The sequence below is a fragment of the Dendrobates tinctorius genome, unplaced genomic scaffold, assembly GCF_039654945.1.
Source record: "Dendrobates tinctorius isolate UK_male_01 unplaced genomic scaffold, ASM3965494v1 ptg000064l, whole genome shotgun sequence".
In the NCBI taxonomy this organism is placed as follows: Eukaryota; Metazoa; Chordata; class Amphibia; order Anura; family Dendrobatidae; genus Dendrobates; species Dendrobates tinctorius.
This window is the reverse complement of record NW_027361732.1, coordinates 30140694-30284872: the sequence shown is the minus strand read 5'-3', so window position 1 is coordinate 30284872 and position 144179 is coordinate 30140694.

Here is a 144179-nt window from a genome sequence, read left to right as displayed (position 1 = left end):
CTTCGATTCCCCAAAGAAATAAATTAATTTCAGTATGGCCTGTTGACGTTTGGCCACGGCAGTGCTCATATCGGGTAAGCATTCACGGGTGGAGGTAGACCATGACGGCTCCTGCAGCGCTGATTCTGAGGAACTGGAATATGAGGAGGAGTGAATGTGTACAGACTGGATTCCTGCAATCCTTGGAGTTGGCAGAACACGTACAGCGCCACTCTCAAGATCTGTACCTGGCTCCACAACATTGACCCAATGGGCAGTGAGGGAAAGGTATCGTCCCTGTCCATGGTTACTGGTCCACGCATCAGTGGTCAGGTGGACCTTGCTACTGACGGCGTTTAGTAGCGCATGTTTAATTTTTTCCCCCACATGCTTTTGCAGAGCAGGGACGGCTTGCCTGCTGAAATAAAAGTGGTTGGGCACGGTGTATAGTGGGACTGCCAATGCCATGAAGTTACAGAAGGTGTCAGTCTCCACCAGCCTGAATGAGATCATTTCAAGGGCCAGTAGTTTTGCAATGCCAGCATTCAGAGCCTGTGCTCAGGGATGGTTTGCCGAGTATGGCCGCCTTTTCTCCCATGCCTGTGCTACTGATGGCTGTAGAGTGGCCAGTGAGTGTGAGGATGACAGGGAACGTGGTGCTGTGGGTGGAATGTCACTGGGTCTCTGGACAACAGTGCCAGAGGTTCTTCCATGGCGATCCTGTGAGGAAGCCGAACCAGCTGTGTGTGAGCTGGAGGAAGAGGCTACAACACGAGCTGAAGAGGTGGTAGGTGGTGCTGAAGGTTGGCCTACGTCTTCAGTGTGTCTTTGTAACTCCACCACGTGCTTGGTCTGCACATGTTTCCACATATTTGTGGTATTGAGGTTGCTGACACTTTTCCCTCTTTTGACTTTATGATTACACAGCTTGCATTTGACAAAGAAAATGTCATCTGCAACTGTGTCAAAAAAGGACCACGCACTGCAAGACCTGGGAGCGCCCGTTTTGGGTTTTTGGAAGAGGAATGCTCCTAACGGGTGCCGAAGTGGAGGCTACAGGCATCCAAGTCTGCCCCCTCCCTCTCCCTCCTGTTTTGGCCATTCGGGGAATCTCTTCCTCAGAGCTGCTCCCACCACCTTCCTGTTCCTCATGCCATGATGGGTCAAGGACCTCATCATCTACACTCCCCTCTTCAAACACCTGCTTCTCCAGGGTAGTCTCGCCAGTACGGTACGCACCAGAAAGTGGCACCTGAGTCTCATCATCTGATGCGTACTGAGGTGTGCTGACCATAGGTACTGGCCCACCTGCCTCTTCAGATTCAGAGGGACAAAGCAGTTGCGCATCACTGCATACTCCCTCTTCTTCACATTCTAGAATGCTGCTTGGCTGGCCCCGTTTCCAAGCCAAGAGATTCAGAGAACAGAAGTAGAGATGGCGCCTGTCCAGGGCTCTCTGACCGCCTGGGCAATTTGGCAGGTGGTGAAGAGACAGATGGTTGCTCTTCAGTGCTCTGGCCCTGAGAGGATGTGGAAGTAATTGAAGTCGACGTGTTAGCTGCCATCCATCTGACAACGGCTTCAATTTGTTTGTCCTGCAGCAGTGGGGAACGGTGAGGTCCTACAAAGCTGCGCATAAAGGACTGTTGCCTGGTAAAACTGGGGGATGCTGAGTCACTGGTGCCCGCAGCAGGCACAGAATCCCCACATCCTCTCCCTGCTGAAACTTCACGCCCACGACCACGTGCCTTACTCCCTGCCTTCTTCATCTTGGTAGACTGATAAAGATAGGCAGAAAAGTACAAAGGGGGCTTAGTGTGCTTATTCCTGAACAGCTGCTAACAGGTATAAGAAGCACAAATTTTATAAAGTGTGTGGACTACACTTTAATATGAGCTAATGTGGCCTACACAACTGTCAAGTGGAGTGTTTGGTGAACTTTATTTACATGTTTTTTTTTCAAAAAAACAAAAAGGATGTGACCAAAGATGTGAAAGCGATAGTATCACAAACTTTTTGGAGCTATTACAATGCAGGAAGGTAACCTACAATGCAATAGATGAGGCTCCAAAAAATAGGCTAATACTAATCTGGCTGTGGTTGCAGGGCACAAGCCAGAAAAAAGGCTCCTCTATCTACTCCTATATAGTGTTTGCAACCAACCAATGTACATAGATACAGATGGAAGCACACTAATAGGAGAAAAAAATCAGGAAAAATGAGCTGCAGTAAAACAAAAAAAGGACTATGTATGAGGCAGTGACACACGCTGAGCGGACTACAACCAGAGGTGGCTGCAGAACACACTACAACGTGAGCTGCACTCACACACAGAGACCTCACAGACAGCCGTGAACAGTGCAGAGAACTGGGCACTACCACAGAAAGGCTGCAGAAAGGATCCGCTGTCTACTCCTAAAGTGTTTGCTACCAATGTAGATGGATACGGATGGATGCACACTAATAGGAGAATTAATGAAAAATGAGCAGCAATAAAACAAAAATAAATATGTATGAGGCAGTGACGCACGCTGAGCGGCTTACAACCAGAGGTGGCTGCTGGACACACTACAGCGTTAGCTGCACTCACACAGACCTTGCAGACAGCTGTGAACAGCGCTGCAAGGCAAAAGAAAGCTACAGTGATTGATAATGTAGCCTGGGTAAAGCACAATATTATATAGCAAATCACTATCTCTAACTGTCCCTCAGAGTCTTGAACAGCAGCCTGTCCCTAACTGAATTCACAACAGAGTGAACTCTAAATGGCGGTGGCAGCGGCTTTTATAGTGCATCATGACATCATTTCAGCAGCCAATCACAGCCATGCCATTAGTTAACATGCCTACATGCCTAACAGGATGTGCCCACACTTCTGAGGATTCCTCATTGGCTGAATCAAATCAAACTGGCTCATAGCATTATGGGAACTTCCGATTCCGGTATTCGATATGCAAAAAGTATCGGAACTCAGTATCGGATTTCCGATACCGCGAATATCGGCCGATACTCGATATTTGCGGTATCGGAATGCTTAACACTAGTCACCAGACGAAAGCCAAATGACCCTCATCAAAAGTTCACATAGACCCAAGTTCTTAATACTGTGTGTTGCCCCCTCTAACTTTAATGTCAGCTTGAAGTCTTTTGTGGTAGTTGTGGATGATGTTCTTTATTTCCTCAGATGGTAAAGCTGCCCACTCTTCTTGGCAAAATGCCTCAAGTTCCTGTAAATTCCTGGTCTGTCTAGCATAAACTGCAAGCTTGAGATCTCCCCAGAGCAGCTCAATGATATTGAGGTCAGGAGACTGAGATGGTCATTCCCGAACCTTCACTTTGTTCTGCTGTAGCCAAAGACAGGTTGACTTGGCCTTGTGTTTTGGATCGTTGTCATGTTGGAATGTCGAAGTACGCCCTATGCGCAGCTTTCGGGCTGATGATTCAAATTTGCCTCCAGTATTTGCTAATAACATGCTGCATTAGTCTTTCCTTCAACTTTGGCCAAGTTTGCTGTGCCTTTGTAGCTCACACAAGCCCGAAAACATCAGTGATCCACAACCGTGCTTTACAATAGGAATTGTGTTCCTTTTATCATAGGCCTTGTTGACCTCTCTCCAAATGTATCGTTTATGGTTGTGGCCAAAGGGTTCAATTTTGATCTCATTGCTTTGAATTACCTTGTTCCAGAAGTTTTGAGGCTTGTCTCTGTGCTGCTTTGCGCATTGTAGGCAAGATATTTTGTGGCATTTGCACAATAATAGCTTTCTTTTGGTGACTCAACCATGCAGCCTATTTTTCTTCAAGTGCTTGCTTATTGTGCATCTTGAAACAGCCACACAGCTAGTTTTCAGAGAATCCAGTATTTTAGCTGATGTTATTTGTGTATTTTTCTTTGCATCCTGAACAATTTTCCTGGCATTTGTCAGAGGTCACAGGTGAGGATGTTACCTTTAGTAGCCATTCAAACCCATTTGTGTCAACTTCTGTGCATGTTATCAGGCCAAAATCACCAGGGTATGTAAACTTTTGATCAGGGTCATTTGAATATTTTGGGTTGTCATTATGATTTAAAAAGAGAAAATACAGTAGTTTGACAACAAATGGCTTCACCCAATCACTAACCATGAGTGGAGAAAAAGCTTTGGTGTTATCATTCATATTCTCTGAAAAAAGGCAAAGAAAGCAAAAATTCTGCAGGACTATGTAAACTTTTGAGCACAACTGTATATGCTGCTAGTTCAAAAATCTTACCCACACATCCCTTTATAAAGGGAAATTTGGCATAATAACTCTGCTAGAGTGGCGCCCCTGAGGGCCCAGTCACCACAGAGGTACTGCACCTCAACTGCCCTGGGACACAGCTCTGCCCGTGGAGAGCTTCACCATCTTGGCTGCTTTGACACCATCCCAGTGGATCTCCATTGCAGTGTCGGCTACTCTAGCCGAATACAACGGGTGGCGTCACGATTTCCCTTTTCCCAATTAATTATCCTATCATCTTCCCCCTTCATCTGAACTTCCATCATCTACATTGGACACCCAGGGCCAGCGTCGGACTGGCCCACCGGGGAACCGGAGGATTCTCCGGTGGGCCCTGGCATCTGGTGGGCCCTGGCACCTGCTGGCATACAGGGCCAGCAGTTGCCTAGGGCCCCCGCTGCTCCAGGGGCCCCCAGCCAGTGGTGTGTCGCACACCATGCAGCTGCTATGGGGGCCCCTGCCAGCGGAGTAGCAGCGGGTGTCAGGAGGCAGGAGCCCCTGTCCCCGCTGCTAAAGAGAAATGAATATTCACTGCGAAGCAGTGAATATCATTTCAGGTCTCCACCCCCAGAGGCCCCGCCCCCAGCCCAGTAAGCCGCTCTGCATCTGTAAATCAGGGCCGGCGCCGCCCTCAGTCCTCTCTGCTCCTGACTCACAGCCGGTGCGCGATGACGTCACTACATCGCGCACCCGCTGTGTGTCTGGCAGAGGGGGCAGCTCCTGACACTGAAGACGGGATCAGCGTGGGAGCGAGGAGGAGAGGTGAGTATTGTGTTTTGTTTTTTTTTTTTTTTATATCTCTCTAGCTCTCTCTATCTGTCTCTATCTATCTATCTCTCTCTATTTCTCAATATATCTCTATATATCTCTCTCTCTATCTCTCTTATATCTATCTATCTTTCTATCTCTATCTATTATCTATATCTATCTATCTCTATATCTATCTCTATTATATATATCTATCTCTATCGCTCTATCTTTATATCTATCTTTCCATCTCTACATCTATCTCTATATCTATCTATCTTACTCTATCTATCTCTATATCTATTATCTCTATATTTATTATCTATCTAGCTACCATCTATATCTATCTATCTTTATCTATATATATATCTCTATCTAATATCTATATCTATCTATCTCTATACCTATCTATCTATCTATCTATCCGTTATCTATCTCTATATCTTTTCTCTGTATCTATCTATCTCTCGCTATCTATCGCTCTATCTTTATATCTATATCTATCTTTATATCTATATCTATATATCTATCTCTATCTATCTCTATATCTATCTCTATATCTATCTCTATATCTCTATAGCTATCTATATATCTCTATCTCTATATCTCTATATCTATCTCTCTATCTCTATATATCTATCTATCTTTATCTATTTATCTCTATATCTTTTCTCTGTATCTATCTCTCTATATCTATATCTATCTATCTCTATATATATCTATTATCTCTATATCTATATCTATTTCTCTCTATATCTCTCTATATCTATCTATCTATCTCTATATCTATCTCTCTGTATATCTATCTTTCTATCTCTATATCTATCTCTATATCTATCTTTATCTATCTATCTATCTCTATCTATTATCTATATCTATCTCTATCTATCGCTCTATCTCTATATCTATCTTTCTATCTCTACATCTATCTCTATATCTTTCTATCTATATCTATCTATATCTATCTATTATGTCTATCTAGCTATCTCTATTATCTATATCTACCTATCTCTATATCTTTCTATCTTACTCTATCTCTATATCTATCTGTTATCTCTATTTTTATTATCTATCTTTATCTATCTATCTCTATCTATTATCTATATCTATATCTATCTCTCTATCTATTTATCGATCTCTGTATCTATCTCTCTCTATATCTATCTCTCTCTATCTCTCTCTATCTTTATATCTATATCTATCTCTATATCTATTATCTCTATATCTATCTACCTATCTATCTCTATATCTATCTCTATATATATATATATATATATCTGTTTCTCTCTATATCTATCTCTATATCTCTCTCTCTATAGCTATCTATATATTATCTCTATATCTATCTATCTATCTATATATTATCTCTATATCTATCTATCTCTATATCATATCTATCTATCTATCTCTATATCTGTTATCTTTATATCCATATCTATCTCTATATCCATATCTATCTCTATATCTATCTATCTCTATATCTATCTTTCTATCTAACACTATATCTCTATATCTATCTATATATCTCATTATCTATCAATCTCTATATCTCTCTCTTTATCTATCTATTGATCTATCCATCTATCTCTATATCTATCTCTATATATATCTATTATATCTATCTATTATCTCTATTATCTATATCTATCCATCTATCTAGCTATCTCTATCTATCTCTATATCTCTCTATATCTATCTTTCTAACTCTATATCTATCTATCTCTATACATATCTCTATATCTAGCTATTATCTCTATATCTATCTCTATATCTATCTTTCTATATCTATCTGTCTCTATATCTATCTCTACATCTATCTATCTATCTATCTCTATATCTATCTATCTCTATATATCTCTATATCTATTTTTATTTATAGCCATCTATCTATATATATTGAGCTCTATATCTATCTATATATGTCTATATTATTATTATTATATCTGTATATCTCTATCTATTATCTATCTCTATCTATATATCTATCTATCTCTATATCTTTCTATCTATAGCTATCTATCTCTATATCTATCTATCTATCCATTATCTATTTTCTATCTATCTCTATATCTATCTACCTATCGATCTATCTATCTATATTTCTTTCTATATCTATCTTTATATCTATCTCTATCTATCTCTATCTATCTCTATGAATCTTTCTATCTATATCTATCCATTATCTACTTTCTATCCATTATCTACTATCTATCTCTATATCTATTTCTACATCTATCTTTCTATCTATTTCTATCTAACTCTATGTCTATATAGCATTATACCCTATGAGGGGGTGCATTATTCCCTATGAGGGGGTGCATTATTCCCTATGAGGGGGCAGCATTATACCCTATGAGGAGGCAGCATTATATCCTATGAGGAGGCAGCATTATATCCTATGAGGAGGCAGCATTATATCCTATGAGGAGGCAGCATTATTCCCTATGAGGGGATGCATTATTCCCTATGAGGGGGGCAGTATTATACCCTATGAGGGGGGCAGTATTATACCCTATGAGGGGGGCAGCATTATACCCTATGAGGGGATGCATTATTCCCTATGAGGGGGGCAGTATTATACCCTATGAGGAGGCAGTATTATACCCTATGAGGGGGGCAGCATTATTCCCTATGAGGGGGGCAGTATTATACCCTATGAGGGGGAAGCATTATACCCTATGAGGAGGCAGCATTATACCCTATGAGGAGGGCAGCATTATTCCCTATGAGGGGGTGCATTATACCCTATGAGGGGGGCAGTATTATACCCTGTGAGGGGGGCAGTATTATACCCTATGAGGGGGGCAGTATTATACCCTATGAGGGGGCAGCATTATTCCCTATGAGGGGATGCATTATTCCCTATGAGGGGGGCAGTATTATACCCTATGAGGAGGCAGCATTATACCCTATGAGGGGGTGCATTATTCCCTATGAGGGGGGCAGTATTATACCCTATGAAGGGGGCAGTATTATACCCTATGAGGAGGCAGCATTATACCCTATGAGGGGGTGCATTATTCCCTATGAGGGGGGCAGTATTATACCCTATGAGGGGGGCAGTATTATACCCTATGAGGGGGGCAGCATTATACCCTATGAGGGGGCAGCATTATACCCTATGAGGGGGTGCATTATTCCCTATGAGGGGGTGCATTATTCCCTATGAGGGGGGCAGTATTATACCCTATGAGGGGGGCAGTATTATATTCTATGAGGGGGTGCATTATTCCCTATGAGGGGGGCAGTATTATACCCTATGAGGAGGCAGCATTATACCCTATGAGGGGGCAGCATTATTCCCTATGAGGGGGTGCATTACACCCTATGAGGGGGTGCATTATTCCCTATGAGGGGGGCAGTATTATACCCTATGAGGGGGGCAGTATTATACCCTATGAGGGGGTGCATTATACCCTATGAGGGGGTGCATTATACCCTATGAGGGGGCAGCATTATACCCTATGAGGGGGTGCATTATACCCTATGAGGGGGGCAGTATAATACCCTATGAGGGGGTGCATTATACCCTATGAGGGGGGCAGTATTATACCCTATGAGGGGGGCAGTATTATACCCTATGAGGGGGTGCATTATACCCTATGAGGGGGTGCATTATACCCTATGAGGGGGGCAGTATAATACCCTATGAGGGGGTGCATTATACCCTATGAGGGGGGCAGTATTATACCCTATGAGGGGGGCAGTATTATACCCTATGAGGGGGGCAGTATTATATTCTATGAGATGGCTGCATTATATTCTATGAGATGGCTGCATTATACTATGTGAGGGGGCTGCTTTATATTCTATGAGGGGGCTACCCCAACTCCTGCTACATAATTAAGACATGTAAAACCTTATGTTATACCCGGATATTAGCGTGTTTTACCGCATAATTGGTGGTCTGGTATTTAACTCTATGCAGCTACATAGTGGGCCCCAAGAATGATTTTCTCTGGTGTGCCCAAGGTGTTCCAGTCCGACGCTGCCCAGGGCCACGGACCGGGTCACCATCACCACCGTGACATATTTCCCACTTAAAAGAGCCTGAAACACCCGGTACCGAGTTCCCCCGGCCCTGCGGGGCGTTTCACTAGCATACGCCATATACTGCTAATATACACAGCACCCCAGTAGGTGTCACGAACAGGATTGTCGAGCTCAGCAAAGCTGGGTACTTGGAGCTAAGCAAAGCTGGGTACTTGGAGCCTACCAAAGCTGGGTACCTAGAGCTTTGCAAAGCAGAGTACTGTGTGCCAGAGACTGTAACATACTGAGTGCCAGAAGCTTTAATGTATAGTGTGCCAGAAATTTACTTTACTGTGTAAAAGAGATTTTATAGTATTGCTGAAGGTTTATTTGCATTTAGTGATAATGAGTATGCTGGGCTGTTAAATCATTGCCTAACTGTGCCATTGTTTACTGTGTCACTGTTACTGAGTGCTGGTTAAATAGCTGCATCACAGGTTTGTGGGCTTGTCACATTACAGCCAGCTGAGAGGAATGAGCTGCGGTGGGAGGGGCCAGAGAGTGAGTGCAGAGATGATGCCCGCCCACCACAAACATCGTCATGTGATGCAAAGGTGTCTGTCAGGAGGAAAGACCCACCTCCTGTATTACTTTGATAGGCATAAAGAGCAGCGTAAAGCCGGCCCCCAGAAGATGTCAGGGGTGAGCAGGAAGAACACAGGAGACAGAGCAATAAATATGACAGCAGCTAGGTATGCAGAAGGAGGCAATTGCCTGAGTGCAGAGAATAAAACCATCTATGCAGAGGAGCTGAGTAGCCAGCTCCAGAATCTGTCTCTGACCGTGGTAGGAGGATGGGAGTCAGAGCAGGTCAAACCACCAAATACCTCAGCTGCGGCTGACCCAGTCATTGGGTCTGAGGATACCCTGATAGGTCCCCTTCCTGTCCCCGCAGCCCCTACGCCTGGATGGGCACATTATAATATAGTGTGTGATCGGGCTACCCAAACCTCAGTGGTACACACAGAACAGCTAGTGATCACTGGTGTAGTTCTCCATACAGAACTGTCCTGGCCAGGGAGTAGTGAATGTCAGGGGCAACCCTGGAAGAAGAAGTCAGAGTAAAAATGTGAAATAAATGCTTAAAGTTTACCTGGTTAGAACTGTGGTATAGTTCATTGAAGAAATAATGTGTTTACCTGGTAAGGTCTGTTTTATAGTTTTTAATAAAGACTGTGAGGTTATGAATGGTGAATAATCCACAACTTTTAATTGTACATAGATAGCACTTCTTAAGGTGCTCCATCTTGGTTTTACATCAAACCCTAGTTTTTAAACGACCAGAGAACAAAAACCCGTTTGGCGTGGCCGAAAAACGTGGTACAACTTACAGATCAGCTATGCCTTGTAGCTCGCCTAAGGCCTACATTGGGGGTTTACAGACGGGTCCCCCGCATTGCACCAAAGGAAAATACCCCGGTCAGGGATGGACTGAACTCTGAAAGAAAAATGTTTTATTCAAATGAATTACATAAATGTTTGTATTTTAATGTTGAACCTCTGACGTTTGATACGAGTATTTATATTGAAAAGATGGTATTTTATTAATTCAATTTTATAAGGTGTATATTTAAGAGAGAATAGTCATTTGCAACGTTTAAGAAAAAGCGCCTCCCATAAAGGGAAGAAAGTTGCTTGCTGACTGTTAAACCTGTTGAAATGCATTTCAGAAAAATTTTGTAAGGTTCTCTTTAACACCTGTTTTGCCCTGTTTCAGCTTGCGGATGTGCTGTGTTTAATGGGGGGGAATGTGGCGCCCCTTGCGGGTCCAGTCACCACAGAGGTACTGCACCTCATCCAGAGGTGTGGGACCCCACCCTCAGGTAAGGAGGGAGCACCACCCAGGACTCCTATCACTCGCACACAACACACGCTAGTTAGTCAGGGCATCTGGGTGGATGGCCTCATCCCAGGCTGGCTAGGAAAGGGTGTTGGGAAGCGAGTGGGAAAGGTAGGTAGAGGGGGAGGAGCTTAGGCAGTGGAGTGATTGAGGACATCCAATCAGGGAGAGAAAGGTGACAGTTGGTGGGGGGAGCTAGTTCTAAGGTAAATCAATCCTTCCTGAAACTAGTCAGTTGGTGACAGGACAGCAGATAAACAGGAGGGAGTGGAGTCAGAGAGACATCTTTAAGAAGGAAGAAAGCTCCTAATAGAAGGAAGGAGTCCTAGGGGCATGGATAGTGCGAAAGCCAATCATGGGGCCCGTATCCTGGAAAGGAAAGACTAGGCCAGAGTGAGGGAGCCGGCCCCTAAGCCTAGCGGAGTATACCGAACACGACTCAACTAGTAAGCTGGAGGCTGTAGTGACTGTAGTGTGACAGCCACAACCACAAACATTCCGTAAAAAGGCAGCAGTTGGGATAAAGGACCCCGGGGCCTGACCCACGTCGCCCGGTGTGATCCGTGGCTGCCGGCTTGGGACGCTGCTTGTGAAGGCACAGGGCAGAAAGGAAGTGAGAGATCAGTGCCGAGACACGGCCTAGAGAGGAGAACACAAAGAGGAATGTTGAACAGGTGTTCCTGATCTACCTGGGAGTTTGCCGAACCCCCCCTCGGAGGACACAGTACCAAGCGGGTCATCTTGTGCACAAGACTTGTGAGTAAAAACCCAGAAACTGCACCTATCAGTGTCCTTGGAGTCATTTACAACTCGCCTGCCATACACTGCATACACCACCACCGTCACTGGCTCACAAGTACCATCTCAACTGCCCTGGGACACAGCTCTGCCCGTGGAGAGCTTCACCATCTTGGCTGCTTTAACACCGTCCCAGTGGATCTGCATCGCAGTGTCGGCTACTCTAGCCGAATACCACAGGTGGAGTCACGATTCCCCTTTTCCCAATTAATTATCCTACCATCTTCCCCCTTCATTTGAACTTCCATCATCTATATTGGACACCCAGGGCCACGGACTGGGTCACCATCACCACCGTGACATATTTCCCCCTTAAAAGAGCCTGAAACACCCGGTACCGAGTTCCCCCGGCCCTGCGGGGCGTTTCACTAGCATACGCCATATACTGCTAATATACACAGCACCCCAGTAGGTGGGTGGAACGCCTGGGTACAAAATCTGTGTCTGAGAGTAAAACCACTGGTCCTTCCGCTGTGTTACGTCCTTCCTAATATGCTGTCCAGGACGCAGGCACTGATGCCTCTTACCACAACCTGCAGTTACACATACAGTAAGAACATTCAGCAACCACATCCACTTTTTGGTTCCAGAGCAGTGTTCAATTTTCTATTGCCAGCATATATGTCACTTCCCAAATTGTTACGTAGATAGGGCACACATATTTGCTAGCACTTTACATTGTCCGGTACTGTCTACAGACCATTCCTGGCTTTTCTAGGCCCCTAAATGAGATTTGAGTCTCTTTATTAAACCATCGCTTTTTCTTAAATTTTCTAAATTTTGGAAAAAAAATGGTTTTGGGGTGTTGGCCAATTTCTGTACACTTTAAGCAGGTCTAAGAGACTGGGTTAATATGCTCCACAGACCTTTTCAGGCCTCAGCCTTACACATATTGGAACATGGTCATTGCCACACTAAGGCCTTTACATCAGCTCTGAAGCACTGCCTGTCATCTGAGTAATACACTCCACAGACCTTTTTCACTCTCTGGGACATATGCAATTACTTAGTTGTTGCTCAAAACCATGCAAAGAATACATTCTGCCTGGTTGGGTAGTTTCCAGAAGAAGTGCGTGGGCTTGGGCAGATGGGTCAATGGCTCTCCTGTCCCTTTTCCTTTGTGAACCTGCTTCAAAGTAAAATGAGGTTTGTACATGTTCCAGACATTTGTTTCAGGCCTGACAGACTGACTGTTTCTCGCTTGCATACACTGTATTCAGAATTTAATTCTAATGCATCAAAATTCATATGGGCATGTTTTAGCTGGCATTGTAAAGTGCTGGGGAATATGTATTCCACTATCTAGCTAACAATTTTTAATAAGTGAGGGAACTCCCAAATGTAGGAGTGAGGGCCCTCACAAATGTAAAAGGAAAAACTAAAGCCAAAATGCTATTTGTGAACATATGCTAAAGGGAGGTATATTTTTTTAGTATTTTTTATATTATTATTTTAAATTATATACATGTAATTTATGTATTTATGAAGGGAAAAAAATGCTGTTCCCATTTCTTTTTAGCACTTTCCCGTCCATTTCAGCTTTTTTCTCAGGCCCCCAGACCTGTTTGTTGGGTCCAGCAGAAAAATATTCGGCTTTCCTATCGATTGCATTGTATTTATTTATTTATTTTACTCATTATATAGCGCCATTAATTCCAGAGCGCTTTACAGACATTATTGGCACTGTCCCCGATGGGGCTCACAGTCTAAATTCCCTATCAGTATGTATTCGTTATTCGATACGAATACCTGAATATTAGAAATTATTCGGACTGATTTTCCAGAATCTGAATATTTCACCATATGATCATCACTAATAGTGACACTTCATGTTAACAACTGTGATTACTCGAGGGAAGACATCACTACCCCTGACAAGGGCACAGGGATGATGTGAAGAGAAATGGAAAGGATGAAGGTCTAAGGAAAGTGGAGGAAGACTTTTTTATCTACACATTACAGTAATGAATAACTCTTGTATTTTTCATGTTGCCTATGAATCAACCATTCTTTATAAAAGCCATTAAGACCTATATTAGAGATAACAAGGGTTTGTAGGGCTCAAATTTGTGATTCTGGTTCTTTTGAATATATCGTTGTGAATAGAGACATCGTCCAAATAATAAACTGCATATACTTGAGAACCAGTCATGTTCACCAAGAAATATGTAAGGTATTTTAATGCTGTACAGAATACAATAGGTCTAAAGGTTCTTGTATACTTTTAGACAAAGATATGCACATTGGTTCTAAAACAAGTCACTGATTAAGCATAGCATGGTAGGCAGTTTTGCATCAGAGACATCTTACCAAAAAATTACACTGTGCTGACTAAATTCTTAATATGGGAGTCTATGGACAACGTACAGTTGTGGCCAAAAGTATTGACATCCCTGCAATTCTGTCAGATAATACTCAGTTTCTTTCTGAAAATGATTGAAACTGCTCCAGGTCCCTGATATTTTAAGGGTGCCTTCTCCAAACTGCCATTTTTAGATCTCTCCACAGGTGTTCTATGAGATTCAGGTCTGGACTCATTGATGGCCACCTTAGAAGTCTCCAGTGCTTTCTCTCAAACCATTTTCTAGTGCTTTTTGAAGTGTGTTTTGGGTCATTGTCCTGCTGGAAGACCCATGACCTCTGAGGGAGACCCAGCTTTCTCACACTGGGCCCTACATTATGCTGCAAAATTTGTTGGTAGTCTTCAGATTTCATAATGCCATGCCCATGGTCAAGCAGTCCAGTGCCAGAGGCAGCAAAGCAACCCCAAAACATCAGGGAACCTCCGCCATGTTTGACTGTAGGGACCGTGTTCTTTTCTTTGAATGCCTCTTTTTTTCTCCTGTAAACTCTATGTTGATGCCTTTGCCCAAAAAGCTCTACTTTTGTCTCATCTGACCAGAGAACATTCTTCCGAAATGTTTTAGGCTTTTTCAGGTAAGTTTTGGCAAACTCCAGCCTGGCTTTTTTATGTCTCGGGGTAAGAAGTGGGGTCTTCCTGGGTCTCCTACCATACAGTCCCTTTTCATTCAGATGCCGATGGATAGTATGGGTTGACACCGTTGTACCCTCGGACTGCAGGGCAGCTTGAACTTATTTGGATGTTAGTCGAGGTTCTTTATCCAACATCCGCACAATCTTGCGTTAAAATCTCTTGTCAATTTTTCTTTTCCGTCCACATCTAGGGAGATTAGCCACAGTGCCATGGGCTTTAAACTTCTTGATGACACTGCGCACGGTAGACACAGGAACATTCAGGTCTTTGGAGATGGACTTGAAGCCTTGAGTTTGCTCATGCTTCCTCCAATTTGGTTTCTCAAGTCCTCAGACAGTTCTTTGGTCTTCTTTCTTTTCTCCATGCTCAATGTGGTACACACAAGGACACAGTCAACTTTAATCCATGTCAACTGGCTGCAAGTGTGATTTAGTTATTGCCAACACCTGTTAGGTGTTAATTACACAAATTAGAGAAGCATCACATGATTTTTTGAACAGTGCCAATACTTTTGTCCACCCTCTTTTTTATGTTTGGTGTGGAATTATATCCAATTTGGCTTTAGGACAATTCTTTTTGTGTTTTTTGATTTAAGACAAATTAAATGAAGATAATAATACCAAAGAATTTGTGTTTGCAATCATTTTCAGGAAGAAACTGAATATTATCTGACAGAATTGCTGGGGTGTCAATACTTTTGGCCACAACTGTATGTCTGTTTACTTGTGAGTAGAGTGAAGTATAGTCTTATAATAGTGGGCTGGAGGAAGTCAGGGCAGTTAGAGTGTTTTCTCAATGAAAATTGGGCAGAAGGTCAGGACTGGTTGCTGTCAGTAAGGCATACAAAAATCTTTGGTTAATATCAGTATAAGAAAAAAGTAAATTGCCATATCACATTTGTGTTTGTGAATGATACAGTGTTAAAGTCCTTTTGATCCTGTACAATAAATTGTTTAAATTTTATATGGAATTTATGCATGAATGAATGAACATTATCTGCCACAGTAAGTGTGCAATATTTAAATGAAGTTGGTTACATGCTGGTTATGCCCTGAAAAAAGCTGAAAAGAGGCGAAACCTTTTGTCTTTAATCAGTGTGCTGCTGTATTCAGGGCCGCCATCAGGGCATTACTGCCCTAACTGGCGTATAGGGCCCAATCAGCAGAAGGGGCCTGTATCGGACCCCGTCTCTTCTGGTCATTGGGCCCCAGCGGCAGGATTCTGCCTGTGCAGAAACTGAACCTATGTCTGAGATGCAGGTTCAGTTAAACTCTATTGCCGTGCGGGCCTGGGCAATAGTTAAAAGCTGCCAGTCAATCGGAGGCTGGCAGCTGACGTCAGCGCGCATATCGCCGGAGTATGACGTCATAGTCATTCGCCGGCAAGTGCATGCTTGAACTGTACGGAAGGAGCATTGCTGCAGGAGCGTGGCAAGGTAAGGAGAAAGTCTTTTTTTATTAATTAAAGTGGCACAAAGGCAGGATGGGAGACACAGGGGGAGGAATAGAGACAAAGGGGGCAAGAATGGAGACACAGGGGGCAAGAATGGAGTCATGGGGGCAAGAATGGAGACACAGGGGACAAGAATGGAGACACAGGGGGCAAGAATGGAGACACGGGGAAGAATGGAGACACAGGGGGCAAGAATGGAGACAAATGGGGCAAGAATGGAGACACGGGGGCAAGAATGGAGACAGAGGGGGCAAGAATGGAGACACAGGGGGCAGGATGGAGACACAGGAGGCAGGATCATGGGGCAAGATGGAGACAGATGGGGCAGGATCATGGAGCAGGATGGAGACAGATCGTGCAGGATCATGGGGCAGTATGGAGACACATGGGGAGGATGGAGACATGGGGCAGGATGGAGACACATGGTGCAGGATCACAGGGCAGATTGGGCAGGATCATGGGGCAGATGGGGCAGGATCACAGGGCAGATATGGCAGAATCACAGGACAGATGGGGCAGGATCACAGGGCAGATGGGGTAGGATCATGGGACATGGGCAGAATGGATACTCATGAGGACAGGATGGGAGAACAAATTGCTGGAGCCATGAATGAGACATAAGGGGGCCAGGATAGGGGATATTATTACTATATGGGCTAATTAAGGGATAGTATTACTGCAATCATGTATTTATTTTATTTTTTGCGGATACTGTTTTAAATGGGGGCGGTCCTGTTAGTGTGCAGAGCGACACTATGTCGCCTTTTTTTCTTCATTTAGTGTAGTGTAGAAGTTGGGAAAAAATTAAGTAATGTGTTCTGCAAGCAGAGCTCTAGATAACTGTGTTATTTCCTGCAGAGATGAGCCCTGGCTGGAAGAAGTGATGGCGGTCTGTGCTGGATGAAGATGAAAAGCAAAGATGAAGGACTTCACCTAGAGACATCACTGGTGAGTCAGTGTGTTACCTGTACACTGACACTATACACTGTATACTATATACAGCAATCCTGTGTACAATGTCCCCAGTAATCACTGTATTACCTTTACAATGACACTATATACAGAGCTGCTGTGTATAATGTCATTGATCATTGTATAACCTGTACAATATATACAGTGCTCATGTGTATAATACAGGAAAGATGTATATCTTTGTACCGTGTTAGCCAGTAGATAGAAAAATATTCAGGATTGAGAGTCCTCAGTAGTTGATACCTTTTAATGGCTAACTGAAAAGATGGTAATACATTGCAAGCTTTCGAGACTACTCAGGTCTCTTCATCAGGCTAGACTAATACAAAATCTGAAGTCACATATTTATGCACAATACAGCCTAGAAAAAATGCAATAGATAAGACGCTTCCCAAAATCCACAAATCTGGAAATCCAGGAAGACCAATTATTTCATGTGTGGGCACCCTCACTGAGCAGGTATCTGGATGGGTAGAGGGTATTCTTAAACCACTGGTGAAGGATACATCCAGCTACATTCAGGACACAACTGACCTATTGAATAAACTAGCAGCAATAGGTCCTCTACCAGAAGGAACCATCCTGGCCACCATGGATGTGGAATCTTTGTACTCTAATATCCCACACCAAGATGGTTTACATGCCTGCAAATTCTTCATGGAAAACACAGGGACTGATGCTGATGCCGTGGTGAAACTTATAAAATTCATCCTCACCCACAATTACTTTGAATTTGACAACAGGATCTATCTACAGGAGACTGGCACAGCTATGGGAAGTAAAATGGCTCCACAGTATGCAAATCTTTTCATGGCCAAGCTTGAAAGCGATTTTTTGTCCTCATGCCCCATCAGGCCCCTGGCCTACTACCGCTTCATTGATGATATTTTAATCATCTGGACGGAGTCTGAGCAACAGCTAAAGACGTTCCACGAACAGTTTAATCAATTTCATCCCACCATCAATTTAACACTCAACTACTCCAGTACCGAGATTAATTTTTTGGACACCATCATTAAGCTAAAAAACAATGAAATAGAGACATCCCTGTATCAGAAGCCAATCGACCGTCCAACATACCTTAAATGGGACAGTTTCCATCCAAAACACATAAAGAACTCTATTATCTATAGCCAAGCCATCAGATACAATCGTATATGTTCCAACCCCATGGATAGAGACAAACACCTTGGTCGCCTCAAAAAAACCTTTTTGAATCAGGGTTACCATCCAAGAACAATTGAAAACCAAATTACAAGAGCCACCAGATTGTCAAGGAATCACCTGCTACATTACAAAGCTAAAGAAGAAAATAACCGAGTGCCTCTAGTAGTCACCTACAACCCAAATCTGGAGGTGCTAAGGGGAGCTGCACGGAAATTACAACCTTTACTACAAAAAGATGCCCGATTAAAATCAATTTTTCCAGACCCCCCACTGCTGTGTTTTAGGCAGCCCCCAAATTTAAGAAGCATCATTGTCAGAAGCTCCCTGTCCTCTCCAACAGCTGCAGGAACCTTTCCTTGCAACCAGAAAAAATGTAAAACCTGTCCATTTATAATGACCACGGACAAGATAAAGATCCCCAACTCACATCAGGACTACAAGATCCCAGGTACTTTCACCTGCATTACATCTAATGTGGTGTACTTAATTATTTGTACTAAATGTCCAACTGGGGGTCTGTATGTGGGGGAGACAGGGCAAAAGCTTAGAACAAGGATGAATGCTCATCGTCACACAATAAGAGAAAAAAGAATGGATCTACCTGTGGCAAAACATTTCTGTATCCCTGATCACAGCAGCATGGATATGAAATTACTGGTATTGAAAGGTAACTTCACATCTCAGATAGAGAGACGAGTTTGGGAGTACAAATTTATGACGAACTTTGACACTCTCAGTGCTGGAATGAATGTGTCGCATGGATTTATGTCTTTTTACATCAATTAAGGAATTTCCTTTTAAAACCTTGCAGGGCAACACAGAACTAGACCCCAATCAGAGGACCATAAAACATCCAGACTCCTTATCTATGAACTGGTCCAATGTTTATATTTATGTTTCTCCCTCTCCCATATTGATAGTTCTGCTTCACGTCACTTGTCTTATCTATTGCATTTTTTCTAGGCTGTATTGTGCATAAATATGTGACTTCAGATTTTGTATTAGTCTAGCCTGATGAAGAGACCTGAGTAGTCTCGAAAGCTTGCAATGTATTACCATCTTTTCAGTTAGCCATTAAAAGGTATCAACTACTGAGGACTCTCAATCCTGAATATTTTTCATGTGTATAATGTCACTGTTGATCTCTGTATTACCTGTACACTGATACTGTATACAGAGTTCCTGTGTATAATGTCACTGGTGATCACTGTATTACCTGTACTCATGCACTGCATACTAAGTACAGATCTCCTGTGTATAATGGCACTTATGGTGTTATTAGTATTTTTATTAATGATCAGTATTGTAGTGTTCAGTCACTATGTGGTGGTAATATGTTGTCCGGCCATGGTGTGGCAGTATTTGTTCCTTGTATGTGCTGTTATTTGGTCACTATCTGGTGGTAATATGTGGTCTGGTCATAGTGTGGGTGGTATTTGTTCCTTGTATGTGATATTATTCGGTCACTGTGGTGGCAATATGTGGTCTTGACATGGTGTGGTGGATCTATCCCTTGCATGTGGTATTATAGGTTACTATGTGGTGGTAATATGGTGTCTGGTCATGGTGTGGTGGTATTTGTCCTTTGTATGTGATATTATTCACTCACTGTGGTGGTAATATGTGGTCTGGACATGGTGCGGTGGTTTTTGTCCCTTGTATGTGATATTATTCAGTCACTGAGGTGGTAATATGGGTAATATGTGGTCTGGACATGGTGCGGCGGTATTTGTCCCTTGTATGTGATATTATTCGGTCACTGGTGGTAATATGGTGTCTGGTCATGGTGTGGTGGTATTTTTACCTTGTATGTGATATTATTCAGTCACTGTGGTGGTTTTATGTGGTCTGGACATGGTGCGGTGATATTAGTTCCTTGTGTGTGATATTATTCAGTCACTGTGGGGGTAATATGTGGTCTGGACATGGTGCAGTGGTATTTGTCCCTTGTGTGAGGGACTAAGTAAATGTCTCTCCACTCTTGAAATGTGCCCCCACCCTTGGTATTCATTCCCCAGGATCATCGTTTACCTTTAATTATCTCAAGCACTTTGAAGCTCTTAACACAAGGATGTGAACTCTATGCAGTAACATCCAAACTAGATTTCTTTTGTCTGACTCAAGCACATCAAGACAACTTGGCACTATAGGTCACAGCAAGGCTCTGAGATATTGAATCTGGAAAATGCCTATAATAACAATGCAACATCTCTGAGCCTAGCCGAGCATATAATCGGAATTGGCATTCCTTCCCCCACACACTCATACCATTTAGCCACCTCCAGAACCCTGCGTTTTGGAGTTATAAAGCATAGCTACCAGGAATTACATATTGTAGGAATATTTAGACTCTATGTGCAGATAAAATCCAGCAAAATCCAGTGATATTGCTGCCATTCCATTCAGATATTTGGGCGGAAAGCTATGAGTCTCCACAGTTCTGGACAGAAAATCATACTTTCAGATATGGGAGGAGAGAGGCTGCACAAGCCCAGGGGTGGGCACAAAGTGTGGGAGGGGACAGCCTAGACGATAAAAGACAGTTGCTCATTTTGAGTTTAGGTTTTCTACTGGCAGGAGGAAATGTTAGCTTACGCAGCCAGGAAAGCCTGTAACTAAGATTTGGACCTGTGATCCATCAGCGCCTCCCTGTGGTTACATGCTACATATACACGATAATTGCAACCTATCTATACCCTACCTTTGTACTACACTCCTGACTGTATACCTGTATATTGTTCATGTAAATATATACCTGTAGATGTCTAGTGCACCTTTTCGGCGATTAAATATAAAATTAATCTTGGGCTGCTCCTTTATCTCGATACATGAATCCCCAAGTCCGCATGCTCAGTTGGTCAATTATACGCTACCTGGGTTGGTTTCTGACCTGATATAAGCCTGTTGTCAGATGGGACTTATGTTGAGTGAGGAACTGGTGTCAGAATACCGTACGGTGTTAGTGTGGAACTCTGGCAGTGACGGCCAGGAGGTTTATATATATATCCCCAGCCTGGACTGGTGATGTATACCCCCCTCACTGGGTGTGCCTCAATAACTCGGACCTGTAAGGGAAACCTTTCTGGCGACTATTTGCCCTCAGTGCAGTTCCCTGACAGACCTGGGGCAAGTGGTGGCACAAGAGAGCCAATCCCTGCTTGGTCCTTCTCTCCCCTCCCCCGAGGTGAGTGAAGTCAACACCCCTTCCCCTGTGCGATCTGTCACATCTTGTATGTGATATTATTCGGTCACTGGTGGTAATATGGTGTCTGGTCATGGTGCGATGGTATTTGTCCTTTGTATGTGATATTATTGGTCATTTCAAAAATTGAAAAATAAATAAAAATGTACCAAAATTGTATTGTATATTTTAATAAATGAATAATAGGATAGAGTAGTGTAGTTCTAGGGCCAAAAGAGTCTACCTTGTCATGGTGGCGGCTTAAAAAATCTTTTGGCCAAAATAAAAGCTGCTTGCTATATGTGTGATCTGGTGATGGCAACTGTTAATGTGTGATTGGTGAGAAGTGGAGTTTTTCCAAGAGAGAGCAGTGGGGCTGTGGACAGTTCGAGGGGTGGAGCCTGGATGGAGTCTCAAGGGGACCCCGAAAACTTTGCCAGTATGGGACCCCGAAATTCCTAGTGGCAGCTGATAGAATCATAGAATCATAGAATCGTAGAGCTGGAAGGGACCTCCTGGGCCATCTGGTCCAACCCCCTGCTCCAAGCAGGATTCGCTAAATCATCCCAGTCAGATGTCTGTCCAGCCTCTGTTTGAAGACTTCCATTGAAGGAGAACTCACCACTTCTCATGGCAGCTTGTTCCACTCATTGATCACTCTAACTGTCAAAAAGTTTTTTCTAATATCTAATCTGTGTCTCCTCCCATTCAGTTTCATTCCATTGCTTCTAGTCTTTCCTTGTGCAAATGAGAATAAAGTTGATCCTTCTACAATGTGACAGCCCTTTAGATATTTGTAGACAGCTATTAAGTCTCCTCTCAGTCTTCTCTTTTGCAAACTAAACAATCCCAAATCCTGCAACCTTTCCTCATAACACATGGTTTGCAGACCGGTCACCATTCTGGTTGCTCTTTTCTGAACTTGCTCCAGTTTGTTGATGTCTTTTTTAAAATGTGGTGCCCAAAACTGGACACAATATTCCAGATGAGGTCTGACCAAAGCTCTGGCTGTAGTTATTATATAAAGCCTTTTATTTTGCTACTACATATTCTGGATTGAATGATTGGGTTTATTCCCTATTAGACACGCGGAAACTAGGACAACATTCCTAATTATTCATTCAGAGGCTTGTCTGTGCATATGGAGAGATGATAGAAGTTGTAATTTTGCATTGATCTGTAGCCAAAAAAATAAGATCTATTTTCTTTTTGGTGACATTAAAGGGGGTGTCAGTGTTATCTTTGAGAGATTTTTGGACTATCCTCATTTATTTTGGCATTGCTTCATTAAAGGGCCAGAAAAAAACAGCCGCTGAATACTTTCTGTACTGTGTGGTTCTTCCATTGTATATGAAATTGTATTGCAAGCTGTGCAGCTTGCCCGGAAGCCTCCAACAGAGTGGTAGCAAGCATGATGCCAAGCAGAGATACCCGGAAGAAGACAGGCGAAACAAAACAAGTGTGACATTGGTGTGTACTTGTGCACATTGATTCCTAATTCACTAGATACAGGTAAACTCTTGCAGAAGAATTTTTTATTGCCCAATAGGTATCCTTGAATACATTGCGAAATCAGAATTTAATACAGAATTTAATGCTTTATATAGTGTCTGCATATAGTCACTTTAAATAGCAGACATATGCATCTGTCAAAGTGTGCCATCTAAGCTGACAGATATATCTAGAAGTCTAGCTAGTCTGAGCTAAAGATGTGTCTGACAGGATATCAGGACTCTTCAGACCTACAGATGACTACCCATTCCTGCTACTACATGTGGGGACAAATGACACCGCAAGAAACGACCGGGAAACCATCTGCAGAGACTTTGAAGACTTAGGCAAGAAAGTGAAAGAACTGGGAGCGCAGGTGGTCTTCTCATCCATCCTCCCAGTGGATGGCCATGGAACAAGGAGGTGGAATAAGATTCTGCAGGTGATCAACTGGCTACGTCGATGGTGCCGTCAGCAACGATTTGGATTTCTGGATCACGGAGTGAACTACTTATACGATGGACTACTTGCTAGAGATGGGGTGCACCTTACGAAGACTGGAAAGCATGTATTTGGAAGTCGCCTTGCTACACTTGTAAGGAGAGCTTTAAACTAGAACAACATGGGAAGGGAAGCAAAAGACCAGAAAAAGCCATACACCTGACAAATGCTATTGAGAACTCTGCTATTAGAAGTGGAAAGGAAGAACAAAGACGAAAGAATCTAATTAATAAAAATATTGGAGAAAGAGAAACCAATCACAAACTAAAATGTTTCTATACTAATGCACAAAGCATGGGCAACAAACAAGGAGAATTGGAACTACTAACACAGGAAAAGAAATATGATGTCATTGGAATCACTGAAACTTGGTGGGACAATACACATGATTGGAATACAAGACTAGAAGGATACAACTTATTTGCAAGAAACAGACTTGATAAACGAGGAGGGGGTGTCGCATTGTATGTTAGAAACGCGTACATCTGCACAGAGATTGAAGCTTCAGAGACTGGGAGTTCTGTGGAAACTGTTTGGGTAAGAATACAAGGACAGAACAATGGAAAGGACACCATTGTAGGCATTTACTACAGGCCGCCTGTGCAAGCTGAAGATATGGATGAACTCTTTATGCATCAAATGGCCAAGTTCTCCAAAAAATATGACATAGTTGTCATGGGAGATTTCAACTATCCAGACATTTGTTGGGAATCTCTCTCAGGCAAAACTAACAGGTCAAGGAAATTCTTATCCTCTCTTGCTGACAACTTTATCTTCCAAAAGGTAAGGGAGAAAACAAGGATGCTACCTTGGATCTAATCCTTATAAACAGGGAGGAAATGGTTGAGGAGGTAAAAGTGGCTGGGACCCTAGGAGGTAGCGACCATGCTATTTTAGAATTTTGGATAACTAGAGGCGGAAGACCTGTGAAGACTCAGACGTCAAGGTTAGATTTCAGAAAGGCAGATTTTAAGGGATTCAGAAAGAGAATTGGAGGGATCCAATGGCTGGATATCCTTAAAGACAAAAATGTCCAGGAAGGATGGGAAATCTTGAAAAATGAAATTCTCAAAGCACAGTTGTTAACAATTCCGAAAAGAGGGAAGAATAGGAAGCATTTAAGGAAACCAGGATGGATGAACACAGAACTTAAGCACATGCTAAAAAGGAAGAAAAAAATGTTTATAAAATGGAAAGAGGGAGGCATATCTAAAGAAGAATATAATGCTGTCTGCAGAACCTGCAGTGCACAAATCAGATTATCTAAAGCTGAAAATGAATTGAGGCTTGCAAGAGATGTCAAAAGCAATATTAAAGGATTTTGGGGATATGTCAAAAGTAAAAGAAAAGTCAAAGATGCTATAGGATTTTTACAGGATGAAAATGATGAAATGGTAAGACAGGATGTTGAGAAGGCTGAACTTTTAAATTCCTATTTTGCATCTGTTTTCTCTCAGAAAGGAAATGTAGCATCAACTGTTATTCACTGTCCTATTAAGGGAATAGAAGAATCCAGGATATCTATAAACAGAAAGATAGTGAGGAAACACTTAGCTAACCTAAATGAATTCAAGTCTCCAGGTCCAGATGAATTACACCCCAGAGTACTGAAGGAGATAGCAGAAGAAATTTTTGAACCCCTCTCCATCATCTTTGAAAATTCTTGGAGAACAGGAGAAGTGCCAGAAGACTGGAGAAGAGCAAATGTTGTTCCTATCTTCAAAAAGGGGAAGAAGGTGGACCCAGGCAACTATAGGCCGGTGAGTCTGACTTCTATACCAGGAAAGATCTTTGAACAAATTATTAAACAACATGTATGTCAATACCTGGATAAGAATGAAGTGATTAAACAGAGTCAGCATGGGTTTGTAACTAATAAGTCATGTCAGACTAACTTAATTTCCTTCTATGATGGTATCACTGATTGGGTGGATCAAGGAAATGCTGTAGATATAGTATATCTTGACTTCAGCAAAGCATTTGACAAAGTCTCTCATACAATCCTTATTGAAAAAATGACTAAGTATGGAATGGACAAGGCAACTGTTAGGTGGATTCATAACTGGCTTAGTGATCGGACCCAAAGAGTGGTCGTAAATGGCTGCACATCCAGTTGGAAGAATGTCTCAAGTGGGGTACCACAGGGCTCTGTCCTGGGCCCTGTATTGTTCAACATCTTTATCAACGATTTAGATGAAGGAATTGAGGGTAAACTGATTAAATTTGCTGAAGACACAAAGCTAGGAGGGATAGCTAATACTAGAGAAGAGAGAGAGAGGATTCAAAAAGATTTAAATAAACTGGAGAAGTGGGCAGCAACTAACAGAATGGTTTTTAACAGGGAGAAATGCAAAGTACTACATCTGGGCAATAAAAATGAAAAAAGCAGATATAGAATGGGAGGAATAGGGCTAAGTGACAGCACATGTGAAAAAGACTTGGGTTTTACTAATAGATCACAGACTGAATATGAGTCAACAGTGTGATGCAGCAGCAAAAAAGGCAAATGCAATTCTAGGATGTATTAACAGAAGCATACAGTCTAGATCACGTGAAGTCATTATTTCCCTCTACTCCTCTTTGGTCAGACCTCATCTGGAATATTGTGTCCAGTTTTGGGCACCACGTTTTAAAAAAGACATCAACAAACTGGAGCAAGTTCAGAAAAGAGCGACCAGAATGGTGACCGGTCTGCAAACCCTGTCTTATGAGGAAAGGTTGCAGGATTTGGGAATGTTTAGTTTGCAAAAGAGAAGACTGAGAGGAGACTTAATAGCTGTCTACAAATATCTAAAGGGCTGTCACATTGTAGAAGGATCAACTTTATTCTCATTTGCACAAGGAAAGACTAGAAGCAATGGGATGAAACTGAATGGGAGGAGACACAGATTAGATATTAGAAAAAACTTTTTGACAGTTAGAGTGATCAATGAGTGGAACAGGATGCCACGAGAAGTGGTGAGTTCTCCTTCAATGGAAGTCTTCAAACAGAGGCTGGACAGACATCTGACTGGGATGATGTAGCGAATCCTGCTTGGAGCAGGGGGTTGGACCAGATGGCCCAGGAGGTCCCTTCCAACTCTACGATTCTATGATTCTATGATTCTATGATTCTATGAGCTGACAGGACTAAACCTTCAGCAAAGAACAGCACATCGAAGTATAAAGAAAATAGGCTTAGTGCTGAGAGAAACCAAGGCTACATCCGTAAGCAGGGTCCAATACAGAAATATTAAACACCTTGTGTGACAAAGAACATATAAGGGAAGCACATTCTTTATCGTAATGGTCTCATATGCTTCATGCTGTAATCTCACAGTCATTGATACTATGAACAATTATTTCTAAAGTTCCCTCTCTGGATCCATTAGATCACTGTTACCTCTATGTAAGGGAATATACAGAATGACACACATCATGTCTTTTTTTATGTCTACAGCCCAAGGGTGAATCTGAGCTATACAAAATGTATATATAATGCGACAACTGTAATAGTAACTGAGATTCAACATCTGCAGTCCATTGTAAATAAAACATGACAAATTATGAAGGCATAGGTTAAAAAGGCTCTTATCACATGATTATTTTGTATTCTTCATGTGACAATTTGTGTATCCTATAATATTCAAAAGGTTTAACCGCCTCACGACCTTAGGTGCATCCATACAGTGGGTTCGGAAAGTATTCAGGAAAAAAACCCAGAATTGTAGAAATTTTGCAAATGTATTAAAAAAGAAAAACCGAAATATCACATTGTCATAAGTATTCAGACCCTTTGCTCGGACACTCATATTTAAGTCACATGCGGTACATTTCCTTGTGATCCTCCTTGATAAGGTTCTACTCCTTTATTGGAGTCCAGCTGTGTTTAATTAAACTGATAGGACTTGATTTGTAAAGGCACCCTCCTGTCTATATAGGACCTCACAGCTCACAGTGCATGTCAAACCAAATGAGAATCATGAGGTCAAAGGAACTGGCCAATGAGCTCAGAGACAGAATTGTAGTGGCACAGGTCTGACCAAGGTTACAGAACAATTTCTGCAGTACTCAAGGTTCCTTAAGCCCCCGTTACACATAACGATGTCCCAGCGATCCTACCAATGATCCAACATGATGGGATTGCTGGGACATCGTTAGGCTGATCGCTGGTGAGCTGTCACAAGACAGCCCCTCCAGCAATCAGGACCAGCGACGCTGGATGCTGGTTTCTAATGTAAACATCGGGTATCCAGGAGCCGCGGCTCCTGGATACCAGCTGTGTACCTTGGAAACCGGCGATCGGGTATCTAAGAGCTGCGCGACTCCTGGATACCCGCTGTTTACTTTGGAAGCCAGCGTGTACGCCGGTTTCCAATGTAAACAGTGAGTATCCAGGAGCCGCGGCTCCTGGATACCTGCTGTTTACATTACTGTAGAAACCAGCGTCCAGCGTCGCTGATCGCTGGTCTCTCGCTGCCACACGCAGCGATGCGCGCTGGCCAGCGGGAGACCAGCAATCGAAAAACAGCCCAGGCCGATGCTGCATGATCAGCGATAACCGGCAGGGGGGCCGGTCGCTGATCCCCATCACACACAGCGATGTCGCTAGCGAGATCGCTGTGGCATCACAAAATCAGCGATCTCGCTAGCGAGATCGCTGTGTGTGACGGGGCCTTACGAGCACAATGGCCTCCATAATCCTTAAATGGAAGACGTTTGGGACCACCAGAAGTCTTCCTAGACCTGGCCATCCAGCCAAGCTGAGCAATCGTGGGACAAGAGCCTTGGTGAGAGAGGTAAAGATGAACCCATAGTTCACTGTGGCTGAGTTCCACTGATGCAGTAGGGAGATGGTGGAAAGTTCAACAAAGTCAACTATCACTGCAGCCTTCCACCAGTCGGGCCTTTATGGCAGAGTGGCCCGACGGAAGCCTCTCCTCAGTGCCAGACATATGAAAGCCTGCATAGAGTTTACTAAAAAAACACATGAAGGACTCCCAAACTATGAGAAATAAGATTCTCTGGTCTCTGAGACGTAGATAGAACTTTTTGGTGTTAATTCTAAGCGGTATGTGTTGAGAAAACCAGGCACTGCTCATCCCCTGCCCAATACAATCCTAACAGTACAGTGTCCATTTTAGGACATGATCACATATCAATGTCAAACATCAGAAATACTCTGTCTGATACCTGACTTTGATACCTGACTCTGATACCTGAGAATGATACTTGAGTCTAAAGGGTATGTCACACTAAGAGATATCGCTAGCAATATCGCTATAACTAGTGACGTTATAGCGATATTGCTAGCGATATCTCTGTGTCTGATACTTACCAGCGACCGGCTCCCCCGCTGCTTATCGCTGATCGCGCGAGAACGTTCAGGACTGTTTCTCGTCGTCAGCTTCCTGTGGCGCTTCCTGCTGTGAGGACGAGCGACGCGTGGAGCCGGGCGGGAGGACGCAGGATCGCCTAGTGTGACAGGTAAGTAGCGACCCCCGTCCCCAGCGATGTCGCTAGTGAGATCTGCCTATGTGGCAGCTCACTAGCGACCACTTAGCGATGTACCAGCGATCCTGACCGCGTCATATCGCTGGTCGGGATCGCTGGTACATCGCTAAGTGTGACAGTACCTTAATACTTGACTCTGATACCTGACTCTGATACCTGACTTTGATACCTGACTTTGATATTTTTACACTTTGTAATTTTTTTTAATTTTTTACATTGTCCCAGTATGGGACATCACTATGTAATGTCAGATCACTGACAGGCTATAAAAAACAGCCCTCAGTCATCGGCTTTCCCTCTGCTGGTTACAAAAATTGCATAGGAGCTCACGCCACTTTTGTTCGAAAAATAATCTTTTATTAATTAAATACATGTACAGTAAACTGCACACACACTGTACTAACTGTATATGTCACTGACATCTATATATCTCCCTATTCTATGTGTATTTACTGTATGTAATCCATTTCTTCTATCCTGGCGGCTCCTGCTGTGATTTCACACTACCATGATTGCTGAATTACCAGCTTTTCTTCTATCTATCTATCTATCTATCTATCTAATATCAATACATATATGTGTATGTGTGTGTCACTAACAACTATATATCTACTGTGTATATTCTATGTGTATATATCTATTCTATCTTTTCTATTCTAACATACACATATATTTGGACTTGAGCACATACACATTGTTTCTATTTAAGTTATTCATATCTATATCCACTTTAACTCTATTTCTTCTCTTATGCCTGACTACAACTCATGGGTATGTAGAGGTTACTAAAGGAGGCGGGGCTTAACAGGTCAGGTGGGATACCAAGGGTACTTATGGGCTTGGCACCTTAACCACAAGCACTCTGCCGAAGAAGGTAGCTTGAGCCTTTGAAATGCGTTGCATTGATTTTTGGTCCTCTAGCAGCTAATTTATTTTGTTTTTCAAACAGTTTTATTAGGGTTTTAAATATTTTAATTGGGTGGAAAGACAAGGGGAAGGGAAGGGAGAAGGGAGGGAAGGTTGAGATATGGGGAGAGGAAAAGAGAGGACAGAACTTAGAAAACCATTACAAAACTTTTCAAAACAGACTTGTTGGTCAAAAGCAAATCAAAACTACATATAAGTTTTATACAAACATTTTTCATGTTGGGGAGAGAGATAACGTCCTTAGAAAGAAGTAATCGGTTTCAATTCTATTCTATTACTTTATCAAAAGATTTAGGAGGTTTATCCAGTTTGGAATTGCTCATTCCACACTTTCCACTTTTTAGAATATTTGTTTATTCCGTTATTGTTAACAGCAAATCTCCACTCTATGTTATTGTGGGTGTGGATTTTTTCTAAGATGTCAGCAAACGTAGGTGAGGTTTGTTTTTTCCACCAAAAGGCAATCTCTTTTTTTATTACTAGAAAAATATGAATTATAATATACCTTGTGGTGGGCGAAACATCCTCCATATCCAAGGAAAGCAGGGCTCTTTGTGGAGTGATAGCGAAATCTTTTTCAAATGCGTTGATGTGCTTTGTTGCCTCCAGCCAAAGGGCTTTTACGTTAGGGCAACTCCAGAACAGATGGTATAAATTACCCTTTTGACCACATTCCCTCCAGCATAGCGGGGAGTGGTCTTTATTTATGTGAGCGAGTCTCGTAGGCGTGTAATACCATCTGCATAGTATTTTGAAATAAGACTCTTGCAAAGTGGCAGAAATAGTAGAGTGATAAGTGTATTTTGTAGCGACGTCCCATTGTTCCACAGAGAAATTAAGATGTAATTCGTTTTCCCACCTTCTCATATATTGATTTTTATTGGCAACAGTATCTTTATTAAACGTTTTGTATAAGTTGTTCAGACTCCACATTGAGTTATTATGGATATTATCCAGTAGCAGGCTTAATTTGTAATAATTTACTGTATGGTTATTCATTGATTTTTTGATATGTTCCTTAAACATAAGGAAGGGTATTAGATCACTGTAAGCCAAAGCAAATTTTTGTCTTAACTCACTATATAACATAATCCCTGAGCTCGAAAAATCACCTACTATTTTTAATCATTTTTCTGACCAACCGGGCAGGAGTGGGATATTATAAATTTTTGACAGAAAAGATAATGGAACCTTTTTTACTTGTTCAGCTTTGTTAATAATTATGGGGTTTCCCTGGGTCTCCTTTAGCTTTGGGAATCATTGTGATAACCGCTTCTTGCATTTCTTTGGGGAAGGAATTTAGTTGGGCGGCCAAATTGAATACAGAAACTAGATGAGGTGACAGGACCTTGTAAAATTGTTTGTAGTAATCATTGGATAGTCCATCAGGGCCAGGGGCTTTATGATTTTTTAATTTGTTAATGGTACTAGTTACTTCCAATTCAGAGAATGGCGCATTTATTAATTCTAAGTCTGATGAGTTAACCTTGGGAGATTGATGATAGGATAGGATTCTTATTGGGTGCGTAAAGATTGACCAGGGTAAACACTCTATTATTTATGCTACCTTTGAGTATATGGAATCTGCCCAATTCATCTGCAATCTCCTCCGTGAGTTTAAATGGGACGTTGCCACTCACCATTGTTAGTACTCCTGCCTTCCTAGAGGAGTGGAGGGATTTGAATGTGGATATTTATTGTGTTGAAACATTGGATGCTTCTCCTTAGCCAATTTCACCTCCTGCAAACAAACTATATCAGGTTTTAGACGGTTTATCTCTCTCCAAACACATGATCTCTTATTTGGACTATTCAGTCCATTTACATTATAAGTAAGAACTCTCATGAGTATCCTATAAAACAGTCAAAACAAAGGTTAACAGAAAACAATACAAATAGAAACTAGTCAAACTTAGACTTTTGTAGTTATAAATAAATTACCGGTTTTCTTTGAGGACTTTGTGCAAGGCAAAGTCTCACCTAGGGCGGGGTATCAAATAAGTTTATGGCATAGGACCAGAGAAAAGACGTCAGGGTTTTTGAGACCAAAGGGTGTTGTCTCATCAGTCTTGGTCTTGAAATTCTGGTTCATTGTCCAGAAATCTTAGGAATCTGAGACCCTCCTGTGGGGTAAAGATTAGATTGTCTTTACCTTTGAATCTGACGATTAGTTTCGTTGGAAATCCCCATTTAAAGATTATGCGTCGTTCTCTTAATTTAGATGTAATGTCCTTAAATTCTTTCCTGGAGTCCATCGTGGCCCTTGAAAAATCTGCAAAGATTTTTAAATTTCCATATGGATCAGGCAAGGAGCTCTTCTCTCTAGCTGCTCTGAGGACTTTCTCCTTTGTTCCGAAGAAACGGACCTTCATTATTGTGTCCCTAGGTTTCTCTGGGGCCACTCCTTTTGGTTTATGAATTCTATCTAATTTAAGGTCACGATCCATCAAATTTGAACCAGTTTCTTGAATAAATCTTTTGTGAATTTAGGGAGTTCTTCCTGTGTCACAAATTCAGGAATTCCTCTAATTTTGAGGTTACTTCTTCTGCTTCTGTCTTCCAGGTCCGCAATTTTATTTTTCAACATCAGTATCTCGGCCTGGAGAGAAGAGCTCTGCTTGGAGGAGAAAGAGTTGTCTTTTTCAACCTTAGAAAGCCTGTCTTCTATTTTTCCCATTCTTTGGTTTATAGCCACACAGGTTTCTTTCAGAGTTCTATCATGTTTTTCAAATCCAATTCTTACCGACTCATTGAAAGTCAAAAACAAGCTAGCAAGGAAACCTTCAGTGACCACTGTATTAGATGTGAGGTGGGATTTCAAGTCTGGGGGTGAAAAAGAGTAAAAACTTTCTTGAGTTGGTTCTCCATGGTGTTTTTTTTCTAGCTGTTTCTTGGGGGTTTGATTAGGAGAGTAATCTTCCGAGAACTCATCAGAGTCACTAATACGAGGGGTTTGTGCATCTTTCTCTTTTACTTTTTCCATTTCAGATCTCTTGAGAGACTTTGTAGTATCCATGTCATCTCCATTGGTTGGTTTTTGTATTTCTCTATTATTTCCCTTTAGGGTGGATGCAAAGGTAGGAATTTTTGAGGGTGAAACAGTTTTCTCAGGCCCCTCTTTACCCCCTTTATTGTATTGTGGAGGTTGGTTGGTCCACTTACGTTCTTGTTTGTCTGGTCTCAGTGGTGACCTACATCTAACTGGACTCCGCAAATTAGAAAGGTCTTCTATGGATTTTGAATGTCTGTATTGGTAGGACTTAGTATTCATTTTCCTGTTAGGTGTGCCCATTTTGTTATCGTGCAGGTTATCTTAGCTTAGGCAATTTCAACAACATCTCATTTATGGTGTGAAACACTCCTGAGATCCAACAGCGTCTTAGTTGCGTTTGGAATCTCTCCTGTGATCCAACAGAGTCTCAATTGCGCTTGGGATCTCCTGCGATCCGACGGCGTCTAAGTTGCATTGGGATCTCTCCTGCGATCCGACGGCGTCGCAATTGGGACCTCAAAGCCGCGATTACCACCGGGAAGTCACAGAACCCTCCCAGAGGCAAATAAAGGGGTTGCTGTACCTTATAATCAGCAACTACTTTGTCTTGTGCCTCTTGATAGGTCGAAAGGGTTGTGAAGATTGATTTTAGGTTCCTCTTGGGGCTAGATTCTTTATGTGGAATCCCACTTCCTATATGTACTTTCACTTTCACTAGGCCCAGATTCTGATGTGAGGAAACTTCAGATTTCTTCTGTTTATAAGTCCTAAAATCGACTGAAAAGGTGCCCAAAGTGGTCACAAAGCATTCCTGTGGTCATCAGGAGCAAAAAGATTGGCCTCTTGTAGCTGTAAAGTTGCTTTTGGTGAAGTCCTCACTGGAGCTATAAACTCCTGCTGCTTACATGGCAGAATAGTGATGTGTCGTTCGTGAACGAACCGAGACAAAGAGCCGGCTCTTTCATGTGACAGACGGGAGTCGGCTCACCACTGGGAGCTGAGCCAAATTTTTTTTTTCCCCTGCTGTTTGCTAGCTTCTTCCTGCCTGGCTGGGGGCTGGGAGGAGCTGAGGAGGAGGCTTAGAGCAGTGAGCACAAGTGGGGAGTGACTGGCAAGGCTTTGACTTGTGACTGGGCTCCTCCCACATGAACACATAGCTGTACTGTGATTGGCTGCTCAGTGCAGTGAGTGCACACACATGATCTGTGATAGATCACAATGTGCAGTCACACAGACTGTCAGTGTCACTGATATAACAGTGGATGTCCGGCAGCTGCAGGATGAGCAGAGGCACTGAGCTCAGGCACTGACAGCCATCTTATCCCTGTCATTATCTTCTGTAGTTCCTGCTGTTCTACAGTGGGAAAGTAATAATATAAATCTGAGGCAGAGAAACTCTGTGGACAGATCCAGGGTATATGTATAATATAACGCTCTAAGCATCAATCTGTCTGAAGCCTTTATAGACTGCACAAGTGCGACGCACCTGCGCAGTCTGGCTCCAGATAGAGTGACGCACCCCCCACTGCAGTGTGTCTTCAAGAAAATGGCGCCAGAAAGAGAGGAATGTGCAGGCACCAATTCCGGCCCAAAAACCCGCCCTCTCATCATGGCACAAAAGATTACTGATCGGGTATTCACCGTGAAGTCAGTAGAGGGCGGGTTGTGGCGCCATGCATACCTGGATAGGGGGTTTAGAGGACCATGCATGCCAGGATTGGGGGGTGAGGGGTAGCATGCATACCAGGATAGGGGGGTGAGAGGACCATGCATACCAGGATTGGGGGGTGAGGGGACCATGCATACCAGGAAAGGGGGGTGAGGGGACCATGCATACCAGGAAAGGGGGTGAGAGGACCATGCATACCAGGATTGGGGGGTGAGGGGTAGCATGCATACCAGGATAGGGGGGTGAGAGGACCATGCATACCAGGATAGGGGGTGAGGAGACCATGCATACCAGGATTAGGGGTGAGGAGACCATGCATACCAGGATTAGGGGTGAGAGGACCGTGCATACCAGAAAAGGGTGGTGAGGGGACCATGCATTCCAGGATAGGGGGGTGAGGGGACCATGCATACCAGGAAAGGGGTGTGAGGGGACCATGCGTACCAGGAAAGGGGGGTAAGGGGACCATGCATACCAGGATAGGGGGTGATAGGACCATGCATACCAGGATTGGGAGGACCATGCATACCAGGATAGGGGGGTGAGAGGACCAGGAATACCAGGATAGGGGGTGAGGAGACCATGCACACCTGGATTAGGGGTGAGAGGACTATGCATACCAGGATTGGGGAGAGAGGAGGCCATGCATTCCAGGATGAAGAATGGGGTGCCATGCATACCAGGATTGGGGGGGTGAGGGGACCATATATACCAGAATAGGGATGAGAGGGCCATGCATACCATTATAGGGATGACGTGGCCATGCATACCAGGATTGGTAGGTAAGGGGTGCCATGTATGCAAGGATTGGGGATGAGGGGACCATACATCCTATGATAGGGATGAGGGGGGACCATGCATACCAGGATTGGGGGTGAGGTGACCATGCATACCAGGATAGGGGGATGAGGGCTACCATGCATACTAGGATTGGGGATGAGGGGACCATGCATACCAGAATTGGTAGGTAAGGGGTGCCATGTATGGTGCAGATATCAGAGTTACTCTGTAAGAACCTGGAACATGTCTCCAAGGATTTACTTATAAGGGTATGTGCACATGTTGCGGATTGCTGTGTGGAATTTTCTGTGCGGAATCTGCATCTCTTGGCAGAATCCACAGGTCTAAATCCGTGAGGTTTTAATGCAGATTTATTGTGGATTTTGTGCGGATTTCCCCTGCGCTTTTACACCTGCGGATTCCTATAATGGAATGGGTGTAAAAATGCTGCAGAATCCACACAAAGTATTGACATGCTGCAGAAAATAAACTGCTGCGTTTCCGCTTGGATTTTTCCGCAGCATGTACACAGCGGGTTTTTTCGCCATAGAATAGCATTGTACTGTAAATCACTTGTGGATCCGCAGCAAATCCGCAACGTGTGCACATAGCCTTAGAATAATCAGTGCCGGCAGATGTCACAGCACTGACTAATGTAGAACACATGGACAAATATCAGATATTAGAGGATAACACAAATCAGCAAAACGGACAGGAGTGAGCGCCTGATCCCAGGAGCTTACACTCTGAGAAAATGGCCAAAAAGCCTTCACTAGACCCCTTTACAGCAGTATAATGAGGCCCAGGCTTTATAGTTAAGAGACTGGAGTGATAAAACTCTTTTTGCAAGAAGAGCCGCTTTTTGAGCCAAAAAGAGCCGGCTCTTTTTGGTGAGCGGAGCTGAGTTAGCCAGATCACCAAAAAGAGCCGGACTGCCCATCACTATGGCAGAAGTTCAGGCCACGCCCCGCTAATTTATTTTGTTAGCCTTTTAGGAGGTTTAAAAATGTAGCAATAATTTTTCATTTTTTCAAGGAAATTTACAAATTTTTTTTGAGGGACCTATCCAGGTTTGAAGTGACTTTAGGGGTTCTATATATTGGAAAACCCCAAACATGATACCATTTTAAAAACTGCACCCCCTGACATATTGAAAACTGCTGTGAGGTAGTTTATCAACCCTTCAGGTGATTTTCAGGAATTAATGCAAAGTGGTATAGCCGGAATTAAAAAGTGTTTGTTTACCACCTAAATGTCACTAATTTCTGAACTGGCCGCTGTAGCCGGCAGACTCTAAAGGGGGTTTTACACATAGCGATATCGCTAGCAATATCGCTAAAACGTCACTGATTTTGTGACGTTATAGCGATATCGCTATGTGTGATACTTACCTCCGACCGGCTCCCCCGCTGTCCATCGCTGGTCGCGCGAGATCAGGCGGCTCCATTTCTCATCATCTGCTTCCTGCTGGGCTTCCTGCTGTGTGAGACGAGCAACGCGTGGAGGAGGGTGGGAGGACGTCAGGATCGCTGTGTGTGAAAGGTGAGTATCGTCCGCTGCGTCGCTGCTGCATCGCTGTGAGATCTTTCTGTATGAAAGCTCACTAGCGATCATTTAGCGATGCACCAGCGATCCTGACCGGGTCGTATCGCTGGTCGGATCGCTGGTGCATCGCTAAATGTAAAAGGGCCTTAAGGCCACTATTTGGCCATGAACTTCTATGGCAAACATCAGGACCACACAATCATGATCTCGGTGTGTCAGTTAGATTAAAGTGCAAGCCCCCACAATCTATTAACCATTTATTTGATGTAGTCACTTTTGACAGCAGCAACTAAGGGGTTAAACAGATATGGATGGTGCCAACACTTGTGATACAGCAAGTTGTCAGATATAGTGGACAGCCGACAGCTGCTGGATTGTCACCTGTATGGGGATGATATTCCCTTATATCTCAGGTCAGTAAAAATACATATTGGCTGTCATGAAGGGTTTAATTGATGTGTATTCCTTACGTATCAGTGGGACCTCGCAGTATTTGCTATTTGTCCTCACTGTGTTCCCTTCAATCACTATATCTTCTGGGGACTGCTGGTATCATACACCCCAGTGGGGCTCCCACCATCCAGGCTTGTTGGTGATCAACCAATATTCATTTGGGTGTCCTATAGCACAGGCCAATTTGTTGTTTGTATAATAAAAAAATATATATATTCTACCCATAAATACATATTTTTATTAAAAAAAAAATCACTGTAATCGTACTGACACGAAAAATAGATTTTACCGCATGCAGAATGGCATGCAAAATAGTCTGCTTGTTTTTGTACATTCTGCCTCCCAAAAAATCAGAATAGAAAGCAATAAAAAATTCATATGCCCAAAAATGTTACCAGTAAAAACATCAATTCATCCTAAAAGAAGCAAGTCCCCACATGTCTCTGTTGGCAGAAATATGAAAAAATTATAGCTCTCAAAATCAATGAAAAAAATAGTTTTGCAAAAAAAGCGTCTTTTGGTGTGTGAGACTACCCAAACATAAAAAAGATATAAATCTGTTATCGCTGTAATCGCACCCAAAGAATAAACTCATCTAAACATGGGGAACGGCATAAAATATAAATAAAACCAATTCTTCAACTGCTGTTTTTTGTTTATTCTGCCTCCCACAGATAGCAGTAAGGCTTGACATTTAACCTGCACTCTGCCCTGAGCTCTTACACTGGGATTTCAGTGTAAATCTCTGAATTACATTATTCAGATGGAACCCTTGATGGAAGATTCCCTATAGTGAGGCTGATGGAGTCGCTTTGAACGGTAGCCTATGATCCGGCAGTGTCTGTTTCTATAGGCATGCATAAAAGTGTGGTCTGCCACAGTTTGGTGCACTTCTAAAAAGAAATACACTGCTGAGCAGAGATCAGATGGAGTCCAGAGTAACTCTGCTGCCTCATTGTAGTGAATGGATCCCTCAGGGGTTTCATCTGAATCACGCCATTCAGAGATTAGGGTATGTTCACACTGGGTATTTCTGCTGCATTTTTATGCTCATTTTCAGCTGCTTTTTACAGTACCGTCAAAGCCTATGACATTTCAGAAATCACATGCACACACGTTGTTTTTTTTTGTCATCAGGATTTTGTGCTTTGCTGCTTTTTTGGACATAAAGCATGTCACTTCTTTTAGCGTTTTTGCAGTGTTTTTCACCCACGGGCTTGAATGGGTTTTGAAAAAACGCTGCACCTAACCTGCGTTTTTGTCACAGCTTTTTTCCTGCCAAGAAATCAGGTTTTGCTGCGGAAATAAAAGCAGCAAAAACGCCCAGTGTGAACATACCCTTAGGATGGAAACCCCGATGAAGGTGCTCAGCACAGAGCACTGGATAAATGTGATCCCAAACATTATATAAAATGTTCCAATAAAAGCTTCGCATAAATAAAAAAAAAGCAAGTTTCCACTCAGAACCTTCATCTGTTAATGGGAATCAAGGGGGCTTTCACATTAGTGGTACTACAAAGGCTCTAGTAAAGCGCTATGGCAGCCCTCCAAAAGAAATCCAGCAAATTCTGATCTCCCCAATCCAAATGCCCCATCCCTTCTGAGCCCCAAGGTGCCTAAACTTCATTTAGCATCCGTATGTTTGGCTTTTCTGTAACAATAAGGCCGGGGTCACACTAACCGAAGCAAAATACGGTTCGTAGTTTACATGCATAATACGGATGAATGAGCCCTAAATTTTGCTCCGTATGTCATCCGTAAGCAAGGTGTGGTCGCGTATTTTGCGCATGTCAACATCCGTATGTAATCCGTATGGAATCCGTATTGCGAGATTTTTTCGCAGGCTTGCAAAATGGACATTTCACGGTTTTGAGGCCTGCTAACTATTTAAATCATTAGCCTGCACCCTATTTATTGCCTCAGTAACAGATGGCTGCCTCCATTCTGTCCATTTGTGACCTTGCCTTCACTAGGTGTGTTGCTGTTGTATGTGCTACATGGCAGACAGTCTGACTTTCAACACAACTGACTAGGTTCTCTTCAACTGGCTTTTGTCACGCCGCTTTGGTCAACCATAGCCAGTGATAGTGGATCTGCAGAGGAGGAGACGCATGTGGGTATATCCACTTTTGAGGCAACGACTCACAAGAGGTCATTTTCACCGCCTCTATTCTTCTCGGCGGGAGCATCCTGCAAAATTCTACCAATACTGTCGCATGAGCCTTGCAACATTTGATCGACTCATGGAGACAGTGCGCCCTGGGATAACCTTTCAGGACACAAGAATGCGCAAAGCTATATCAGCAGAGGAGCGACTTCTACTCACATTACGGTATGTACTACACAACCACATTCCCTATGTTGATGATGTGCTTCCCAAAGTATGTATTTTTTGCTTCATGGACTAATTTTAATGCCCTCATCTTACTCCAGATATGTTGAAACTTACAGACCAGAATGTTATGTGTAAGATGTACTGAATATCACTTAGTCATTGTGCAACAAAATATGTGTGTGTTATTAGATGTGAATTCATAGCAAGTGTTGTATGTATGTACCTTTTTTTTGTTTAATTTTTGCATTCTAAAAGGTTCCTTTTCTGTTGTTCTTCAGCTTCCTGTCCACTGGACAGTCTTATGCCGCCCTCCACCATGAGTTTCTGATTGGAAGATCTACCATTTCTGGCATAGTCAGGTCGACATGTAGTCAAATATGGTCGAGACTGCATTAACTCGTCATGCCCCAGCCCAGGATGGAAGACTGGTTGAGGATATCAAGGGACTTTGAGGAGGAATGCCAGTTTCCTAATTGTATTGGGGCACTTGATGGCAAACATATCCGGGTGCGTAAGCCGCCAAACTCTGGCTCCCAATTCTTCAATTATAAACAATACTTTTCTGTTGTATTGTTGGCTCTGGCCGACCCTCAATACAAGTTTATAATTGTTGACATTGGGGCCTATGGAAGGATGGGAGACTCTCGAGTCTTCAATACTTCCATTATGGCTCGGCGGCTACGCACCAACCAGTTGGATCTACCACCACCACCACGCCAGCTACCAGGCTCCACTCAAGAATCTGTCCCTTATGTCCTTGTGGCAGATGAGGCATTTCAGTTAACGTGCAATGTCATGAGGCCATATCCCCGGCGCAACCTTGACCACAGGTGCAGAATTTTTAACTTGCGCCTATCACATGCTCAGCGACTGGTGGAGTGTTCCTTTGGCATTCTTTGTGCCAAATGGCGAGTACTCCAGTCTGCCATTCAGCTGAGTGAACAAAATGTTAATGAAGTAGTTAAAGCCTGTGTGGTTCTTCATAACTTCACCAGGATACATGATTGTTCCTCCTCTGGTGGTGTGTGCGTGGGTTGGCCAATGTGCGTAGGGCGAGACCACCTATCAACCCTCAACGTAGACCGCTCTCTGGCCTCAAAGTGCGTGATATTTTCACAAATTACTTTATGTCATCTGAGGGGGAAACGTCTTGGCAAGAGCATGCTGTATCTATGTTATAATTTTGTGGTTTATGTGTGTCTAAATATATATATTTCTACCCCTTCTGATTCTATGACTGTTTAATTGCATTGGTAAGCGTATGTTAGTTTGCTGACACTGTTTTTTAGAATTGAGACAGAGACGTAAAATGTAGTAGCCAAATGTTTACTTGACCCTTTTTTTTTGTTGTTTTTTTAAATCAAAACATATTATTGCCATATAAGAACTGTGGCAATGTGGCAAATTGGCCTTTTTGCAGATGTGAACATTTTTTCACAAACAATTTTTCACACATACAAAAACAAAAATACAACATAATGCAATACCAAAATGGCTACATTATAAATTTTGGTAATTTGGGGAAGGAGAAGGCAGCAGACCAGCCTGTGGTTGCTGCTGGCTACTTTGCCCAACATCGCCCTGTGTGGGAGCATACTGTTGCCCATGATGTGGGTATTGTACTGCCTCCTGGGATTAGGCTTGGTACTGGCCAGAGTGATACAGAACAGGGGTATCTTGTTGGATGGGGTAGGCCCATGTCTCATACCCACCAATATAGCCATGTCGTCCCCAACCAGGTTGGGACCAGCCTCCAACACTGGGTGGGAAAAAGTGGCCATATTGGTGGGGTTGGCTAGAGGCAGACATATGTTGCTGGTGTTGTAAAGGTTGGGTAGGGGGAGGAAGGGGGTGAGGTGTAGGCCCACGTATTTGAGGATCCTCAGAGCCTGCTTGAGCAAGCATCTGTGTGGGTGGTCTAAGGCGCATTAGATTTCTGGGTGAAAGCTGCCACCTCTCCAGATATTCAAACAACTCATATGGGGTATTGGGGGGTGTGCTTGCATCAAGCAGGATCTGAAAACATCCTCGAATACGGAGTCTCGCCTCACGGGAAAGGGCACGAAGATAAAGGGCCAGGCTTTGTGGGTATGCCTCCTTGTCATCATCTGTATTCACTCTAGCCAGATAGTTGAGGACCCCTGTGTCCACATTGGTCCGGGTATCTTGGGCAGGGATCTGGCGCCTTCTTCATCCTCACCGGGATGGTCCAGCAGGCTGTGGGGAGCCCCAGATCTGGGCAGTTGGGCTGCTGCTCATGTTGCCCTGCTCCTCCTGTATGGCCGATGGTGCAGCAGCAGACGGTCCTGGTGGTGGGGTTTGTGTCGCAGGCACTGTGTTCTCCTGAGAGGATTCTTCACCCATGCTTCTTGTAGGGGGAGAAGATGGGCCAGCCACCTCATCCCCTACAGGATCAATGATGGGCTCTGTATCTGAGCCCGTTCCTCTATCTGTAAGGTTGGACTGAGTTCTGTTATGAAATAGAACAGAGCCAAAAATAAATCAATATTTTTGGCCCTGTAAAGTATCTGTGTAATGTGGTGTGAGGTATCTACTTATGGTCTCAGATCCAGAATAGGGGTGAGGAAGGAGAGGCGGTCATAATAGATGTATTTTCTCTTTATGTAGCCCGCATCACCACTCACTCCTGGACCGCTGCTGACGTTCCCGCCTGTATTGGTCGCGGATGCTGCGCCACCATCTCATCACATCTTCCACTGCAATGTGACAGGAAATATTATCAATTTCACATATTTGATATGTCAAATTTGCTACCAGTAGCCTAGGCATGTGGCCTTCTAGGGTGTGCTTTCTACCCAGGGAAGCATATCTAATAGGCCCATCCAGCCCAGATACACAGGGTCACAATAGTTCATGTATCAAGTAGCTACACTTAATAACTTGGTTGGCTAGGAGGATGAGGAGCTTGTGGCCTGTGCCAAATGATGGCAGTGTAAAACCATGGGTCACATCAAAATCTACCCGCCTCATGAGGAAAAAAGTACAAGCACAGGAAGGCGGAGTGGCTGATTCTATATGCATCTTTTGATGTGAGGTATTTTTAAACAGTTTTTGGCTGTACTTACTCAGTTTCTGCTGCTCCTCACGTGGCCGATCACCAAAATCATGGAACATCTGGCGACATATGCGCCTCCATGACGCCTCCTTTCTTGCCCGGTTGGCATAATGGGCATCACGATGGTCCCAGAGTTCTGGCCGCTCCTGCACTAATACAATAAGCATCTCCACATTGAGGAAATATGGCTCCATGATGCTGCTGTACTCCGTGGAGGCGTACTTCCTGGTTGTCTGGAGCGCTTTTTGAGCTCATTTGCATGTCTAGGCTTCCTGATGATGGATTGGCCCATTTCCTGTTACCGGCCAAAAGACCTGCGTATTTCTCACAAGTCACACATGTGGTCCGTGTGTAATCCATATTTTTTGCGCACCCATAGATTTGCATTGGCGTACTACGGGTGTAGTACGCTGACAATCGCAGCATGCTGCGATTGGTACGAACCGTAGAATACGGACGAGAAATATACGGCTGTTGGGAGCAAACCCATAGAGAATCATTGGTGCGTGTGTAATGCGTGCTTTTAACGCCTCTCACTCGTCCGTATTCCTCTCTAGTGTGACTCCAGCCTAAGAGCCCACCTAATTTATGGGTGTGTGTCTCCAGAAGCATGCGATGAGTAGAACATGCTGGGCATTACATTGTTTGGGCACTATTATAGCAGATTTGCAATTTTCACTCAGCAACATCCACTGCTGATTGTTTCTAGAAAACACCTATGTCAACTCATCACTACACCTGTGTATAAATTTCCAAAGGAGTATAATTTCCAAATTGGGGTCACTTGAGGGCGATATTCTGCTCTTCTAGCACTTAGGGGCTCTGTACATTGATTCTGCAAACTATTTTAGGAAAAGCTGAACTCCAGGAGGCAAACAGCACTTCATCTCTCCTGAGTCTCGCCATGTGGCTAAGCAGTACTGTATATCCACATATGGGGTATTTCCACGTTCAGCAGAATTTGTGTGACAAATTTTAGCGCCATGTTTTCCATTTCCCTTTGTAAAAATGTAAAATCTGGGGACTAAAAAAATGTTTGTGGTAAAAATTTAATTACTTTTTTTTCACTGCCCAATAGAATAAAATTCTGTGACACACCTGTGGTGTTAGTATGATCTCTACACCCTTAGATGAATTCAATGAGCGGTGTAGTATGTAAAATGGGTCACTTATGGGGGGGTTCTGCTGTTCTGGCAATTCAGGTGCTCTCCCAATGAGTCATGGCACCCACAAACCATAAGATTAAAATCTCCACTAAATTATGGTAGTCCTTCCATTTTGAGTTTTGAAATTGCAGAACAAACTGAGAGGTCCATTTTTTCCTAATAGCCCTTAAACAAATTAAAGATTTGGGGCTAAAACAATATTTTAGCAGTAAAAATGTAATTATTCTTTCTTTATCGCATAAATAAAGTATACATTTATATTAGGCACATGAGGTGTCAACATGCTCACTGCACCCCTAGATGAATTCAATGAGAGATATAGCTTGTAAAATGACATCACTTATCATGGGTTTGAAATCTTACGTTCAAAAACTCAAATGGTGCTCCTTCCTTTCCGAGCCCTGCTGTTCGCCCAAATAGAATTTTTCCTCCACATATTGGGTATCAGTGTACTCAGGAGAAATTGCTCATTTTATGGTGCACTTCCCCTGTTACACTTGTGAAAATTAAAAAATTTGGGACTAAAAGAACATTTTTGTGGAAAAATTAGATTTTTTTAATTTTTATATCTCTACACTATAAACTTCTGTGAAGCACCTGGGGACCCAAGGTACTCACTACACATCTAGATAGATTTGTTGAGGGGTCTAGTTTCCAAAATAGGGTTTCTTGTTGGGGGTTTCCACTGTTTCAGCACATCAGTTGCCTCCAAACACGACATGGCGTCTGCTCTCGATTCCAGACATTTTTGAGTTCAAAAAGTCAAACGGTGCTCCTTCCCTTCTGAGCTCAGCTAAACAAATTTTGGGGACCATTTCCTAAAGTTATATTTTTGTGAAAAAAGTAAAATATTAATTTTTCCCTTCCACATTGCATTAATTTCTGTGGAAAAATGAGAAATTGCTGATCATCTTTTAACCCTTCAAACTTCCTAACAAAAAAATGATGCATATGTAAAGTAGACATGTGACATATCTTATGTATTATGTGTAACAAAGCTCTGAGTGTTAAGGGCATAAGAAGTTGATCACCCTGTTGATATGGTGGTGGTGGAGGAGGAGAACGACACAAAAAAGATGAACTCCTGAAACGTACATAGGAATAGACCAAAAAAAAACAAAAAAAATTGGATTTAAATTTATGTTCCACTGCTGTCATCTGGTGGTGTAGAGAAGTCTGGCCTAATCTAGCCCTTGTTTATTTTGATAAGAGTCAGCCTATCAGCATTTTTAATTGACAGGCAGATGCACCTATCGGTTATAATACCCCCGGCAGCACTAAGAACCGCTCTGATAAAACGCTAGTAGTTAGGCAGGCCAGGACCTCCAAGGCGCAGAGAGACAGTTCATGCCACGTGTCTAGATTTCATACCCAATAGTTGTAAGGCACAGAGGAACCATGGAGGATGCTAGTATGGTGGGCAAGGTACTCCTTCAGTATCTTCCAAAACTTTTCCCTCCTTGTCAGAGTACCCAGTGCATCAGGGCCTTGGTGATGGGAGAGTCTGACAAAACTGACCAAGACCTTTGAGAGTGTTCCCTTGACTCTGATGCATCTCGTGTTTGTCTCCACTCTTTTGTTGTCCAAGGAACTGTGACCTCTGCCACCAGCATTGACAGATGGGAATTTATTAAATAATTCTTCAAATAGGCATTCTGGTGCTGCAATACTTTATTAGACCTTTCTGCCATGGGAAGCAGAGATGTAAAGTTGTCCTTATATCGTGGGTCTAGAAGGGTGACCAACCAGTAATTAGTGTTGGCCAAGATGCTTACACTGCGAGGGTCACAGAAAATGCAGCGGAACATAACTCAGCCATATGTACCAGACTACCCACAGCCAAGACTTCCCTGTCTCCACCTAGAGGACGACTGTCCATGTTGTCTTCCTTCTTGTCCTCCCTCTCCTCCTCATCTTCAGGACTTCCACCCTGAACAGACGGGAAGAAGGTGGTGTGGGTACTACCATCTGTAGCGAAGGCAACCAGCTCCAGTTTCTCCTCCTCATTATCACCCAATCCACATTGAGAAGATGTGATGAGGTTGAGCAGTGTAGCATCGCCTAGTATAGTTTCTTGACCCATCTCAACTTTCTCTGCCTGCAAAGCTTCCTCTTTAATTGTGCGCAGCGATCGTTTCAGTAGACAGAAAAGCAGGATGGTGATGCTGATTATGGCATCATTGTCGCTCACCATCTTGGTCAAGTCCTCAAAGGTTTGGAGAACCACACAGATGTCAAACATCCATGCACACTCATCAGCTCTTATATATGGAGGCTAGCTGGAATACCAACAGGCATGGTGTAGCTGGTGTTCAACTACTGCCCTCTGATGCTCACAAAGCCTTGCCAACATATGTAGTGTTGAGTTCCAACATGTGTTGACATCGCACACCAGTCGGTGAGTTGGAAGTTGCAAACGCTGCTGCAGCACTGCCAGCGTGGATTACTACAGCAGGACGTTGCTCCTAGCAACCAGGAAAATGACACATGCATATTTAAGTCACATGCTGTCTATTTCCTTGTGATCCTCCTTGAGATGGTTTTACTCCTTCACTGGAGTCCAGCTGTGTTTAATTAAACTGATAGGACTTGATTTGTAAAGGCACACACCTGTCTATATAAGACCTCACAGCCCACAGTCCAAATGAGAATCATGAGGTCAAAGGAACTGGCCAAGGAGCTCAGAGACCGAATTGTGGCAAGACACAGATCTGGCCAAAGTTACAAAAGAATTCCTGCAGTACTCAAGGTTCCCAAGAGCACAGTTGGCTCCATAATCCTTAAATGGAAGAATGAAACCAAGAGTGAAAAGTTTAAAGAGGTCTGAATACTTTCCGTACCCACTGTAGCTGAACAGGTAGAGGATGAAATGCTGCAACAAATTAAAAAGGCAGCAAACAGTAACAGGGTTCTTATAATGGGAGATTTTAACTATCCAGACATTCAATTGGACATAGAATCTTCTGGTTGTGCTTAAAACTACAATTTCTTATCCACAGTTCAGGACAGTTACCTCTCTCAGCTGGTAGATAAACCGACAAGGGGAGGTAACTGTTGGATCTGGTTCTGTCAAATTGACCAGATATAATTTCAGATCTACAGGTCAGGGAGCATTTGGGAAGCAGTGAGCATAACATGGTAAGTTTCAATGTAATTTTCAATCAAACATTCAAAAGGGGAAATGCTAAAACCTGGAAGTTTAAGAAAGCTGATTTTAACAAATTAAGGGAATAGTTTAATCCAGGGATCCCCAACCTGTAGCTTGGGAGCCACATGTGGCTCGCAGTGCCATGAATTGTGGCTTGCGGCTGTCTTCCAGCTTGGTGCATAAGCTCCAGGTCTAACAAACAGGTATGAAGCGCAAATCTCAAAATGGTCAATTTTGTGGGTAGCCCTGCACAAGACGAGCAGATCTGGATGCACATATACTGGCCTTAGGGCTTTAGAGATAATTTAAGTAAGGTTCACTGGAGACAGGATGATGCTACCTGTCTGAGGGGGTCCTTAAAGCTGGATTAGACTGTGTGTTGGAAGTGCTGGATGGGAGAATACTGATTGGGGGTATTGTGGGGATCGCTGGATCTTGGTATGCTGCTTCAGGATGAATTTTGTGGAAAAGCTTTGGTTATCCTTATACCCATAATGGGGGCTCTGGTTGCCACTACTGTGAGGAGGGAGGGAGCTGGATGTGGCTTGCGACCCTCTCTCAGAGCCGAATGTGGCTCTCTAGGTCAGAAAGGTTGGGGAACACTGGTTTAATCATATAGACTGGGACAATGTCATGGTACCTGGTGATACCGATCATAAATGGGACATTTTTAAGGAAATACTACTAAAATCCTGCAAAAAACTTATACCCTCTGGTACTTTAATGTCAAGAAACAAAAAGAAACCATTATGGATGAACAGGACAGTACAAAATTTAATAAGACAAAAACAGAAGGCATTCAAAAACTTGAATACTGAAGTAGCATTTCAGGAGTATAAAAATCAAAATAAGAAATGTAAAAAAGAAATCAAGCTGGCAAAGATATCTACAGAGAAACAAATTACCAACGACATTAAATTAAATCCCAAAATTTTTTATAAAAACATCAATGCCAAAAAGAAAAAAAGTAGATGGCATCAGCCCCTTAAAAGATGACAATAACAAGATAATTAGAGAGGGCAAAGAATAGGCAGAGATATTAAAGGCACTTTTCATCCGTGTTCACCAATGAACTGTCTGCTACAGGGATCATTCAACAAGGCAAAAATCAAAATTCACAACCTGATATAACTAGTTTAACACAAAAAGAAGTGCATTCACTTCTGAGCAATTTAAACATTGACAAATCCCTCAGCCCAGATGGCATTTATCCATGGATACCGAAGGAATTGAGCTCAATAATTGACAGACCACTATATCCAGGGGTGGATTAAGATTAGCCAGGGCCCCTGGCTGTTCAGACTCTGTGGGCCCCCCAGTCATGTGACGGGGTCATGTGACGGGGTCATGTGACGGGGTCATGTGACGGGGTCGGGAAGTCACTAGTTTTCAAGACGCATACGGTGCGTCAAGGGGCGGGAAGGGGTTAAATACTGAGGTAAAAAACTCAGCAAATGCACAACGTGTGCACAATACTGAGGTAAAAAACACCAAATACTCATCGTGTCCATGAGGCCTTACAAATACTGAGCGAAAAACTCACCAAATACTCAGCGTGTGCACGAGGCCATATAAATACTGAGGTAAAAACTCACCAAATACTCAGCGTGTGCACAAGGCCATATAAATACTGAGGTAAAAACTCACCAAATACTCAGCGTGTGCACGAGGCCTTACAAATACTGGAAGGCTTCCACCCAACATCTAGTCCTGACTCACCTGTGCCTAATATCGAAACCAGCTAATAGTCTGCAATCACCTGCTGACCTGGACCCATGACCTGTCAGACAAGTTACTTCACATGAGTCACACAGAGGCTTCTGCTTCATGAACTTCCCCAGATAGAAGAAGCAGCCTCCAATGTGCAGCCTGTGGCCGGATACACAGGAAGAGATGCTCCTCGTCACAGGCTGTGCCCAACATGGCAGCAGAGGGGTTAGTGCCACAGACAAGTCGCTGTCTCCTCACACACTGGATATAATGCTGCATCTGTTGACAAACAAGCGCACATTGCGCAATGTTAGTCATGACCCAGATGTTCAGCATGTGGAGGACCAAGGGGGGACAAAAAAAACCACAGGATTGGAACAGGAGCATGGGAAAGTGGATGGTGGTCAGAGGAGCAGGGTTTATATAAGGGTCGGAGTAAGTAAATACATATATATGCACACACACACACATTTATTACTACATGCGGGCAGTGCACACATGCACAATCCTCAGGTTGCATAACTTTCAACTGGTCAAAACATTTCTCCCAGTAGGCCAAGAAAGAAATGTGGCAGGAATAAAGTACACCTCATCGTAACTTATGTGTGAGGCAGAGGTGACAAGACCCGTCATCTTGTGCCCACCTTACTAGAGGTGCCCACTGCCCTCATATAGCAAAGTTGATGGAAACAGATGACTTTCACTATGATGATTGGTTACCGGCTGCCTGACCACACCTATTTCACAACTAATCACACCCATGTCCACGCCCCAACCACACCCATTTAGCACTGCTGATCACACTGACTGGTACTGAGGGCACAGTGGCTGGCATTATGGGCACAGTGGCTGGCATTGTGGGCTCAGTGGCTGGTACTGTGGGCACACTGACTGGTACTGAGGAAAAGAAAGAAAGAACAGAGAGAGAGAAAAAAGAAACAGAGAGAAATAAAGGAGAGAGAGAAAGAAAGAACAGAGAGAAAGAAAGAAGAAAGAAAGAGAGAAACTGAGAAAGAGAGAAAGAAAGAAAGAACAGAGAGAGAGAAAGAAAGAGGGGACAGAAAAAAACAGAGAGAAAAAACGAAAGAGGGGAAAGAAAGAAAGAACAGAGAGGGAGAGAGAAAGAAAGAGGGGAAAGAAAGAACAGAGGCTGGACAGACATCTGTCTGGGATGATTTAGCGAATCCTGCTTTGAGCAGGGGGTTGTACCAGATGGCCCAGGAGGTCCCTTCCAACTCTATGATTCTATGATTCTATGAGAAAAGAGAGCAAAAGAAAGAAAGCAAGAAAGAAAGAACAGAGAGAGAAAAAAAGAGAAAAAGGGGAAAGAAAGAACAGAGAGACTAAGAAAGAAAGAGGAAAGAATAAAGAACAGAGAGATAAAAAAGAGAGAAAGAAACAGAGAGAGAAATGTTGTGAGTTCATTTTCTGGTCTACCAGTTGTGAGTTCTCCTTCCAGACTCCCTCTGGTGGTAACAGGAGGTAGTGAGGCTGATTTAATCAGTAGAGATCTGCCACCTGATAATGAGGATGACGATTGGACCTCAGGAATCTCAGATTGGATTTAAGACAGTCGACGCCTACTCTGGTGCTGGTGATTCCTTCTGCTTGTCAGGTCTTGGTTCTCAGCTCTTTTCTACTCAGCTCAAGCTAAATTTTTCTGCTAATGTTCACACTTGATTTTGTTGTTCTATTCAGTTTTTTGTGTGGTCAGCCGGCCCCAGCTGGGGCTGTGCTGAATTTCCACTCTTATTTATCTGTATTTGCCAATTTGCTTTTTGTCCCTTATTAGATTGGCCTCTTTTTGCTCTGTCTCAGAATATTTCAGAGTGCTGATATAGTGGGAGAAGTCTAGTGACTTCAGGGTTAATTTTGTTATCAGAAGTGTTGGACATTATTTTGTAGGGTTTTGGGCAGATTGCAGACAGTGTCTTTCCTTTCCTTTCCTTTCTAGTTAGTTTGGGCCCCATCGTTTGCTCAGCCTATTTTCCTGCCTGTGTTTGTGTTTTCATCTTGTTTCACCGTCAATACATGTGTGGGGGCTGTCTATTCCTTTGGGGTCTGCTCTGGGGCAGTTAGTTTTCCCCTTTTCGTGCTTTAGGCTTATTTAGTCCTCTGGCCGTGATGAGGCGTCTAGGTTCATCGTAGGCACGCTCCACAGCTGCTGCTAGTTGTGTGGTTAGGATCAGGGATCTGCAATCTGCATAGTTACCAACCTCTCTGGTTTTTCTGGGGCTTAGCTTGGTTAGGTTATTTTCCTCCTCGGTGACCCATTCATAACAGAGAAAGAAAGAAAGAGAATGAAAGAACAGAGAGATAGATAGAGAGGAAGAAAGAACAGAGAAAGAAAGAAAGAACAGAAAGATAGAAAGAAAAAGAAACAGAGAGAGAAAGAAAGAACAAAGGGGGAAAGAAAAAGGGGACAGGAAAAAAACAGAGAGAGAAAACGAAGAAGGGAAAGAAAGAACAGAGAGGGAAAGAGAAAGAAAGAGGGGAAAGAAAGAATAGAGAGAAAGAAAGCAAGAAAGGGGAAATAAGAAAGAACAGAGAGAAAGATGGGAAAGAAACATACAGAAAAAAAGAAAGAACAGAGAGAAAGAAAGGAAGAACAGAGAGAGAGAAAGAAAGAACAGAGAGAAAGAAAGAAAGAACAGAGCAAAAGAATGAACAGAGAGAAAGAGAAAGAAAGAGGGGAAAGAAAGAACAGAGAGAGAAAGAAAGAGCAGAGACAGAAAGAAAGAAAGAAAGAAAGAACAGAGAGAGAAAGAAAGATTCTATAAAGATACTATACCAGTCCGGCTCACATTTTAGTGCCCACCTGAGCCTCCTGGTGCAGTACATACCATGATCTACTCACATGGCCGACATCCCTGAGTCCAAGGCCATCCGGGTGTCCGTTGTTGTGAATTCTCTGGCTCAGAATTCTGAGCAGAAGCTCCCCTGCTCCCTCTGGTGGTTACTGGAGGTAGTGGAGCTGGTCATATTGACAGAGATCTGCCACCTGATGATGATAATGACGATTGGAGATCTGGGGTTACGGATTGGAGTATTTAAGTCTGCAGACTTCCTGCAATCCCTGCTGGTGATTGCTTTCCTGTGCATTCAGAGGTCTGATGTCTCCTGCCCTGTTCCTGTATTGTTCAGCTAAGTGATTCATTTGCTAAACCTTTGCATCTGATCTGTTTTTGTCTATCTTCGCTTGTTGTGCGGGTTCAGCTTGCTCCTGCTGGGGGCTGTGCTCAACCACCACACCATATGTTACCGCTTGTGTCAGTTTGTTCAGTCCCCTGTTATATTAGTCTCTTTTCTTTGCTTCCAGTTAATACCGGAGTGCTGATATAGTGGGGCGAAGTCGTGTGACTTCAGTGTTTTTGTGTACATCAAATGTGCTGGATTTTTCAGGGTTTTTTGCGTGATTGCAGACAGTGTCTTTTCTTTCCTATCCTATCTAGTCAGTTTGGGTCCCATCATTTGCTCAGTCTATTATTCTGCCTGCATTTGTGTTTCATCTTGTCTCACCGACAATATATGTTTGGGGGCTATCTATTCCTTTGGGGTCTGCTCCGGGACAGTTTAGATTTCACCTTTCTTGCTTTATGCTTAGTTAGCTCTGCAGCTGTGCTGAGGCGACTAGGGCATCGTAGCCTGTTCCTGCTATCCTCCTCGGTGACCCATTCATAACAGAATCACCAGCCTTACTGTAGAATCTTGGGTACTCTAAAGAAGGAAAGGATTGTAAAAAAAAGTGTTAGAATTTTTTTGTGTATTTTTTCCTCTTTTTTCTCTGGGGCCGAAGGGGATTTTTTTTATGTCTAAGTGGAGACTAAGCAATTGTCCCATCGTGTTGAGTAGCTCGCTGCTGAAGTGCGGGGAATTTCTGCCTATCTCGCTCAATCATCTGCTGTTGAACCAAAAATCCCTACTTTTTTGAATTTTAAGAATAATTGTAAACTATTTTTTGCTTTGAAAACTAACTAATCGGGGAGCTCTGTGCAGCAGGTTAAAATTGTCATCTCCCTGCTGCGTGGCGATCCCCAGGATTGGGCTTTTCCTTTGACACCCGGAGATGATATCCTGGCTAATGTGGATGCGTTTTTTCTAGCCCCTGGGGTTGTTGTATGATGAACCTAATACTATTGATCATGCTGAGAAAACCTTATTGGCATTGAACCAGGGTCAGGATTCTACAGAGTTATATTGTCAAAAATTCCGAAAGTGGGCGGTCCTTACTAAATGGAATGATGATGCCCTAGCAGCTCTATTTCGGAAGGGTCTGGCATAAACCATAAAAGATGTTATGGTGGGATTTCCTGTCCCCTCTGGTCTTGACAACTCTATGTCATTGGCCATCCAAATTGATCGGCGTTTACGTGAACGTAAAACTACACGAGAGGCTGTTTCTGCCTTTTGAACGAATTTCTGAACCCATGCAGTGCGATAGGGTTTTGTCTAGGGCACAACGTCAGGAGTTTAGAAGGTGAAATAAGTTGTGTTTTTTTTGTGGGGACGCCTCTCATACTATTTCTGTCTGCCCTAAACGAGAAAAGCGTTTTGCTCACGCAGTTGCGGTGGGCAGTATACAGCCTAAGTTCCTTTTGGTGATTACCTTGATCTGCTCCTTGTCTACATTTTCCGCTAAGGCTTTTGTTGATTCAGGAGCAGCTTTGACTCTGATGGATTTTGACTTTGCCAAACATTGTGGTTTTCCCATGATACCCCTGCGGACTCCTATCCCTTTGAGGGGTATTGATGCTACTCCTTTAGCGGAGAAAAAACCACAGTTTTGGACCCAGGTGATAATGCGGGTCGCCCTGGACCACCAAGAGAATTGTAAATTTTTGGTGTTGCACAATTTGCATGATACTATTGTTCTGGGTTTTCCTTGGTTGCAAACCCATAATCCTGTTTTGGATTGGAAATCTGTGTCTGTGGTCAGTTGGGGTTGTCAATGCGTTCTTAGTGACACTCCTGTTTTCTCCACCTCTCCCCAGTCTCATGATATTCCTGACTATTTGGCTGATTTTTCTGATGTATTTAGTGAGAGTAAGTCTGTGTCTTTGCCTCCTCATAGGAGTTATGACTGTGCAATTGAGTTAATGCCCTGGTGTAAATTTCCCAAGGGTCGGCTTTTCAATTTATCGGTACCTGAACATGATGCTATGCGATCTTATATCAAGGAGTCATTGGAGAAGGGTCATATCAGACCATCCTCTTCACCTTTAGGTGCTGGTTTTTTGTGGCCAATAAACATGGCTCATTAAGGCCATGTATTGACTATCGTTCCCTTAACAAAATCACTGTTAAATATCAGTACTAGAGTTGAGCGACTTTTGCTTTTTTAGGGTCGCGTTTCGTTTCGTGAAACCCGACTTTTCCAAAAGTCGGGTCGAGCAAGATCGTCCGATTATAGGGAAAAGTCGGGGTCGTCCTGAAACACGAAACCCAATGTAAGTCAATGGGGAATAAAAGTCGGCAGTGAGAGGAGGACAGGAAACACACCTACAGTGCCCATTTGAATGCCAAAAGCATCAATTCTTCTTACTTAAGCTTGTCAACCTTAATTAACTTCATAATACAAGTTACGCACTGAAAAATGGGGGTTATTTGGCTAAATTTGTGGGGGGGAGGGCTGGCTGCAGGTTTTCATGTGCCCTGGGCGAAAGAGCGCCCCTTTAACACATACCACAACTCATCATGCTCCGATACGGCAGAGAAATAGCGGTATAGTACAATGAAAAATACCTCACTTTTTACATCTCATGACGAGGCCCATCTATTTCTCCATACAAAATCATTGGTCCCATATAATGTTTGAAACAGTATATGATGAGCTCCACATAATGCTACAGTATATGTTGGTCCCCATGGATGAAGCTCCACTGTCTTATGGGCCCAAATAATGCTCCAAACATAATGGGCCCCATTTCTAATGCTCTAGTGTATAATGGGCCCTGTAAATGCTGCTCCAGTGTCTGATGTCCACCTTTGGAATGTTCCAGTGTATGGTGGGCCCCATCTATCATTCTCCAGAGTATAGTCCTCCCCAAAAATTGCTGTCCCAACATAGAAAACAATCAAATAAGTCTCCTCGCTAGGGAATCCCTGTACTTGTCTGGACAGGTGCTGTAGCTTGCTTAACAGCTCGCCAGCCGTTCTCACGCCCAGTATGGATTGCACGTGATTGCACAAAGGTTAGAAAGGGTACCGTATCCCTGGATAACATGTATGGATAGCGTACACATTCAAAATATATGTCTATACAGCATGAGGCAGGCTCAGACGGTGTTAGGCCCAGTATGGATTGCACGTCATTGCACAAAGGTTAGAAGGGGTACCGTATCCCCGGATAACATGTATGGATAGCGTACACATTCAAAATATATGTCTATACAGCATGAGGCAGGCTCAGACGGTGTTAGGCCCAGTATGGATTGCACGTCATTGCACAAAGGTTAGAAGGGGTACCGTATCCCCGGATAACATGTATGGATAGCGTACACATTCAAAATATATGTCTATACAGCATGAGGCAGGCTCAGACGGTGTTAGGCCCAGTATGGATTGCACGTCATTGCACAAAGGTTAGAAAGGGTACCGTATCCCCGGATAACATGTATGGATAGCGTACACATTCAAAATATATGTCTATACAGCATGAGGCAGGCTCAGACGGTGTTAGGCCCAGTATGGATTGCACGTCATTGCACAAAGGTTAGAAGGGGTACCGTATCCCCGGATAACATGTATGGATAGCGTACACATTCAAAATACATGTCTATACAGCATGAGGCAGGCTCAGACGGTGTTAGGCCCAGTATGGATTGCACGTCATTGCACAAAGGTTAGAAGGGGTACCGTATCCCCGGATAACATGTATGGATAGCGTACACATTCAAAATATATGTCTATACAGCATGAGGCAGGCTCAGACGGTGTTAGGCCCAGTATGGATTGCACGTCATTGCACAAAGGTTAGAAAGGGTACCGTATCCCCGGATAACATGTATGGATAGCGTACACATTCAAAATATATGTCTATACAGCATGAGGCAGGCTCAGACGGTGTTAGGCCCAGTATGGATTGCACGTCATTGCACAAAGGTTAGAAGGGGTACCGTATCCCCGGATAACATGTATGGATAGCGTACACATTCAAAATATATGTCTATACAGCATGAGGCAGGCTCAGACGGTGTTAGGCCCAGTATGGATTGCACGTCATTGCACAAAGGTTAGAAAGGGTACCGTATCCCTGGATAACATGCATGGATAGCGTACACATTCAAAATATATGTCTATACAGCATGAGGCAGGCTCAGACGGTGTTAGGCCCAGTATGGATTGCACGTCATTGCACAAAGGTTAGAAGGGGTACCGTATCCCCGGATAACATGTATGGATAGCGTACACATTCAAAATATATGTCTATACAGCATGAGGCAGGCTCAGACGGTGTTAGGCCCAGTATGGATTGCACGTCATTGCACAAAGGTTAGAAAGGGTACCGTATCCCCGGATAACATGTATGGATAGCGTGCACATTCAAAATATATGTCTATACAGCATGAGGCAGGCTCAGACGGTGTTAGGCCCAGTATGGATTGCACGTCATTGCACAAAGGTTAGAAGGGGTACCGTATCCCCGGATAACATGTATGGATAGCGTACACATTCAAAATATATGTCTATACAGCATGAGGCAGGCTCAGACGGTGTTAGGCCTAGTATGGATTGCACGTCATTGCACAAAGGTTAGAAAGGGTACCGTATCCCCGGATAACATGTATGGATAGCGTACACATTCAAAATATATGTCTATACAGCATGAGGCAGGCTCAGACGGTGTTAGGCCCAGTATGGATTGCACGTCATTGCACAAAGGTTAGAAGGGGTACCGTATCCCCGGATAACATGTATGGATAGCGTACACATTCAAAATATATGTCTATACATCAGGAGGCAGGCTCAGACGGTGTCAGGCACAGTATGGATTTGACGGCCCAGATTACACAGCGGAGGAGCAGGGAGAGGTAAAGATTGCAAATGCTGGGGCCCTGGCCAAGCAAGGGGGGCCCACTCGTGGGCGTCGGTACTGGCACTGGGCCCCTCATAGTAAAGCGGTGTGTCTGACGGCGGGTGTGCACCACCACCGTCAGAGACACTTGATTGCACTATGAGGGACCCTGTGCCAGTGCCCGCGCCCAAGAGTCGGCCTACCCACCTGTCCAGGGCAATGGCACTCGCACGGTGTCGTGCGCTAGGTGGTGACCCCGGCCATGGGGGGGGAGGCAGCACAGTTAGGGAGTTTTAGAAAGTGGCATATGTTGATGTTGGACATTCAACTGATGCAAAAGGCGAAATAGGTGAAGTACCAGGAAGAGGTGGACCAAAGCAAGCCATTTTTCTGTCACCCTATGTGTCATCAGGGGAAGGTGGGACAAAATCCTTGGAAACCCATGCGTGGTTCATTTTAATGAAGGTTAGATCATCCACATTTTGGGTTGACAGACGGGTCCTTTTTTCTGTCAGGATTGATCCAGCTGCACTGAAGACTCTTTCCGATAGCACACTTGCAGCTGGGCAAGCGAGCTCCTGTAAGGCATATTGGGCCAATTCAGGCCAGGTGTCCAGTTTAGCGGCCCAATAGTCAAAGGGGAATGACCTGTGTGGGAGAACATCGATATGGGAGGAAAAGTAGTTTGTAACCATAGTTGACAACTGCTGTCTCCTGTCACTTTCCATCGATGCAGTATTACCAGTTGTGTGAGCGGTATTTGAAAAATCAGTCCACAACATTGTCATGAAACCCCTGTCTCCAACGCCACTTCTGCTGTGTGCACCACGAACACCTCTGCCAAGCTGCCCCCGGCCCGTACGGCTCGTGTGAGAACCATCACCGCTGCTGTGTGCTGGGAATGCCTCAAGCAACCGATTTACCAGAGTTGCTTGTTTATTAGCCAATATTAGGTCAAGGTTCTCCTGTGGCATGATGTTTTGTAATTTGCCTTTATAGCGTGGATCCAGGATGCTGGCCAACCAGTAGTCGTCATCGTTCATCATTTTGGCAATGCGGGGGTCCCTTTTTAGGATCCGCAAGGCATAATCTGACATGTGGGCCAATGTTCCCGGTGTCAATGATGCACTGCGAGTGCTGGGTGGAGGAGCACTTTCTGGCAAATCCACATCCCTCCAGTCACGCACAAACAAACCCTGTACCAGACCTTGCCACGCCAACATTTTCACTTGCCCCACGAGATGCATCCTCCTCCCCTAAGTAATCATCCCCATCATCCTCCTCCTCCTCCTCCTCTTCTTCCTCCACCTCGTCCAGGAGAGGTCCCTGAGCAGACAATGGCTGAATGTCATCAAGGATTCCCTCCTCCTCTTCCTCCTCATCAACATTGGCTGCAGACGCCTGCTCCTTAAGGTGCGTCAAAGTTTGCATGAGCAGACGCATAAGTGGGATGCTCATGCTTAGGATGGCGTCGTCTGCGCTTACCAGCCGTGTGCATTCCTCAAAACAATGAAGGACTTTACAAAGGTTTTTCAGCTTCGACCACTGCACGCCTGTCAACTCCATGTCTGCTCTCAAAGTGCCTGGCCGTGTATCCTCCCACAAATGCATTATGGCCTGCCTCTGCTCGCACAGCCGCTCCACCATGTGCAGGGTGGAGTTCCACCTTGTTGCAATGTCGATAATGAGGCGGTGGTTGGGAAGGTGGAGCAATCGCTGCAGCTTCTGCATACGAACGGAGTGTACAGGCGACCGGCGGATGTGCGCGCACAGTCTTCGCACCTTCTGGAGCAGGGCTGTTAACTCCGGATAATTTTTGAGGAAGCACTGCACCACCAGGTTCAAGGTGTGAGCCAAGCAAGGTATGTGGCTGAGTTTTGAAAGGGCTATGGCTGCCACAAAATTACGGCCGTTATCACTAACTACCTTGCCTGCCTCAAGATGTACACTGCCCAGCCATGACTCAGTTTGTCGCTTCAAGTACTCGGCCAGCACCTCGGCGGTGTGTCTGTCGCCCAAACACATCATCTGCAACACAGCCTGCTGACGCTTTCCACTAGCTGCTCGATAGGGGGACACATCGTGTGCAACAGTGGCAGCTGCAGATGGAGTGCTCGTACGACTGCGCTCTGTGGACGAGCTGTCGCTTCTGGAGGAGGAGGAGGAGGGTCGAACGCCTACAGCCAACTGTTTCCTAGACCATGGGCTAGGCAGCACTGTCCCACCACCGCTGTCCCCTGTGGACCCTGCATCCACCACATTAACCCAGTGTGCAGTGATGGACACGTAATGGCCCTGGCCATGCCGACTGGACCATGCATCAGTTGTGAGGTGCACCTTTCCGCTCACTGACTGCTTGAGTGCATGGACAATGCGGTCTTTCACTTGATGGTGGAGGGCTGGGATGGCTTTGCGAGAGAAGAAGTGGCGACTGGGTAGGTCATAGTGTGGTACTGCATAGGCCATGAGTTCGCGGAAAGCTGTGCTTTCCACCAACCGAAAGGGCATCATCTCAAACGAGATTAGTTTGGCAATGTGGGCGTTCAAACCCAGTGTACGCGGATGAGAGACTGAGTACTTTCTTGACCTACTCATAGTGTCTGGGAGGGTGAGCTGGACTTGAGAGCTGCATATGGTGGAAGTAGCGGTGGACAGGGCGGACTGAGAGAGGGTTGATGATGGTGATGGAGTTGGTGTTCTTTCTGATGGCCTAGAATCAGTCTTTCGTTGATATAACAGTGGGATTCCCTGACTGCTGTGGCCTTGCAACGACACCTCAACATTTGCTGCTGTGCTAACCGGTGGGCTTACAGTGGGGGAAACAATGTAGCGTTGCTGACTACCTTCGTTGTGATCAGTTGCACATGTGGCACTTGAGGTTTGGTGTTGTGTCCACGCTTGCAAGTGCATGCTGGTTAAATGTCTAAGCATGCAACTGGTATTCAAATTTTTCAGATTTTTCCCTCGGCTAAAGGTCTTTGCGCACTTCTTACAGATAACCTTGGCCTGATCATGAGGATTTTTTTCCCAAAACTGCCACACTGCACTCTTCCTACTTTGGCAGACATTTTGCGGCCTAGCACGCTGTGATCTTTTGACCGTCTGGACAAGCTGTCCAGCAACTCTTTTGATGTTTGGAACCTGTCTTTGAAGTGCTACGGGCCTGCCAGATAACAGCTGTTGCGATGTCGATGTCTGCTGTGGATGCTCCTCATCTGAGCTATTGGAAGCAGCACCCTCTTCCCCCAATGGATGCCAATCTGGGTCAACAACTGGGTCATCCATCACCTCCTCTTCTATGTCATGTGCACCTTTCTCTGTGTCACCGTGTATGGTGGTATAGTGTGCGGGAAGGGGCACCTGAGTCTCATCAGGGTCAAAATCTGGCTCTGTACACTGCGAGGACAATGTAGTGCTCTGAGTGAATGTACCAGCAGAATCATCCATCAGCGGCTGTGCATCAGTGCACTCCATGTCAGATTCATCTTGGCCTGGGTAATTCACCATTTCACTTGATAATCCAGGCATGGTATGTGAAAACAGCTCCATGGAGTAATCAGTAGTATGGCCTGCGTCATCCTTCAATCTTGGTTGGGGTGAAGGACACAAGGAAAGGTGTGGTTCATGAACATGAGCCTCCAATGACGACTCAGTGCTTTTACTTTTTACAACTGAAGAAGAGGAGGCGATAGAGCTGGAGGCTGAGTCAGCAATGTAAGACAAAACTTTTTCCTGATGCTCTGCCTTTAAAAGCGGTTTGCCAACTCCTAGAAAACTAAGCGTTCGAGGCCTTATGTAGACAGACGATGACGCAGGGTCAGCACCTCCTGCATTTGGTCCTATTTTGCTCTTGCCACTACCATCAGATCCACCACCAACACCATCATTACCAGCTGCCAACCCCCGCCCAATTCCACGGCCTCTTCCACCAGCCTTCCTCATTTTTGGTAGAAATGTAGACAAAATCCAACAAACTATATAGTAATGTAAAACAAGGTACAAGGTGTCTATAGGACAGGGGAGTTTTAGAATTTCTGCACACACTTGTGGACAGTGGACACTTGTGGATTGTGTGCGGCCCACTGATATCTGAGCGCTATGTGACACGCTCGATGGCACAGCTGCCTGTGACCAAAGTGACGAGAGGATAATGGAGATTTTGAATCTCTGCGTACACTTTTGGACACTGGACACTTGTGGATTGTGTGCGGCCCACTGATATCTGAGCGCTATGTGACACGCTCGATGGCACAGCTGCCTGTGACCAAAGTGACGAGAGGATAATGGAGATTTTGAATCTCTGCGTACACTTGTGGACAGTGGACACTTGTGGATTGTGTGCGGCCCACTGATATCTGAGCGCTATGTGACACGCTCGATGGCACAGCTGCCTGTGACCAAAGTGACGAGAGGATAATGGAGATTTTGAATCTCTGCGTACACTTTTGGACACTGGACACTTGTGGATTGTGTGCGGCCCACTGATATCTGAGCGCTATGTGACACGCTCGATGGCACAGCTGCCTGTGACCAAAGTGACGAGAGGATAATGGAGATTTTGAATCTCTGCGTACACTTTTGGACACTGGACACTTGTGGATTGTGTGCGGCCCACTGATATCTGAGCGCTATGTGACACGCTCGATGGCACAGCTGCCTGTGACCAAAGTGACGAGAGGATAATGGAGATTTTGAATCTCTGCGTACACTTTTGGACACTGGACACTTGTGGATTGTGTGCGGCCCACTGATATCTGAGCGCTATGTGACACGCTCGATGGCACAGCTGCCTGTGACCAAAGTGACGAGAGGATAATGGAGATTTTGAATCTCTGCGTACACTTGTGGACAGTGGGCACTTGTGGATTGTGTGCGGCCCACTGATATCTGAGCACTATGTGACACGCTCGATGGCACAGCTGCCTGTGACCAAAGTGACGAGAGGATAATGGAGATTTTGAATCTCTGCGTACACTTGTGGACAGTGGACACTTGTGGATTGTGTGCGGCCCACTGATATCTGAGCGCTATGTGACACGCTCGATGGCACAGCTGCCTGTGACCAAAGTGACGAGAGGATAATGGAGATTTTGAATCTCTGCGTACACTTGTGGACAGTGGACACTTGTGGATTGTGTGCGGCCCACTGATATCTGAGCGCTATGTGACACGCTCGATGGCACAGCTGCCTGTGACCAAAGTGACGAGAGGATAATGGAGATTTTGAATCTCTGCGTACACTTGTGGACAGTGGACACTTGTGGATTGTGTGCGGCCCACTGATATCTGAGCGCTATGTGACACGCTCGATGGCACAGCTGCCTGTGACCAAAGTGACGAGAGGATAATGGAGATTTTGAATCTCTGCGTACACTTGTGGACAGTGGACACTTGTGGATTGTGTGCGGCCCACTGATATCTGAGCGCTATGTGACACGCTCGATGGCACAGCTGCCTGTGACCAAAGTGACGAGAGGATAATGGAGATTTTGAATCTCTGCGTACACTTGTGGACAGTGGACACTTGTGGATTGTGTGCAGCCCACTGATATCTGAGCGCTATGTGACACGCTCGATGGCACAGCTGCCTGTGACCAAAGTGACGAGAGGATAATGGAGATTTTGAATCTCTGCGTACACTTGTGGACAGTGGACACTTGTGGATTGTGTGCGGCCCACTGATGTCTGAGCGCTATGTGACACGCTCGATGGCACAGCTGCCTGTGACCAAAGTGACGAGAGGATAATGGAGATTTTGAATCTCTGCGTACACTTGTGGACAGTGGACACTTGTGGATTGTGTGCGGCCCACTGATATCTGAGCGCTATGTGACACGCTCGATGGCACAGCTGCCTGTGACCAAAGTGACGAGAGGATAATGGAGATTTTGAATCTCTGCGTACACTTGTGGACAGTGGACACTTGTGGATTGTGTGCGGCCCACTGATATCTGAGCGCTATGTGACACGCTCGATGGCACAGCTGCCTGTGACCAAAGTGACGAGAGGATAAGGGAGATTGGATTGCTTTTAAAAAAGCAGTTTGCGGAGCAGTGGGTAAACAGCAATGCCAGCGTGTCAGGAAGCCTTAGAAGGCAGCCCAACAACCAACACCACTGATACACCACTATATAGCCTCCCCTTGCACTGCACACACAGTGACTGGTGTGTTGTGCAGGCCAAATCGCTAGCAGCAGAAGCAGTTTTTTTGTCTTCTTCCCTGCCTAACGCTCTCCCTACAGAATCAGCAGCAACCTCTCCCTATACTAAGATCGGCAGAAGTAAGATGGCGGTCGGCGTGCACGCCCTTTTATACCTCCTGTGACGCCCACCAAAGCAAGCCAATCACTTGCATGCCCTTCTGAAAGATGGTGGTGACCCGTGCCTATGTCATCACGTTGCCCACAGTGTCCGTGGATCCTGATTGGCTGAAAAAGAGCGCAAAACAAACTTTTGAAACGCGACTTTGGCGCGTAAGTCGCCGACCTCGTGGCCGACCTCATCCTAGGGTCGGGTTTCGTTTCATGAAACCCGACTTTGCCAAAAGTCGGCGACTTTTGAATTTTTTCGACCCGTTTCGCTCAACTCTAATCAGTACCCATTACCCCTGATTTCTGATTTATTTTCCAGAGTTAAAAGGGCCTGTTGGTTTACCAAACTTGACCTCAGGGGGGGCATATAATCTTATTCGCATCAAGCATGGGGATGAATGGAAGATGGCGTTTAATACCCCAGAGGGACATTTTGAGTACCTGGTGATGCCTTTTGGGCTCACTATTGCCCCTTCTGTCTTCGAATCTTTTATGAACGATATTTTCCGGGACTTTGTGGATAAGTTTTTGATCATTTATCTGGATGATATTTTGATCTTTTCCAGTGATTGGGATTCTCATGCGAAACATGTCCGGACTGTGTTCCGGATTTTGAGGGAAAATACTCTCTATTTTAAAGGATCGAAGTGTCTCTTTGGTGTACAGAGGATTTCGTTTTTGGGATTCATTTTGTCCCCGTCTGCTATTGAAACGGACCCGGCCATGGTACAGGCCATTTATGATTGGGTTCAGCCCACTTCTTTGAAGGCTCTCCAGAAGTTTTTGGGTTTTGCTAATTTCTACCGTAAATTTATACGTAATTTTTCTGGTATTGTTAAATCACTGACTGATTTGACCAAAAAGGGTGCTGATGTGGTGAATTGGTTTACAGAGGCAGTCTCAGCATTTCAGGAGCTTAAGCGGAGATTCACTTCTGCTCCGGTTCTACGGCAACCTGATGTCTCAATCCCATTTCAGGTGGAGATAGATGCTTCTGAGATTGGTGCAGGAGCTGTTTTGTCCCAAAGCGATCCGGTAACTTCTAAGATGAATCCCTGTGCCTTCTTTTCTCGAAAATTTTCCCCATCTGAACATAACTACGTGGGGAATCGGGAATTGTTGGCCATGAAATGAGCATTTGAAGAGTGGAGACATTGGTTGGAGGGAGCTAAACATCAAGTTGTGGTCCTCACCGACCACAAGAATTTGATTTATCTTGAATCAGCCAATAGCGGTGTCAGTATAATGAGGGTGGTTGCTTCGTCCTCTTTTCTTTCTTGTGTGGGAGACGATCTTGATCTCCTCTGGGAGCGCCGATTAGGTTCTCTGTAGGTCCGTTGCCCTGGCTAGATACCATCAGCCATTTCTGATATCTGAACAAACAAATGATCCACTAAATCGATACATAATTGTATTTTTATTAGAAAGAGGCATTAATATATTTTTTATATTTTTAATAATATGTACACACACTTTTTTTAACATTTTGTTCACATTTTTTTCACATTTTTCGTACAAAAATATATATATATATTTTTTTCCTCCTTCTTTTTTATATATATAAAAAATCATTTTCCTTTCTTCCTTTATCAGGGCTATGTCCCTGTCTGGCACGATGTTGTGTGTACTGGAGCGTTGAACCCTTTTTCTTTTATCTGTTTTCTTCTCTCCTTCAGCAAGAGTTCGTTTTTACATATTTTCTAAATATACTTTTTTGGTTTTTAAACTTCTTATCTGTAAAACAATTAAAAGAAACAATGATTTTATTTACTAAAGATTTGTTATAATGAAATTTCCTGTTATTTTACTCGTTTGAACTTTGACTTCTTTGCCGCAGTGACTATTGGCGCCAATTTTCAAATTGTGGATGTATGTAACCTGAGATGGCTCTATCTGTTCATATATGTCATCCCCTGAGAAAGAAGTATTATCTACTTCAAAACGCATTGGGAAATAAATGGTTAATTATTTTATCTAACCTGGATGCAATATTTGTTCAGCAGCGCACTTAAGTCCATGAATTTTTTCCATTATAAGCTTAATGTTGTGGCGGTCACTGAGTGGACCTTTGGACATGCAGCAAGCTGATAACTGATCTTATGTGTTTAAAACTCTCCTGGAAAGGGTGAGTATATTTCTTTTATTTCCTTCAAACATCAACTCGGATAAGACCCTATTGCGCTCTTTTTATTCCTATAGTTTTTACATATACTTTGAAAAATATGACACTTCAATAAAATCTGCACAAGTGCCTTCCTCTAAATGTATAAGGAAGTTTGTGCTTAGATTTAGCACTAATTTAACTCATTAACAATTAATTAACTATAACCCCTTTACCCCCAAGGGTGGTTTGCATGTTAATGACCAGGCCAATTTTTACAATTCTGACCACTGTCCTTTATGAGGTAATAACTCTGGAACGCTTCCATGGATCCCAGTGATTCTGACATTATTTTCTCATGACATATTGTACATCATGATAGTGGTAAAATTTATTTGATATTACTTGTGTTTATGTATGAAAAAAATGGAAATTTTGCAAATATTTTGAAAATTTTGCAATTTTCCAACTTTGAATTTTCATGCACTTAAATCACAGAGATATGTTGCATAAAATACTTAAAAAGTAACATTTACCACATGTTTACTTTACATCAGCACAATTTTGGAACCCAAATTTTTTTTTGTTAGAAAGTTATAAGGGTTAACTTTATTAACCCTTCAGGTGCTTCACAGGAATTTTTGGAATGTGTAAAAAAATGAACATTTAACTTTTTTTTACAAAAAATTTACTTCAGATAAAAAAAAACTATTTTACCAAGCATAACAGGAGAAATTGAGCCCAAAAGTTGTTGTGCAATAACTCCTGAGTACGCTGATATTTGCAGGTACACCAATGTTTGGGTGCATGGCAGATCTCGGAAGGGAAGGAGCACCATTTGACTTTTCAATGCAAACTTGGCTGGAACTGAGATTGCACGCCGTTTGGAGAGCCCCTGATGTGCCTAAACAGTGGAAATCCTCCACATGTGACACCATTTTGGAAACTAGACCACCTAAGGAACTTATCTAAATGAGTGGTGAGCACTCTGAACCCCCAAGTGCTTCCCAGAAGTTTATAATGTAGAGCTGTAAAAATAAAAAATCACATTTTTTCACAAAAATAATCTTTTCACCCACAATTTTTTATTTTCCCAAGGGTAACAGGAGAAATTGAATCCCAAAAGTTGTTGTGCAATTTGCCCTGAGTATGCTGATACTCCATATGTGGGGGTAAACCAATGTTTGGGCGCATGGCAGAGCTCAGAAGTTTGGAAGGGAAGGAGCGCAGTTTTACTTTTTCAACCCAAAATTGGCTGGAATTAAGATCGGATGCCAGGTCGCATTTGGAGTGCCCCTGATGTGCATAAACAGTGGAAATCCCCCCACAAGTGACACCATTTTGGAAACTAGACCCCCTAAGGAACTTATCTAGATGTGTGGTTAGCACTTTGAACCCCCAAGTGCTTCACAGAAGTTTATACCGTAGAGCTGTAAAAATAAAAAATATTTTTCCACAAAAATGATCTTTTCGTCCCCAATTTTTTATTTTCCAAAAGGGTAACAGGAGAAATTGGACTTCAAAAGTTGGTGTGCAATTTCTCCTGAGTATGCTGATACCTCATATGTGGGGGTAAACCACTGTTTGGGCGCATGTCAGAGCCCGGAAGGGTAGGAGCGCCGTTTTACTTTTTCAAAGCAAAATTGGCTGGAATTAAGATCTGATGCCAGATTTTACTGTTATGGTTTGCAGGTGCCATGACTCACTAGGACAGCCCATGAGGTGCCAAAACAGCAGAACCCACCATAAGTGACCCTATTTTAAGAACTACACCTCTCAATGAATTCATCTAGGGGTGTAGTGATCATATTGACACCATGAGTGTGTCACAGAATTTTATACCATTGGGCAGCCATGCGGAGAGACTCAGGAGGAATGGAGCGCTATTTGTCTATTCAAGTGAATTGGTCTGTGCACATGTCAGTGTGTTTCCATGGATTGTGTGTCCGTGCGCAAAACACACTGACATGTCCATTTTTAAATGTCAGCGCGAGCCACAAAACATCCAGCGCACGTTCATACGCATAACACACATGGATGTCATCCATGTGAAATGCATCGGCGCCAGGGAAGAAGCGTTACAGTAAGCGCTGTTCCCCGGCACCGGGTGCTGAACATGGTTCTCATCATTCCTCTCTGCTTGTACTGTTCGCTAGCAGAGCAGGGGAGAATAATGAGAGCCGAGATCAGCACCCGGCGCCAGGGAACAGAGCTTACTGTAACGTTTCTTCCCTGGTGCCCGTCCTTGTGGTACTGATGTGGCACACGTGTGCCTCAAGTATTACACACATGGACACTGACATCTCCGGTATGTGTGAAAGAAGCATTATTTCGGGATTTTATGTTTGGCTGCTGTCACACACTAAAAGATGCTTTTTATTGTAAAAAATAGTTTTTGCATCACCATATTTTGAGAGCTATAATTTTTCCATATTTTGGCCCACAGAGTCATGTGACGTCTTGAATTTTGCGGGACGAGTTAACGTTTTTATTGGTACCATTTTCATGCACATGACATTTTTTTATTGTCTTTTTATAAGATTTTTGGGAGGCAGAATGAACAAAAAGCAGCAATTATGAATTTCTTTTGTGGGGGAGTTTATACCGTTCCGCGTGTGGTAAAATTGATGAAGCAGTTTTATTCTTCAATTTAGTACAAATACAGCAATACCTCATTTATATCTTTTTTATGCTTTGGCGCTTTTATACAATAAAAACTATTTTATATAAAAAATAATTATTTTTGCATTGCTTTATTCTGAATGCTATAACTTTTGTATTTTTTTGGTGATGGAGCTGTATGGGGGCCACCATCGATCTTGATTAAATGTCCAATGCCTTTGGCTGTGAAACAACCCCATATGATCAGCCTTCCTCCCTTGTTTCTTCCAGACCCATTTGCACCCATCAGAGCTTAGTTTATTGATTTTTGTCTCATCTCTCCTAATCACTCTTTTCTAATCTTCTACTGTTCACTTTTCATACTTTTTTTGAAAACTCAAGGCAACACTTCTTATGACGGTATTGAAGTCGAGGCTTCTTCACCATTTTTCGAGCCACCATTCCAGACTTGTGTAATGTGCGTCGCACGGTGCTTGCATGGATGTCTGTGATCTTACTATTATGAAGCATACAAGCCACTTCCACTGCTGTGTTTGTTGCAACAGAACTGATAGACCTTTTGATGAACCGACTTGTTGACGTGTTGATATTTTGCCTGGAAGTCCATATCTTTGCTTTTGAATGGATGGATTGACTTCATTTTGTATTCTTCTTACTGTCATGGCACTCACACGATGCAGTTTGGCAATTTTCTTGGCCGAGAGACCGCTATCAATGAGCTGGATTACGCTGTTTCTCTTTTCTCACTGATTCACACTATAGGAACGGAGAAAAGCGCAAATAGGGTCTTATCTGATAAACAGGGTACAAAAGGTATTAAAATACTACTCACCTGATATAGGCGAGGTATAGCGCATGAAATTATCAGTCATCCACAGGTCAGACTGGTGACCGCCGAAACATATAGTTTAATGGAACTTTTTTTTTATGGATTTAGTGCGCTGCTTAACATGACACACAATTACTCGTACATTAACAGATCGATGTTTTATTCATATTCCCATATTCCCAACGCGTTTCGAAGTACAAATCACTTCTTCCTCAGGGGATGATAGAAGTGATTTGTACTTCGAAACGCATTCGGAATATGGGAATATGACTAAAACATCGATCTGTTAATGCACGAGTAATTCTGTGTCATGTTAAGCAGCGCTCTAAATCCATTAAAAAAAGTTCCATTAAAATAAATGTTTATCTTTTCTTGGGAGATCTTTTTCATGGCTGCTCCTCAATTCAAACCAGTGACCTTTCACTTGGGAATCAACCTAATAACATACTGAGCTATTAGAGAACAGGTTGTATCTTACAGTATACAGGAATAGAGAAGAGTTTTCCATGACCAGGAGCAAAACAGTAACAGACTGTCCATACCTTATAAACCTGCCCCTCTTTTTCCTTCGCCGCAAAGAAAGCACCGCAAACCACCATTCAAATTACAACTTTATTTGGGAGTAATCATTTACAAACAGAATTCCTCTTTTATATTAACACCCAAACATTGGAGGGGTAAGGTCGCAGCTCTCCATGTTAACCATCGGAAGCTGTGAGGATATGCCACCGGAGTCCCGGGCCATGTTACCCAGTCTTGTTCTTCCGCCAACACTGCGACTTTCAAACAGCATTGTAAAAACCAGCCAACTATAACATCCCAATACTCCACAAAAAAAGGAAAACAAACAAGAAGGGGGGAAGGGTGGTCAGCTCTCGATCCTTCTGGTCAAAGAGGCCGGGATCACTCAGACGTCACAATTTATACCCCTTGAGAGGGGAGGAACCAATACTGGAAGCAAACCCTCTTCAGCCAATAAGCACCTTCCACAAGGTAATGAAAATTTTTTACTGTTAACCCTTTCCCTGCACCCGGAGGAAAAAGAGCAGGCAGCACCTTAACCCCATAGCACCTGCTGGCCAGTCAGGGGCCCCCCCACATATAAAGCCGGGTTCCCTCAGACTCTCCATACCTTATAAACCTGCCCCTCTTTTTCCCCCACCACAAAGAAAGCACCGTAAACCACCATTCAAATTACAACTTTATTTGGGAGTAATCATTTACAAACAGAACTCCTCTTTTATATTAACACCCAAACGTTGGAGGGGTAAGGTCGCAGCTCTCCATGTTAACCCTCGGAAGTTGTGGGGATATGCCACCGGCCTCCCGGCACATGTTACCAGTCTTGTTCTTCTGCCATGGACTAGTGACCCCTTCAAGGAGCTACAACCCCCCACCCAAAGAAAAAAATTGCCTCCTCAATACCATCCTGCAATCCTGAAAGAAAAAAAATGTCCAACCCAATGTCTGTTAGATGCACCCCATCTGGAAACAAAAACCTGGCATTATTACCCTCTAACTGTCTGTGCCTTACAATAATGCCCCCTTTGAAGTGTATGAATTGAGATACGCGCTGATTTACTGCTCTTCTTGCCCTTTCTATCCCCGCCCCTTCCTGCTCTCCACGCCACACAACTCTGGGAATTATCTCCGACCAAATCATCACAGATTGGTAAAATAGACCCGGAAACTTATCCAAATCTGCACACATTAACGTGAAAAGTTCAATCAGTTGTATTGACCCTAAATCATTTCCTCCCGCATGCAATACGAGGATGACCGGAGAGGCCGATATTCTCGATATTTGAACCACCACAAGTAGAACCAGTGACCACCTCAATCCCCGAATACTTCTCTGGTTTACATCCACATTGTAAAAACCAAGAGACCTCCCACCAGGACGCAACTCAGCCCTCTGCTCGGCACAAAAGACGTACGAATGTCCTAGAATCCAAGCACTGGGTCTTGACTGACCTAAAACGAGAAAACAATTAAAAATAAATACCACAAGGTTATTATAATGTTAACAGTTCGGCCTGATGTACCAGAAAAAACACTCGGAACGCCACCTGCCTATCTTCATTATTTCCTCGTCCCTGAGGCCTGTGCAAGCTGCTTCGGTTGATGCGCCGATTCTAAATGAAGGAGTGCCAAAATCACCCGGTGGGAGACCCAGAAATGCGAGAATTTTTCACAGCAACGCTAAAAACTGAAATCTAGTTAACGAGGAACTGTCAGCATACGCAAAAAACGATGGACTATTTGGTCTTATCCCCAAATACCTCGTGACCAAAATGATGGGGCATACAGGGCCATGAATTGAAGCCAATGCAAACCATAACCCCCTACCCATCGGATCGATTTTTGACCTCCAAATACAAATACGTATTTCCCCATTACACAATGATCCATCGTTATGCTGCAAACCCCCAAGGGCCCAGCACGACGGTGCCACTAACTCGCTAACTCGCAAAGCCCCAAAAAATGCAATTCCGAACGCTGCCGAAAACAAAATAGACTCAAAAACAGAGCTGCAAACTGCTTTCATGCAGTCAATAATTCTCGCCAACAGGGAAAAAGAAATAGGCCGCCTCATCCACTTCGGGACCTTCGATTTTTCCCAACCCTTCAAGGCCTGCCGCAAAATGAAACATTTTGTAACATCTTCCCATCCCCTTAATTTAAATTGAAAATCCAAACCCGATAGCCTGTTTCTGGCAAGCGTTGCAGAAAACCCCTCGTCATGTAAATGTTGAAAATATACAATAGACACCTCTAGAGTTGAGCGAAACGGGTCGAAAAAATTCAAAAGTCGCCGACTTTCGCCAAAGTCGGGTTTCATGAAACGAAACCCGACCTTAGCGTGAGGTCTGCCACGAGGTCGGCGACTTTAGCGCCAAAGTCGCGTTTCAAAAGATGCTTTAGCACCCTTTTTCAGCTAATCACGAAGAACGGACACTGTGGGCAACGTGATGACATAGGCAGCGGTCACCACCATCTTGGAGAATGGCATGCAAGTGATTGGCTTGCTTTGTGTGTTGTCACAGGGGGTATAAAAGGGCGGGGACGCATGTTACTCATGCTGATCTCAGAATAGGGAGAGCTGCTGCAGCTGCTGATTCCGTAGGGAGAGCGTTAGGAAGGCAAAAAGAAAAAAAAACTGCTTCTGCTGCTAGCGCTTTTCACTGTAGTTACTGTGCAGTGAAAGGTGAAGATTTTTGCTTTTGTGCAGCAGCGCTGGTGGTGATTAGCCTGCCTTTTAAGGCTAGCTGCATTGCTGTGTGCACACTGGTGTTCAAACTGCTTTTTTAAAAGCAATCCAAATTGTATTGTTTTGTCCTGGTGAGGTAGTGAGCGTTCATTTTTTCACACACCGTACAGTGGTGTACGCTCTTCACACAGTACCGTCTAACGGCTGTTACCATGGCCAAATTGAAGCTATCTAAGTGTGTGACTCTGTAAGGAAAAGCCGAGGAGTTTGTCCATTCTTACAGACCTACACCTTATAGTTTTGTCCGTTTTTCAAACAGTTTAGTATATTTGCTGTTTGATTACATTCAAAACTAGAGAGAGACAGCGTGTGTCAGTCCGTATACAAAAACATGGAGCTTGACAATTTTACATACACCGTACAGCGGTGTACGTGCACGCTCCTCTCTCAGTACCGTGTAACGGCTGTTATCACTGCCAAATTGAAGCTATCTAAGTGTGTGACTCTGTAAGGAAAAGCCGAGGAGTTTGTCCGTTCTTACAGACCTACACTCTAGGGAGATACCAATTCTGCCCAATTCTATATACACCTTGTAGCTTGTCATACACTAGGCAATTTCTGCCGGTCACATTGCGGTGTTATCGACACAGGGCCTGACAGAATCCAACTGTGTCCTGAAGTGTTGAGAGATTCTGTGGCACCCCTGAGGCTTTAGTCGCCACAGAGGTACTGCACCTTCTCCTAAGGTGTAGTGCCCCACCATCCAGGTAAGGTGGGAACTCCTGACCACGCTCCACACCTGCATTCCACACACAGGATAGTTCAGTGGGGTCACCTAACAGCTTCAGGCTAGGGTTAGCAGAGCACCCATCGTGGAACCCTGCTTCGTAACACGAGATGTGCTGGGAGGCGGGTGGAGTGAGATGATATAAAAGGGTGGGAAGAGTGAGAGTTAGTTAGTTTGGGTAGTGGGTTGGTTAGTTGGAGAGAGAAGAGAGAAGATGGATGTCTGAAGGACATGCTGCAGCAGGTCCCAGTGATCTGGGCTGCTGGCACGAGAAAGACCCAAGAAAGAGACTGATAAGATTGATAACCTAACCTTCCATAAGAGAGAGAGAACAGATTGGAACGAAGGAGAATAGAAGGACGGTGGGAAGCTGGTTGAAAAAGATAGAGAACCCTTCCAGTCCAGAGAGCGCAAAGGCCGGGGCCCGGTCCCCGAGGTTGATTGGATCTTTATGTCCGGCAACAGACACCGGAGGAGTAGTGAGCTGCTAACGCCTTGCTCCCATCATAGACTTGGGACACAACAGCAACTGAATAGAGAGCCGGGACGCAGTGAGGAGTCCCCGAAGCAGGCTACAGCTGTCTGTCATACAAGTAAAGACTAGGAACACCTAGAGAGAGGCATTCCAGGGTAACTAAGTACTGGAGTGCTTCGCACCTAAAGGCGCATTGGAGGAGTCGTTCAGTAAGGTATATGTTGGCGGAGTGAGGAAGGGAGAATCCTATCCTGCCTGGAGGTTGGCTAGAGCCCTGACCTGGAGAACACGGTACGGAGGCAGGCAGTTGAGTGAACTGCAAACAGTGAGTAAAGCTTGGGAACCGCATACTCTGGTGTCCTCCAGTTATTCCCACACCACTACACCTGAGTACCAAGATCTATACCATTCTGCGCCTCTTCTCATCCATTGCACCTACACTGCCCTGGGACTACACCTCCACCTGTGGGGAGCTACACCATCTTTGCTGCACCACACCATCAGTCCCAGTGGCTCTGCATGCAGCGTTGGCTCAACATCTTACTTGCCAAACACCACGGGTGGCGTCACAAACTATTCTAATAAACTTTAACACCATTAGCATCACCGCCATTGATATTGGGCGCCCAGGGCCACGGACCGGGTCACCACTGCTGTGACACATTCCCACCTTGACACCAGCCCGGTACCGAGTACCTCGCTGCCCTGGGTGTGCGAGGGCGACCCAATTTTGGCGTCACAAACAGGGTGACGAGACCCGATGCCATCAGGTTCTGTGTGCCTTGGATTTACAACTTTTGAAAATGTGCAGAAGACCAAATTTAATAGACTGTAAAATGAACATTAGAAATGGCCACTGGCGCGGAGAAGAAGGGCGTGAAGAGATGAGAGGTCCTAAGAAAAGACAGCGAAGAGTCTTGAGCCGTCCCTGCCTGAATTACTATGTGACCGATGCATGGCCCACCCCCCGAGGGGTTCATATACTGGCTTGGTATGGAGGCGCTGGAAGAAGACGCCGCCCCTGGAAGGAGGGGCAGAGAAAGCCAGTAGCGAGCAGAAGGGCGGAGCAAGAGGAAGAATGCCAGAACGCCATCTTGGAGAGCAAGGGAAGGAGGCCTGCGGAGCGGGGGGAACTGAATCTCCCCAGCGCCATGGCTGATGGCTCCAACCCTGATTCCGGAATGAACTGCCGGCAATTAGCCGAGGAAATTATGGAACTGACCACCCGTCTGCAGCAGAAGAAGGAAGCTTTGGAGAAGCTGAGACGGCAGCGCGCCCCGGCGGGCCCAACACTGGCGGTACCACCCTCTCCATCGGTACCCGCTGCTACCGCATTGGACTGTCCCCAGGCGGCGCTGACCTACACATCTACTTTGACCATGCGGTTGAGCACCACCGGCCTGGAGAGGTTACCGGAGGACCCAGGCGTGGAAGCAGAGCTCCCGCCTGGACCTGGCGCGGCTGCGCTGGTCTCCACAGAGACCCATGTGGATCCAGAACCCGCGACTGCTCCTTCATCATCTGCACCGGAGCCGAGGCCTCACCGCCAGGAGGCCTCAGGTATGTCAAGTGCCCCTTCATCTGATAAGACCCGGGGTTGCCCCACCGTTGCAACGGCCGGCCAGGTTGTGTTAGACCTGGTCTGGGACCGGGAAGCCAGTCCCCAGGGGAAGATACCGGAACCCCCAACGGTGGCATTGCAGGCCCCAGTAGGCCAAAGCAGGTCCCGGGAGGAGCAGAATGAGGCCTATTGCTGAGCCACCATTGAAAAGCTAGCAGATGAGTATTGGGAGAGGGAGCAGAGGAGAATGGCTGTACTGGGCCCGGATTTGAGCAGGAAAGAGAGGGCCCGTGCTGGGTATTACAGTTCCCAGGATGCCACAGGATGGGGGCAGGTCCTTAATGTCAATCAAGAATGGGGGTTTGGATTTATTGCAGACCCCAAGAGGATAAGTGACTTGTTCTTTAATCGGAGGGACGTTGAATCCCACTTGCCTAAAGGACACCCTAAAAGAGACCTGCAGCCTGGGGAGTATGTGACCTTTACCCGGCATGAGGGAGTCAGGGGATGGTACTCCCTGAATGTACGACGTATCTCTGCAGAGTTCAATGAGAGGTACCTTCCATCAAGATCAGTCAATGCTCCATCCACCGGTACCCCACAGACTGCTCAGGTACCTGTTTCCAAGAACCAGGCTGCTAATGTATCACCTCCAGTTTGGCAGCCCAAACCAAAGATCTCTGGCTTGACATCGTGGGAAGAGGAGTACCTGCGAATAGCTAATGACTACTTGGAATCTGGTAGCTGTTGAAATAATTTACTAAATCTTGTTACCCAGGAGGGTTTGTTGCACCAGTTGTGCCTTTGCCTTTTTGTTCATCATGTTGCCCAGTTTTTGATTGGCAGCGTTGTTTTTGAAATGGAACTGTGGAGATCATAGATGCTGATTGATCCAAAAACTTTTATTATAAATAGTTGCACCTCTTTAGGTGCCCTTTCTTGGTTTTACATATAAAGACACTTTGCGAAGATAATGTTTTGCATGGACACTTTTCAAAGAATGATGTCTACCACAAGGGACACTGCAAGAAAGTCCGGCTGGGAGCAGTGTTCAGCACTTTGCAAGAATCTTTGAATGTTTTATGAAAACGTATTTGATAATGTTGTGTCTTGTGAAAAGTAAATGTCTTTTATAGAATATTTGATTCAGGGAATTAGAAAAGTTTTGAGATAGAATGTGAGAATTGAATAAAAACTGAAGAATTGAAAGTGACAGGTGACAGGCCAAGTTCAGATGGTCAGTGTCTTGCGTCCAGTAGAAAGAGAGAGAAAGAATAACTGCACTTTGAACTAGGAATTGCACTTAAGTAAATTTTTGATACTAAGATATTAAGATATTAGATATTACAAGACTCGTTAAAGGGTTGATTGTGACTTGTAGGATCGCTGCTACCAATAGGTGGCGCTGTAGAGTAAAAGTCCTCTTTCTTTCTGAAGAGGCAATTTGCATATTATTTTCCCAGAGGAGCATTGCACGGCGAATAAGCCTCCTTACCTTGACAAGCCAGAGCTGGCATGTCACTCTCCGCAATGAGAAACCTTACCTCTTAGACCTCAGTCCAGAGCCTCTCACCTAGCCAAATCAGATCTCATACTTTGCACTGACGAGAGCCAATAGCTCGAAACACCGTGTCTGAAGATTGAGATTCTGATTTGGCTTTTATCCTAAGTCATATTACAAGACTCGTTAAAGGGTTGATTGTGACTTGTAGGATCGCTACTACCAATAAGTGGCGCTGTAGAGTAAAAGTCCTCTTTCTTTCTGAAGAGGCAATTTGAATGATACTAAGATAGGAAGTTAACCTGTTTGTAACGTTTAAGAAATGTGCCTCCTATATTAGGAAGATTAGATAAGTATTGTTGAACAGCATTTAAAAAATTTTCTGTGTTCCTGTATTGTACCTTTTGTTGTCTTACAGCCCGCGGACATGCTGTGTTTAACGGGGGGTATGTGGCACCCCTGAGGCTTCAGTCACCACAGAGGTACTGCACCTTCTCCTAAGGTGTAGTGCCCCACCATCCAGGTAAGGTGGGAACTCCTGGGTGTCTGAAGGACGTGCTGCAGCAGGTCCCAGTGATCTGGGCTGCTGGCACGAGAAAGACCCGAGAAAGAGACTGATAAGATTGATAACCTAACCTTCCATAAGAGAGAGAGAACAGATTGGAACGAAGGAGAATAGAAGGACGGTGGGAAGCTGGTTGAAGAATGATAGAGAACCCTTCCAGTCCAGAGAGCGCAAAGGCCGGGGCCTGGTCCCCGAGGTTGATTGGATCTTTATGTCCGGCAACAGACACCGGAGGAGTAGTGAGCCGCTAACTCCTTGCTCCCATCATAGACTTGGGACACAACAGCAACTGAATAGAGAGCCGGGACGCAGTGAGGAGTCCCCGAAGCAGGCTACAACTGTCTGTCATACAAGTAAAGACTAGGAACACCTAGAGAGAGGCATTCCAGGGTAACTAAGTACTGAAGTGCTTCGCACCTAAAGGCGCATTGGAGGAGTCATTCAGTAAGGTATATGTTGGCGGAGGGTGGAAGGGAGAATCCTATCCTGCCTGGAGGTTGGCTGGAGCCCTGACCTGGAGAACACGGTACGGAGGCAGGCAGTTGAGTGAACTGCAAACAGTGAGTAAAGCTTGGGAACCGCATACTCGGGTGTCCTCCAGTTATTCCCGCACCACTACTCCTGGGTACCAGCATCTATACCATTCTGCGCCTCTCCTCATCCATTGTACCTACACTGCCCTGGGACTACAGCTCCACCTGTGGGGAGCTACACCATCTTTGCTGCACCACACCATCAGTCCCAGCGGATCTGCATGCAGCGTTGGCTCAACATCTTACTTGCCAAACACCACGGGTGGCATCACGAACTATTCTAATAAACTTTAACGCCATTAACATCACCGCCATTGATATTGGGTGCCCAGGGCCACGGACCAGATCACCGCTGCTGTGACACATTCCCACCTTGACACCGGCCCGGTACCGAGTACCCCGCTGCCCTGGGTGTGAGAGGGCGACCCAATTCCAATTCTCCACAGTCCTCTATCCTCCTTTCTTACAACATCCAGAATCTGCCTGTCACATTGCGGTGTAAAATAAGCAGGGCCTGACAGAATCCAACTGTGTCCTGAAGTCTACAGAGATTCCAATTCTCCCCACTTCTATATACACCTTGTACCTTGTTTTACAGTACCATATAGTTGGTGGTTTTTTGGTACATTTTCCCCAAAACTGAAGAAGTGTGGTGGAAGAGTCTGTGGAAGTGGGCGGGGGTTGGCAGCTGGTAATGATGGTGTTGGTGTTGGTCGTGGATCTGCTGGTAGTGGCAAAAGCAAAATAGCACCTAATGCAGGAGTTGCTGAGCCTGCGTCATCATCTGGCTCCACAAGGCCTCGAAGGCTCCCTTTTCTGGGAGTAGGTAAACCGCTCTTAAAGCCGGAGCTTCAAGAACAAGTTTTTGCTTACATTGCTGACTCACCCTCCAGCTCTATCGCCTCCTCTTCTGAAGTTTTAAAAAATAAAAGCACTGAGTCATCATTGGAGGCTCATGTTCATGAACCACACCTTTCCTTGTGTCCTTCACCCCAACCAAAATTGAAGGATGCGGCAGGCCACACTACAGATTACTCCATGGAGCTGTTTTCACATACCATGCCTGGGTTATCAAGTTAAATCGTGAATTACCCAGGCAAAGATGAATCTGACATGGAGTGTACTGATGCACAGCCACTGATAGATGATTCTGCTGGTACATTCACTCAGAGCACTACATTGTCCTCGCAGTGTACTGAGCCAGAATCTGACCCAGATGAAACTCAGGTGCCCCTTCCCTCATACTATACCACCATACACGGTGACACAGAGGAAGGTGCACATAACATTGAAGAGGAGGTGATGGATGATCTAGTTGTTGACCCAGATTGGCATCCATCGGGGGTAGAGGGTGCCGCTGCCAATAGCTCAGAAGAGGAGGAGGAGCATCCGCAGCGGGCATCGACATCGCAACAGCTGTTATATGGCAGGCCCGGAGCAGTCCAAAAACGAGTTACAAAAACCAAAAGAGTTGCAGGACAGCTTGGCCAGATGGTCAAAATAGCACAGCGTGCAAGGCCTCAAAATGTCTTCCATAGTAGGAAGAGTGCAGTGTGGCACTTTTTTGAACAAAATCCTAATGATCAGGAAAAGGTTATCTGTAAGAAGTGCGCAAAGACCTTTAGCCGAGGGAAAAATTTGAGAAGTTTGAATACCAGTTGCATGCTAAGACATTTAACCACCATGCACTTGCAAGCGTGGACGGACTACCAAAACTCATGTACCACATGTGCTACTGCTCCCAAAGAAGGTAGTCAGCAGTGCTACATTGCTTCCCCCACTGTAAGTCCACCGGTTAGCACACCACCAGCAGCAAATGTTGAGTTGTCGTCGCAAGGGCAAATCAGTCAGGGAATCACACTGTTATTGCAACTAAAGACTGAATCTAGGCCATCAGAAAGAACACCAACTCCATCACCATCATCAACCCTTTCTCAGTCCGCCATTTCCACTGCTAGTTCCACCATATGCAGCTCTCAAGTCCAGCTCACCCTACCAGAGACTATGAGTAGGACAAGAAAGTACTCATCCTCTCATCCGCGTACACTGGGTTTGAACGCCCACATTGCCAAACTAATCTCGGAAGAGATGATGCCCTATCGGTTGTTTGAAAGCGCAGCTTTCAGCGAACTCATGGCCTACGCAGTACCATGCTATGACCTACCCAGTCGCCACTTCTTTTCTCGCAAAGCCATCCCAGCCCTCCACCTTCATGTGAAAGACCGCATTGTCCATGCACTCAAGCAATCAGTGAGTGGAAAGGTGCACCTCACAACTGATGCATGGTCCAGTAGGCATGGCCAGGGCCGTTACGTGTCCATCACTGCGCACTGGGTTAATGTGGTGGATGCAGGGTCCACAGGGGACAGCTGTGATGGCACAGTGCTGCCTAGCCCACGGTATAGGAAACAGTTGGCTGTAGGCATTTGACCCTCCTCCTCCTCCAGAAGCGAAAACTCGTCCACAGAGCGCAGTCGCACGAGCACTGCATCCGCAGCTGACGGTGTTGCACACGAGGTGTCCCACTATCGAACAGCTAGTGGTAAGCGTCAGCAGGCTGTGTTGAAGATGATGTGTTTGGGAGACAACAGACACACCGCTGAGGTACTGGCCGACTACTTGCAGCGACAAACTGAGTCATGGCTGGGTAGTCTACATCTTGAGGCAGGCAAGGTAGTTAGTGATAACGGCCGCAATTTTGTGGCAGCCATAGCCCTTTCAAAACTCAGACACATACCTTGCTTGGCTCACACCTTGAACCTGGTGGTGCAGTGCTTCCTCACTAATTATCCGGAGTTAACAGACCTGCTCCATAAGGTTCGAAGACTGTGCTCGCACATCTGCCGGTCGCCAGTACACTCCAGTCGTATGCAGAAGCTGCAGCGATTGCTCCACCTTCCCAAGCACCGCCTAATTATCGACATTGCAACAAGGTGGAACTCCACCCTGCACATGGTTGAGCGGCTGTGCGAACAGAGGCAGGCTGTAATGCATTTGTGGGAGGATACATGGGCAGGCACTTTGAGGGCAGACATGGAGTTGACAAGTGTGCAGTGGTCGAAGCTGAAAGACCTCTGTAAAGTCCTTCAATGTTTTGAGGAATGCACACGGCTGGTAAGCGCAGACGACGCCATCATAAGCATGAGCATTCCACTTGTGCGTCTGCTCATGCAAACTTTGATGCACATCAAGGAGCAGGCATCTGCAGCCGAGGATGATGAGGAAGAGGAGGAGGGAAGCCTTGATGACAGTCAGCCATTGTCTGTTCAGGGAACTGTCATGGACGAGGTGGAGGAAGAAGAGGAGGAGGAGGATGATGATGGGGATGATTATTTATGGGAGGAGGATGCTTCCTGTGGGGCAAGAGAAAATGTTGGCGTGGCAAGGTCTGGTACTGGGTTTGTGCGTGACTGGAGGGATGTGGATTTGTCTGAAAGTGCTCCTCCACCCAGCACTCACAGTGCATCATTGACACCGGGAACATTGGCCCATGTCAGATTATGCCTTGCAGATCCTAAAAAGGGACCCAAGCATTGCCAAAATGATGAACGATGATGACTACTGGTTGGCCAGCATCCTGGATCCACGCTATAAAGGCAAATTCCAAAACATCATGCCACAGGAGAAACTTGACCTAATATTGGCTAACAAACGAGCAACTCTGGTAAACCGGTTGGTTGAGGCATTTCAAGCACACAGCAGCGGTGATGGTTGCCACACGAGCCATAGGGGCCGGGGGCAACTTGGAAGAGGTGTTGGTGGTGCACACATCAGAAGTGTTGCTGGAGACAGGGGTTTCATGACCATGCCGCTCACACGACTGGTAATACTGCATCAATTGAAAGTGACAGGAGACAGCACTTGTCAACTATGGTTACAAACTACTTTTCCTCCCATATCAATGTTCTCACTCACAGGTCATTCCCATTTGACTATTGGGCAGCTAAACTGGACACCTGGCCTGAATTGGCACAATATGCCTTACAGGAGCTCGCTTGCCCAGCTGCAAGTGTGCTATCGGAAAGAGTCTTCAGTGCTGCTGGATCAATCCTGACAGAAAAAAGGACCCGTCTGTTGACCCAAAATGTGGATGATCTAACTTTCATTAAAATGAACCATGCATGGGTTTCCAAGGATTTTGTCACACCTTACCCTGATGACACATAGGTTGACAGAAAAATGGCTTTCTTTGGTCCGCCTCTTCCTGGGACTTGACCAATTTCGCCTTTAGCAGCAGGTGAATGTCCCACATCAACATATGCCATTTTGTAAACCTCCCTAACTGGGCTGCCTTCTCCCCCCATGGCCGGGGTCACCACCTAGCGCACGCAACCGTGCGAGTGCCGTTGCCCTGGACAGGTGGGTGGGCCGGCTCTTGGGCGCGGGCACTGGCACAGGGTCTCTCATAGTGCAATCAAGTGTCTCTGACGATGGGGGTGCACACCCGCCGTCAGACACACCGCCGTACTATGAGGGGCCCAGTGCCAGTACCGACGCCCACAAGTGGGCCCCCCTTGCTTGGGCAGGGCCCCAGCATTTGCAATGTTTACCTCTCCCTGCTCCTCCGCTGTGTAGTCTGGGCTGTCAAATCCTTCACTGGGACTGCCACTACAAATTTGGTGAACTGATAGAAGATGATGGTTAAGACATAGCTATGCCCTGTCCCGCTGGCCGGGATCTAGCTTCAGATGATCAATGGCTTCCATTTCTTATGGACGTCGACTCACAATGAGATGCAGTGGTGGTTTCTCATCAGCTTTCACAGTTTTCCTACCCACAGACGTGTGACATTCCAGCGCACATTTTTAAATGTGCCCTCTCATGCCAATCCAAATGAATCGCCTACGGCCTGTGGCTTCTGTCTTTTGCACTCCAAAGTTACGTGACAGAGCATGATAGGCAGTGAGCACCATGTTTACATCTCTCCCTGTGATCAAAATTATATGGATATGAGTAATGGCGATGGGATCAACGGTACTGCGATACAGCAACACTTTCTTCGCAAAGAAAGGTTTTCGCTGTCTCCACACACTAATTAATTTTGGGTCTGCATCGCCTCTGAGAATTGTGGCGGAAGTTTATCCCGTGAATAGGAATTCCTAGATTTCTGCAATCACTAGAATTTATGTCAGTAATTGTATGCATTTCATTTCCTATTGCAGAGAGTCTGGACTGTCTTACTGAGACAGAAATATATATGAAGATTTAAAAATACCACCAAAAGTGTATACTGGTGTACGCTTCAAATACATTTCCTCTTTTCTACTTTTTAGATTGTTGTCTAATCCATACTGAGAACATGGAGATTTTAAATATTTAAACTATGCTATATATACCTGCTATCCAGTGATAATGTACCCTTTCTCAACTTTGCACAAGCTGGTCAAATCCATACTGGGCCTGAGACTGTCTGAGCCTGCCTCCTGATCTATAGACATAGGTTTTTAATGTGTAAACTATGCTATACATACCTGTTATCCTGTGATATGATACCCTTTCTCACCTTTGTCCAATCACGCCTAATCCATACAGGGCCTGAGACCGTCTGAGCCTGCCTCCTGTTAAATAGACATAGGTTTTTAATGTGTAAACTATGCTAGATATACCTGATATCCAGTGATATGGTACCCTTTCCCACCTTTGTCCAATCACGTCTAATCCATACAGGGCCTGAGACTGTCTGAGTCTGCCTCCTGATATATAGACATAGGTTTTTAATGTGTAAACTATGCTATACATACCTGTTATCCTGTGATATGATACCCTTTCTCACCTTTGTCCAATCACGCCTAATCCATACAGGGCCTGAGACCATCTGAGCCTGCCTCCTGTTAAATAGACATAGGTTTGGACATTCCTTTAAGGTTCAGCTTTGCAATCATACTGCCCCCGGAAAGCAAACACTTTGCCTTCATGGACGCTGTTTGGAGGTTTGTGGGAATAACGCCGCCCGATCGCCAGTTGGCATAATTTATTGGTGGGAAGTCAGACGGTATATGATCGTGTTCGATTTCAGAATTTTTTTTTTTTGGTTGGTATTTTACATTTTTATTCCAGCCTTTCTTGACTTCATAAGGAAATGACAAGCCTATATCTGTGTTTCCTCCACCTCCTCCTTTTTCTCCTCCACCTCTTTTCTAAATGTAGTTGCCCTTTTCCATATGTAATTTTTGTCTTCTGAGCATTTTCTCTGCTTTGGGACACCTTTTAAGGTGTTTTGTAATAGTTTTCTATGTGTTTGTATGTGTTTGTGTTTGCCTGCCATTGTTTTCAATGGTGTTCGACGAACATTCGACGAACTTGCCTCCTGTGTGACGAACCAAAACACTAGCGTGGTGGCTCAACACTACTCCTGATATATAGACGTACATTGTTAATGTTTAAACTATGCTATATATACCTGCTATCTGATGATACTGTACACTTTGTCTACTTTTTATATTCTTGTCTAATCCATACTGAGCCTGTGAGCATCTCTGTGTGACTGATGGAATATATATGGAGATTGACAATTATCCTTTGACTGAATAGAGCTGTACATTTCTGATACAGTGCCATATATCTGATGTTATTTTGTGTCTATTTTTTGCAAAATTTTGAAGTTTGGTGGAAGAGGCCACGGACGTGGGCGCGGGGGGGCCAGCTGGTGATGATGGTGGTGGTGCATGTGCTGGTAGTGGCAAAAGCACAATAGCAGCGAAGGCAGGAGGTGTTGAGCCTGCGTCATGGTCTGGCTCCGGAACGCCTGGAATGATACCTTTTCTGGGAGTAGGTTAACCACTTTTAAAGGCGGAGCATGAGGAACTGGTTTTGGCTTACATTGCCAAAACAGACTCCATCAAATATGCCCGCCTCTTCTGAAGTTTCAAAAAATGCAAGCACTGAGTGGTCAAGTGCTGGCTTCTGGTCAGGAAGAACCCCTTTCCTTGTGTCCTGCACCCCCACCCAAACTGAATGAGGCAGCAGGCCACACTTCACATTAGTCCATGTAGCTCTTTCTATCATACCATGCCTGGGTTATCAAGTCAAATCGTGAATTCCCCAGTCCAAGATGAATCTGACATGGAGTGTGGGTGGCCAGCCAGGGCAGTGGAGTTAATCGTTACCGGGCCAGTGTCTCACAGGGATGTGTCACGGTGGTGGTGACCCGTTCCGTGGCCCAGGGCGTCCATGCAAAGGGGTGAATTACATTTATAGGTGAATGATACGTGACGCCACCTCTGGTTTCTGATTAGATTGACCAGCGCTGCAGTGTCGCTTCTGTGGGACAGATGTTGTGGTGCAGCTAAGATGTAGAAGACCTGCACAGGTAGGGCCGTAGTCGCAGGGCAGATGAAAGAGTTGGGAGATGGTGTGCAGTGCAGGATGTAGCTGAGCCGTGCGCCAGGCGCAGGAGAAAGATGACAGACACAGTCGTGCAGTTCCTTTACCTGTACTTGGTAGGTGCTGTCCAGGACCCAGAGTACAGATGGAGAAGGAGTTGGTCAGCCTGGAAGCCAATTTGGATTTCTCTCTCTACAGATAGGTAGTGTGGCCTCCGTTCTAGCGCTTATCTGAGGTACTCGCAGTGCTGAGTTCAATGAAGTTCCCCCTGTTGACTCTCTTTTGGAACTTTCTCGTATGGCTGGCAGCCGTAGCCTTTTCCTTCTGGCTCACACATGTCGATGCTGGGGCCTCCGAGCCTCAGTTGGGTACAGAGCATTTACAGCTGCTACTTCCTCCGGATTCTGCTACAGGAACGTCAGTGTCCCTACAAACTCGGAGACCGGAATCCAGACCATGCGCTCCAGCTAGAAGTGAGCCTTAACTCTTCTCATCCTCCAGCTCCCCTTCTCACGTCCACACACTTCCCCTTCCCTGCACAGAATGGCCTAACTTACCTCCTCCCGACCACAGAGAGCAGCTCCTTAGCAGTCATGTTCAGAGATCTCCCTGCTGGCATGGAGTGGGAAATGTGTTGTGTGTTGGTTTAACTGCTAGAGAGATCCTTCATTGCTCCCAAGCATGACATCACACTCCCTAGGAGGAAGGTAATGCCACTGTGGCGACTGTACTCCTGGGGACGCCACAAGTGCACTGATGCCCAGCCACTGCTAGATGATTCTGCTGGTACATTGACCCAGACCACTACATTCCCCTCACACTCTACACAGCCAGAATCTGACCGAGAGGAAACTCAGGTTCCCCTTCCCGCATACTATACCACCTTACACGGTGACAAAGAGGAAGGTGCAGATGAAAGTGCAGGTTCCTTGAGCTGGTGGGGGGGCATACTCATGGGTGATGGCACTGGCACAGGGCCCCTCATAGTATGCCAAAGTGTCTCTGCCGGTGGGGGCCCAGCCCCCACCCCCACCCGCCGTCAGACACACCACCACACACCACCGTACTATTAGAGGGGCCCTGTGCCACTGCTGTCGCCAACGAGTGGGCCACCCCTGCTTGCTCAGGATCACAGCACTTGCAAAGTTGAAATACTTACCTCTCCCTGCTCCACCGCCATGACGTCTTCCGCGTTTCCTGACAGTGATAGTCTGATCAGAGAGCGCAATGACATCACATCTGTACGCCCTCTGCCTAAACAGCCAAGTGCAGTGAGATGGACGATGGGGACGACAAAGAGTCCAGACTAGTACAGGGATTCCATAGCGAGGAGACTTATTTAATTGTTTTCAATGTTGGGACAGCAATTTTTGGGGAGCACTATACTCTGGAGAATGATATATGGGACCCACCATACACTGGAGCATTCCAAAGGTGGACATCAGACACTGGAGCAGCATTTACAGGGCACATTATGCAGTAGAGCATTAGAAATGGGGCCCATTATGTATGGAGCATTATTTGCGCCCATAAAACAGTGGAGCTTCTTCCATGGGGACCAACATATACTGTAGCATTATGTGGAGCTCATCATATACTGTTTCAAACATTATATGGGACCAATGATTCTGTATGGAGAAATATACGGGCCTCATTACTCTGTATAGCGCACTATGCGGTGGCCATAATACTGTATGGAGTAATATACTGTCCATTTTTGGAGCTATTAAAAATGGATATCAGTCATGAGTAGTGTTGAGCATTCCGATACCGCAAGTATCGGGTATCGGCCGATACTTGCTGTATCGGAATTCCGATACCGACTTCCGATATTTTTTCAATATCGGAATTCGGCATCGGAATCGGAAGTTCAGTTGATTGACAGCCTGACGTCATCATGATGCGCGGTGTGTGCGCATCATGATGTGCCGTCATTTCGGGCCTTCCAGGGGTCTGTGCCGGCCTGCCGGGGGGCTGTGTGGACTGCCCGGGGTCTGTACCGGCCTGCCGGGGGGCTGTGCCGGCCTGCCGGTGGTCTGTGCACCCTGTGGGGGTCTGTACCGGCCTGCCGGGGGGCTGTGCCGGCCTGCCGGTGGTCTGTGCACCCTGTGGGGGTCTGTACCGGCCTGCCGGGGGGCTGTGCCGGCCTGCCGGTGGTCTGTGCACCCTGTGGGGGTCTGTACCGGCCTGCCGGGGGGCTGTGCCGGCCTGCCGGGGGGCTGTGCTGATGTCCGGGGGTCTGTGCAAGCATCGTCCGATGGGACTACAAGTCCCATCTGGCGATGCCTGCTACCATGACAGTGATTGACACATTAGCCAATGATGGGACAGTAGTAGTCCCATCATCTGGCTAATGTGTTAAATGTTAAAAAAAAAAAAAATACTACATACATACTACATGCATGCTACATACATACTACATGCTACATACATACTACATATATACTACATACATGCTACATACATGCTGCATGCTACATACATACTACATGCATGCTACATGCATGCTACATGCATGCTACATACATACTACATGCATGCTACATACATACTACATGCTACATACATACCACATACATACTACATACATACTACATACTACATATATACTACATGCATGCTACATACATACTACATGCTACATACATACCACATACATACTACATACATGCTACATGCTACATACATACTACATATATACTACATACTACATACATACATGCATGCTACATACATACTACATACATACTACATGCATGCTACATACATACTACATGCTACATACATACTACATATATACTACATACATACCACATACATACTACATACATACTACATGCATGCTACATACATACTACATGCATGCTACATACATACTACATGCTACATACATACCACATACATACTACATACATACATACTACATGCTACATACATACTACATATATACTACATGCATGCTACATACATACTACATACATGCTACATACATACTACATATATACTACATGCATGCTACATACATACTACATATATACTACATGCATGCTACATACATACTGCATGCTACATGCATGCTACATACATACTACATACATACTACATGCTACATACATACCACATATATACTACATACATACAATACATTCATACAATACATACATAGACATACAGTACATATAACATAGAGTAACATACTTACCAATACTTGTCACATTGTTCCCCGAAGCCATTGTCTTTTCCGGAATAAATATTAACATAACAAACCACAAAAATACTCACCCACGATCCGAAGCAGTCCACGAGTGTGTCCCACGACGATCTTGGGTAGAGAACTGCAGCATCAGATGATGCTGCCGTTCTCTACGGGCTGCAGGAATCCAATGACGGAAGGTAGGTATCCTTCCGCACTGTATTCCTCCGCCACTTAAAAAAAAAAAAGTCCCTAGTCTCACTTTATGCCATTGCTGTGTGGGAATTTCCCACACAGCAATGGCATAAAGTGAGACTAGGGACTTTTTTTTTTTTTAAGTGGCGGAGGAATACAGTGCGGAAGGATACCTACCTTCCGTTATTGGATTCCTGCAGCCCGTAGAGAACGGCAGCATCAGCTGATGCTGCCGTTCTCTACCCAATATCGTCGTGGGACACACTCGTGGACTGCTTTGGATCGTGGGTGAGTATTTTTGTGGTTTGTTATGTTAATATTTATTCCGGAAAAGACAATGGCTTCGGGGAACAATGTGACAAGTATTGGTAAGTATGTTACTCTATGTTATATGTACTGTATGTCTATGTATGTATTGTATGAATGTATTGTATGTATGTAGTATATATGTGGTATGTATGTAGCATGTAGTATGTATGTAGTATGTATGTAGCATGCATGTAGCATGCAGTATGTATGTAGCATGCATGTAGTATATATGTAGTATGTATGTAGCATGCATGTAGTATATATGTAGTATGTATGTAGCATGTATGTAGTATGTATGTAGCATGCATGTAGTATATATGTAGTATGTATGTAGCATGTAGTATGTATGTATGTAGTATGTATGTGGTATGTATGTAGCATGTAGTATGTATGTAGCATGCATGTAGTATGTATGTAGCATGCATGTAGTATGTATGTAGTATGTATGTAGCATGCATGTAGTATATATGTATGAATGTATGTAGCATGTAGTATGTATGTAGTATGTATGTGGTATGTATGTAGCATGTAGTATGTATGTGGTATGTATGTAGCATGCATGTAGTATGTATGTAGTATATATGTAGTATGTATGTAGCATGTAGTATGTATGTAGGATGCATGTAGTATATATGTAGTATATATGTAGCATGTAGCATGTATGTAGTATGTATGTGGTATGTATGTAGCATGTAGTATGTATGTAGCATGCATGTAGTATATATGTAGTATGTATGTAGTATGTATGTAGCATGCATGTAGTATATATGTAGTATGTATGTAGCATGTAGTATGTATGTAGCATGCATGTAGTATATATGTAGTATGTAGCATGTAGTATGTATGTAGCATGCATGTAGTATATATGTAGTATGTAGCATGTAGTATGTATGTAGCATGCATGTAGTATGTATGTGGTATGTATGTAGCATGTACTATGTATGTAGCATGCATGTAGTATGTATGTGGTATGTATGTAGCATGTACTATGTATGTAGCATGCATGTAGTATGTATGTGGTATGTATGTAGCATGTACTATGTATGTAGCATGCATGTAGTATATATGTGTTATGTATGTAGCATGTAGCATGCATGTAGTATGTATGTAGTATGTATGTAGTATATATGTGGTATGTATGTAGCATGTAGTATGTATGTAGCATGCAGTATGTATGTAGCATGCATGTAGTATATATGTAGTATGTATGTAGCATGCATGTAGTATGTATGTAGTATATATGTAGTATGTATGTTGCATGTAGTATTTATGTAGTATGAATGTAGCATGTATGTAGTATGTAGTATGAATGTAGCATGTATGTAGTATGCATGTTGTATGTATGTAGCATGTAATTTTTTTTTTTTTTTTTTTTTACATTCAACACATTAGCCGGATGATGGGACTACTACTGTCCCATCATTGGCTAATGTGTCAATCACTGTCATGGTAGCAGGCATCGCCCGATGGGACTTGTAGTCCCATCGGACGATGCCTGCACAGACCACCGGCAGGCCGGCACAGCCCCCCGGCAGGCCGGCACAGCCCCCCGGCAGGCCGGCACAGCCCCCCGGAGCCTGCACAGCCCCCCGGCAGGCCGGCACAGCCCCCCGGCAGGCCGGCACAGCCCCCCGGAGCCTGCACAGCCCCCCGGCAGGCCGGCACAGCCCCCCGGCAGGCCGGCACAGACCACCGGAGCCTGCACAGACCCCCTGGCAGGCCGGCACAGCCCCCCGAAAGGCCCGTACAGACCCCAGAGAGGCTGTACAAGGGCAGGAAAGGGTTTTTCTTATTCCGATACCGGAAGTCCCATAGACTTGAATGGGACTTCCGGTATCGGAATCGGCGATACCGATACTTTTTTTAAAGATCGGCCGATACCATCCGATACGATACTTTGAAGTATCGGACGGTATCGCTCAACTCTAGTCATGAGATGTAAAAAGTGAAGTATTTTTCATTGTACTATGCCACTATTTCTCTGCGGTATCGGAGCATCATGAGTTGTGGTATGTGTTAAAGGGGTGCTCTTTGGCCCATGGCACATGAAAACCTGGAGCCAGCACTACCCCCCCACAAATTTAGCCAAATAACCCCCATTTTTCAGTGCGTAACTAGTATTATGAAGTAAATTAAGGTTGAAAAGCTTCAGTAATCAGAATTGATGTTTTTGGCATTCAAAAGGGCACTGTAGGTGTGTTTCCTGTCCTCCACTCCCTGCCGACTTTGCTTCCCCATTGACTTGCATTGGGTTTCGTGTTTCAGTCGGCCTTCGACTTTTCACAATAATCGGCCGATTTCGTTCGACCCGACTTTTGCGAAAGTCGGGTTTCATGAAACCCGACTCGACCAGATAAAAGGCAAAGTCGCTCATCTCTAGACACCTCCAATCTTGCATCACTAGACGAGCCCACCAGTAGGTCTCCCACGAATCCAAACTATTCCTTCCATGCCTTACCATATGCATTCCATGTCGATGGAGCTACCGAAGCCCTGATCATCGGCATTAGGAGGTTTGCGGAATTTTCCAAATGTGCTCTGGGCACCGCATTCCTTTCTGATTGGCGTCTGGAGCCAGCTCCTGAAACTTCTGAAAATCAAAATGTGACAATGAATCAGCCATGGCGTTTTCTATACCTGGAACGTGCCGAGCTTGGAACCAAATTTTCAGTTGCAGGCATTCCAACACAAGGAAATGAATCAGCTTTATAACTGGAATGGAAGACGACAACAAGTGATTTACCACATGAACCACGCTTTCGTTATCAGTCCAAAAACAAATGCGAGAATTCCGCAGCTGATCACCCCAAATCCCCAAAAGCCACAACCAATGGAAAAAACTCCAGGAGAGTCAAATTCTTTGTCCAGTCATTTTTAACCCAATTACCCGGCCATCTTTCCGCTGATTACAAAATATAACTCCAAACCCCACAGAGCCAGGTGCATCCAAAAAAGGGGACAATTCTTGACAAGACAGGTACAAACATTATATTTAAGCAAAAAACTTCTCCAGACCTGCAAGTCTTCAAGCAAAGGAAGAACCAAGCAGACCCTGTGGTGGGGAAACTTTAAACCACGGGTGGCTGAGAAAAAATTCTACCCATTGGCATTACCCGACACGCCAATGCCAACAAACCCAGAAGGGATTGCATTTGAACCAATGTCACCTTTTTTACCGACAGGAAGCCATCTATTAAACCCAACAATTTCGTTATCTTTTCACAGGGTAATCTAAAAACCATGTCAACAGTGTCAATGCCTAGAAAAGAAAGACGGGTGACTGGACCGACCGTTTTCTCCTCATTTAAAGGAACTCCAAAATAAAACATAAGCTCACGAAACTTACCCAATACCTCTCTGCAACTGTCCAATTCTGCTGGGCCTACAAACAAAAAATCATCCAAATAATGCGTTACCCACTGTGACACAGCTTCAACCTTTGTAACCCATTCCAAAAAACTGCTGAATTGTTCAAAATACCTACATGAAATAGAACAACCCGTGGGAAGGCACGTATCATAATAATATTCACAATCTACACAGCAGCCCAATAAATGATGGCAATCCGGGTGAACAGGTAACAGATGAAAAGCCGACGCAATGTCTGATTTGGCCAATAATGCCCCACGCCCTGCCTGACGTACCAACACTATCGCTCGATCAAAAGAAGCATATACAACTGATGAACCTTTGGGGTGCGACATCTGATGAATAAGCCTGAATTCCCCAGGCTCCTTTTTGGGAACAATACCCAAAGGGGAAACCCTGAAATTCAAAAAAGGGGGAATTAAACGGCCCCACCATACAACCAAGCGACACCTCCTTCTTTATTTTTGATAACAAAACTAATGGAAGTTCCCTTGCTGATTTCAAATTTGACGAAAACGATGAACCTTTGGAAAACTTGAACGGAATGAAAAAACCATACTTAAACGAACTCTCAACTGCGCTGCAGCCACTTCATTGGGGTACCTGCTTAACCATGGCTCCATCGCGCTGATTTTCACCAGAGTCTTTAATTTCATGCTGTGCTGCTGGTCTGCCAAAACCTCCTTTTGTGTTGCTACGCGGACACTTTGTGACTGCATGCGAACCACCGCAAGATGAGCACTCATGCTTATATTTGCATAATCCATAGAACCTGCAATGACCGTCGTTAAACAGCCAACAGGTTCCCAGCCTCCGCACTGCGATTGGCCCCGAGCCAGACTGCTGGCTAGGGGCCCCATAATGAAAGGGCTGACTATTTCTCTGAGACATCATGAGCCGGCAACCATGATTCCATGGCTTTTGCCCCCCAACCCAACTGTGGGTTTATGGCAAGTCTCCGCCGAAAATCTTCATCATACCTCCACCACGCTGTCCCGCCATGTGTCTTATATGAATTATAAATAGTATCCATGTATAGAAACAATTCAGAGCAACGCTCAGAGTGCTTTTTTCCCATAACACAACCTAAAACAAAAAATGCTTGTAGCCGATTATTAATAGTTTTTGCCACTTTCGACCTGTCATTTTGCCGCCGCTCACGATCAACTGTATTTTGCTCCATAGAATCAAGAGACCAAATGTCTATATATTCATTTGTCCAAATTTTTTCTATGGGCTCCTGTTCCAAATGTGAACCCAAAAGGGGCTACCCCACAGTAAAATACATCCCTGTGAATATCAGATCTTGCAAAAGGAAGAGGAGGATTGGACCCCTTTACTTGAGCTAATAGTTTTGGGTTCACAACCAATTTTTCTCCCCCCAAAATGCTACCCAAATTATCCATCGTCACAAATCTTTCACCTCCGCCCCCCCAGGCTCTCGTATAAATAATTCACCACTCGATACCTTGGTAACTGGAATTCCCGATGGAACTTCAACCACTTCTTCGCTGTGCACCCTCTGCTGCTCCCGTTGTATATTAGCTGAATGACGAGTTGACGCCCGACTCCGTCCTCGTGACCCAGATGAAGATGATGAATAATACCTCGAAGACCTTGACCGGCGACTGAACCTGGACAGAGATCTCCTCCTCCTACGATGGCTGTGCCGACTATGATGTCTGACAGTCCCTTTGCCTGAATCAGAGGAGGAGGACAACATTCTGCTATGTCTCCTTCTCACTTCACCCCTGCGACTAAGAGGTTCAACACCAATTCCTATAGGAGCTGAGGATGAAGGGACTAAACCCCCTGAGGGGGCCGACAGCAGAACCTGTTGCTGAGATATAGCTCATGCTCCCAAATTACTAACCAAAGCTGAGTTGATTGCCATATCCGCTACATTTACACCCGTCTGTGACTAATTCTGTGCCGGCGATAACACTGCCCCGGCAGCCTGTGAGGTAATCCCAGAACCTGCTGCCACAGAAGGTGCCACCATTGCTGGAGGGAGTAAAAAAGCCTGCGAAGCCAGTGACAAAGGGGGCAAATTCGTCTGCACATTTAGTGGCATTTGTGAAGGACCAGGCTGCGATAGCACTGCATCCACACTGTGAGGCATAGGAACCAGCTGCTAGTTATTTATTACTTTCTTCCCCTTAGTAGCGCCATCCCCTGACACTTGGTCTCCCCCTTGTTGGTGGATGGCCCCCTGCTATCCCTTACCTGCTTCCCTGTGCCTACCTTCATCACTAGCTGATGAACTGGTGTGGTACTCGCAGGTACGCAGGATGCAGTGACGAGGCGCGAGACGGTTTGGTGCTTTTAGTATTAACGTTTATAGGCCTAGAGGTAACTGTCCTCAGTTGTAGCCTGACCAACCAAAGGGGTAACAAGAATTGCCCTCGCAGGGGCTCTATACAAGCAAACACAAACAGGGTAGAACACGACCACGTCCGGCAATAGCCGGTCACTATAGGGCCACGGTATGGCTGACTACGGGTCCTTAATTATATAGTCAACTTAGCCGTCCAGACGTCCTTCACCGTTCGGGATGGTGGTCTTTCGGCGTAGCAGTCGCTGGGCCCAGTTGCTGAAGCGTTGACAAAGTCTTTGAGCGCTCCGGCGCTCTGATGACACTGGAGCACCACAGGCCCCATAGGAGTCCTTGGATGGATGGGCCGCAGCCCCCGGACAGGGGCAAGTGGCAGCGATGTGGGGTGGCGAGGGGCAGGCCTCCTGCGCAGCTAACCGCTGCGACAGGGAATCCACGGTGAGCAACGGCCTCGCCCTTGCCGCAGACCGGAGCAGGACAGTGGTGGCTGCCGGCAGCACTGGACTTGCCGCGGCCACGGGTAAGAGCAGGACGGCCGTGGGTGGCGGGAGACAGGCCGCAGCCGCGGGCTGGAGCAAGGCGGCAACGGCTGCGAGCGACCGCGGGCAGGCCGCAGCCGCAGGCAGGGGCGAGGCAGCAGCGGCCGTGAGCTGAGGTGAGGCGACAGTGGCTGCGGGCAGAAGTGGAATGTCTCTCCTGGCTCTGATAAGTCGCTCTGGTTCTCAGTCACTCCCACGGTCTCCTGCTGCTTCTGTCCCAGTCTGCTGACTCATGGTGATTAGCATTCCCCGCCCTTTTATACTGGCTCCTACCCCAGCCCATCTGTCCATCTCAACGGTCCATCCCTGAACTCTGTCCCCCGGGAACAGTTTCCCCCGGAACCTAGGTGACGGTCCCCTTGCTTCCGGCCCGGACACTCAGCGGGGGCCCTTCTTCCCACACTGGCACTATGAGTAACCCCCATTCTAGCGACTTTATTAACCACCTTATGCAATGTGTTGTGTGCTGCTGCCAACACCTCTCCCCCACTGTGCCTGCTAGTAGCTGTGACCTTATCTGTCCCCTTGGTTCGTTTAATAGACTGGAGACATAACACAGGGTGGCCTCGCCTGCACACTTTCCCACTCTTTTTACTCCCTGTACTTCTGGGGGGCGGGGCCACAGACTGCCCGCTTGTCTCCTCAGAAATCAACTTGGTCGCGCTATTCACAGCCGTGGTTGTGCCATGAGCCTGACCTGGCTGCAAAGAAGAAGCGAGGCTCCAGCGCTCGGGGTGGCGTGGCCCGCACCCTGACCGCGGCTGCCCGTAGCTTTATTAGCCGCCAATGAACCAGCCTCTCTCTCCTGCACGGTCCGCGGCTCCTGTATCAGCGCCGCGATCCACCCCGCTCCCTCCCTGTTAATCCTCTCATGAATCGCCACTTCTAACTCTGCCATCCTTGCCTCACCACTGGGTGCAGCTCAGCTCTCGATCCTTCTGGTCAAAGAGGCCGGGATCACTCAGACATCACAATTTATACCACTTGAGAGGGGAGGAACCAATACTAGAAGGAAACCCTCTTCAGCCAATGAGCACCTTCCACAAGGTAATGAAAATTTTTTACTGTTAACCCTTTCCCAGCGCCCAGAGGAAAAAGAGCAGGCAGCACCTTAACCCCTTCACGACCTATGACGCCTACGTAGGCGTCATGAAAAGCAGTGCCCAAACGACCTATGACGCCTACGTAGGCGTCATGCTATAAATAGCCCCCCTGCGGGTCGGGTGACCGGGGCCACTGAAAGGTCACCCGACCCGCACACAAAGGACACTTCAGAGTTAACACCTGGGGGTGTGGCTTAGCCCCCACATGCCTACGATCGCTCTGATTGGCTGCTAAATGTGAAACTGCCAATCAGAGCGATTGTAATATTTCACCAATGAAAATTGGTGAAATATTACAATCCAGCCATGCTGAAATAGCATCGGACATGGCTGGACACCGAGACCCGACCCCCCCCCACACCGACTGACGGCACCGATCGGCTGCCGCCACCGTCTGACGGCACCGATCGGCAGCCGCCGTCATAATCTGCCCCCCCGCCTTCCCTCTGCCCCCCCAGCCCTCCGATCACCCCTCCGATCACCCACTCTCACCCTCCTTTGTGCCTCCGACCTCCCGCTATCCGTCCCGGTGTCCCGCCGTCCAGCGTCATGGGCGCCGCCATCTTGCAAGATGGCGGGCGCATGCGCAGTGCGCCGAATCGAATCTGCAACGCTGCAGATTCATTCATTTATATTGATCACTATGATAAACTTTCATAGTGATCAAAATAAAAAAAAAGTAAATCACCGCCCCCCCTTATCACCCCCATAGGTAGGGACAAATAATAAAATATTTTTTTTTTTTTCCATTAGGGTTAGGTCCAGGGTTAGGGTTAGGGCTAGGGCTAGGGTTAGGGTTAGGGTTAGGGCTAGGGTTAGGGCTAGGGTTAGGGCTAGGGTTAGAAATAGGGTTAGGGTTGGACTAAGGGTTAGGGTTGGACTAAGGGTTAGGGTTGGCCTTAGGGTTAGGGTTGGACTTAGGGTTAGGGTTGGACTTAGGGTTAGGGTTGGACTTAGGGTTAGGGTTGGAATTGGGATTAGGGTTGGGTTGGGGTTGGCATTACGGTTAGGCTTGTGGTTAGGGTTAGAGTTGGGATTTCGTTAGGGGTGTGTTGGGATTAGGGTTGTGGTTAGGGCTATGATTAGGGTTGGGATTAGGGTTAGGGGTGTGTTGGGGTTAGGGTTGGAGATAGAATTGAGGGGTTTCCACTGTTTAGGCATGTCAGGGGGTCTCCAAACGCGACATGGAACCACCATTTATTCCAGCCAATTTTGCGTTCAAAAAGTCAAACGGTGCTCCCTCCATTTCGAGCCCCGACGTGTGCCCAAACAGTAGTGTACCCCCACTTATGGGGTATCAGGGTACTCAGGAAAAATTGCACAACAACTTTGGGGGTCTAATTTCTCCTGTTACCCTTGGGAAAATAAAAAAATGGGGCTAAAATAATTATTTTTGTGGAAAAAAAAGATTTTTTATTTTCACGGTTCTGCGTTATAAACTTCTGTGAAGCACTTGGGGGTTCAACGTGCTCACCACACATCTAGATAAGTTCCTTGGGGGGTCTAGTTTCCAAAATGGGGTCACTTGTGGGGGGTTTCCACTGTTTAGGTACATCGGGGCTCTGCAAACGTAACATGACGCCCACAGACCATTCCATCAAGTCGGCATTTCAAAACGTCACTACTTCCATTCCGAGCCCCAACGTGACCCCGAACAGTGGTCCCCCCATATATGGGGTACCAACGTACTCAGGACAAACTGGACAACAACTTTTGGGGTCCAATTTATCCTGTTACCCTTGTGAAAATAAAAAATAGTGGGCTAAAAATCATTTTTTGAGGAAAAAAAATATTTTTTTATTTTCACAGCTCTGCGTTATAAACTTCTGTGAAGCACTTGGGGGTTCAAAGTGCTCACCTCACATCTAGATTAGTTCCTTAGGTGATATAGTTTCCAAAATGGGGTCATTTGTGGGGGGGTTTCCACTGTTTAGGTACATCAGGGGCTCTGCAAATGTAACATGACGCCCACAGACAATTCCATCAAGTCTTCATTTCAAAGCGTCACTACTTCCCTTCCGAGCCCCAACGTGTGCCCAAACAGTGGTCCCCTCCATATATGGGGTACCAGCGTACTCAGGATAAACTGGACAACAACTTTTGGGGTCCAATTTATCCTGTTTCCCTTGTGAAAATAAAAAATAGTGGGCTAAAAATCACTTTTTGAGGAAAAAAAATATTTTTTTATTTTCACAGCTCTGCGTTATAAACTTCTGTGAAGCACTTGGGGGTTCAAAGTGCTCACCTCACATCTAGATTAGTTCCTTAGGTGATATAGTTTCCAAAATGGGGTCATTTGTGGGGGGGGGGTTTCCACTGTTTAGGTACATCAGGGGCTCTGCAAATGTAACATGACACCCACAGACCATTCCATCAAGTCTTCATTTCAAAGCGTCACTACTTCCCTTCAGAGACCCAACGTGTGCCCAAACAGTGGTACCCCCCCACTTATGGGGTACCAGCGTACTCAGGACACACTGGACAACAACTTTTGTGGTTTAATTTCTCCTGTTAGCCTTGTGAAAATAAAAAATAGCGGGCTAAAAAATCATTTTTGAGCAAAAAAAAATTATTTTTTATTTTCACTGCTCTGCGTTATAAACTTCTGTAAATCACTTGGGGGCTCAAAGTGCTCACCACACATCTAGATAAGTTCCTTCGGGGGTCTAGTTTCCAAAATGGGGTCACTTGTGGGGGAGCTCCAATGTTTAGGCACACAGGGGCTCTCCAAATGCTACATGGTGTCCGCTAACGATTGGAGCTAATTTTCCAATCAAAAAGTCACATGGCACTCCTTCCCTTCCGGGGCCTGCGGTGCGCCCAAACAGTGGTTTATGACCACATATGAGATATTGATGTACTCAGGAGAAATTGCCCAACAAATTTTAGGATCCATTTTATCCTGTTGCCCATGTGAAAATGAAAAAACTGAGGCTAAATAAAATTTTTGTGAAAAAAAAAAGTACTTTTTTTTTTTACAGATCAATTTGTGAAGCACCTGGGGGTTCAAAGTGCATACTATGCATCTAGATAAGTTCCTTGGAGAGTCTAGTTTCCAAAATGGGGTCACTTGTGGGGGAGCTCCAATGTTTAGGCACACAGGTACTCTTAAAACAAGACATGGCAACCGCTAAATATTCAAGCATATTTTACATTCAAAAAGTAAAATGGCGCTCCATGCCTTCTGAGCCCTGCCGTGCGCCCAAACAGTGGTTTATGACCACATATGAGGTATCGGTGTACTCAGGAGAAATTGCCCAACAAATTTTATGATACATTTTATCCTGTTACCCATGTGAAAATGAAAAAACTGATGCTAAAATAAAATTTTGGTTGGAAAAATTAAAATGTCCATTTTTTCATTCCATGTTGCTTTAGTTCCTGTGAAGCACCTGAAGGGTTAATAATCTTCTTGAATGTAGTTTTGAGTAGCTTAAGGGGTGCAGTTTTTAGAATGGTGACACTTTTGGATATTTTCTGCCATATAGACCCCTCAAAGTGACTTCAAATGTGAGGTGGTCCCTAAAAAAAATGGTTTTGTAAATTTTGTTGTAAAAATGAGAAATTGCTGGTCAACTTTTAACCCTTATAACTTCCTAACGAAAAAAAATGTTGTTTCCAAAATTGTGCTGATGTAAAGTAGACATGTGGGAAATGTTATTTATTAACTATTTTGTGTCACATAACTCTCTGGTTTAACAGAATAAAAATTCAAAATTTGAAAATTGCTAAATTTTCAAAATTTTCGCCAAATTTCCATTTTTTCACAAATAAACGCAAAAATTATCGACCTAAATTTACCACTATCATGAAGCCCAATATGTCACGAAAAAACAATCTCGGAATCGCTAGGATGCGTTGAAGCGTTCCTGAGTTGTTACCTCATAAAGGGACATTGGTCAGAATTGCAAAAAATGGCCAGGTCATTAAGGTCAAAATAGGCTGGGTCATGAAGGGGTTAACCCCATAGCACCTACTGGCCAGTCAGCTGGGTTATCTCAATGCAGTGACAAGGCAAGTATCTGCATAACTAATAAAATTCTAAATAGTTGCAAGTCAAATTTATGTATAAGACAGCCAAGATAATTGTATATAAAATTATGGTAGTGGATAGTGAAATATGGAGCCTGAAAGTCAAAAGTTCAAAACATTGTTACCCTTTTGCTCATCATTGTATATACCTTTATGAAGAAAAAAGAAATGCGTGTTAGATTCATGCCATGTTTAACTGCCCTGGCACTTCGATAAAACCTGCACAAGTGCCCCCTGCACAATTGCTGTAAGGCACAAGTGGGGAACCTTAGGCCCATGATTACCTTTTCTATGACCTCAAGGTGTTTTGATGTCCGCTGTTCCTTTTATTTATTCTTGCTCTGCGAGCACTACTGTTCACTACTGAATGCTGTGGCACATACAATTAAATATTTCATCCTGACACTGGCAGGTGCCAGCATCAGGACGGACTTTGTGGATAGAGTTAATGCGTGATGCGCTCCTATCCCCACAGGATATAACAGCCGCGGCAGCCCTAGCCACTCCTGTGAATTCTGTGCTGCAGCCCCATGTCTTCTATGATGTCTATACTGCAGCCCCATATCTCCTGTGATGTGTATATACTGCAGCCCCATGACTTCTGTGATGTACATTCCACAGCCCCATGTCTCCTGTGATGTATATATCGCTGCCCAATGTTTCATGTGATATTTATATACTGCAGCCCCTATGTCTCCAGTAATGTACAGTATATGCCACAGGCCCGTTTCCTGTGATGTATATACCATATTCCCCATGTCTCCTGTGATGTTTATACTCCTGTGATGTATATACTTCAGCTCCTGTGTATCCTATGTGATGTATTTACAGCAATCTTGGTGTTTCCTATGTGATTTATAAACAGCAGTCTCAGTGTTTCCTATGCAATGCATACAGCTCATTCTGTGTCACCTGTGTGATGTATATACAGCAGTCTCGGTGTCTCCTATGTGATGTATATATGACAGTCTTGGTGTCTCCTATGTAATGTATATACAGCAGTCTCGGTGTCTCCTGTGTGATGTATATACAGCAGTCTCGGTGTCTCTTATGTAATGCATACTGCAGATCTCCCATTGCTTGATCTCTATAAAGGTAACAAACAGTGATGAAGTTCCCACTGTGTAGCGACCTGCAGTCTAATCTACATCTGTGTTCAGTATGACTTACTGCTGTGAGTTCTTTACAAAACATATCATCCCAACAATTCACCGATGCAAAACTAGAAAAGCAGTTATGAGTAGCAACATCATCACTACCACTTAACATCACAGCCACAGCAAAAAGATGCAGTTCCAGCTATCACATAAGGGGTGAGTTAAAACAATGTTTTAACTGAATATAGCATGATCAATTTCAAGATGATAATTTTGTACTGCTCCCAAAGGATGGTATAAATATCCAAATGGCCCTTGGCAAAACAAAGGTTCCCTAACCCTGCTGTACGGCATTCAAAGGGAAGTAAAGGTACATTTATACTGGCCATTTACTGGGATCCAGCATGCCTAGGAAGGTTCATTTTCCAATATAATTGGCCATAGTAAACGAGCTGCCAAAATGATGTTTCATCTTGCTTAAAAAACATTTTTTTTATTAAGTGGGATGTGCTGATGAGAACACTGATATGCTTACAAATCCATCGTGTTAATGATCTCTATGTGTGCATGGAAGTATGGTTGGCCTGACTAAACTGGGTATTCAGCAGCTGTCAATCATCTTCTAGGTAACCAATTGGTGGTTGTTTAGCAGTCACCATCGGCCCATGTAAATGCATCTTAAAGACATTGTTCGGGACTTTAAAATTGATTGCCTATCCTTAGGATAGGTCATCAATGTCTGATCAGTGGCGGCGTCCAGAACTGCTCAGTTAGGGAGCTGCATAGCTCTGTGGAAGGAATAATGACTGCGAATGGATACTGAACTTCCACTCCCTGTTCAAATCAATATAAGGTAGATGTGCAGTATCCAGCCAATATTCTGTCAATGAAGCTGTGCAGCTCTGTAACTGAGCAGTTCTGGCTGCTGCCGACATGGGGAACAGCTGACAGGAGGGGGAACCGGGTGTCACACCCCACCGATCACACATTGATGACGGGTTCTAAGGATATGACATCAATGTTAATTTACAGACACCCCCTTTATCACTGTTTGAACCTCATTAATCATAATTTTTTAAAAAAACACCCACACTCACATCTTTTCCTGGCCTATTATCACTTTTATACTTCAAACTCTGAATTATTAAATTTGAATTACAGATTTATTCCCAGCCTTGATTTTCAGAACCATGTCAATGCTTGATTCCCTTGATTCAAACTAAAGGTCCAATCTGTCTGTACGTCCCTGTTGCCTATCTCTACATTGTATTTACAAGGCTAGCCAAATTTGTGTCAGCATATTTCAGCAGTTTGGCAGTAATTCCACTCTGTAAGTCCCATAAAACTATCACACCAGCTCCCTTTACACTGACTTTGTTACTGACAGCACCAAAGAAAGCAGCTAATACTAAAACAACTATTTACTGCAGAGAAACTTTGCAGACATCCTTTATTGCTTTCCCTAAGGCACAGACAGAGAGGTAATTGACCAATTTTTTACTGCGAGGACCCTGAATAATTGCACTTATTCAACTTATCATTGCCTGCAGCACAGAACTGGTTAAACATTTTAATAACTTTGCATCTGCGGAATAAAAATGCTTATTTTACAGAGTTAGACAGACTGAGGAGAAGATTCGGCTTAGCCAGCAGTGTAACACACTCATAAACAAAGGTTTACAATGCAATCGCTTTTTTCTAGAGCTGCAAATTACAAATAGTTATTTTATTTAGCTGCTGATTGTACTTCACTTACAGGACTGTGTTCACCAAAAAAGAGTCAATTACAGAACATAATGCCACTACAAACCCATAATAGAGAATACAAAGCAAGGGAAGGAAGATGCAAACGATAACAATTGGTTATAAAGTAGATTATAAAAAAAACAAAAAGGAAGTAAAAACAAGATGTCGGTTTTGGATCATTTGGATTTTTTATCAGAAAGAACAGAAGTATTTTATACCACCTAAAGACCAAGCCAATATATTGTTCATAGGACTCTTTACCTGCCAAATACACTTCAAGGTTATGAACAACATTTCTTGATTGAAACAATCTCATACAACAGAAGTGGGTTTTTGCATAGTTAAATGTATCGCTACAATTCTGTATTTCTTTAGATATAATTTTCTAGTCTCATATGACTTTTAGGTGAAACTAGCCTAGGGCTCATTCCACTTTCCTTTACGAAACCAATAACCTTGCTAGTCTTTTCTAGTACAAGGCAAAACATGCACGAACGTTCCCCATTCCACAGGTACAGTATTCATCTTCATAATTTATAATTTTCTCACACGACCTACACACAGCTATATGCTTTGTCTTTTAAGTGCTTTTGGATAAATAAAAAATTATGTGATGTGCAGAGATGGACTCATCTTTTTGCAAAAGTAAAATGTAATTACCTTTCCATTTACCTTTCCATTTCCAATCATAGTGATACCATGGATTAGGTTACAATAATCACAAGTTTCAATATACAAGAGCATCATCCCTGGTGTCATGAGTAGGGATGATCGAAGTTGCTCGGTCATACTCAGATATCACTTGAGTATCTCGGTGCTCGGAAATGCTAGTTACTCGGCTAGCTAGCACTCAAGTCCCATCCCCACATGTTTGGTGCCTGTTACACAGCCAGTAAGCATGAAGGGATTGTCTGTGCATCACTGTAATGTTCCACAGAGAGGTTGTAGTCATAAATTTGAGGCACTCTACCAAACAAATCGAAATGACAAATCTTGTAGTGCCAAATATAGTTATGGACATATTATTAGGTTTCATACAATGCAGCATGATCCGAGAAAAAAGTGTACAGAGTCCAAAATTGCAAAAAGAGATATATAAACTTTGTTTAAATAAACAAGCATAGAAAATGTTAAAAAACAGACAAGGCTTTAAAAAGTGGCAAACCACAAAGTGGCACCACTACCCACAGAAAAGCCATAGGGAGGTTCACATACCATAAACATCCAGTTATTGCTATATGCGCTAATATCAAAAAATCCCATAACATCATGGTGTCACTACATGAATAGCATATAGCTGATCCGTAAGCAAAGTAAACAAGTGCAAATACAGTGCCTTGCGAAAGTATTCGGCCCCCTGGAACTTTTCAACCTTTTCCCACATATCATGCTTCAAACATAAAGATACCAAATGTAAATTTTTGGTGAAGAATCAACAACAAGTGGGACACAAGTGTGAAGTTGAACGAAATTTATTGGTTATTTTAAATTTTTGTGGAGATTCAAAAACTGAAAAGTGGGGCGTGCAATATTATTTAACTTAATACTTTGTTGCGCCATCTTTTGCTGCGATTAGAGCTGCAAGTCACTTGGGGTATGTCTCTATCAGTTTGGTACATTGAGAAACTGAAATTCTTGCCCATTCTTCCTTGGCAAACAGCTCGAGCTCAGTGAAGTTTGATGGAGATCGTTTGTGAACAGCAGTTTTCAGCTCTTTCCACATATTCTCGATTGGATTCAGGTCTGGACTTTGACTTGGCCATTCTAACACCTGGATACGTTTATTTGTCAACCTTTCCACTGTAGATTTTGCTTTGTGTTTGGGATCATTGTCTTGTTGGAAGACAAATCTCTGTCCCAGTCTCAGGTCTTTTGCAGACTCCAACAGGTTTTTTTCAACTTCAACAGGTTATGTCTCTGTCTATGCCCCTTGGCAACTTTGTCCTGTAGTTACCCTTCTAGGAGTTTTCCTTCAGCTCCTAGCTCTCTGGAGCTTAGGCCACGCCCCCAGCAGTCACGTGCTTTTGGTCCTGTTGGTCTGAAGCACGCATCTTCATGGCTACTGCCCTGCTCCACAGGTATCTCTGAGCACAGTTTGTCTTACTCAGGACACGCGCACTGGCTCAGTGATCAATTGCAGTGTGGTGTCCCTGACACATGATTAGTGGATGTATGGTTGTTTTCCTCTTACCAATTGGTCCTTGTGGACTATAAAACCCTACTCTTTTTGGTGTGATGACACCCCCAGAGTTAGGCGTTTTTGCCAAAACGTGCGTTGGGGTTGGCACCATCACCCACGGGAGGTAATACTTATTTGCACTTGTTTACTTTTCTTACGGATCAGCTATATGTTGTTAATGTAGTGACTAGAGTTGAGCGACTTTTGTTTTTTTAGGGTCGAGTTTCGTTTCGTGAAACCCGACTTTTCCAAAAGTCGGGTCGAGCAAGATCGTCCGATTATAGGGAAAAGTCGGGGTCGTCCCGAAACACGAAACCCAATGTAAGTCAATGGGGAATAAAAGTCGGCAGTGAGAGGAGGACAGGAAACACACCTACAGTGCCCATTTGAATGCCAAAAGCATCAATTCTTCTTACTTAAGCTTGTCAACCTTAATTAACTTCATAATACATGTTACGCACTGAAAAATGGGGGTTATTTGGCTAAAGTTGTGGGGGGGGAGGGCTGGCTCCAGGTTTTCATGTGCCCTGGGCGAAAGAGCGCCCCTTTAACACATGCCACAACTCATCATGCTCCGATACGGCAGAGAAATAGCGGTATAGTACAATGAAAAATACTTCACTTTTTACATCTCATGACGAGGCCCATCTATTTCTCCATACAGAATCATTGGTCCCATATAATGTTTGAAACAGTATATGAAGAGCTCCACATAATGCTACAGTATATGTTGGTCCCCATGGATGAAGCTCCACTGTCTTATGGGCCCAAATAATACTCCAAACATAATGGGCCCCATTTCTAATGCTCTAGTGTATAATGGGCCCTGTAAATGCTGCTCCAGTGTCTGATGTCCACCTTTGGAATGTTCCAGTGTATGGTGGGCCCCATCTATCATTCTCCAGAGTATAGTGCTCCCCAAAAATTGCTGTCCCAACATTGAAAACAATCAAATAAGTCTCCTCGCTAGGGAATCCCTGTACTTGTCTGGACTCCTCGTCGTCCCCATCTTCCATCTCACTGCACAGTATTTCAACTTTGCAAGTGCTGTGATCCTGAGCAAGCAGGGGGGGGCCACTCATTGGCGACGGCACTGGCACAGGGCCCCTGATAGTACGGTGGTGTGTCTGATGGCGGGTGGGCCGAACCTGCACTTTCATCTGCAGCTTCCTCTTTGTCACCGTGTAAGATGGAACTGTATATGGGAAGGGTAACCTGAGTTTCATCAGGGTCAGATTCAGGCCGTGTAGCGTGCGAGGGGAATGTAGTGGTCTGGGTCAATGTACCAGCAGATTCATCAAGCAGTGGCTGGGCATCAGTGCACTTGTGTCGCCCCCAGGAGTACGGTCGCCACAGTGGCATTACCTTCCTCCTAGGGAGTGTGATGTCATGCTTGGGAGCAACGAACGATCTCTCTAGCAGGTTAACTGATTGGGCGGCGTTATTCCCACGAGTCATGACCCTCCAAACAGCGTTCATGAAGGCAAAGTGTTTGTTTTACGTGTTCAGTATGGTTGCAAAGCTGAACCTTAAAGGAATGTCCAGAAGGGCACCACCAGGAGTGGAGCCTACGGTTAAATTCGACTCCACCTGGGAAACCTCAACCATGCCAGCTACAGAACAGATGCACACATTGCAAGCTTAATTCCGTTAACGAACGAGACTCCGTCATGCCCCGCGGTCCGAGTCCGGCTTACTAGAGGGACACGTGAGGCTCTGGCACATGAGATTGGCCAATAACTGGTGTGTCATGCCCTTACATGTCCGTGGCTGCATGTGCGCTACACTGAAAAGGCCAGCGTTTGTCGCTTACAGGTGCGGATAACCCGCTGAACAACGTTAGTGATGGGGATCACTGATTACAATTATTACCCGCGAACAATGATTTCCCAGTAAGTGCAGGTCAACCGCAGTCCCGGAATTAGGCCTAACCGTCATTCCTGAAAAAATGAAAAACTTACGTGTGCAAACCACAGGTGCTGTAGCTTGCTTAACAGCTCGCCAGCCGTTCTCACGCCCAGCATGGATTACACGTGATTGCACAAAGATGAGAAAGGGTACCGTATCCCCAGATAACATGTATGGTTAGCGTACACATTCAAAATATATGTCTATACATCAGGAGGCAGGCTCAGACGGTGTTAGGCCCAGTATGGATTGCACATGATTGCACAAAAGTTAGAAAGGGTACCGTATCCCCTGATAACATGTATGGATAGCGTACACATTCAAAATATATGTCTATACATCAGGAGGCAGGCTCAGACGGTGTTAGGCCCAGTATGGATTGCACGTGATTGCACAAAGGTGAGAAAGGGTACCGTATCCCCAGATAACATGTATGGATAGCGTACACATTCAAAATATATGTCTATACATCAGGAGGCAGGCTCAGACGGTGTTAGGCCCAGTATGGATTGCACGTGATTGCACAAAAGTTAGAAAGGGTACCGTATCCCCTGATAACATGTATGGATAGCGTACACATTCAAAATATATGTCTATACATCAGGAGGCAGGCTCAGACGGTGTTAGGCCCAGTATGGATTGCACGTGATTGCACAAAGGTTAGAAAGGGTACCGTATCCCCGGATAACATGTATGGATAGCGTACACATTCAAAATATATGTCTATACATCAGGAGGCAGGCTCAGACGGTGTTAGGCCCAGTATGGATTGCACATGATTGCACAAAGGTTAGAAAGGGTACTGTATCCCCGGATAACATGTATGGAAAGTGTACACATTCAAAATATATGTCTATACATCAGGAGGCAGGCTCAGACGGTGTTAGGCCCAGTATGGATTGCACATGATTGCACAAAGGTTAGAAAGGGTACCGTATCCCCAGATAACATGTATGGACAGCGTACACATTCAAAATATATGTCTATACATCAGGAGGCAGGCTCAGACGGTGTTAGGCCCAGTATGGATTGTACATGATTGCACAAAGGTTAGAAAGGGTACCGTATCCCTGGATAACATGTATGGATAGCGTACACATTCAAAATATATGTCTATACATCAGGAGGCAGGCTCAGACGGTGTTAGGCCCAGTATGGATTGCACATGATTGCACAAAGGTTATAAAGGGTACCGCATCCCCAGATAACATGTATGGATAGCGTACACATTCAAAATATATGTCTATACATCAGGAGGCAGGCTCAGACGGTGTTAGGCCCAGTATGGATTGCACATGATTGCACAAAGGTTAGAAAGGGTACCGTATCCCCGGATAACATGTATGGATAGCGTACACATTCAAAATATATGTCTATACATCAGGAGGCAGGCTCAGACGGTGTTAGGCCCAGTATGGATTGCACATGATTGCACAAAGGTTAGAAAGGGTACCGTATCCCTGGATAACATGTATGGATAGCGTACACATTCAAAATATATGTCTATACATCAGGAGGCAGGCTCAGACGGTGTTAGGCCCAGTATGGATTGTACATGATTGCACAAAGGTTATAAAGGGTACCGTATCCCCAGATAACATGTATGGATAGCGTACACATTCAAAATATATGTCTATACATCAGGAGGCAGGCTCAGACGGTGTTAGGCCCAGTATGGATTGCACATGATTGCACAAAGGTTAGAAAGGGTACCGTATCCCCGGATAACATGTATGGATAGCATACACATTCAAAATATATGTCTATACATCAGGAGGCAGGCTCAGACGGTGTTAGGCCCTGTATGGATTGCACGTGATTGCACAAAGGTTAGAAAGGGTACCATATCCCCGGATAACATGTATGGATAGCATAGTGTACACATTCAAAATATATGTCTATACATCAGGAGGCAGGCTCAAACTGTGTCAGGCACAGTATGGATTTGACGGCCCAGACTACACAGCGGAGGAGCAGGCAGAGGTAAAGATTGCAAATGCTGGGGCCCTGCCCAAGCAAGGGGGGCCCACTCGTGGGCGTCGGTACTGGCACTGGGCCCCTCATAGTACGGCGGTGTGTCTGACGGCGGGTGTGCACCACCACCGTCAGAGACACTTGATTGCACTATGAGGGACCCTGTGCCAGTTCCCGCACCCAAGAGTCGGCCTACACACCTGTCCAGGGCAACGGCACTCGCACGGTGTCGTGCGCTAGGTGGTGACCCCGGCCATGGGGGGGGAGGCAGCACAGTTAGGGAGTTTTAGAAAGTGGCATATGTTGATGTTGGACATTCAGCTGATGCAAAAGGTGAAATAGGTCAAGTCCCAGGAAGAGGTGGACCAAAGCAAGCCATTTTTCTGTCACCCTATGTGTCATCAGGGGAAGGTGGGACAAAATCCTTGGAAACCCATGCGTGGTTCATTTTATTGAAAGTTAGATCATCCACATTTTGGGTTGACAGACGGGTCCTTTTTTCTGTCAGGATTGATCCAGCTGCACTGAAGAATCTTTCCGATAGCACACTTGCAGCTGGGCAAGCGAGCTCCTGTAAGGCATATTGTGCCAATTCAGGCCAGGTGTCCAGTTTAGCGGCCCAATAGTCAAACGGGAATGACCTGTGTGGTAGAACATCGATATGGGAGGAAAAGTAGTTTGTAACTATAGTTGACAACTGCTGTCTCCTGTCACTTTCCATCGATGCAGTATTACCAGTTGTGTGAGCGGTACTTGAAAAATCAGTCCACAACATTGTCATGAAACCCCTGTCTCCAATGCCACTTCTGCTGTGTGCACCACGAACACCTCTGCCAAGCTGCCCCCGACCCGTATGGCTCGTGTGAGAACCATCACCGCTGCTGTGTGCTGGGAATGCCTCAAGCAACCGATTTACCAGAGTTGCTTGTTTATTAGCCAATATTAGGTCAAGGTTGTCCTGTGGCATGATGTTTTGTAATTTGCCTTTATAGCGTGGATCCAGGATGCTGGCCAACCAGTAGTTGTCATCGTTCATCATTTTGGCAATGCGGGGGTCCCTTTTTAGGATCTGCAAGGCATAATCTGACATATAGGCCAATGTTCCCGGTGTCAATGATGCACTGCGAGTGCTGGTTGGAGGAGCACTTTCTGGCAAATCCACATCCCTCCAGTCACGCACAAACCCTGTACCAGACCTTGCCACGCCAACATTTTCACTTGCCCCACAAGATGCATCCTCCTCCCCTAGGTAATCATCCCCATCATCCTCCTCCTCCTCCTCCTCTTCTTCCTCCACCTCGTCCAGGAGAGGTCCCTGAGCAGACAATGGCTGAATGTCATCAAGGATTCCCTCCTCCTCTTCCTCCTCATCAACATAGGCTGCAGAAGCCTGCTCCTTAAGGTGCATCAAAGTTTGCATGAGCAGACGCATAAGTGGGATGCTCATGCTTAGGATGGCGTCGTCTGCGCTTACCAGCCGTGTGCATTCCTCAAAACACTGAAGGACTTTACAGAGGTCTTTCAACTTCGACCACTGCACACCTGTCAACTCCATGTCTGCTCTCAAAGTGCCTGGCCGTGTATCCTCCCACAAATGCATTATGGCCTGCCTCTGCTCGCACAGCCGCTCCACCATGTGCAGGGTGGAGTTCCACCTTGTTGCAATGTCGATAATGAGGCGGTGGTTGGGAAGGTGAAGCAATCGCTGCAGCTTCTGCATACGAACGGAGTGTACAGGCGACCGGCGGATGTGCGCGCACAGTCTTCGCACCTTCTGGAGCAGGGCTGTTAACTCTGGATAATTTTTGAGGAAGCACTGCACCACCAGGTTCAAGGTGTGAGCCAAGCAAGGTATATGGCTGAGTTTTGAAAGGGCTATGGCTGCCACAAAATTACGGCCGTTATCACTAACTACCTTGCCTGCCTCAAGATGTACACTGCCCAGCCATGACTCAGTTTGTCGCTTCAAGTAGTCGGCCAGCACCTCGGCGGTGTGTCTGTCGCCCAAACACATCATCTGCAACACAGCCTGCTGACGCTTTCCACTAGCTGCTCGATAGGGGGACACCTCGTGTGCAACAGTGGCAGCTGCAGATGGAGTGCTCGTACGACTGCGCTCTGTGGACGAGCTTTCGCTTCTGGAGGAGGAGGAGGGTCGAACGCCTACAGCCAACTGTTTCCAATACCGTGGGCTAGGCAGCACTGTCCCACCACCGCTGTCCCCTGTGGACTCTGCATCCACCACATTAACCCAGTGCGCAGTGATGGACACGTAATGGCCCTGGCCATGCCGACTGGACCATGCATCAGTTGTGAGGTGCACCTTTCCGCTCACTGACTGCTTGAGTGCATGGACAATGCGGTCTTTCACATGATGGTGGAGGGCTGGGATGACTTTGCGAGAGAAGAAGTGGCGACTGGGTAGGTCATAGCGTGGTACTGCATAGGCCATGAGTTCGCGGAAAGCTGCGCTTTCCACCAACCGAAAGGGCATCATCTCAAACGAGATTAGTTTGGCAATGTGGGCGTTCAAACCCAGTGTACGCGGATGAGAGACTGAGTACTTTCTTGACCTACTCATAGTGTCTGGGAGGGTGAGCTGGACTTGAGAGCTGCATATGGTGGAAGTAGCGGTGGACAGGGCGGACTGAGAGAGGGTTGATGATGGTGATGGAGTTGTTGTTCTTTCTGATGGCCTAGAATCAGTCTTTCGTTGATATAACAGTGGGATTCCCTGACTGCTGTGGCCTTGCAACGACACCTCTACATTTGCTTCTGTGCTAACCGGTGGGCTTACAGTGGGGGAAACAATGTAGCGTTGCTGACTACGTTCGTTGTGATCAGTTGCACATGTGGCACTTGAGGTTTGGTGTTGTGTCCACGCTTGCAAGTGCATGCTGGTTAAATGTCTAAGCATGCAACTGGTATTCAAATTTTTCAGATTTTTCCCTCGGCTAAAGGTCTTTGCACACTTCTTACAGATAACCTTGGCCTGATCATGAGGATTTTGTTCAAAAAAGTGCCACACTGCACTCTTCCTACTTTGGCAGACATTTTGCGGCCTAGCACGCTGTGATCTTTTGACCCTCTGGACAAGCTGTCCAGCAACTCTTTTGATTTTTGGAACCTGTCTTTGGAGTGCTCCGGGCCTGCCAGATAACAGCTGTTGTGATGTCGATGTCTGCTGTGGATGCTCCTCATCTGAGCTATTGGAAGCAGCACCCTCTTCACCCAATGGATGCCAATCTGGGTCAACAACTGGGTCATCCATCACCTCCTCTTCAATGTCATGTGCACCTTCCTCTGTGTCACCGTGTATGGTGGTATAGTGTGCGGGAAGGGGCACCTGAGTCTCATCAGGGTCAGAATCTGGCTCTGTACACTGCGAGGACAATGTAGTGCTCTGAGTGAATGTACCAGCAGAATCATCCATCAGCGGCTGTGCATCAGTGCACTCCATGTCAGATTCATCTTGGCCTGGGTAATTCACCATTTCACTTGATAATCCAGGCATGGTATGTGAAAACAGCTCCATGGAGTAATCAGTAGTATGGCCTGCGTCATCCTTCAATCTTGGTTGGGGTGAAGGACACAAGGAAAGGTGTGGTACATGAGCCTCCAATGACGACTCAGTGCTTTTACTTTTTACAACTTCAGAAGAGGAGGCGATAGAGCTGGAGGCTGAGTCAGCAATGTAAGACAAAACTTTTTCCTGATGCTCTGGCTTTAAAAGCGGTTTGCCAACTCCTAGAAAACTAAGCCTTCGAAGCCTTATGGAGCCAGACGATGACGCAGGCTCAACACCTCCTGCATTCGGTCCTATTTTGCTCTTGCCACTACCATCAGATCCACCACCAACACCATCATTACCAGCTGCCAACCACCGCCCAATTCCACGGCCTCTTCCACCAGCCTTCCTCATTTTTTGTAGAAATGTAGACAAAATCCAACAAACTATATAGTAATGTAAAACAAGGTACAAGGTGTCTATAGGACAGGGGAGATTTTGAATTTCTGCACACACTAGTGGACACTGGACACTTTTGGATTGTGTGAGGCCCACTGAATATCTGAGCGCTATGTCACAGGCTCGATGGCACAGCTGTGACAAAAGTGACTAGAGGATAAGTGAGATTTTGAATTTCTGCACACACTAGTGGACACTGGACACTTTTGGATTGTGTGAGGCCCACTGAATATCTGAGCGCTATGTCACAGGCTCGATGGCACAGCTGTGACAAAAGTGACTAGAGGATAAGTGAGATTTTGAATTTCTGCACACAATAGTGGACACTGGACACTTTTGGATTGTGTGAGGCCCACTGAATATCTGAGCGCTATGTCACAGGCTCGATGGCACAGCTGTGACAAAAGTGACTAGAGGATAAGGGAGATTTTGAATTTCTGCACACACTAGTGGACACTGGACACTTTTGGATTGTGTGAGGCCCACTGAATATCTGAGCGCTATGTCACAGGCTCGATGGCACAGCTGTGACAAAAGTGACTAGAGGATAAGGGAGATTTTGAATTTCTGCAGACACTTGTGGACACTGGACACTCTTGGATTGTGTGAGGCCCACTGAATATCTGAGCGCTATGTCACAGGCTCGATGGCACAGCTGTGACAAAAGTGACTAGAGGATAAGTGAGATTTTGAATTTCTGCAGACACTTGTGGACACTGGACACTTTTGGATTGTGTGAGGCCCACTGAATATCTGAGCGCTATGTCACAGGCTCGATGGCACAGCTGTGACAAAAGTGACTAGAGGATAAGTGAGATTTTGAATTTCTGCACACACTAGTGGACACTGGACACTTTTGGATTGTGTGAGGCCCACTGAATATCTGAGCGCTATGTCACATGCTCGATGGCACAGCTGTGACAAAAGTGACTAGAGGATAAGGGAGATTTTGAATTTCTGCAGACACTTGTGGACACTGGACACTCTTGGATTGTGTGAGGCCCACTGAATATCTGAACGCTATGTCACAGGCTCGATGACACAGCTGTGACAAAAGTGACTAGAGGATAAGGGAGATTTTGAATTTCTGCAGACACTTGTGGACACTGGACACTCTTGGATTGTGTGAGGCCCACTGAATATCTGAGCGCTATGTCACAGGCTCGATGGCACAGCTGTGACAAAAGTGACTAGAGGATAAGTGAGATTTTGAATTTCTGCACACAGTAGTGCATACTGGACACTTTTGGATTGTGTGAGGCCCACTGAATATCTGAGCGCCATGTGACAGGCTCGATGGCACAGCTGTGACAAAAGTGACTAGAGGATAAGGGAGATTTTGAATTTCTGCACACACTAGTGGACACTGGACACTTTTGGATTGTGTGAGGCCCACTGAATATCTGAGCGCTATGTCACAGGCTCGATGGCACAGCTGTGACAAAAGTGACTAGAGGATAAGTGAGATTTTGAATTTCTGCACACACTAGTGGACACTGGACACTTTTGGATTGTGTGAGGCCCACTGAATATCTGAGCGCTATGTCACAGGCTCGATGGCACAGCTGTGACAAAAGTGACTAGAGGATAAGGGAGATTTTGAATTTCTGCAGACACTTGTGGACACTGGACACTCTTGGATTGTGTGAGGCCCACTGAATATCTGAGCGCTATGTCACAGGCTCGATGGCACAGCTGTGACAAAAGTGACTAGAGGATAAGGGAGATTTTGAATTTCTGCAGACACTTGTGGACACTGGACACTTTTGGATTGTGTGAGGCCCACTGAATATCACAGCGCTATGTCACAAGCAGAAATTGGCTAGTGTATCACAAACTACAAGGTGTATGTAGAATTGGGCAGAATAGGAATCTCCCTAGAGTGCAGGTCTGTAAGAACGGAACATGTCCTCGACTTATTCTCACAGAGTGACACAGATAGCTTCACTGTGGCTGTGATAACAGCCGTTACACGGTACTGTGTGAGGAGCGTACACCGCTGTATGGTGTGAAAAAATGCACGCTCAGTACCTCAGCAGGACAAAAAAAAAAATTGGGATTGCTTTTAAAAAAGCAATTTGCAGCTCAGTACCTCAGCAGGACAAAAAAAAAAATTGGGATTGCTTTTAAAAAAGCAGTTTGCAGAGCAGTGGGTAAACAGCAATGCAGCTGTCAGGAAGCCTTAGAAGGCAGCCCAACAACCAACACCACTGATACACCACAATATAGCCTCCCCTTGCACTGCACACACAGTGACTGGTGTGTTATACAGGCACAATCGCTAGCAGCAGAAGCAGTTTTTTTTTCTTCTTCCCTGCCTAACGCTCTCCCTACAGAATCAGCAGCAACCTCACCCTATGCTAAGATCGGCAGAAGTAAGATGGCGGTCGGCGTGCACGCCCTTTTATACCCCCTGTGACGCCCACCAAAGCAAGCCAATCACTTGCATGCCCTTCTGAAAGATGGTGGTGACCCGTGCCTATGTCATCACGTTGCCCACAGTGTCCGTGGATCCTGATTGGCTGAAAAAGAGCGCAAAACAAACTTTTGAAACGCGACTTTGGCGCGTAAGTCGCCGACCTCGTGGCCGACCTCATCCTAGGGTCGGGTTTCGTTTCATGAAACCCGACTTTGCCAAAAGTCGGCGACTTTTGAAATTTTTCGACCCGTTTCGCTCAACTCTAGTAGTGACACCATGATGTTATGGAATTTTTTGATATTAGCGCATATAGCAATAACTGGATGTTTATGGTATGTGAACCTCCCTATGCCTTTTCTGTGGGTAGTGGTGCCACTTTGTGGTTTGCCACTTTTTAAAGCCTTGTCTGTTTTTTAACATTTTCTATGCTTGTTTATTTAAATAAAGTTTATCTATCTCTTTTTGTAATTTTGGTTTCTGTGTACACTTTTTTCTCGGATCACTGTAATGCTGTAGCTAGAGTTGAGCGACTTTTGGTTTTTTAGGGTCGCGTTTCGTTTCGTGAAACCCGACTTTTCCAAAAGTCGGGTCGAGCAAGATCGTCCGATTATAGGGAAAAGTCGGGGTCGTCCCGAAATAGGAAACCCAATGTAAGTCAATGGGGGATAAAAGTCGGCAGTGAGAGGAGGACAGGAAACACACCTACAGTGCCCATTTGAATGCCAAAAGCATCAATTCTTCTTACTTAAGCTTGTCAACCTTAATTAACTTCATAATACAAGTTACGCACTGAAAAATGGGGGTTATTTGGCTAAAGTTGTGGGGGGGGGAGAGCTGGCTGCAGGTTTTCATGTGCCCTGGGCGAAAGAGCGCCCCTTTAACACATACCACAACTCATCATGCTCCGATACGGCAGAGAAATAGCGGTATAGTAGAATGAAAAATACCTCACTTTTTACATCTCATGACGAGGCCCATCTATTTCTCCATACAGAATCATTGGTCCCATATAATGTTTGAAACAGTATATGATGAGCTCCACATAATGCTACAGTATATGTTGGTCCCCATGGATGAAGCTCCACTGTCTTATGGACCCAAATAATGCTCCAAACATAATGGGCCCCATTTCTAATGCTCTAGTGTATAATGGGCCCTGTAAATGCTGCACCAGTGTCTGATGTCCACCTTTGGAATGTTCCAGTGTATGGTGGGCCCCATCTATCATTCTCCAGAGTATAGTGTTCCCCAAAAATTGCTGTCCCAACATTGAAAACAATCAAATAAGTCTCCTCGCTAGGGAATCCCTGTACTTCTCTGGATTCCTCGTCGTCCCCATCTTCCATCTCACTGCACAGTATTTCAACTTTGCAAGTGCTGTGATCCGGGCAAGCAGGGGGGGCCACTCGTTGGCGACGGCACTGGCACAGGGCCCCTGATAGTACGGTGGTGTGTCTGATGGCGGGTGGGCCGAACCTGCACTTTCATCTGCAGCTTCCTCTTTGTCACAGTGTAAGATGGAACTGTATATGGGAAGGGTAACCTGAGTTTCATCAGGGTCAGATTCAGGTCGTGTAGCGTGCGAGGGGAATGTAGTGGTCTGGGTCAATGTACCAGCAGATTCATCGAGCAGTGGCTGGGCATCAGTGCAATTGTGTCACCCCCAGGAGTACGGTCGCCACAGTGGCATTACCTTCTTCCTAGGGAGTGTGATGTCATGCTTGGGAGCAACAAAGGATCTCTCTAGCAGGTTAACTGATTGGGCGGCGTTATTCCCACGAGTCATGACCCTCCAAACAGCGTTCATGAAGGCAAAGTGTTTGTTTTACGTGGGCAGTATGGTTGCAAAGCTGAACCTTAAAGGAATGTCCAGAAGGGCACCACCAGGAGTGGAGCCTACGGTTAAATTCGACTCCACCTGGGAAACCTCAACCATGCCAGCTACAGAACAGATGCACACATTGCAAGCTTAATTCCGTTAACGAACGAGACTCCGTCATGCCCCGCGGTCCGAGTCCGGCTTACTAGAGGGACACGTGAGGCTCTGGCACATGAGATTGGCCAATAACTGGTGTGTCATGCCATTACATGTCCGTGGCTGCATGTGCGCTACACTGAAAAGGCCAGCGTTTGTCGCTTACGGCTGCAGATAACCCGCTGAACAACGTTAGTGATGGGGATCACTGATTACAATTATTACCCGTGAACGATGATTTCCCAGTAAGTGCAGGTCAACCGCAGTTCCGGAATTAGGCCTAACCGTCATTCCTGAAAAAATGAAAAACTTACGTGTGCAAACCACAGGTGCTGTAGCTTGCTTAACAGCTCGCCAGCCGTTCTCACGCCCAGTATGGATTACACGTGATTGCACAAAGGTGAGAAAGGGTACCGTATCCCCAGATAACATGTATGGATAGTGTACACATTCAAAATCTATGTCTATACATCAGGAGGCAAGCTCAGACGGTGTTAGGCCCAGTATGGATTGCACGTGATTGCACAAAGGTTAGAAAGGGTACCGTATCCCCAGATAACATGTATGGATAGCGTACACATTCAAAATATATGTCTCAGGAGGCAGGCTCAGACGGTGTTAGGCCCAGTATGGATTGCACGTGATTGCACAAAGGTTAGAAAGGGTACCGTATCCCCAGATAACATGTATGGATAGCGTACACATTCAAAATATATGTCTCAGGAGGCAGGCTCAGACGGTGTTAGGCCCAGTATGGATTGCACGTGATTGCACAAAGGTTAGAAAGGGTACCGTATCCCCGGATAACATGTATGGATAGCGTACACATTCAAAATATATGTCTCAGGAGGCAGGCTCAGACGGTGTCAGGCACAGTATGGATTTGACGGCCCAGATTACACAGCGGAGGAGCAGGGAGAGGTAAAGATTGCAAATGCTGGGGCCCTGCCCAAGCAAGGGGGGCCCACTCGTGGGCATCGGTACTGGCACTGGGCCCCTCATAGTACAGCGGTGTGTCTGACGGCGGGAGTGCACCACCACCGTCAGAGACACTTGATTGCACTATGAGGGACCCTGTGCCAGTGCCCACGCCCAAGAGTCGGCCTACCCACCTGTCCAGGGCAACTGCACTCGCACGGTGTCGTGCACTAGGTGGTGACCCCGGCCATGGGGGGGAGGCAGCACAGATAGGGAGTTTTAGAAAGTGGCATATGTTGATGTTGGACATTCAGCTGATGCAAAAGGCGAAATAGGTGAAGTCCCAGGAAGAGGTGGACCAAAGCAAGCCATTTTTCTGTCACCCTATGTGTCATCAGGGGAAGGTGGGACAAAATCCCTGGAAACCCATGCATGGTTCATTTTAATGAAGGTTAGATCATCCACATTTTGGGTTGACAGACGGGTCCTTTTTTCTGTCAGGATTGATCCAGCTGCACTGAAGACTCTTTCCGATAGCACACTTGCAGCTGGGCAAGCGAGCTCCTGTAAGGCATATTGGGCCAATTCAGGCCAGGTGTCCAGTTTAGCGGCCCAATAGTCAAACGGGAATGGCCTGTGTGGGAGAACATCGATATGGGAGGTAAAGTAGTTTGTAACCATAGTTGACAACTGCTGTCTCCTGTCACTTTCCATCGATGCAGTATTACCAGTTGTGTGAGCGGTATTTGAAAAATCAGTCCACAACATTGTCATGAAACCCCTGTCTCCAACGCCACTTCTGATGTGTTTACCTCGAACACCTCTGCCAAGCTGCCCCCGGCCCGTACGGCTCGTGTGAGAACCATCACCGCTGCTGTGTGCTGGGAATGCCTCAAGCAACCGATTTACCAGAGTTGCTTGTTTATTAGCCAATATTAGGTCAAGGTTCTCCTGTGGCATGATGTTTTGTAATTTGCCTTTATAGCGTGGATCCAGGATGCTGGCCAACCAGTAGTCGTCATCGTTCATCATTTTGGCAATGCGGGGGTCCCTTTTTAGGATCTGCAAGGCATAATCTGACATGTGGGCCAATGTTCCCGGTGTCAATGATGCACTGCGAGTGCTGGGTGGAGGAGCACTTTCTGGCAAATCCACATCCCTCCAGTCACGCACAAACCCTGTACCAGACCTTGCCACGCCAACATTTTCACTTTCCCCACGAGATTCATCCTCCTCCCCTAAGTAATCATCCCCATCATCATCCTCCTCCTCCTCTTCTTCCTCCACCTCGTTCAGGAGAGGTCCCTGAGCAGACAATGGCTGAATGTCATCAAGGATTCCCTCCTCCTCTTCCTCCTCATCAACATTGGCTGCAGACGCCTGATCCTTAAGGTGCGTCAAAGTTTGCATGAGCAGACGCATAAGTGGGATGCTCATGCTTAGGATGGCGTCGTCTGCGCTTACCAGCCATGTGCATTCCTCAAAACACTGAAGGACTTTACAGAGGTCTTTCAGCTTCGACCACTGCACACCTGTCAACTCCATGTCTGCTCTCAAAGTGCCTGGCCGTGTATCCTCCCACAAATGCATTATGGCCTGCCTCTGCTCGCACAGCCGCTCCACCATGTGCAGGGTGGAGTTCCACCTTGTTGCAATGTCGATAATGAGGCGGTGGTTGGGAAGGTGGAGCAATCGCTGCAGCTTCTGCATACGAACGGAGTGTACAGGCGACCGGCGGATGTGCGCGCACAAGTCTTCGCACCTTCTGGAGCAGGGCTGTTAACTCCGGATAATTTTTGAGGAAGCGCTGCACCACCAGGTTCAAGGTGTGAGCCAAGCAAGGTATGTGGCTGAGTTTTGAAAGGGCTATGGCTGCCACAAAATTACGGCCGTTATCACTAACTACCTTGCCTGCCTCAAGATGTACACTGCCCAGCCATGACTCAGTTTGTCGCTTCAAGTACTCGGCCAGCACCTCGGCGGTGTGTCTGTCGCCCAAACACATCATCTGCAACACAGCCTGCTGACATTTTCCACTAGCTGCTCGATAGGGGGACACATCGTGTGCAACAGTGGCAGCTGCAGATGGAGTGCTCGTACGACTGCGCTCTGTGGACAAGCTTTCGCTTCTGGAGGAGGAGGAGGAGGAGGAGGGTCGAACGCCTACAGCCAACTGTTTCCTATACCGTGGGCTAGGCAGCACTGTCCCACCACCGCTGTCCCCTGTGGACCCTGCATCCACCACATTAACCCAGTGCGCAGTGATGGACACGTAACGGCCCTGGCCATGCCGACTGGACCATGCATCAGTTGTGAGGTGCACCTTTCCGCTCACTGACTGCTTGAGTGCATGGACAATGCGGTCTTTCACATGATGGTGGAGGGCTGGGATGGCTTTGCGAGAGAAGAAGTGGCGACTGGGTAGGTCATAGCGTGGTACTGCATAGGCCATGAGTTCGCGGAAAGCTGCGCTTTCCACCAACCGAAAGGGCATCATCTCAAACGAGATTAGTTTGGCAATGTGGGCGTTCAAACCCAGTGTACGCGGATGAGAGACTGAGTACTTTCTTGACCTACTCATAGTGTCTGGGAGGGTGAGCTGGACTTGAGAGCTGCATATGGTGGAAGTAGCGGTGAACAGGGCGGACTGAGAGAGGGTTGATGATGGTGATGGAGTTGGTGTTCTTTCTGATGGCCTAGAATCAGTCTTTCGTTGATATAACAGTGGGATTCCCTGACTGCTGTGGCCTTGCAACGACACCTCAACATTTGCTGCTGTGCTAACCGGTGGGCTTACAGTGGGGGAAACAATGTAGCGTTGCTGACTACGTTCGTTGTGATCAGTTGCACATGTGGCACTTGAGGTTTGGTGTTGTGTCCACGCTTGCAAGTGCATGCTGGTTAAATGTCTAAGCATGCAACTGGTATTCAAATTTTTCAGATTTTTCCCTCGGCTAAAGGTCTTTGCGCACTTCTTACAGATAACCTTGGCCTGATCATGAGGATTTTGTTCAAAAAAGTGCCACACTGCACTCTTCCTACTTTGGCAGAAATTTTGCGGCCTAGCACGCTGTGATCTTTTGACCCTCTGGACAAGCTGTCCAGCAACTCTTTTGATGTTTGGAACCTGTCTTTGGAGTGCTACGGGCCTGCCAGATAACAGCTGTTGCGATGTCGATGTCTGCTGTGGATGCTCCTCATCTGAGCTATTGGAAGCAGCACCCTCTTCCCCCAATGGATGCCAATCTGGGTCAACAACTGGGTCATCCATCACCTCCTCTTCTATGTCATGTGCACCTTCCTCTGTGTCACCGTGTATGGTGGTATAGTGTGCGGGAAGGGGCACCTGAGTCTCATCAGGGTCAGAATCTGGCTCTGTACACTGCGAGGACAATGTAGTGCTCTGAGTGAATGTACCAGCAGAATCATCCATCAGCGGCTGTGCATCAGTGCACTCCATGTCAGATTCATCTTGGCCTGGGTAATTCACCATTTGACTTGATAATCCAGGCATGGTATGTGAAAACAGCTCCATGGAGTAATCAGTAGTATGGCCTGCGTCATCCTTCAATCTTGGTTGGGGTGAAGGACACAAGGAAAGGTGTGGTTCATGAACATGAGCCTCCAATGACGACTCAGTGCTTTTACTTTTTACAACTGAAGAAGAGGAGGCGATAGAGCTGGAGGCTGAGTCAGCAATGTAAGACAAAACTTTTTCCTGATGCTCTGGCTTTAAAAGCGGTTTGCCAACTCCTAGAAAACTAAGCGTTCGAGGCCTTATGTAGCCAGACGATGACGCAGGCTCAACACCTCCTGCATTCGGTCCTATTTTGCTCTTGCCACTACCATCAGATCCACCACCAACACCATCATTACCAGCTGCCAACCCCCGCCCAATTCCTTGGCCTCTTCCACCAGCCTTCCTCATTTTTGGTAGAAATGTAGACAAAATCCAACAAACTATATAGTAATGTAAAACAAGGTACAAGGTTTCTATAGGACAGGGGAGATTTTGAATTTCTGCAGACACTTGTGGACACTGGACACTTTTGGATTGTGTGAGGCCCAATGAATATCTGAGCGCTATGTGACAGGCTCGATGGCACAGCTGTGACCAAAGTGACGAGAGGATAAGGGAGATTTTGAATCTCTGCACACACTTTTGGACACTGGACACTTGTGGATTGTGTGAGGCCCAATGAATATCTGAGCGCTATTTGACAGGCTCGATGGCACAGCTGTGACCAAAGTGACGAGAGGATAAGGGAGATTTTGAATCTCTGCACACACTTTTGGACACTGGACACTTGTGGATTGTGTGAGGCAAAATGAATATCTGAGCGCTATGTGACAGGCTCGATGGCACAGCTGTGACCAAAGTGACGAGAGGATAAGGGAGATTTTGAATCTCTGCGCACGCTTTTGGACACTGGACACTTGTGGATTGTGTGAGGCCCAATGAATATCTGAGCGCTATGTGACAGGCTCGATGGCACAGCTGTGACCAAAGTGACGAGAGGATAAGGGAGATTTTGAATCTCTGCACAAACTTTTGGACACTGGACACTTGTGGATTGTGTGAGGCCCAATGAATATCTGAGCGCTATGTGACAGGCTCGATGGCACAGCTGTGACCAAAGTGACGAGAGGATAAGGGAGATTTTGAATCTCTGCACACACTTTTGGACACTGGACACTTGTGGATTGTGTGAGGCCCAATGAATATCTGAGCGCTATGTGACAGGCTCGATGGCACAGCTGTGACCAAAGTGACGAGAGGATAAGGGAGATTTTGAATCTCTGCGCACACTTTTGGACACTGGACACTTGTGGATTGTGTGAGGCCCAATGAATATCTGAGCGCTATGTGACAGGCTCGATGGCACAGCTGTGACCAAAGTGACGAGAGGATAAGGGAGATTTTGAATCTCTGCACACACTTTTGGACACTGGACACTTGTGGATTGTGTGAGGCCCAATGAATATCTGAGCGCTATGTGACAGGCTCGATGGCACAGCTGTGACCAAAGTGACGAGAGGATAAGGGAGATTTTGAATCTCTGCACACACTTTTGGACACTGGACACTTGTGGATTGTGTGAGGCCCAATGAATATCTGAGCGCTATGTGACAGGCTCGATGGCACAGCTGTGACCAAAGTGACGAGAGGATAAGGGAGATTTTGAATCTCTGCGCACACTTTTGGACACTGGACACTTGTGGATTGTGTGAGGCCCAATGAATATCTGAGCGCTATGTGACAGGCTCGATGGCACAGCTGTGACCAAAGTGACGAGAGGATAAGGGAGATTTTGAATCTCTGCACACACTTTTGGACACTGGACACTTGTGGATTGTGTGAGGCCCAATGAATATCTGAGCGCTATGTGACAGGCTCGATGGCACAGCTGTGACCAAAGTGACGAGAGGATAAGGGAGATTTTGAATCTCTGCACACACTTTTGGACACTGGACACTTGTGGATTGTGTGAGGCCCAATGAATATCTGAGCGCTATGTGACAGGCTCGATGGCACAGCTGTGACCAAAGTGACGAGAGGATAAGGGAGATTTTGAATCTCTGCACACACTTTTGGACACTGGACACTTGTGGATTGTGTGAGGCCCAATGAATATCTGAGCGCTATGTGACAGGCTCGATGGCACAGCTGTGACCAAAGTGACTACAGGATAAGGGAGATTGGATTGCTTTTAAAAAAGCAGTTTGCGGAGCAGTGGGTAAACAGCAATGCCAGCCTGTCAGGAAGCCTTAAAAGGCAGCCCAACAACAACACCACTGATACACCACTATATAGTCTCCCCTTGCACTGCACACACAGTGACTTGTGTGTTGTGCAGGCCAAATCGCTAGCAGCAGAAGCAGTTTTTTTGTCTTCTTCCCTGCCTAACGCTCTCCCTACAGAATCAGCAGCAACCTCTCCCTATACTGAGATCGACAGAAGTAAGATGGTGGTCGGCGTGCACGCCCTTTTATATCCCCTGTGATGCCCACCAAAGCAAGCCAATCACTTGCATGCCCTTCTGAAAGATGGTGGTGACCCCTGCCTATGTCATCACGTTGCCCACAGTGTCCGTGGATCCTGATTGGCTGTAAAAGAGCGCAAAACAAACTTTTGAAACGCGACTTTGGCGCGTAAGTCGCCGACCTCGTGGCCGACCTCATCCTAGGGTCGTGTTTCGTTACATGAAACCCGACTTTGACAAAAGTCAGCGACTTTTGAAATTTTTCGACCTGTTTCGCTCAACTCTAGCTGTAGCTATCTTGGTATCGGCATTACTGTGATTGGCTGGCCGTATTACATCATCAGGGGTATAAAAGGACAGGCGCCGCCATGCTTGCCTCACTGACACCATTGCACAGCTCATGGACAGTTCATAGTGAAGCGAGAGCAGTTATCCAGGCCCGTTTGTGCACAACTTAACTAATCGGAGTCCCCTAGCATTGATACTGATGTTGATGCTGAACCATTATACTAACAGCCCTTCTAAGGGCTAATAATGCGTTTTAATGCTCGTATCAGATACATTGTGCATTTAACTTAGGAGCAGTTGCTGGAGCAGGTAGAATAATAGAATACAGGTTCAAGAGAGGACTGAGTGCTTCACTGTCCATTGCTTAATATATACAGTAGGTGCGGAAAGTATTCAGATCCCTTTACATTTTTCACTCTTTGTTTCATTGCAGCCATTTGGTAAATTCAAAAAAGTTCATTTTTTTCTCATTAATGTACACTCTGCACCAAATCTTTACTGAAAAAAACAGAAATGTAGAAATTTTGGCAAATTTATTAAAAAATAAAAACTGAAATATCACATGGTCATAAGTATTCAGACCCTTTGCTCAGTATTGAGTAGAAGCACCCTTTTGAGCTAGTACAGCCATGAGTCTTCTTAGGACTGATGCAACAATTTTCACACCTGGATATGGGGATCCTCTGCTATTCTTCCTTGCAAATCTTCTCCAGTTCCGTCAGGTTGGATGGTGAACGTTGGTGGACGGCCATAATTTTTTCCTGGCTTTGTACTTTGTGCAAAGCCTTTATGTGTGTAGGAGTACATAGACTTTAAAAAGATTTGAATGAGTCCTACCAGTTGTTGCCTTTCAGGGGTCTATGGCTGACCATAGTCATCCATAGAGTATGAAATGCTTCCGGTTACATTTTGCTGGAATATTAATGTAGTGTGAATTTACAAATGGATATTTTGAGTCCATATTGAAATATACAGATTGCATTCAGACCATGACAGAGCAGAATAGCTGGTCATACATTTACAGACAGACAATGCTCATAGTGACACAATCTTGAGAACTGTTTACTTATTGTCTGAAAGCTTTTATGTTGCAAATAGTTCTATGTTTTCCTATGTTTGTTGTTTGTTACTGTAAAGCATGGAGGTTTATTTAACCTCTGTGTACCATGGACTTATTTTATCTTGGGAGCTTTTGAATTGTGTGGGCTTATTGCTTATTGTCTGATGCTTGCCTCATATTGCTGATTCATCTTACTCCCAAAGGCTGACCACTGGAGGGCAGAGGCTGAAACCCGAGTTACACAGTGTAAATCAATATAAAAGGCCAGAGAAACATGACTAAGACAGGACGGATGATGTTTAAAAGCTCCTTGGTGATGATGTGAGTACATGTATTTAATCTTTATTTGTACTTAACCTGCGTATGTTAAAATATACAAAAGTGTACGCAATCATACTATTCCTTTAATTTTGTACTTTGAAATAAAATTGTGTTATATTGCAAGTAGTAGCAAGCAGTAGCCTTCTTTAACTCCTTTACCTCCAAGGGTGGTTTGCATGTTAATGACCAGGCCAATTTTTAGAATTCTGACCACTGTCCCTTTATGAGGTAATAACTCTGAAACACTTCTATGGATCCTGGTTATTCTGATATTGTTTTCTCATGACATATTGTACTTCATGAGAGGGGTAAAATTTCTTTGATATGACTTATGTTTATTTGTGAAAAAAATGGAAATTTGGCAAAAATTTAAAAAATTTCACAGTTTTCCAAATTTGAATTTTCATGCCCTTAAATCACAGAGATATGTCACACTTAATAAGTAACATTTCCCACATGTCTACTTTACATCAGCACAATTTTGGAGCAAAATTTTTTTGTTGTTAGGAAGTTATAAGGGTTAAAATTTGACCAGCGATTTCTCATTGTTACAACAAGATTTACAACACCATTTTTGTAGGGACCACATCACATTTGAAGTCACTTTCAGGGGTCTATATGATAGAAAACACCCAAAAGTGACACCATTCTAAAAACTGCACTGCTGAAGGTGCTCAAAACCACATTCAAGAAGTTTATTAACCCTTCAGGCTCTTCACAGGAATTTTTGGAATGTTTTTAAAAATTTAACATTTAACTTTTTTCACAAAAAATTTACTTCAGATCCAATTTATGTTATGTTAACAAGGGTAACAGGAGAAATTTGACCCCAAACGCTATGGTACAATTTGTCCTGAGTACGCTGATACCACATAAATGCAGATACACCACTGCTTGGGCGCTTGGCAGAGGTCAGAAGGGAACGAGTGCCAGTTGACTTTTCAATGCAAAATTGGCTGGAATTGAGATTGGATGCCATGTCACGTTTGGAGAGACCCTGATGTGCCTAAACAGTGGAAACCCCCACAAGTGACTCCATTCTGGAAACTAGACCACCTAAGCAACTTTTCTTGATGTGTGGTGAGCACTTTCAACCCCTAAGTGCTTCACAGAAGTTTATAATGTCGAGAAGTAAAAATAAAAAATCATATTTTTTTCACAAAAATGATATTCTTGCCCCATCTTTTTATTGTCCCTAGTGTAACAGGAGAAATTGGACCCCAAAAGTTTTTGTGCAACTTGTCCTGAGTATGCTGATACCCTATATGTGGGGGTAATCCACTGTTTGGGCGCATGGCAGTGGAAACCCCCCAATTCTAACTCCAACCCTAACCCCAACACACCCCTAACCCTAATCCCAACCTTATCCATAACTCTAGCCACAAATCTAACCCTAACACATCCCTAACCCTAATCCCAACCCTAATCCTAATCCCAACCCTAACCCTAATCCTAACTTTAGCCCCAACCCTAACCCTAACTTTAACCCTAACACTAACTTTAGCCCCAACCCGAACCCCAATGAGAAAATGGAAATAAATACATTTTTTTAACTTTTTTATTTTTCCCTAACTAAGGGGGTGGTAAAGGGGGTTTAATTTACTACTTATAGTGGTTTTTATAGCAGGTTTTTATGTTTGGCAGCTGTCACACACTAAAAGACACTTTTTATTGCAAAAAAATAGTTTTTGCATCACCACATTTTGAGAGCTATAATTTTTCCATATTTTGGCCCACAGAGTCATTTCAGGTCTTGTTTTTTCATGGACAAGTAGACGTTTTTATTGGTACCATTTTCGGGCACATTACTTTTTTGATCGCTTTTTATTCCAATTTTTGGGAGGCAGAATGAACACAAAACAGCAATTCATGAATTTCTTTTGGGGGGCCTTTATACCTTTCCGCATGTGGTAAAATTCATAAAGCAGTTTTATTCTTCGGGTTAGTATGATTACAGCGATACCTCATTTATATTATTATTTTATGCTTTGCATCGCTTTATTCTAAGAGCTATAACTTTTTTATTTTTCTGGTGATGGAGCTATATGGCTGCTTTTGAAATCGACCTTCCAGCAGATTTTTTTGTGCCAGTAATGAGGTCCACAGACAAAGACAGCAGGGCACATTATTTCATAGACGTGTGTTGTGCACTGCTTCTATTGTGCTCCATACACAGGAAGACCTTTCTAAATCTTATTTTTTCAATTGCTAAATGTGATACAGCAAGGCATATGTCATCTTGTCATTTAGTGGTGTGGTGACATTGTTCTGTGATTTGAGCTTTTGGCCAGGAAAAAATCATTTTTTTGGCAGATGCTATCGTGAATCAGCATGCCATATCTCACCTTGATATTTAGTGACAGTGAAATTCAACTGTCTGAATAGATCATGCAGATACAGAAAAAAAATTTCTGTTGCTAATTGTTATACAGCCTGCCATTTTCCACCTTGCCATTTTGTGGCAGTGAAATTTGACTGTCTACAGAGATCATGCACATTAAAAAAGAATAATTTTTCTGTTGCCAAATGTGATGCAGCCCGCCATATCCCATGTTGTAATTTTGTGGCTGTGAAATTGTTCTGTGTCTAGAGCTTTTGCACAGTAAAAACAATTTGGAGAGGGGCAGTTGCTAATGTGATTCAGCACGCCATATATCACCTTGTCATTTATTGTCAATGAAATTCAACTGTCTGCATAACTCATGCAGATTAGTGATGAGCGAGTATACTCGTTGCTCAGGTTTTTCTGAGCATGCTAGGGTAACCTCAGGGTATTTTTGCGTGCTTGGAGATTTAGCTTCTGTTGACGCAGCTGCATGATTTTTGGCTGCTGGACAGCCTGAATACATGTGAAGAATGCCTGTTTGTTAGGGAATTCTCACATCTATTCAGGCTGTCCAGTCGCCGCAGATCATGCAGCCGAGGCAATGAAAACTAAATGTCCGAGCACGCCAAAATACTCAGAGGACCACCGAGCATGCTCCGGAAAATCCGAGCAACGAGTATACTCACTCATCACTAATTGAAAACAAAAGAAAAAATTGCGACCAAAGAGACCAATTAAGCAAAATATATATAAATTTTATTGAAAGTGCATAGTCACGCCCCTTGAGAAAGGCTCCTCAGCTGAAACGCGCGTCGGGGTGACGCTCCCGGACACCGGCTCCTGCCCTTGTGTTTATTTCAGGTATTTACCGTCTTTCATACTTGCAATGGGGATACAGGTTGCTGTTGCATATGTACCTATGTGTAGTATGGCACGGTATTAACTGCTGGATTTATTTGCATTGTCAGTTTGCCTTTTTACTTCCACTGGCTACTTAGCCTTTGTTTATACTTTGTCTATGCATATGTGTGCTTAGTGTATAGTATATGTATGCTCTGATCTGGCTGCATCCTTTATCTACTTGTGCCTTTTGTGGGTGTCATTCCTCCTTCTCCCTATATCTATATGCACTTTCAATAAAATTTATATATTTTTTGCTTAATTGGTCTCTTTGGTCGCAATTTTTTCCTTTGTTTTCAAGTGCTATGTGCGATTCCTGTTGTCCATAGGTCCTGATTATTTTGTCACACGATATGTATATGATTTCTCTGTGTGATGTATCTCACAAGTTATTTACATTATCATTCATCACTAATGCAGATTAAAAAGCAAAAAAAAATTTTGGTTGATAAACGTGATACAGCCTGCCATATCTCACCTTGTCATTTAGTGGCGGTGAAATTTTTGTGTGTGCAGAGCTTTTGCACATAAAAAAATATTTTTTTTTACAAACATGATACAGCAGGCTAGATCCAAGTTTCAAATTGTTTGGAGCATATCTTCTAAGTTATACAAGCCTCATCTAAACTAAAAACAAATTTGTCGAGTTACTAACATGATACAGTTTGGGAGATCTCTGTTTGCAATTGTTTGCAGCATCTAGTCTATGTTAAACAGGCCTCATCCCTTAAAAAAATTCTTCTTTTACTAACATTCTACAGTAGGGAAGATCTCACTTTGAAATTGTTTAGAGCATCTAGTCTATTTTATACAGGCCTCATCCACACACAAAAAAAATTCTTCTGTTACTAACGTGAAACAGTAAGGGGCATCTCACTTTTAAATTGTTTTGAGCATCTAGTCTATATTATGCAGGGCTTATACACAGCCAAAAAAAAAATTATTTGGTTACTAATGTCATACAGTAGGGTAGATCTCACTTTAAAATTGTTTGGAGCAACTATTGTATATTATACAGGCCTCATCCACACAAAGAAAAATTCTTCTGTTACTAACATTCTACAGTAGAGTAGATCTCACTTTAAAATTATTTGGAGCCTGTAGTCTATGTTATACAGGCCTCATCCACAGCCTCCCAAAATGTTTTCTGTTACTAACGTCATACAATAGGTTAGATCTCACTTTGAAATTGTTTGGAGCATCTAGTCTATGTTATACAGGCCTCTCCCACAGCCGAAAAGAAATGTTTTCTGTTACTAATGTCATACAGTAGGGGAAATCTCATACTGAAATTGTTTGGAACATATCATCTTTGTCATACAGGCCTCATCTCCACTCAAACAATTCTTTCTTCTGTTACTAGCATCATACAACAGGGGAGATCTCATTTTGAAATTGTTTGGAGCATATCTTCTTTGTCATACAGGCCTCATCCACACTGAAACCAATCTTTCTTCTGTGACTAATGAAATTCAGCACTCCATATTTCACCCTGTCATTAAGTGTCGCTGAAATTCAGCTGTGTGCAGAGCAGGTGCAGAATCCAAAATCAAATTTTTCGTTGCTAATACTATACTCCTACCACACTATCTGAGCAACATGACTGTGAAAAAAACAAGGTCGTGATGTAAGGAGCATTGGGTTTGCTGTTCAATGGTAATGTTTGTGAAAACACTAGTGAACCAACAACATCATGTCCTATACAAAGACAACTGACAACATCGGTTACTGGACGGGCTACCCCACTACCTTCCTTTAGCAGATGCACAGTGGTATGCCTTGTTCATGAGGTCCAGAAAGAGCATGTGCTCAAGTGGATGGCAAGCGGCCTCTCCTCCTTTTCCTCCACCTCAACATCACATCCAGTACAGTCAACAGAGGTGGCATCCCATTTACCCTTGCTTTCCCTGCATCACAACTCTCCAACCGCCCAACTGACTATAAGGAACCACAGATGGGTGTTAACACATTCTATGCCATAGGCATCAGAAGTGTGCTCAAAAGCTACACAGAGTCAAGATAAGGACATCATCCCTACCAATGCCCAAAATTTTTTAGCTTGGATCCGGGGCAGGACAATGTAGGGTTCAAGCAGCATCCTGATCCTTGTCACCAGACGTTAGCCCCCTGGAGGGGAGGTGATCCTGATGAGACTCAGATATCTGAGGCTCACGCGGACTGTACTGTGTTGTCAGGGAAGGAAGAGGAGGGTGACTCTCAGGGCGGGGAATGTGATATCACAGATGATGAGGTGGTAGATCCCAGTTGGCTTAAACACAGAAGCACGCAGCTGTGTAGGTCATCTGAGGAGGTGTAAGAAGAGGAGGAAGATGAGGAAGTTACACTGTGCCATACAAAGAAGACACTATCAGGATCCTGTCAGCGCCGGCGAACTGCCACCGCTGAGCCCGGGGTCAAATACTGCAGGGAAAGTTCAGGCAGACGGGACCTGCAAAGCTGAAGGTAAGAAGCACAAGGCCCTACGATCATGTGACCACAGGGGGCGGGGCTTAGCGTTCTACTGCTGGAGATGATTGTAGGATACTTACTACAGGGATTCTGTAGTAGAGGAGAGGGAAACTCAGGTCAGACAAGCAGAGGTCATAGACGGAGAGGGCGGTGCAGTACCCGAGGAGCGAGCAGAGAATAGTCAGAACGTAAGCAATGAGTCATACATGGAGGTGGCAGCACAGTAAAAGAGGGTCAATCAGAGAATAGTCAGGTCATAGGCGATGAGTCATATATGGAGATAGCAGCGTAGTACAGGAGGGACAGGCAGAACTCGTAACAGGGACAGAACCAGATCAAAACCAAACAAGCATAAAGTAGCACAGGCACAAAGCACACCAGGGTCACACACACTCGGCCAAGGGTCTGAGTATAAGCGACGAGGAATGAGCCCACAATGAGGCTATAAAAAGCCTCCCAGAATCTCAAAGTGAGGCTGTCCAGATTAACCTCTGAACTACCTGATCACACAAACTCAGCAGATCATGACAGTTCCACTGCTGATCCACCTCCTGCACTCCACTCCATCACCTCGTGCTCTCTTTGTCCTGTGGAGGGGCTTCCATCTTCCCTAAAGAGCCGCCCCTCTTGGTATCGGCTATCGTGTTACTCGAGCCCCGGGGCCTACTCCTAATGATTCCTGTATAGGGGTCGGCTCCACCTGGTTCGCTCGCCTGGGGGTCCTCGGTGCCACGATCCAGAGGGTACACTCTTGGAGGTTTGCGTCGCCAAGCCGTAACAGTAAGATCAGTCCATGGATCCCGCCGGTGCCTCTGCAGCATCCCAGAAAGAGTTGCTCTTTTTACGGGAGAACCAGGGACGCTTATCTGCCCTGCAGGCCGCTGATCCGAGGACCTGCTACTCAGCTAGCCAGTCTCCAACACGAGCTTGGTCAGCAGCGCGACACCCAGGCCCACATTCTAACCTATATGGCCTCAGTAGATGACAGTTTGCTCGCCCTTCAGTCTACCGCCGCAGCATAGACCTCGTCTCATGTCTCGTCGTCCCTTCCTTCTCCTCGCCTCGCTAAGCCACCTCGGTATAGTGGCGACTCCAAGCTTTGCAGAGGGTTCCTAAACCAGTGCAGCCTCCACTTCGAGTTGCTGCCCCAGCTATACCCCTCTGACTGGGCCAAAGTGGCCTTTATTATGTCCCATCTGGAGGGGGAGGCCCTGTCCTGGGTGAATCCTCTCTGGTAACAGGATGATCCCATAGTTTCTAGCCTGTCGGTTTTTCTTGACACTTTCTGTAGGGTCTTTGACGAGTCAGGTCATTTAGCCTCCCTTACTGAGTCTCTCTTTAACCTTCATCAGGGTGCTCTCACGGTCGGCCAGTACGCAATTCGATTCCGTACTCTTTCCTCTGAGTTGGGCTGGAATAACGCGGCACTGATAGGGGCCTTCTTGCGAGGTCTGTTGGGCAGGATTAAGGATGAGCTTGCCGGCTGCAATACCCCGTCCACTCTGGAAGATCTTATCTCCCTGGCCACCCGCATCGACCTCCGTTTCCAGGAGTGCTCTCTGGAGTTGGCCAGAGAGAGGAGACCCATTAGACCAGTCCCTTCTGCCAGCCGGACCTCTAGTCCGCACCCGAACGGGACATCTTCTAACCCCTCTGTCGAACCCATGCAAGTAGACTGACTCAAGGTGGCTGAGCTATGTTGATGCGACAGACAGGCGCAGAGTCTATGCTTCTACTGTGGAGGGACATCGCATTTTCTTCGTTCCTGCCCAGAGAGATTGGGGCCTCCCGAGTTCCAGTTATGTCCTACCATACTAATCCTCCTTGTCCACCAGTTCCACTGCTGATCCCCCTTCTGCACTCCACTCCATCACCCCATGCTCTCTCTGTCCTGTGGAGGTGCTTCCAGCTTCCCTAAAGAGCCGTCCCTCTTGGTACCGGCTATCGTGTTACTCGAGCCATGGGGCCTGCTTCTAACGATCCCTGTATAGGGGTTGGCTCCACCTGGTGCGCTCGCCTGGGGGTCCCCGGTGCCACGATGCAGAGGGGCCACTGTTGGAGGTTTGCCTCACCAAGCCATAACAGATACAGATGGTTTCCAAAAGCTGATGGCAGTCGCAGTCCCCCCAGTACCAGTTGCCCAGTCGCCATTACTTCTCTAAGAAAGCTGTGCCTGCGCTACACCCATTCCTTGACTAAATCTATGTCTGCCAGGGTGAAATTCACCACAGACGCTTGGACGAGTAAGCATGGCCAAGAGCGTTACATCTCGCAGACTGGGCACTGGTTGACTCTGTTGGCTGTGGGGGCAGGCAGGGAAGGTGCTGCTCCACAAGTGTTGGAATCTACAAGGCTTGCAGGACAAATCTCTATATTTCATACTTCCTCTAGTGCTTTTGCCTCCTCCACCTACTCTAGTGTCTCCACCTGTGCCTCAACCTGTGCCTTAATGAGACACACATTCCAACAGTGCAGAGCGAATCCCCACCACCTCTGTACTGTGCAGCCAGGGTTCACCGCAATCAGGCAGTGTTAAAATTGATATGCCTTGGAGATCGCAGTCATACAGCTGAAGAGTTGTGGACAGCTATCCAGGCTGAGTTTGAACAATGTCTGTCTTTGCTGAACCTGCATCCAGGGAAGGCCGTGTCCGATAATGGTACAAACCTGGTGGCGGCCCTATGCTAAAGCAAGCTCACACATGTGCCTTGCATGGCTCACATCTTCAACCTGGAGGTAAAGCGTTTTCTCCGCTACTATCCTGGCCTGGGTGAGCTGCTGTGAAACCATGGAAGCTGTGTGCTCACTTCCACCATTTGCACCCCTCAGGTCATTGACTTGCATCGATACATAGGTCTTTGTCCATGCAAGTTAACAGGTTGATATGCAATGTGCCTACATGGTGGAATTCCACTTTGCACATGTTGCTGCAACTGTGGCAGCAGCATCAAGCCCTGACACAGTATGTTATGTCATATAGCTGGGAACTCTGCAGCCTTCTGCACAGTTTTGAAACGGCTACTAAGATGGTTAGTGCTGACGAAGCCATCATCATGATCACTATTCCGGTCATCTATATGCTGGAGTAGACTTTGAAAAACCTGTGGGAGGAGGTGGTGGACCCAGAGCATGAAGCAGAGGATGATGCAGAAGGGATAGGGATAACATTGTCTCAAAATTCCAGACTGCATCACATAGGCAGGTGCCAAGGGAGGGTGGATTACTGCGATCAAGGAGGGCTGGTGATAACAGACAAACTGTTAGTGAAGATGCAAGATCTGAGGAACAAATGGAGGAGGAAGAGGTGATGGGCGATCAACTGCTAGGAGACGAAGAGGATAATCATTTCCTCTCAGTTGCTTTTGGTTGGCAGGAGGGGACGGAGGAAACAAGCATCAGTGTAACTCAGCCACCAACACAGCATGGGCTTGGACTTCATGGAAGAGCCCGACATATGAGTGCATTCTTGCTGCACTATCTGCAACATGATTCTCGTATAGTTATGATTCCAAATAAGTGCTGACTACTGGGTTGCTAATCTGTTGGATCCACGTTATAAGACAAAATTTTGCCAGATGCTTCCTGCCCTGGATAGGGACCTGCGAATGCTGGAGTATGGAAACACGCTTTTACACAACCTTAAGGCTGGTTTCACATTTGCGTTTTTTAGCGCTGAAAAAAACGCATATGTGCGCATGCGTTTTTTCCCCTATATTTAACATGGGTGCGCATACCTGCGCGCTTGTAAGCGCATGTATGCGATTTTCATGCGCTGCGTTTTTTTGGGGTGTGTGCGTTTGTATTTTCCAGACGCAGCATGTTGCATTTTTTGGCCCTGCAAAAAAGCGCATGCGCACATATGCGCACGTTTTGCGCTAAAAATGGCCATTATAGCCTATGGATGCGCATATGTGCGCACTGGCATGCTCATGTATGCGTTTTTTTGCATATGCGTTTTTTTTTTTTAACCATGGAATTTAGGGGTTTGGGTTAGAGTTAGGGTTAGTTAAGGGGGTTTAGGGTTAGGGTTAGGGTCAGGGTCAGGGTTAGGGTTGGGGTTTGGGTCAGGGTTAGGGTTAAGTATGGTTTGGTTAAGGGTTAGGGTCAGGGTTAGGGTCAGGATTAGGGTTAAGTATGGTTTGGTTAAGGGTTAGGGTCAGGGTTAGGGTTAGGGTTAGGGTCAGGGTTAGGGTTAGGGTCAGGGTTAGGGTTAAGTATGGTTTTGTTACGGGTTAGGGTCAGGGTTAGGGTCAGGATTAGGGTTAAGTATGGTTTTGTTAAGGGTTAGGGTCAGGGTTAGGGTTAGGGTTAGGGTTAGGGTCAGGGTTAGGGTCAGGATTAGGGTTAAGTATGGTTTTGTTAAGGGTTAGGGTCAGGGTTAGGGTCAGGATTAGGGTTAAGTATGGTTTTGTTAAGGATTAGGGTCAGGGTTAGGGTTAGGGTTAGGGTTAGGGTTAGGGTCAGGGTTAGGGTCAGGATTAGGGTTAAGTATGGTTTGGTTAAGGGTTAGGGTCAGGGTTAGGGTTAGGGTTAGGGTTAGGGTCAGGGTTAGGGTTAAGTATGGTTTTGTTAAGGTTTAGGGTCAGGGTTAGGGTTAGGGTCAGGGTTAGGGTTAGGGTTAGGGTTAGGGTTAGGGTTAGGGTCAGGGTTAGGGTCAGGGTTAGGGTTAGGGTTAGGGTTAGTTAGGGTTTAGGGTTTGGGTTAGGGTTAAGTATGATTTGGTTAAGGGTTAGGGTCAGGGTTAGGGTTAGGGTTAGGGTCAGGGTTAGGGTTAGGGTTAGGGTCAGGGTTAGGGTTAGTAAAGTCATGGTTTGGGTAGTGTGAGGGGCCACCTAAAAATGTTGGAAAAAAACGCAAATGCGGTAAAAACGCACTAAAAACGCATACAAACGCATAAAAACGCTGCGTTTTTTTCATGCATGCTCATAAAAATGCTTGAAAAAAACGCAGCAGTTGTATGCTTTTGTATGCGTTTTTTCAATGCGTTTTTTTGCGGGAAAAACGCGCTGCAAAAAAAAGCAAGTGTGAAACTAGCCTTAGAGAGGTTTTCCACAAGACAGCAGTGAGGCACAAAGTTTGCATCGCAGCTCTAGACTTCCAACCTCCAGCATGTCAACACCAAAACAGCAGCTGCAGCAGCAGTATTGTAAGTGGCAGAAGCATTTCTGTGAGTCCTTTGACACATTTTTTTAGACCAGCTTGTGCACCGGCAAAACAGAGTGCAAGTCTGACACATGGTGAACGAATGGAGAGGCTGGTGCAGGAGTATCTAGAAATGAATATCAATACCATCAGGGAGGGTTTGGACCTTTGGTCTTCAAAAATGAATGAGTGGCCTGAGCTCGCCTCTCACACCTTGGAGGTTTAATCATGACTGAGAGCCAGTGTTTTCTCAGAACGTGTCTTTAGCACTGCCGGTGGTGCCCTGACGGTTAAGCGCAGCCGACTCCTTGAATGTTTAGACCGCCTTACTTTCATCAAGATGAACAAGTCATGGATCTTCAAGGACTTTTGCACCCCAATTGCAGACTGTACAGACTAGGCGATGTTGAAGTTTTTTGTGTGCTACATTGATCTTGCATAATTGCACTCTGTGATATCTTTAGTTAATACTATAATACTATGAGTAACATCCTATTGATGAAACAGTACATATCTAAGCTATGCCACAGCTGTCAACAATCCCTTTATTAAGTGAACCTAAGCATAGGAAAGTTAAACTCTAGTGAGAGAATAAAGGATGGACATGCTGAAATACAAGCAGCCAATGCTGCATAAAGTGCATAAAGTACAAAAAGGATACATAGTGCAAATGCCAAATAACTACTTACATTATGTATTGATGTTACTCATACAGTAGTATTATTAATTTGTTATTGATATGTTATTGTATAACACTAAAAATCTTTTGGTGCCCTGTGTTTTCTTGCTTTAGCAGTGATACTCTGTCAGTCATTTTAAATATTTTGGTAATAAAATTTATTTCAGTCCAAGATACTCTTTTGATTCCAATTTTTGTTTTACATAGCAGAGTGGGGATCCTTCTGTGATTAACCAGCCAAGCTAAAGCAAACAGCTTGGAGCTGGTATTCTTAGACTGGTAAGGGGCCATTAATATTGCCCCAAACTAAAAATAGCAGCACACATCCGCCCCAGAAAAGGCGAACCTATTGGAAGCACTAATTCTGGCACTTTGCTCGGCTCTTTCAACTTGCCCTTGTGCAGTGGCAAGTGGGGTAATATTTGTGGGATTGATGTCAGACTTCTTTGTTTGAAATAAAAGTAAAAAGCACAGTCATACTCATCTTTATAGTAGTAAAACATGAAAAAAAATGTTCAGGTCACCCTCATGAAGGACTTCACATGGTCTGTATGTGCAGCACAGGATTCCGATGATGAAGTAAGAGAAGTAGAATAATCCAGCTCTCACGAACGTGTTTCAAACAAGGTATACCAAGTCTAAGAATACACATCATGTTTGAAAGGCATTCGGTTACTTTGACACCCACTTCTCTCAATATAGGCTATGTACAACAATGCCCATTAATTATTTATTTTATTGAATTAATATTAAATAATATTTTTTTGATTGGACCTTCGTGAGCGCTGGATTATTCTACTTCTCCCACTTCATACTCACCTTTATCACTTATCCATTGATGCCCATGTCCCCTGGAAACAAAAACAGAAAATAGTAAACAACCATAAGACTCATCTTATTGCATAATCCACTGAAGCCCATGTCCCCTGTAAAAGAAGAAAACTAATAAACAACTATATCCCTCACTGATGTGACCGCTATCCAAATCATCTGTATCTTCATGGAACAGTATGAATTATTTTCACAATGGACAGGTGAGGGATATGGTTGTTTATTATTTTCTGTTTTTTTTACCAGGGAACATGGGCTTCAATGGATTAGGCATAAAGATGAGTATAACTGTACTTTTATTATTTTAATTTCAACTAAAGGTATCAGTATCTTTCTTTCAATTAAAGGATTTTATTCTTGCTGTGTCTTTTTACAATATACAGTAATTATGAGGTTAGTAATGGGGGCCTCTTATACCGAAGACATACTGATATGGAATTTAGATTGTGAGCTCCAATGGGGACAGTGATGCCAATGTCTGTAAAGTGCTGTGGATTAATGGTGCTATATAAGTAGGCATAATAAATATGTGCATTTCTAGTTTCTTTGTTACATGTGATATTGAACAGCACAAATTACAGACAATGTGTGCAATAATCCCACAACATACATTCTACTGACATAACCTGCACATAGAGAATTAATGGCCAGTAACCAATACATGTTTTTTGATGCAGGAGAGCTCATCATTCTGTGAGTACCTGTCCATATTAAAGGCCTCTGGGCAACTCTTGATTTTCTCATCAACATTTTTATGCGATGTATTAGAACATCACAATAGCCCACAGCATTACAAATGTAAGAAAATCTCAACAAAAGGTGACCTCTGAAATAACCTGCATCCAATACTATATTCCACAGTGTGCTCTACTGTCAATGCTATTATCTTGAACTTAGTTCTTTAAAGACATCATCAAACACATTGAGCATTGTTTGAGGTCATGTTTAGTCATCTATCTACAAAATCTAGCTATCATTTATCTAAATACAAAGTATTGCTGCACAATCCAGTCAAGGGTGCAAAAATTCCTCCAGGACACCAGTAAGAAAAGAGGCAGCATTCTGAAAGGTCCAAGTTAAAAAAAAGGTAAGGTTTATTCACTCATGTAATGTTTTAGCTTTGTCAATGGAGCCTTTCCCAAGCAAAGTGACAAGATCCACATACACATAGCAACAAATTAAAACATATCTTTTGATGTCATGAAGATAAAAAAATAAGGGGCTGATTGATTAAGACTGGCAGTCCACACCACAGTCTTAATGAAGGGCTAGTTGTAGTACGACGCGCCAAATTCACTAAGTGGCACACATATTGTTTTACATTGTGGACTTTCAGTTCTGTCCATGACACCTCTGTCCATTAAGCCCCTTAGGGCTCATCATGCTCATTTGCGATGAAATCGGACGAATTCAATCCGATAAAAAATCAGATTGAATTTGTACCAATGTTAATCTATAATGGTGTCTTCATCTGTGTTTCTTTTTCCAGCTCGGATCGGATGAAGATCGGGCTGGAAAAAAAATTGCAGCATGCTGCGATTGTAATCGCAAAACAGATCACATTGGATTGCATCCCCCAATAGAAGTCAATGAGTGCGATAAAAAATCGGTGGGAGTGCTGTGTGATTTTTATGCACTGATGTCCTTTGAAAAGCTGGCAATTCATATGCGGCTATACAGTAAAATCACACTGACAGGTTAAAATAAAAAAGATAGAATACATGAATACACATAGAATAGGTGTATATATATATATATATATCAGTGACACATATATATATATCTTTATATTTGATAGAGATATAGATAGCAGAATAGCCAATAATTCAATTGTCGTCTTCAGTAAAATAATTGCAAAGCCGACAGGATATGACACATGGTTTACATACAGTAAATTATTGCATATCATTTCAATTTATATATGTCCCTGACTACTAATGTTATTAGTGTGTGTGTGTGTGTGTGTAAAATTTTGGAGCTGTAGGTGTTAAATTAAAGAATTAAATCACAGAAAAAAATTTTGTGGGCTCCCGCACAATTTTCTCCACCAGAGAGGGAAAGCCAGTGACTGAGGGCAGATATTAATAGCCTAGACATGGTCAATGGTTATTGTCCCCCCTGGCTAAAAACATCTGCCCCCAGCCACCCCAGAAAAGGCACATCTGTAAGATGCACCTATTCCGGCACTTAGCCTCTCTCTTCCCATTGCCCTGTAGCAGGTGGCATATGGGGTAATGTGGGGTTAATGTCACCTTGCTATTGTAAGGCGACATTAAGCCTGGTTAATAATGGAGAGGTGTCAATAAGACACCTCTCCATTATTAATCCACTAGTCTGAAATGGTTAAAAAAACACACAGACATTAAGAATAAAGACTTTTAATGAAATAATTAAACATACATTTTTGCCATCTTTATTAAACACCCAATCTAATCGAAGCCCTTGTTCTCCTGTAAAAAAGCCAAAATAAAAAAGCAACAATATCCCATACCTATCCACTGTACAGTCATGTCACACACTGCAATCCATCTCAAGGGGTTAAATAGTTTACAACCGGGAGCAGTGCTAATGCGACTGCCCTGGCTGTAAACCAAGGAGGAATGAATGAGAAGCTGCCTGCGCAGCCTCCCCGCCTGACCGGACATGAACTCATTAGCGTTGGAAAGCTTCTGAACATTTTCCCACGCAGTCAGTTCACCGCGGGTCAGGCAGGGAGTCAGGGCAGCCTCAGTGACATCAGCGTCAGATATATTGAGGTAATTTTGACTTTTTTTAAGGATGCATTGGCATCAAAGAGCTTGAAACCCGTCACAGTACCCTTCCTTATAAGAGGGACCTCCAGAGCCAGGTCTATCAGGTTGTGCCACGTGAAAAGATCGGATCAGCTTGACCACATAGACGTCAGATGCTGGTGCCTACATTCTCTCTTCAGGACATAACCATTCCAGTGTACCAGATACTGAAGAAACTGACCAACCAAGCAGGAATCACTTATCTTAACTATCTGAAATTCCAAATTCCCATTAACAATGACCAGGGATGAAAGTAGTGGTTATTGTTCAGAGGACTGTAAAAATGTATTTTTGAGTAGAAACCGGTGAAACACTTTATCAATCTTAAAAATAGGTGGCAAAGTGAAGTAGAATGTTACTGGATTGACAAGGACAACAATCAAATAAGGACTGATGAACCTGGGACAGTTTCCAAGAAGGAACCTTCAACTTAATGTTCTTCGAGGACCACCACACCAAATCACCAATGAACAGGTCTTGACTCACCAAATGTCTCCGATCAGTCAAATATTTATATTTGGACCCTATGTTCTTCAAATTATCCAGAACCCCTTGCCATACAGATGTAATAGATGATAAAAAATGTTCCTTTTCAGGAATTCCTGAAGAACAATTCCTATTAAAAGATCAGAACTGAGGATGAAACCTGTCTGCAACAAAGACCAATGACTTACCAGTAGACTCATGACAATGGTTATTCACCAAAAATTCAGTTAGAGGTAAGTAAGTAAGCCAATCCTTCTGATTCTCAGACACAAAACACATAAGATATGTCTCAAGATTCTTAAATGAGCACAAAACACTTTCCGAAATTTCTAAATAAATTTCAACCCCCAGTCTGAAGCATATTGGTAGGAATCCCATGTAATTTCATGATTTCTTTGAAAAAAATTTGCGTCAAAGTTTTGGCGTTGGGTAAAGTGGGTAGTGCAATGAAATGAGACATCTTGCTGAATCTGTTCACCACCACCAAAATAACTATATTACCTGCACGATATGGGTAGATCAGTGATGAAATTTTCTGAAAAATCCAAGGTCTACTGGGAATCATCAATGGTTGGAGAGACCCAGACAGAAGAGAATGGGGGATTCAGAGTGCTGACTATTTTTATTATTATAGTACACATCCAAATAAAAGATACTAAAGACAATACATTGTCACAAGAATTTTATTTGTATCTCACAATTTTTTATATAAAAATATAATTAAAAACCAATGCACAAAAGCTTTACATGGCTGCAGGAGCGCTGAGCGCCGCAATGCACATGCGCCCGCCCCTTCCCGTGATTGGTTTCCGGGGATCTGCATCACTGACTGACGTCAGTCGCACTCGGCGTTGCACTTCCTGGTTTCTGACAGGGGAAGACGGCGGATGTTTATGCCCAAGGCGGCGCCATGTAACCATGACGCTCCTGATTATATAGTGTCCGCAGCTGTCAGCTCCCTATTTAATTCCTTCTGTCCCTGCTCACATCACTCCCTGATGAAGCAAGAGCGAAACGTGCGTTGGAGTGTGGAGTGTGCAGGGGGCAGGAGGAGACCTTGGTCAGTAACCACATGAAGTGATATTATTCCATTCACTTAATTATACCGCAACATTTGTGTTGGTAGTCAGCAGTGATCCAGCAGTGTTAAGTCATTCGTTTTGCACTTAAATATTTTATTTTATTTTATTGTTCATTTCTTATTTATATGCAATGAAGGCTATATAGCCCCTTATATATTTTCTGCACTGAGCACTTTTTTTTTTTTTAAGGTGGTTGCATATTGAAATAAACATTTTCACACCATTTTAAAGATGTGTCTGACAGGATATCAGGACTCTTCAAACCTACAGATGTCTACCCATTCCTGCTAATACATGTGGGCACAAATGACACAGCAAGAAACTACCTGGAAACCATCTGCAGTGACTTTGAAAACTTAGGTAAGAAAGAGAAAAAACTGGGAGCGCAGGTGGTCTTCTCTTCCATCCTCCCAGTGGAAGGCCATGGAACAAGGAGGTGGAATAAGATTCTGCAGGTGAACAACTGGCTACGTCGATGGTGCCGTCAGCAAGGATTTGGATTTTTGTATCACGGAGTGAATTACCTATACGATGGACTACTTGCTAGAGATGGGGTGCACCTTACGAAGACTGGAAAGCATGTATTTGGAAGTCGCCTTGCTACACTCATCAGGAGGGCTTTAAACTAGAACAATGTGGGAAGGGAAGCAAAAGGCCAGAAAAAGCCATACACTTGACAAATGCTCTTAAGAACTCTGCTATTAGAAGTGGAAAGGAAGAACAAAGACAAAAGAATTTAAATAATAAAAATATTGGAGAAAGATAAACCAATCACAAACTAAAATGTTTCTATACTAATGCACAAAGCATGGGCAACAAACAAGGAGAATTGGAACTACTAACGCAGAAAAAGAAATATGATGTCATTGGAATCACTGAAACTTGGTGGGACACTACACATGATTGGAATACAAGGCTAGAAGGATACAACTTATTTGCTAGAAACAAACTTGATAAACGAGGAGGAGGTGTCGCATTGTATGTTAGAAATACGTATATCTGCACAGAGATTGAAGTTTCAAAGACTGGGAGCTCTGTGGAAACTGTTTGGGTAAGAATACAAGGACAGAACAATGGAAAGGACACCATTGTAGGCATTTACTACAGGCCACCTGTGCAAGCTGAAGATATGGATGAACTCTTTCTGCATCAAATGGCCAAGTTCTCCAAAAAATATGACATATGACATAGATGTCATGGGAGATTTCAACTATCCTGACAGTTGTTGGGAATCTCTCTCAGGCAAAACTAACAGATCAAGGAAATTCTTATCCTCTTTTGCTGACAACTTTATCTTCCAAAAGGTAGGGGAGAAAACAAGGATGCTACCTTGGATCTAATCGTTATAAACAGGGAGGAAATGGTTGAGGAGATAAAAGTGGCTGAGACCCTAGGAGGTAGCGACCATGCTATTTTAGAATTTTGGATAACTAGAGGAGGAAGACTTGTGAAGACTCAGACATCAAGGTTAGATTTCAGAAAGGCAGATTTTAAGGGATTCAGAAAGAGAATTGGAGGGATCCAATGGCTGGATATCCTTAAGGACAAAAATGTCCAGGAAGGATGGGAAATCTTGAAAAATGAAATTCTCAAAGCACAATTGTTAACAATTCCGAAACGAGGGAAGAATAGGAAGCATTTAAGGAAACCAGGATGGATGAACACAGAACTTAAGCACATGCTAAAAAGTAAGAAAGAAATGTTTATAAAATGGAAAGAGGAAGGCATATCTAAAGAAGAATATAATGCTGTCTGCAGAACATGCAGGGCACAAATCAGATTAGCTAAAGCTGACAATGAATTGAGTCTTGCAAGAGACATCAAAAGCAATAATAAAGGATTTTGGGGATATGTCAAAAGTAAAAGAAAAGTCAAAGATGCTATAGGATTTTTACAGGATGAAAATGATGAAATGGTAAGACAGGATGTTGAGAAGGCCGAACTTTTAAATTCCTATTTTGCATCTGTTTTCTCTCAGAAAGAAAATGTAACATCAACTGTTCTTCACTGTCCTATTAA